A 124,146-nucleotide genomic window follows, 5' to 3' on the forward strand; every position below is an offset into this window, starting at 1 on the left:
TGTATATATACATATGTGTGTGTACATACACATGAATAACTAAAAATTTTACATAAATACTACCATATATATTTGCTTATTTGTTTGTGTTCCCTTACAAGAACATAAAATCCACAAGGCAAGAACTTTGACTTTGTCTGTTTTCTGCTGTACTTCCAGGCCCTAGAACAGCTCCTTATATGTGGCAGGCACTCAAATATTTGCTGAATAAATAAATATCAATCTGTATCTTGCTTTTTAAATTTGATGTTGTGTTTCTGACTTACAGCGTATATTATATATATAATCTTATCTGGTTCATCATTTTTACTGCTATGTATTATAAATATACTAGTATTCGTGCCCATATTGGAAGATATTTATATTACTTCCACTCTTTTGCTATTATAAACAACATTGTAAAAAGTGCCCTTATATACAAGTCTCCTCAGGCACATGTGGAGAGTGTCTACAGGGCATAGAAACCCATAAGGAGAACAGTTGGACAAGGAAGGGTGTGTATTTTAAATTTCACTGGCTGCCTGCCATATTGCTCTCCAAAGTGGTCACACCAAATTATACTCCCAGCAGCAATGAGTGAGGGTGCCATGTTTCTCAAATCTTTGCCAGCACTTCACACTGTGAAATTATTTAATTTTTTGCTAGCCTGATGGATGAGACATGTTGTCTCTGTTTTGTTTGTTTTTACTGAGATAATTGTAGATTCACATATAGTTGAAAGAAGTAATATAGAGAGATCCTGTATATCCTCTACCCAATTTCCCCCAATGGTAACATCTTACAAAAATACATAGTATAACGTCACAACCAGAATATCGAAACCGATATAACCCAGGGTGCCTGGGTGACTCAGTCTGTTAAGCATCTGACTTCCGCTCAGGTCATGACCTCACAGTTCTTGAGTTTGAGCCCTGCATTGAGTGAGCTCAACCCCCACTTCTCTCTTTCTCCCTTTCTCCCTCCCTCTCTCTCTGCCCTTGCTCACTTGAGCTCTCTCTCTCTCTCAAAAAAAAAAAAAAAAAAAAAAAGGAAGAAAGCAAGAAAGAAATTGATACAGCCCACTGGTTTTGTTCAAATTTCCCCCATTTTAGTTATACTCTGTGTGTCTATGTGTGTGTATGTGCATGTGTGTAATTCTATGCAATCAAATCTTAATGTAGGTCCATGTAACTACCTCTGCACTCAAGATACAGAAGACCCCTTTATAGCCACATCCACTTCCCTCCCACCCTTCCACTCCTCCCTAATCCCTGTCCTCCATTTCTAAAATGTCCTTTCAAAAATGTTATGTATAGGGGCACCTGGCTGGCTCACTTGGAGTAGCACATGACTCTTGATCTCAGGGTCATGGGTTCAAGCCCCACGCTGGGTGTAGAGATTACAAATAAATAAATAAATAAATAAATAAATAAACTTTTAGAAAATGTTATACATACAATTTTTTTTTTAAGTTACATAAATGGAATTGTGCAGTATGTAACTTTTCAGAATTGGCTTTTGTTTCATTCAGCATAATTCCCTGGAGATTCATGGGAGTAGCTGTGTGCATCAAATAGCTTGTTCCTTTATTACTGAGTAACATTCCACAATATGAATGAACCATAGTTTAACCAACACCCATGGAAAGACTCCTGTGCTATTTCTAAATTTGGGCTATTACAAATAAAGCTGCTATGAACATTCCTGTGTAGGTTTTTGTGTGAACATGTTTTCATTCGGTATTTCATTTTTTTCAATTAACATTTCCCACATTACCAATGAAGCTGAACATCTCTTCACATATTTGTAGACTCTTCAAGTTTCCTCTTTTAAGAAGGGTTGATTTCACTCATTTTGTCTGTTTTGTCATTTGCCTTTTTCTTACTGATTTGAAAGCGTTCTTTTTTTCTTTCTTTTTTTTAATGTTTATTTACTTATTTTGAGAAAGAGAGAAACAGGTAGTGAACAGAGGAGGGGCAGAGAGAGAGAGAAAGGGAGACAGAGAATCCTAAGCAGACTCCATGCTGTCAGCACAGAGCCTGATGTGGGGCTCAAACTCACAAACCCTGAGATCATGACCTGAGACAAAACCAAAAGTCGGACGCTTCACCAACTGAGCCACCCAGGTGCCCCTGAAAGCATTCTTTATATGTTCTGGATACCAATCCTTTGTCAGTTATATGACATTGTATGTGTTGACATTTTGCTGATCGTTGTTTCTCAACGTGATGTAAAGTTTAGGAACTGATGAAGAATTCCTGGAACTTGGACTTAGATCATTGATGAAGACAGAGAGTGATTTCATTCAGGAACTGTCACTCAGGGCTACCCATCGAGAGTTCCGAAGGAAAAAAAAGGAGTGTGGGAATACTGCTGCAGCCCCCATGCTCTGCAGCACCTCCTTTGCATATGTTAAATGCCATCAATATGCTTTAATGGTGGCATGTTGGATGCTAGGCAGAGCATATCAAAACTTCTGCCTGCCTGAGAGCAAATGCCACGTAAGAGTCCTTAGATTTGCTTTTAGCAAACCCTTTGCCTCATTTTGGGGCAGGGCATTCAGATGCAATTTATTGCATCACAAAATCTTGTTTTTCAGCATTTTAATAGCCCTCGGAAATTGCTGACATCATGATGTACTCCACTGGTGTTTCCATTTTCCCCAGCACTGCAGCTGGAATTTAGAATCCTGACTCACCCTTCAGCCAGCCACACAGAATGCTGATCATTCTGGTATGGTCAACGCTCACAAAGTGACTTTGAAAGGGGAAATAGCTTTTGGACAAACCAAAACCAATGCAATTCAGGTAACAGTGAGACTTTTCTAACTTTCTCTTCTGCTCAGTTACTGTCCTTTCTCCTTTGACTGAAGGGGAAGTCACGCTTCTACAATCCTGGCCATAAAGCTGTGGATTGTACTAGCTGGCACGGCCAGTCCTGTCCTTCTGAGCTCAGTGAGTTGTCTTTCCCATCTGCAGAGTCCAGGCTGGGGTGTGGCGCTTACAGTGAAACAGTCTGCATAGCTGAGTTAACAATTCCAAATTTAGTTCTCATTTCAATAAATTACCTTATAAAATATTCACTGGTCAAAATTATCTTGACTAGTTTATTTATAAGAACATTGCAATTGTTCATGGATTGCCTGTGAAGAAACTGATACACAAAGTTTCTTATAATTTCCCCTCAAACCACAGGGGAAATAAAACAAAACAAAACAAAACATAAAGGCAAGTACCAGGATTTCTAGGAGCATGAAATTTATACTTAAGCTATACAAAGAAATGTTAAGAGGCTTTGGATATTTTCAAAGGGCAGTGGTGAGGATTAAATAATGTATAATATATGAAAATGCTTCACTAATTCCAAAGTGTCTTACCAAGGTAAAATATTATTAGGATTAGTTTCTGATACATCTAAGGCATGAAATTCCTTTTGTACGCTGATTTAAAACACATAAACAGTATCTTGGACATGTGAATAGGCAATGATAATATTTCAATTGTATTTGAAGAATGATTGGAAGTAATTTTTTCCCTTTATTTAGATGTTGGCTGCTCCATTTGATGCAATAAAAGTTCTCAGGGGACTAAAACTGACTCTAAAACTTACGGATGCTGAAGATTTATCCAAAATGAAATTTGCCTGGGTGGTACAGAATTTAAACACAGCTCATGGGGCGCCTGGGTGGCTCAGTTGGCTGAGCGTCCGACTTCAGCTCAGGTCATGGTCTTGCGGTTTGTGGGTTCGAGCCCCATATCGGGCTCCGTACTGACAGCTCAGAGCCTGGAGCCTGCTTTGGATTCTGTGTCTCCCTCTCTCTCAGCCCCTCTTCTGCTCACGCTCTGTCTCTCCCTCTCTCTCAAAAATAAATAAACATTAAAAAAGATTAAAGACAGTTCAGGACTAAACTAATGGGGGTGCTTCATGTGATCCCTCCTGGGCTTCCTATTTTCCTCCTTTTTGACACTTCAAATACACCTCTAGTTTCCTAGGGATTTCCTGAGTGGATCAGGGCCACTTCCTTTTCTCTTCAAGATTGACCTGCCCTGTCTATCGGGACTATCATCTTATCAACCAACATGCTAGGTTAATAATAAGTTAATTTACATAGCACTTTATGGTTTGCACATAAACATTCAGCTGGTATCATTGAGATGTTATTATGTGCCATACTACCCATGGTATTTTCACCTTTGTTATCTTATTTAGTTCTTACAGAAACCTCCTAGATTCAAGCATAACTTCTCTAGGTAAGATCTATATATGTAAGTAGGAGGCATTAGCCTCCTGACTCATGCAATGCTTCCAGGTGGTATATGGCAGGGCATCAGCTAAAGTTACATGATATGGTAACAAAGTCTCATTTCAAGTTCTTGTAATCCCTCTGTCTCAAGGGGAAAGTCTCACTTTGGTGCTTACCAGGCTTTAACTCCTCTAGGACTGTATTTAACCTTTCTTAATGAGGAGAGTGTAGGTCCAAGTAACCATCTAGAACATTATCATTTTATTATGATAATGCAATAGACAAGTTACGCTGTTTTCTCACTTGTGTAATCAAGTTTCCTCTTTTGTTCACATACACACACACATACACGTATTTTATTGCTGAAGCAGCTGAGAGTAAGTTGCAGACTTGGGCATTTTTAATCAAGATATAATTGACAAAAAATATTATATTAGTTTCAGGTGTAACAATATAATGATTTGACACTTGTATATATTGTGAAATGATCCCACAATAAATCTAGTTAACACTCATCACTGTACATAGTCACAATTTTTTTTCTCATTTTGAAAACTTTTAAGATTTACTCTCTTAGCAACTTTCAAATATAAAATACAGTATGATTCACTGCAGTCACCACGCTGTACATTATATCCCCAGGACTTATTTATTACTGGAAGTTTATACCTTTTGACCCCTTCGCCTAATTCACCCACCACCCTCCCCCTGCCTCTAGCAACCTGTTCTCTGTATCTATCAGCACCAACTCTGTATCTATAACCACCAACCTGTTCTCTGTATCTATCAGCTTTTATTCTTTGTGTGTGTGTGTGTGTGTGTGTGTGTATGTATGTATGTATGTTTGTTTAGAGTCTACATATAAGTGAAATCATATAGTATTTGTACTTCTTTGTCTGACTTATCTCACTTAGCATAATGCCCATAAAGTCTATCCGTGTTGTCACAAAATGCAGGATTTCCTTCTTTTTTAATGGCTGGATAATATTCCATTGTATATATATACATTTTCTTCATCCATTCATCCGTCAATGGACATCTATGTTGTTTCCAGAAGTTTCCTCTTGGAAATTCAGAAAACGGGGCACCTGGCTGGCTCAGTCAGTGAAGTGTGCAACCCTTGATCCAAGGTTTGTGGGTTCGAGCCCCACATTGGGTGTAGAGATTGCTTAAAAATAAAATCTTTAAAGGGTGCCTAGGTGGCTCAGTCGGTTAAGTGTCCAACTTCGGCTCAGGTCATGATCTCATGGTTTGTGAGTTTGAGACCTGCATTAGGCTCTCTGCTGTCAGCACAAAGCCAGCTTCAGATCCTCTTGTCTCCCCTACCCTCTGCCCCTCCCTTGCTTGCACTCTCTCTTTCTCAAAAATAAATAAAAACATTTTAAAATAAATAAAATGCAAGTGTTTTTTAAAAAAAAATAATAATAAAATCTTTAAAAACAAAAGAAATTAAGAAAACAATACCGGGGCACCTGGGTGGTTCAGACAGCTAAGCAGTCCAAATTCAGCTCAGGTCATGATCTCACAGCTTTTGAGTTTAAGCCCTGCTTCGGGCTCTGTGCTGACAGCTCGGAGCCTGGAGCCTGCTTCCGATTCTGTGTCTCCTTCTCTCTCTGCCCCTCCCCGACTCCGCTCCATCTTGCCCCCTCTCTCTCTCTCAAAAAGAAATAAACATTAAAAAAAAGAAAACAATACCATTTACAATTGCACCAAAAAGAATAAATATTTTAAAAAAAGAATAAATCTAGGAATCTAGATTTATCTAGGAATCTAGGAATAAACTTAACCAAAGTGATGAATGACTGGTATGCTAAAAACTATAAAACATCAATGAAAAAATTGAAGATGACACAAACATATAAAAAGATATCCCATGCTCATGGATTAGAAGAATTAATATTGTTGGGGCGCCTGGTTGGCTTGGTTGGCTAAATGTCCGATTCTTGATCCTGGCTCATGATTTTATGGTTCATGAGTTCCAGCCGCACATCGAACTCTGTGCTGACAGCATGGAGCCTGCTTAGGATTCTGTCTCCTTCTCTCTCTCCCCTTCCCTGCTTGCTTGCACTCTCTCTCAAAAATAAATAACATTTTTTAAGAAAAGAAGAATTAATATTGTTACAATGTCCATACTACCCAAAGCAATTTACAGATTCAATGTAATCCCTACCAAAATACCAACAGGATTTTTCACAGAACCAGAACAAATAATACTAAAAGTTGTACAGAACCACAAAGACCCTGAATAGCCAAAGCAATCTTGAGAAAGAAGAACAAAGCTAGAGGTATCACAATTCCAGATTTCAAGACATACTGCAAAACTATAATCAAAATAGTATGATACTGGCACAAAAAAATAGATGCATAGAACAATAGAACAGAATAGAGAGCCCAGAAATAAACCTACGATTATATGGTCATTTAATCTGTGACAAAGAAGGCAAGAATATACAATGAGGAGAAAACAATCTCTTCAATAAACGGTACTGGAAGAATTGGACAGCTAGTAAAAGAATGAAGCCGGACTATTTCCTTTTTATTTTTTTTCATTTTTCAGTGACAGAGAGAGCACAAGCAGGGGACAGGGGCAGAGGAAGAGAGAGACGTATGCAGGCTCCACACTCAGTGCAGAGCTGGACACAGGGCTTGATCCCACAACCCTGGGATCATGACCTGAGTGGAAATCAGGAGGCAAACACTCAACCGACTGAGCCACCCAGGCGCCCTGAATTGGGTCACTTTCTTTTTTCTTTCTTTCTTTTCTTTTCTTTCCTTTTTTTAAAATGTTTAGTTATTTATTTTGAGAGAGAGAGAGAAAGAGCACATGCATCAATGAGAGAGAGAGGGGTAGAGAGAGAAAGAGGGAGAGAGAATCCCAAGCAGGCTCTGTGCCCTCAGCTCAGAGCCTGAAATGAGGCTTGAACTCATGAACTATGAGATCATGACCTGAACTGAACTCAAGGGTCGGCTTCTTAACCAACTGAGCCACGCAGGTGTCCCTGGACCATTTTCTAACACATACACAAAAGTAACCTCAAAATAGATTAAAGACCTAAATGTGAGTCCTGAAGCCATAAAAATCCTAGGAGAGAGCACAGGTGGTAATTTCTCTGACATCGGCCATAGCAACATTTTTCTAGATGTGTCTTCTGAGGCAAGCGAAACAAAAGCAAACTAAACTATTAGGACTATGTCAAAATAAAAAGGTTTTGCACAGTAAAGGAAACAATCAACAAAAACACAACTTACTGAATGGGAGAGGATATTTACAAATGATATATCTGATAAGGGGTTAATATCCAAAATCTATAAAGAACTTATACACCTCACCAAAAAAACCCCCAAATGATCCAACTAAAAAACAGGCAGAGGACCTGAATGGACATTTTTCCAAAGAAGACATACAGATGACCAGCAGACACATGAAAAGATGCTCAATAATACTAATCATCAGGGAAATGTAAATCAAAACTACAATGACATAGCACTTTGCACCAGTCAGAATGGCTAAAAACAAAAAAGACAAGAAATAACAAGTCTTGGTGAGGATGTGGAGAAAAGGGAACCCTCTTACACTGTTGGTAGGAATGTAAATTGGTACAGCCACTGTAGAAAACAGTATAGAGTTTCCTCAAAAAATTATAAATAGAAATACAGGGGCAGGGGCACCTGGGTGGCTCGGTTGGTTAAGCGTCCAACTTCGGCTCAGGTCATGATCACGCGTTTCATGAGTTTGAGCCCCGCATCAGGCTCTGTGCTGACAGCTCAGAGCCTGGAGCCTGCTTCAGATTTTGTGTCTCCCTCTCTCTCTACCCAATCCCCCTCATGCTCTGTCTCTCTGTCTCTCAAAAATAAACATTGAAAAAATTAAAAAAAAAAAAAAGAAATACAGGGACACTTGAGTGGCTCAGTCAGTTAAACATCTGATTCTTGGTTTCGGTTCAGGTCATGATCTCACAGTTCATGGGTTTGAGCCCTGCGTCAGGCTCTGTACATAAAATATTATGCAGTCATAAAAAAGGATTAGATTGTGCCATTTGTGACAACAGGGATGGACCTAGTGAGTTTTATACTAAAGCAGACTGAGTCTATACAGACTGAGAAACACAAGTACCACATGATTTCAGTCATATGTTGAATCTAAAACAAAAATCAAAAAAACCTCAAATAAACAACAAATAAAATGCAGAAACAGACCCATAAATCCAGAGAACAAACTGGTGGTTGTCAGGGGAGGTCGGGTGGGGAAGAGGAGGGGAGTGAGAGATACAGGCTTCCAATTATGAAATGAATAAGCCATGGAATGAAAGGTACAACACGGGGAATATAGTCAATGGTATTGTAACAGTGTTGGTAACAAATGGTAGCTACATTTGTGGTAAGCACAGCATAAGGTAGAAATTTCTCAAACCACTATGTTGTACACCTGAAACTAGAACATTGTGTGTCAACTACATTCATATTAAAACATTTTTTTAAATTTTTATTTATTTTTCAGAGAGAGAGGCAGAGAGACTGAGCTCGCGCAGAAGAGGGGGAGAGAGAGGGAGACACAGAATCCGAAGCGGGTTCCAGGCTCTGAGCTGTCAGCCCAGAGCCCGATGCAGGGCTGGAACTCACAAACCGTGAGATCCGTGATCTGAGCCGAAGTTGGACGCTTAACCGACTGAGCCACCCAGGCACCCCTCCACTACATTTAAATAAAAGAATTTTGTCAAGTTTCCTCTTAAGAGTAAAACATGAGTTAATTTAAGAATAAATATGAAGTAAATAAGAGCAGAGGAAGTACAACAAAATGTAATCGATCACAAAGACAACATGAAGGATAGGTAGATTGGGCAAAGAGGGAACGGAGGGTCTGCAAGGGGAGCGAGTGTGGGAAATCAGATGACATTCAAAGGAATCCTGAACAGTGGAAGAGGAGAAGGGAAGTACGTGGGGGTGGCATTTCCAGAGCCTCTCGCCTAATCCAGTTTAAGTATCTGCCTTTGGATCAGGCCTTGAGGGTCAGCTGTTGGGAGTAATGTGTGTGGTGATTATGGTGGAAGAAAAGATCCTCAAGAAATATACTGTTGCTGTTAAAAATAAAACACAAGATCATTTTCGCTCTGTGATATGGCAAGGATGCTGTTGAGTAATTACAACACTCTGGCCAGCTATACTTGAGCATTAACGGTGTTTTTCAAATGGAGGGAGAAAAAAAAAAAAAAAAGAGGGCAGAACCAACCTCCTGTTTTCTACTCCTTCTGTGTGCAGAGTTTTCGGAGCAGAAGAACCTGGAGCCCAGGGCTGGCACTGGAACATTTGAGTATCTGACTGCTGTTCGACCAGCTTTTCCTGTTGGCTTGCTATTCCCAGGAAATCATCAATGGGGCTGTTTGGCTGGGGTGAAGGGCTATTAGAAGAGATGTTTGAGAGCTTCAGCACCTGCGCTCACACACATGCTCACCTGCCCACAGAACCTTACATGCCCTTGATTATTGGGAGATTGGAAGAATAACACAAGAGGGTAAAACCTCCTCTGGAGACCAACAACTCCAAGGATACTGACTTGCCCTCTGGGGGACCTAAGACCCATCTGGAAGGTGACAATTGTCTTTGATTTCTGTCCCTCTTCCTTTTCACAAGTCACTTTCCCCCTCCTTACCATTGTCTTTCCTTTACTCTTAGGTAGTGATCTCAGCTGAGTAAGAGCCAACAAAGAGCTTCCTATTGAGAAGTTAGCCAAGGGTCTCAGCTTTTCCAGGGTTTCTTCCATGGGTCCTTCTTGAAGAGTCCATTAAATCTTTCGTGGTAGATTTTGTAGAGAGGCTAATAAAGTATAGGCTCTTTCAAGGTTCCCCGTATCATAGCCACAGACCCTTACACATTTGTTCATCCTATCTACTTTTAAGACCATTATAAGTTCCCATATAAAAGGACAGGTTATCATATGGGGATATTAAAGGTGAAACTGTAGTTTTTAAGATCCACAATAGGAGAAAAACGTAACTCAGAAAAGTAAAATCACAGGAAGTCACAAATCTCTTAATTTCATTATACGATTCTAAACTGTAGGCCCTCCAAGGTCAAGGGTAGGCAAAGTCTAATTTTTATAATACCAGTACCTAACAGAGTATCTTGAATATAGATCCTCAATGAATTATTATTGAGTGAATGAAGATTTCATTGTCTGTCTCGGCAGCACGCCTAAGATTGCCCAGATTCTTCATTGTTCTCAGAGCCAGCATTTATTACATCTCACTCAAAAGTCGAAAGTCGCTAAGACAAGGCATTTCCCACAGGCTTTTCCTGTTTTTTTTTTCAGTACTGGCCAACCTCGATTTTCTGGTGACAACATCAGTTGGCTTGTGTTTTTTTGCTGGCCTTTGCAATAATACAGTAACAAAATCTGGAATCACCAGAACTGATGTTAACACAAATAGTTTTAAAATGGAACTACCATTCAAAGGAAAGGTTGATGCTTACCTAACAAGGGTTAGGACTGTAGAATAATGTTTGTAAGAAGTACTGTAAAGTGCTATCCATATTTTAGCCACTATTATTATTTTAAAACTACCAATAGCACCTTATAAAGAGTATTCCAGGTCATTTTTACTCTATATGACAAAGCAGTGGTTTTCCAATATTTTTGGTCAGTGAAATGGTATTCTGGCAAAATACCTCAAGACTTGCTATCTCATTCACTCTTATCCAGTGCAAGTGTTTTATCACAATGAATAGGAAGAAGAAGGCTACTTTTAATTTCCAGTTTCCAATAACCTTCTGCTAGGAAAGACAAAACAGGATAAAAGAATTGTGGAAAGGGGTTCCAACTACAAGGTAACTATGGTTAGATTCTTCATCAATTCCTCCAGGATCAACCAGGATTAGATTCTTGACAAAGCAACAAGAAGCCAAGCTAAAGATTAGAGAAACCTGGGGCGCCTGAGTGGCTCAGTCGTTAAGTGTCCAACTCCAACTCATATCATGATCTCATGGTTTGTGAGTTCGAGCCCCGTGTGGGGCTCTGGGCTGACAGCTCAGAGCCTGGAGCCTGCTTCAGGCTCCCTCTGTGTCTCCCTCTGTCTGCCCCTCTGCTGCTTGTGCTCTGTCTCTCGCATTGTCTCAAAAATAAATAAACGTTGGGGTGCCTGGGTGGCTGGGTCGGTTAAGCATCCGACTTCGGCTCAAGTCATGATCTCGCAGTCTGTGAGTTGGAGTCCCGCGTCAGGTTCTGTGCTGACAGCTCAGAGCCTGGAGCCAGTTTCAGATTCTGTGTCTCCCTCTCTCTCTGACCCTCCCCAGTTCATGCTGTCTCTCCCTGTCTCAAAAATAAATAAATATTTTTAAAATAAATAAATAAATAAATAAATAAATGCTAAAAAAAAAAAAAAAAGATTAGAGAAACCTAAGGCCGCCTGGGTGGCTTGGTCGGTCGGTCACTTTGGCTCAGGTCATGATCTCACAACTTGTGGGTTTGAGCTCCTCATCAGGCTCTGTGCTGACAGCTCAGAGCCTGGAGCCCACTTTGGAGTCTGTGTTTCCGTCTTTCTGCCCCTCCCCCACTCGCACTCTGTCTCTCTCTCTCTCTCTCCTTCAGAAATAAACATTAAAAAAAAAAAAAAAGATTAGAGAAACCCAGAAAAAGGCTCAGAAGTGGAAAGACCATTGAACATAAGACCTCCCATTATGCCTGCTTTCCCCTCTTAATCTTTAACCCTTGGTGTTCCCGAAGGTTCTGTCCTTGGCTGCTTTCTCTCCTCACTCCCTAATTTCCCTGTTTCAACTGCCATTTACCAAAGAGGAAAGGAGGCAAGGGGAAAGTTACCTAAGTTAAATTTGGGGAAGGGGTAGAATGAAAATGACCAAAACAAACGAGCACATGTGAGTCCACCTGCTCGAAGGAGATAGCCTTTATTCAAATCTAGCTACTTGTCTTTGGAGAATATGGGATTAGGGTTGCCAGATGTCTTTTTTTTTTTTTTTTCTTAAGAGAGAGAAAGAGAGTGTTGACACCCACGCAGGTGAAGGAGGGGCAGAGGGAGAGAGAATCTTAAGCAGTCTCCACCCTCGGCTGGGAGCCCGAGGTGGGACTCGATCTCACAACTGTGAGATCATGAGCTAAGTGGAAAACAAGAGGCAGGTGCATAATCAACTAAGCCACACAGGCACCTGAGATGTCTCATTTTTTGACAGAAGTTGAAATTCTTGGTTCTTATGACAAATTTCCCAGTTTCAACTGCTTTAGACTTATTTTTTAAATGGCAGAGGGGGTGCCTGGGTGGCTCAATCAGTTGAGTGTCCGACTTCGGCTCAAGTCATGATCTTACAGTTTGTGAGTTCGAGCCCCACATTGGGCTCTCTGCTGTCAGCACAGAACCCACTTCAGATCCTCTATCCCTTCTGTCTCTGCCTCTCCCCTGCTTGCTCTCTCTCTCTCAAAAATAAATAAATATTAAAAAAATAAAAATAAAGTAAAATAAAATTAACAAAATTGCAGAGGGGATGCCTGGGTGGCTCAGTTGGTTAAACGTCTGACTCTTGACTTTGGTTCAGGTCATCATCTCACAGTTCATGAGTTCAAGCCCTGTGTCCAACTCCAGGCTGACAACGTGGAGCCTGCTTGGGATTCTCTTTCGTCTCTCTCTCTCTCTGTCCCTTCCCCTGCTCACACGTGCGTGTGTATACACGCGTTTTCTCTCTCAACATAAATAAATAAACTTAAAAAAAAAAGTGTTATGCTAAAAAAAAAAATTGCAGAGGATTTTTATGGGACTGAAACGACTCTCCATGATACTATATATAATGCATATCATTATAAATTTCTCCAAACCCAAAGAATGTTCAGTGCCAAGAGTGAATCCTAATGTAAACTATGGGCTTTGGGTGATTATGATGTGTCAGTGTAGGTTCACTGACCATAACAAATACACCGTTCTGGTGGGGGATGTTGAGAGTGGGGGACAGTACGTGTGTGTCCAGGCAGAGGGTATAGGCGAACTCTCTGTATCTTCCACTCAATTTTCCCAGGAACCTAAAACTACTCTAAAAAATAGTGTCTATCAAAAAAAATTACTCTGGCCAAATGAATCCCATTAGTAGTACGGATTTGGCCTACAGACTGTGGTTAGCAACCTGTGACTGGCTTTACCCTACACTTCTTTCTTGAGTTTGAGACCTGTATTTTTCATTGAAAATTTGGATGCTTTAACTGGGGCATTCCACAGACTACTCAATACAATTTGTTTAAACTAGAAGAAGCTTTACTCAACATACAAATAAATAGAAGGAAACTTGCCTCCCATCTTGAAGTCTCTGTCTGTCACAGTCCATCTGTTTGTCTAGATTAGAAGCCCTGGAGTCATCAGTGGCCTTATCTCTCCTTTATCTCTCACCTCCAATTCCTTCTTTAAATCTGTACTTAGCATTCCCTAAGTGCCAGAGGATATAAATATGAAAGACGCAGTGCAGGCTCTGGAGGGAAATGTGGAAAGGGACAAGCATTTCCAAAACAGTATTTGCTAAGTGTGATAACAGCCATGTGTAAAATGCCTCAGGGCCTTCTTCTTTTTTTTCTTTTTAACTTGAAGATCTAATTGGCTTTATTAAGTAATTCATGAATTAGGAGCATCCCATCTAGCAAATGGAGGGGAACCCCCCCACTCCTGACTTTCTTTAATCTGTACAACCTTATGAAGTAGGTATTTTTTTAATAACAGCTTTATTGGGATATAATGGATATGCCATAAGTCACTTTTTTTTTTTAATGTTTATTTATTTTTGAGAGACAGAGTGCAAGTGGGGTAGGGGCAGAGAGAGAGAGGGAGACGCAGAATCTGAAGCAGGCTCCAGGCTTTGAGCTCTCAGCACAGAGCCCGATGTGGGGCTCGAACTCACAAGCCACGAGATCATGACCTGAGCCAAAGTCGGATGCTCAACCGACTGAGCCACCCAGGTACCCCAAAGTCACCTTTTTATAGTGTACAGTTCAGTGAGTTTTAGTACATTCACAGAGCCATGCAATCATTACCACTATCTAATTCCAGACTTTTTTTTTTTGTTTTTTAAGAGCAGTTTTAGATTCACAGCAAAATTGAACGGAGCGTACAGAAAGTTCCCACATCCCTCCCCCGGAAACCCTGGTAAGACTGCTCATTTTACTGTCTCCAGTTTTGCCTTTTCCAAAATGTTGTATAGTTAGTTGGAATCATGCAGTATATAGCCTTTTCAAATTGGCTTCTTTCACTTGGTAATATACATTTACATTTCTCCCATGTCTCTTTGTGGCTTGATAGCTCACTTCTTTTTAGAGCTGAGTAACATCCCACTGCCCAGAGGTACCACTGTTTATGTATCCATTCACCTACTGAAAGACATCTTGGTTGCTTCTAAGTGTTGGCAGTTATGAAGAAAGTTGCTGTAAACATCTGTGTGCAGGTTTTTTGTGCACAAAACTTTTCAACTCCTTTGGTTTGGGTACATATCAGGAAGTACGATTGCCGAATCCTATGGCAAGAGTACGTTTAGTTTTATAAGAAATTGCCAAATTGTCCTTCAAAGTGGCTGTACCAACAATGAATGAGAGTTCCTGTTTCTCCACGTCTTCATCAGCATTTGATGTTGTCAGTGTATTGAACTCTGGCCATTCTGATAGGGGTGTGTAGTGGTATTTTGGTTTTTTTGTTTGTTGTTTTTTGTTAGTTTTTTTTTTTTTTTTTTTTTTTAAGTATGCTCCGTGCCCATTGTGGGGCTTCAACTTCCGACCCTGAGATCAAGAGTCACATCCTCTATGGACTGAGCCAGCCAGGCACCCCTTGTTTTTGTCTTAATGTGCATTTCCCTAATGACATACAATATTGAACATCTTTTCATATCCTTATTTGCCACCTCCGTATCTTCTTTGGTGAGATGTCTGTTCAGGTGTTCTGCTCATTTTTTGACTGAGTTGTTCCTTTTTCTTTTTATTTATTTATTTATTTTGAGAGAGAAAGAGAGTACGTGCATGTGGGTGAGCAGGAGAGGCACAGAGAGAGGGAGAGAGGGAGAGAAAGAGAGACTCCCAAGCAGGCTCCATACTGTCAGCCCGGAGCCCAATAGGGGCTCCATCCCACAAACCACGAGATCACGACCTGAGCCGAAATCAAGACTCAGACGCTTAACCAACTGATCCTCGGGTTGTCCCTTTTCTTAGTTTTTAATTTTAAGTGTTCTTTGTATAGCCAAAATACTTTAAAATTTCTCTTGAGACTTCTTTGATACTTGTATTATTTTGAAGTGTGTTGTTCAATCTCCATGTATTTGAAGGCTTTCCAGCTTTCTTTCCTGTTGTTGATTTCTAGTTCAATTGCACGTAGTCTGTGAGCAGCCTGGGACCACCCAGTTACCTCTTGGCACATGGCAGGGTTAGGCCCCGAGTATTGGCACCACTGAATCTGCTGTATCTGAGCCAAGACTGACTGTAATTTTAATCTGGAAAAATTAACTTTCTTTAAGAAAATCTCCCAAATCTCCACCTCTCTATGTTTTCATCTGATTTATGAAAGTTTAAAAAAAAAAAAAAAAAGGCTTAGGGGCTCCTGGGTGGCTCAGTCGGTTGAACGAACATCTGACTCTTGACTTCGGCTCAGGTCATGATCTTGAAGTTTGTGAGTTCGAGCCCTGCATCGGGCTATGTGCAGTGTGGAGCCTGCTTGGGATTCTCTCTCTCTCCCTCTCTCTGCCCTCCCCCCCCCCCAAATAAACAAACTTTAAAAAAAAAATTAAAGAAAAAAAGGTTTAGTATTCAGTAAAGGAAGACTAAGCAGATTTCTGTTTAACAGGCCAAAGCCTAAACATACAAAACCATGTGGATTTGAGGTCGATTCTCCAACTGAATTTTCTTTTTTATTGTGGTAAAATATACCTAACAAAATTTACCACCTCAACTATTTTTTATTGTACAGCTCAGCAGCATTAAGTATATTCATATTGTTGTACAACCATGACCACCATCCAGCCGCAGAACTTCTGTGTCTTCCTAAAATGAAACTCTGTCCCCATGAAACAACCCCCTACTTCCCCTCCCCAGCCCTTGGAAACCACCATTCTACTTTCTGTCTCTATCAGTTTGAAGACTCTACTAGAAGAGCAGAGTATTTATTGTGCATATAAGTGGAACCCTACCATATTTACCCTTTCGTGACCGGCTTACTTCACTTTGCACCGTGTCCTCAGGGTTCATCCATGTTGGAGCCTGTGTCCATAAGTTCTTTATCTGAATTTTTATTTATTCATTTTGCTTCACTTTAAAACTACAACAACAAAAATCAGTCCTGATTTTGCAAACAAATGTACTGAGCAGAGGCAACCTAAAGACATGGGCTGGCCAAGAGGGAGCATCCGGTGCGATGGGTCCACGCCGGCTCCCCGGGCCCTCTCCTGAGGCTGCCTTTGCAGTGATGATCATTTGGACAAGGAACTCCAAGTTCTCTCTATTGACTGAGGCCGAGAAGTAGCAGAGCATTATTTAGTTTTCTTTGCCAAGGAGAATCTAAATTGTGCTGAATCAGAGCAACTGGAAACATTGTTTGCTTTTAGATATTTCACTTTATCCGCAGGCTCTGAGATAATCAGCCTGTGTTCTGGAGCTGTGTTTCTGAGAAATAGATACAAATGAGTTTCCATAAACAAAATATCTTAGGAACTTTCCAGTCTAGGACAAACCAATTAATATATATCATGGATTGTATTGCCTTATATAAATCTTTACAAAAAGTGTGCATTAATTGGTGCAAGGAAATCTTTAGTCTATAGGAAAATGACAATCTATAAAATATTTACTAATGCCTTATTCTCATACTTTAGTATTTGACTACTTTCTTCATATAATATTTTCTAGGTACAGGAATTTTTATCACCTCTTCCTATCATAAATTTATCAAACTGAAGTCAAAGTGGTAACTGTTAGTGCATCTAGAAAACAGTCCAACCAGGAAATACTGCTTTCTTACACTGTCTTACCATTAAGAAAGTAGTTATATTCCATATTTATAATTATATGCATAAATGTAGCATGTTTATATATTTATATCACTATAAAGAATGTAGATATGTATTTTTATATATGCAAAAGTAATGGTACTTACTGATTTTGAACACGTTTAAAATACTTCCCCCTAACGTATAAATTGTGACAAATAAAAGCTGCCTTGATGATTTTATCAGTATCCACCATAGGAAGAAAATCCAAGATGATATAAATATTTTTATTGAAAAATGAATAAAACATATGGGGTGCCTGCGTGGCTCAGTCAGTTGAGCGTCAGACTTCGGCTCAGGTCAGGATCTCACGGTCCGTGAGTTCGAGCGCTGCGTCAGGCTCTGTGCTGACAGCTTCGTGCCTGGAGTCCACTTCAGATTCTGTGTCTCCCTCTCTCTCTGACCCTTCCCCATTCATGCTCTGTCTCTCTCTGTCTCAAAAATAAATAAACATTAAATAAAAAATTTTTTTAATTAAAAAAATAAAAATGAATAAAACATATGCATGCAGCACCTGGGTGGGTCAGTCAGTTAAGTGTCCGACTCTTGATTTCAGCTCAGGTCATGATCTCATGGTTCATGGGATGGACCCCTGTGTCAGGCTCTGTGCTGAGGGCTGGGAACCTGCTTGAGATTCTCTCTCTCTCTCAAAATAAATAAATAAACATGGAAAAAATGTTAAAAACTGAATAAAACTTAATAATAACAATATTTCAAATGCACGTGGAATGTGAACTTGAATTATTCTGTAGGGACTTCAGTTAAAATGATTTTTAAGGCGTAAACCACCCCTGTGATTTGGAAATAAAAGTTTAAAAATAACTAGGATCTCAGTTTTAAAATCTCAACATCAAGGGGCACCTGGGTGCCTCAGTTGGTTAATCCTCCGACATGGGCTCAGGGTATGAGCTCATGGTTCGTGAGTTCGAGCCCTGCATTGGGGTCTGTGCTGACAGCTGAGAGCCTGGAGCCTGCTTCAGATTCTGTGTCTTCCTCTCTTTACCCCTCCCCCACTCACACTCTGTCTCTGTCTTTCTCACTCTCTTAAATAAAAAAAAAAACAAAACATTGGGGAGCCTGGGTGGCTCAGTCAGTTAAGTGTCTGACTTCAGCTCAGGTCATGATCTTGAAGTTCTTGAGTTCAAGCCCCACATCGGGCTCTGTGCTGACAGCTCAGAGCCTGGAGCTGCTTCGGAATCTGTCTCTCCCTCTCTCTCTCTGCCCCTCTTCCTCTCTCTCTTTTTCTCCCTCTTTCTCAAAAATAAATAAACATTAAAAAAAAATTAAAATCTTAACATCAAGCATGGGTATATTTGAAGTATCATGAAGATATGCTATATAACTGGGTTCTTTTTTTCCAAGTAGCAGGACAGACAATTTTCTGAAAAAAATAACTCAGAAATCACATCTTCCAACATCTTCCAGGAGGCAATATGCCCAGAAAATTTTCAGTGACCTGCTGACAGTCACAGAACCAGGACAACAACCCTTTCCCCAAATCCAATAGGCTCTAATAAGAAAGTGTTTAAGGAGGTGAGAAAACATATAACAAAGCAGAAATATGCTGGTATAGGGAGATCTAATAGTTTTGCTCATTATCTCCATAGAGTGGGATCTAGTAGGATTAAGGAGAAAGGTAATCACTACAGAATTAAAATACTGACACCAAAAAGAAAAGAAAGCCTCAGGGGAGGCACTGGAATAGCCCAGAAGCAGGCAGTTTACACAGAAGTGATTTCCTAATCCCCGAGGAATACTGACTGCGACAGGCCAGGCGGGAAAGTGCTTGCTCATTCTGAAGGCTTGCTCAAACCCCTCCAGTGGCCCTTGTACATTACTGGTGGGAATGTAAAACGGTGTGGCCACAGTGGAAAATAGTTTGATGGCTCCTCAAAAAGTCAGACTTAGGGGCGCCTGGGTGGCTCAGCCGGTTAAGCGCCCGACTTCGGCTCAGGTCATGATCTCACGCCTTGTGGATTCAAGCCCCGAGTCCGGCTCTGTGCTGACAGCTCAGAGCCTGGGGCCTGCTTCTGACTCTGTGTCTCCCTCTCTCTCAAAAATAAATAAACATTAAAAAAAAATTTTTTTAAAGGTCAAAAAATAAATAAATAAATAAAAATTTTAAAAAAGGTCAGACATAGAATTACCATATGACTCAGCAATTCCACTCCTAGGGGTAGAACCAAAAGATTTGAAAACAGGGACTCAAACAGATACTGGTATGCCAGTGTATATTGAAGCATTATTCACCACAATAGCCGCGAGGTGAAAACAAAGCCAAGTGTCCATCAATAGATGAATGGATAAAAAAAAGATGTGATATATACATTCAATAGAATCTTATTCTGCCATAAAAAGGAGTGAAAACAGAAAATAACAAGTGTTGGCGAGGATGTGGAGGAAGTGGAATCCTCATTCTTTGCTGGTGGGAATGAAAAATGGTGCAGTTGCTATGGAAAAATAGTTTGAGTTCCTCAAAACATTAAAAATAAAATTACTATATGATCCAACAGTTCCTCTCCTGGCTAAATACCCCAAAAGACCTAAAAGCAAAGAGTTGAACAGAGACTTGTACACCAGTGTTCACAGCAGCATTAGTCCCAATAGCTAAAAGGTAGAAACAACCCAAATGTCCAACAATGCATAAATGCATAAACACATATTCAGGCTCAAAAAAATATGAAATTCTGGAGTGCCTGGTTGGCTCAGTCCCTAGAGCATGCAACTCTTGATCTCGGAGTTGCGAGCCCGAGCCCCATGTTGGGTGGAGAGATTATTTAACAATATATATATTTTAGAAAGTCTTTTAAAAATAATGAAATTCTGACATATGCTAAACATGGGCGAGCCATGAAAATATGATGCTGAGTTAAATAAGCCAGTCACACAAGGCCAAATATTGTACAAATCCATTTATTTGACATGTCTAGAATAGTCAATTTCCTAGAGATGGAAAATAGGATAGTGGCTTCCAGGGGCTGGAGGAGAGGGAATGGTAGTTAGTGTTTCATGGCAACAGAGTTTCAGTTTGGGAAGATGAAAACATTCTGGAGATGGATGGTGGTGATGGCTGCACAACAGTGTGAATGTATTAATGTCACTCAGCTATCCATTTAAAAATGGTCACACGGGTAATTTAAAAAAAAATAAGACTAGCCTGGATTTTTTAAAGTTTATTTATTTTGAGAGAGACAAGAGACAGCACGAGTGGGGGAGGAGCAGAGGGAGAGGGAGAGAGAGCGAATCCCACGCAGGCTCCACACTGCCAGCACACAGCCTGATGCAGGGCTTGAACCCACGAAGCTGTGGGATTGTGACCTGAGCCAGACCAAGTCGGACACTTAACTGACTGAACCACCCGGGCGCCCCTAAACTGGTAAATTTTATGTTACATATATTTTATCAAAATAAGGTAAAAGCAAATGAAAACATGACATATTTAGGACCCCCTCCCCCACAAAAGGGGAGTGAACTTCTGATATATTCTACAACACGGATGGATCTTTAAGACGTTTCTAAGTGAAACAAGCTGGATGCAAAAAGACAAGTACTGTATGATTCCACTTAAATGAAATAGCTAGAAGAGGCAAATTCATAGAGGCAGAAAGTAGATTAGAGGTTACCAAGGGCTGGGAGCAGAGGGGAAAGCGGGGAGTTGTTGCTTAAGTACAGAGTTCAGAGTTTCTCTTTTGGGTGATGGAAAGTTGTGGAAATAGGTAGTGGCGATGGTTGCACAACACTGTAATTAGTGCCACTGAAGTGTATACTTAAAAATAGTGGAAATGGCCACTTTTATATATTTTTCCCCAACAAAACAAAGAAACAAAAAAACAAACCAAAAAACCCTTCAGTGGCTCCACAGTCTTGCAGAACTCAAAATCCACTACAGCTGGCAGGGAGGACCCTCCATGCTGCCTTTCCAGACTTTTCCAGCAGTTTTTCTTCTACCTCTTCTAGGCTGCTCATGGCCTGCGCCCAAATCCTACTGGCCCAGCTCCACGAGGCCTTCTCCAATTCCTGGGTCTGAGAGTCTGGTTCCCTCCTGTGAGTAACCGGGCTCTCCTACACCACCCACCACCCCACCCTGACCCCTCCTAGGCCTCAGCTCTGAGTCATCTGGGCTCACATAGGACTGTCTGCTCAGCAGTTGTATGGACCAACAGAAAAAGTGGTTCAAGCAGTCAGGGGCTGGCCAAGGTCGCGCCTCAGGAAGCAGTGTGCTCAAGCAGAAAGGCCACTGGAACATGCCGTCCGGAAGACAGATGTTCCAGGTACATCTCTGCCACCACCTGAAGACAGTCCCCTCTCTGGATCTGCTTTCTCTTCTGTAAAATGAGAGGGCTGGACTGGGATCTCCAAGAATGCTTCTAATTCCAACGTTTGGGGACCAAATTGGGTACACAGTACAAGATAGAAAAAAACCTTCTTTCCTAAAATTTTCAATTGATGATTCTATCCTCATTGGAGCATCTGGGGCAGTCTCTAAAGGTTTCTTGAGAGACAAATGAAAACACACACACACAAACTAGAGAGTTATGGGGCTGACTTATCCAATAGTTTTAATGTTCATAATGGTATTAGAATTTTCACAAAAGAAATTATCCAAAGGAGATAAAGTTATTCTCTCTATGCTTAGCCCACAAACATAAGCCTAAGATGTTGAGCAGAACCTGGATATAAGCAATGAGAGTTTAGGGATATAAGCAATGAGTGGCTTAGTCAGTTGAGCATCCAACTCTTTATTTGGGCTCAGGTCATGATCCCAAAATTGCGGGATCAAGCCCTGCGTTGGGATTCTCTCTGTGCGTCTCTCTGCCCTTCTCCCCCACTTGCTCTCTCTCTCTCTCTCTCTCTCTCAAATAAAAAATAAAAAACAAAGATTTAAAGCAATGAATAGTAATGTAGAAGTAAAAGGAGGCAGTGAAACAGGTGTGGCAGTGGAATACTGTGCAGCACTGGACAAGGAACTAAGCATGACTCCCTGCCAACACACGGATGAGTCTCAGATTCATATGCTGTAGGACTCCCCCTTATGAAATGTTTGGAAGTAAGTGAAACTAACTGATGGTGATTCTCGTGATTCCACTGCATTTCAGCTCCAGTTAACACTCTGGTATTTAAAATAAAATATGTACCAGTTGGGAAAAATATTTAAGATATTTTAACTCATCATTTTCACTTTTGGAAATTTATCTTAATGAAATAAATGTTCAATGATGTGCACAAATATTTATTTATTAAAAAACTGTTTTAATGTTTATTTAATTTGGGGGGGGTGGTAAGGGACAGACAGAGAGGGAGACACAGAATCTGAAGCAGGCTGCAGACTGCAGGCTGCAGGCTCTTAGCTGTCAGCACAGAGCCTGACACGGGGCTCAAACTCATGAACCGTGAGATCATGACCTGAGCCTAAGTTGGATGCTTAACAACTGGGCCACCCAGGCGCCCCAATATGCACAAATATTTAGTTGCAAGAATGTTCACTGAAGGACTGTTGTTATGGACTGAATGTTTGGGTCTCTCCCAAATTCATATGCTGAAACCCTAATCCCCAGGGTGATCGTGTTTGGAGGTGAGGCCTTTAGGAGGTAAATAGCTCAGGAGGGTGGAGCTCTCACAAACAGGATCAGTGCCCTTATAAGGGGCTAGAGAGCTAGCTTGCTCCTTTTCTACCATGTGAGGACAAAATGAGCAGACAGCTATATGCAAACTAGGAAGCAGGCTCTCATCAGACACCAGGTCTGCCAGCACCTTGATCTTGGGCTTTCCAGCCTCCAGAACTGTAAGAAGCAAATGCTTGTTGTTTAAGCCCCCCAGTCTATGATGATTTGTTACAGCAGACAAATGGACTAAGATAATTGCTTATCATACTGAAAAAGAAGGAATAACTTACATGTCTAAAGATAAGGAATTTTTTTTTTAAGTTTATTTTTTTGAGAGAGAGAGAGAGAGCATGTGCATGAAGGTGGGGGTGGGGCAGAGAGAGAATCCCAAGCAGGCTCTGCACTGACAGTGTGAGGCTCGAACCCCCAAACAGTGAGATAATGACCTGAGCCAAAACCAAGAGTCAGATGCTTAACTGACTGAGCCACCCAGGTGCCCCAGGAATGGTTATATATACATATATATTATATGATAACATATGTATAAATAAACATGTGCCAGTATACATACACCAGTATATCAATATATGTGCCAGATATATATCATATGTATATATAATAGGTAATATAAATAACATGTAAATATATTTATATTCTACAAATATATATTTATTTAACATATGTCAGTGTATCAATGCTATATAGTCATTTAAAATATTGGAGAGGCGCCTGAGTGGTTCAGTCGGTTGAGTGTCCGACTTCGGCTCAGGTCATGATCTCACAGCTCATAAGTTCGAGCCCCAAATCGGGCTCTGTGCTGACAGCTTAGAACCTGGAGCCTGCTTCAGATTCTGTGTCTCCCTCTCTCTCTCTCTACCCCTCCCCAACTCGTGCCATGTCTTTCTCTGTCCCTCAAAAATAAATAAACATTAAAATTTTTTTTTTAGGGGCACCGAGGTGGCTCAGTCAGTTGAGCGTCCCGCTTCAGCTCAAGTCATGATCTCACAGCTTGTGAGTTCGAGCCCCATGTCGGGCTCTGTGCTGACAGCTCGGAACCTGGAGCCTGCTTCGGATTCTGTGTCTCCCTCTCTCTCTGCCCCTTCCCCACTCGCATTCTGTCTCCGTCTCTCTCTGAAAAATAAATAAACATTAAAAAAATTAATAAAAATAAATTTTTTTTAAATACTGGAGAAGAGTATTTAATCACTTAATAATAGTAACTAACATACGCTGGGCCCTAATTAAGTATTCCACATGTATTATCTTATTCAATCCTCACAATATAACTCCCTGTGATAAAATACTAGTATTTTTTAATTTTATAGCCGAGAGCACTGAAGCATGGGGGTTAAGTAACTTGTTCAAGACCACCTAGTTAGTAAGTGGCAAGCCCAGACACACATCCATTAATTTAAGTGAAAAATAAGGTATGCAACTGTATGTATAGTATTATTTCATTTTTATTGCTGTAGGTTTTGTTTTCATTTTTTCAAAATGTGTCTATACAGATATATAAAACATAGCAACATATACAACACACACATAACCTCAACAAAATGTCATCACTGGTGGGATTATGAGAAATTACAATTTTCTTCATTTTTGTTTATATATGTTGAGTGGGTGTGCCTATGACTCAAAGTCCTAGTTCTGGGCACAGTATCTTATCAATTACCAACACATGCGACCTGCCCTATCCTAGGGAGGGTAAACACATCATACTGGTATTGACATATTGGGGTTGCCTATTTGCATATTCATAAGACCTACAGGAGAGGCAAATGTGCACCAGTCGTACCTGGAAACAACATGCTAGGGTTTGCTCATTTGCACATAGCCCAGCAGATCACACTATAGGAGGCAATGGGCAATGATTCCCCATCAATCAATTGGGAAATTGGGAAATCAATCTCAGAAATCCACTCCCCACTCCAAAGTTCAAAAACCTGAGCTGGCAGGACTTGTCATGTGTTGCACTGCAGCAGGGTGGCATGCTGTTCTCCCACCTTCCAACTCTTGAAGGTGGAGTGAGTCTCTGGCTGAAAGCTCTGGTCCCCCCTCTGATGAGGAAGCCTTTGTCCTGGATCCCACCCACAGTGAGCAAGTGTCTAGCAGCTGTGAGGAGGGGGTGTCCCTAACATGACATCCACCTATAAGTTAAGAAACTCGTCTGGGTGTGCTGTTGCCTAACAGGGAGCTGGGGTAGATTACATACTCTTATATTGGACAATCTTCTGTTATGTTTAAAAATTTTATAATAAATATAAGTAATTTTAAAAGACTGCCTAAGCTTCCTCTTCATTCTATCAAAGCCAGGCGGACTCGATTCATTAAGCAGCTTTGACAACGTCTGTCTTCTGAAGTTTCTTTAATGAACGGGTGAAATTTTTTGCTATGAGTGTTTTTTAATAAAAGTAATTTACACGAAATTTTGAAAATTAAAAAAAAATATTTTGGAAGCATTTCATTCATTTAAGTATTGGGAGCTGATCCTGTGCCAGACATAAGGGGGAAGAATGAGACAAGATTTTAAGCCATGAGTTTACAGAATGCACACGGAAACCCATTTTCCTCCACTCCACTCCTCCACCATCACCAACAAGGAAGACTCTAGATTCTCTGTGTCTTGTGCCTTTGGGGTGTGCTTCCTGGCAGATTCACCCCCTAAGCCACTTTCACAAAGTCTTATGGCTGTTCCAGGCCTGTGTGAGTGCTAACCTGTTTCTCTGGGCTAACCTGTTATGTTCTTACAGCCATTAACAGTTCACATTTATTGAATGTTTATTGTGTGCAAAGCATTTTACGTCCCTTAACTCTTACTCTCCCCGACAACACAATGAGATAGGTACTCTCACCTTAAAGCTGAAAACAATGGCTGCCTAGAGAGGGCATAGTGAGGACACTCACTCTTCAGGATTTGAACTCAGGCACACCAGCCCCAGAGCCTGCATACACCCTTAGTCACTTATTTTGCTTTGTCATATCCACCCCGATGCCCACGCCCCACCTGTCTGGCTTGTCAAGTTCTGAAGGGGGAAATCAACCCAGGGTGTTCTTGAATAGCAGCAGACACTACAGCGGCCAAGACTTATTGTTTCAAAGTACAATTTCTCTCTGGAATCCAAATTTTTCCTTGACTTTTGTCCCAGTTGTCTCTGCTGGACCCTGACTCTGTCATCAGCCTGCACACGATTTAAGCCCCTCTATGGGCTCCATGCTAACCATAGGATGAAGTCTAGTCTCCTGCGTGGCAAGCAAGTTTCTGGGTGACCCAGCCCCAGCCAACCTTAGCAGCTCCACCCTCCCCTCACACGGATCCCACCACGTGGGCCCCTGACCATGCTCAGCCTGCGAAGGTACTTGCTCCCCTTCTGATAGACCCCAAGTGGGCAGAGGAGCCAGGGTCGCTCAGGGAGACTGACATAAATGACAGACTAAAATACAGTGTAGTGAATGGCAAGACCATCCCGAGAAAGAGAAGGCATTCACTGGGCTGAGAAAAGCAGAAAGGGAATCCTAGTGTAAAAAGATGTAAAAGGGCTTTTGTAAACCGTGATGGGCTCTGTGCTGTACAAATGTTACTTTATTCACAGATAGAGCGTGAAGACCAGGCTTTGGAGTCAGATTCAGGGTTGCGATCCAATCCTGGCTGTACCCACTTGGCTCTGAGCTTGTTTACTTGGCGGTAAAAAGGAGATGGGGGTGGGAGAGATAGTACAGTCAAACGAGATCTGGGAAAGCCTAGAGCAAGTAGCATTAAGTGTCTCTTTCTTTTCCACCACAAACCAGACAGCAGTGAGCTCCAGGCACTTTTGGGGTTGATGTGTCGTCCCTTGAACCTGTAAGTCTCTTATTAGCCCTGTTTTACACTCAACTATGAAATCATTAATGATTGGGGCACCTGGGTGGCTCAGTCGGTTGAGGGTCCGACTTCAGCTCAGGTCATAATCTCCAGGCTCTTGGGTTAGAGCCCCATGTCCTCCCCCACTGCCCCTCCCCCACTCACACTCTGTCTCTCTCTCCCTCAAAAATAAACATTACAAAAAACTTAATGAAAGCATTAATGATGTTGTGCTGGCTTTTCTTGAGATTACTGATATATTTTTAAAATTACATGATAAGGGGCACCTGGGAGGCTCAGTCAGTTAGGTGTCAGACTCTTGATTTCTGCTCAGGTCACAATATTACAGTTTTAAAATCAAGCCCCAGTAGGGCTCTGTGCTGGGTGTGGAGGCTGCTTAAAATTCTCTCCCTCTCCCTCTGCCTCTACCTGGGTGCCTGGGTGACTCAGTCGATTGAGCCTCCAAATCTTGATTTCAGCTCAGGTCATGATCTCATGGTTCAGTTCATGAGATTGAGCCCCACGTCGGGCTCTGCGCTGACAGCAAGGATCCTGCTTGGGGATTCTCTCTCTCTCTGCCCCTCTCCAGCTCATGCTCTCTTTCTCTCTCTCTCTCAAAATAAATAAGCATTAAAAAAAAAAATAAATGTACATGGCATATTCAAAACCTAGGGTTATTCCTGAGAAATTATTGAAACTAATTAATTGAATAAGTAGAAAAGGGCATGAGCACAAAGATGTTTCAATAAAAACTGAAAAACTGGGGTGCCTCACTGACTCAGTCAGAAGAGCATGCAACTCTTGATCTTGGGGTTGTGAGTTTGAGCCCCACGTTAGGTGTAGAGATTACTTAAAAAAATAAATTAAAAAATGAAAAATCAAAACAACTTATGTATCCAAGAGAAGAATAAGTTTAATTAATTTATGGATCATCCCTGGCTGGGATATTATGCAGCCACCAACAATTATAATTGTGAGGGCTGTAACAAATGAGAAATACTTACATCTTGAGTGAAGAAAAAGAACACAAAAGCATATATGCATTATGCTCATCAGGGAATCCCGAAGCTATAAAAACAAAGATATTCATATTTGGCCACTTAAAATATTTTAAGTTTTACGACAAAAAACACTATTGAAAAGTCAGAGGACAATGAACACAGTGGGAAAAAACTGTAATATGTACAACAAAGGTTGACATCCTTAGTAAACAGTAAGTTTACTTAGTAAAATTAAAATCCAAAAGAAAAATGGGTAAATGATACATACGGACAATTTATAAGAAGAAATCCCAGAAACACAAGCTCTACAGTTAGGGCAATGCAAATTCAGGCAACAATGAGGTACTAACATTCCTTTGTGAGACTGGCAAAACCCAGAAAGCATGAAGAACATCCAGTCCTTGTAAAAATTAGGGAAAAAGACATTCTTGCTTATTGCTGGTAGAAGCGTGACCTACGATAACCTTTTTTTTGGGAAAATAATGAGGTATTCTCAAAATTCTACTCAGCAATGGGGCGCCTGGGTGGCTCCATCGGTTAAGCATCGACTTCAGCTCAGGTCATGATCTCACGGTTCGTGGGTTCGAGCCCTACATTAGGCTCTGTGCTGTCAGCTTGGAGCCTGCTTTGGATACTGTGCCTCCCTCTCTCTCTGCCCTTTCCCCGCTCGTACTCTCTCTCTCTCTCAAAAATAAATAAAACACTAAAAAAAAAATTAAAATTCTACTCAGCAGCAAAAAAGGAGGAACTACTGATATGAACAAGATGGACGAATCTCAAAAGCACTGTGAGTGCCAAGTAAAAAAAGCCAGACGTAAGTGTCCATGCATCGATGATGTCATTTATATGGAATCCCAGGAAACTGAAACCTATATGGGCAGTGGGAGCAGGGCTCTTCAGTGAAGGAGCAGAAGGGGCCCTGTGGGGTGATGGAAAGTTTCGTACCTGGATTGTGTCGGTAGTTACCTTGTTGAATACATTTGTCAAAACTCATTGAATGAGACACTTAAAATGGGAGCATTGTACTGTATGTATGTTATATCTCAATAGAGTTGGTTTCTTGTGATTTTTTTTTTTAAGTTTCATTTATTTAAGTAATCTTTAACACCCAATGTGTGTCTGGAACTCACAACCCCGAGGTCAAGAGTTGCATGCTCTTCTGAGCTAGCCAGGCACCCCAATGCCTGTTTCAAAGTTAAGAATACAAATATATGTGTTTGTTGATCTTGTAAATCCCATTTCAGAAAATCAGGCCAGCAGAAATAAAAGTACGGAAGAATACATATGGAAGAATATATGTAAATGGTGTTTTATTACAGCACTGTTTTTAGAGGCAAAAAACTGGAAATGATAGGAATATTTATCATTAGGAAAATAGCTGAATACATTAAGGTAGGTCCTTCCTGTAGAATATTATGAACCCATTTAAAAGAATAAGTTAAATTGGAAGGGCACCTGGCTGGCTCAGTTGGTGAAGCATGCAACTCTTGACCTCGGGGTTGTGGACTCGAGCCCCACATTGGGTGTAGAAATTACTTAAAAATTAAATCTTTAAAAATAAACAGGAGCACCTGAGTGGCTCAGTCAGTTAAGCGTCTGACTTCGGCTCAGGTCATGATTTCACGGTTTGTGAGTTTGAGCCCCCCGTCGGGCTCTGGGCTGACAGCGCAGACCCTATTTGGGATTCTCTCCCTCTCTGTCTCTCTCTGTCCTCCCCCCACTTGTGCACATGCTCTCTCTCTCTCTCAAAATAAATAAATAAATAAACTTTAAAAAAGAGAAAAAATAATAAAAGTAAATAAAAGAGTAAGTTAAATTGGTATCTATTGATCTGGAGAAACAGGCATGCCATGATTTAAAAAAAAAAAACTGATTTGTCAAGAAATGTGCATAATATCATGTTCTGTTAAAAAAAAGAAGTATATATTGTATATATTGTTTATATCTGAAAGATAGAAAAATATGCATTGAGCACTTCAGGCTGTTAGTATTTATTACTTCAGGGGATGAAATTAGAGTAGGGTGTAGAGCAGACATAATTTTTCTTTCACAAAATTCTATATTATTTCCCTTGTAATAAATGAGTATGAATTGTCTTTGTAATTCTTTCAAGTCTTTTTTTTTTTAATTATTTATTTATTTTTATTTTTGAGAGAGAGAGAGACAGAGTGTGAGCGGTGGTGGGGAGGGGCAGAGAGAGGGGGAGAAACAGAATCAGAAGCAGACCCAGGTTCTGAGCTGTCAGCACGGAGCCCGATGTGGGGCTCAAACCCATGAACCATGAAAGCATGACCTGAGGTGAAGTCAGACCAACTGGGCCACCCAGGTGCCCCTAATTCTTTTAATTCTTAAAGAAAACTTAAGAATGTGGCTCAGTCCATTGGGCGTCTGACTTTGGCTCAGGTCACGATCTCCCCGTTTGCGTGTTTGAGTCCCACATGAGGCTCTGTGCTGACAGCTCAGAGGCTGGAGCCTGCTTGGGATTCTGTCTCCCTCTCTCTTTGCCCCTCCCCCGCTCACGCTTTGTCTCTCTCTCTCTCTCTCTCTCTCTCTCTCTCTCTCAAAAATAAACATTAAAAAAAAATTTAAAAAAAGAATGACAAAGACTATAAGAAAACTGTAAATATCTTGGAATATATGATAACATAATTAAAACATTAAATTAAATTCATGCTTTGGTTACAACTGTAAAAATGAAATATGCATGTGGATAAGGGCTGGTAAGGAGAACTCAAACAGGTTTTTAGAGTTTTTTAGAGTGTAGACATATGCATTCTTTTTTTTAAACCTGTGAATGCTTGTGGGCAATAACCAGAATAGTTTCATTATGTAAAATATGCAAAATATGGATGCAGTGAACCAAGTATAGATAGAAATGCGAAAATTAAAATTGTTTAGTAACGATGGCAGGCTTGTGAATAAATTTTTTTCAATTTCCCCAAACTTTACGTAATATTACACCATCTTAGAATAAAAAGTAACCCCTCCCCTCTAGATAGCTAAGTTCTTCATTTTTGGAATTAATGACGTTAGAACACAAATTTGTACAGTGATACAACTACGGCTTTGTCACAATATGCCCCTATTTGGATAAGGGCTGGACAGGAAAAATGTGGAGATTGTTGAGGGCTTTCCAATTTTTATTGCCTATATTATTACATTGCAAAAAAATACAAATCAAAAATAGAGGAAAAAGACTTAATGTGTGCTTCCCCAAGACCCAGAAGCTCAATCTTATTTTTTGTTCTTAGTGTTTATTTCTGAGAGAGAGTGTGCACAAGAGCAAGTGGGAGAAGGGCAGAGAGAGAGGGCGACAGAGAATCTGAAGTGAGCTCTGCACTGACAGCAGTGAGCCCAACGTGGGGCTCGAACTCATGAACCATGAGATCATGGCTGAGCTGAAGTCAGAGGCTCAACGGACGTAGCCACCCAGGCACCACACAATCTTCTTTTTCAAGTTAGAAAAGGTCTTTCTTAAATACAAGCTGATTGGGTCATCCTTGGGACACATTAACTCAAGCTGCTGACCTTTGGAAAGCAAATCAGAGACTATATCCAGAAAGAATTGTAATCAGGCTTGGCCACAGTGAGAGGTATTTAGGACGCAGGCTCATGCTCAGTTACAGCCACAACCCCAGGCCAGAGGTTGTCACTAGGACATGTGACAGCCTGTGTAAGGGACACAGTGGTGAGGATCTGAAACGGCTGGTGAGAGAAAGAGAGAGAGAGAGAGAGAGAGGCAGAGGATTCCCTTGTCAGTCTCTGCCAAGTGAGGGGATGTGATTGGCCAGCAAGTGTTTTTGCCATATCTGAACATGGGATGCAAACTGAACTACTCCAAGCAGGTCACTTTTTCCTGCAACTTAAAACACAAAGTAATCCTACATTTGATATGGTTCAAATTAGCTGGAGCAGAGGGCCCCTTAAGGGGTTGAGAGAGGCTTGGGCCACTTCTCATTTGCTTTTCCAATATGAAGAAATATCAAATCAGGTTTAAAAATTGTGGTATATTTAAATGTTACTTTAACACTTTCAACACAGAAGCATTGCACTTATAATAGTGCTAAAGATAACTACAGAGTTTTGTATGAATGTCTGGAGATACATATATTTCTTTTTTGGAACGTATAGGTATTTTTGAAAGTCAAGACATGGGATAAGTTTGTTTTTAAATAGTATATTAGTTATCTTTTCAAATTATATGTTCAATATTTGTTTCTTCTTTTTAATTTTTTTTCACATGTATTTATTTTTGAGAGACAGAGCGAGACACAGTGTGAGCGGGGTGAGGAAAAGAGAGGGAGGGTGGGGACACAGAATCTGAAGCAGGCTCCAAGCTCGGAGAGGTCAGCACAGAGCCCGACTCAGGGCTCGAACTCACGGACAGTGAGATCATGACCTGAGCCGAAGTTGGACACTTAACCAACTGAGCCACCCAGGCGCCCCACAGTATTTGTTTCTTTAATCTCTAGCCACTTTTTCAGGCACAAAACATCTAAAATTAAAGCAACAGATCCAATTGTTCATTTGAAAAAATACAGTAAATAAACAGGGAAATTTTTACACATATATGAATTATCTATCTATCTATCTATCTATCTATTTATCTATCTACTCATAGTGTACTCCCGGTGTTCTGATTTGATAAAGGAAGACAAATTCAAGGTAATATGGTAAGTGTCTTCTTTAAATCCTGCCAGGGTGTCTCTGACTCATGCACATCCTTATATAGAGATGAGACTCTTGGAGAATGCGCAACCTGGCCACCTGCCCATGCCAGGCCCTGCTATGAGACAGCAAGAGTTGCAGGGAGTAGACAAACCTATGGCAGGAAATCAAAGGACTCACGTTGGAATTGCAGTTCTGCCATTCCTTGTGTTGACTCTGAACCTAAGTCCTCCACAGCAAGATGGAGACAGTAATAAAACCTTCACAGGGTTGTGGGGAAGAATAACTGAGATAATACATAGGTTGGTGCCTAGCACAGGGCTTTAGCACCAAGGTTGCTCAAATGTTTGCTTCCTTAGACTGCCTCTCCCTGCTGGATGTGAGGATTACATTGGATGATGTATGTGAAAACAAATGTTGGTTATAATTAGAAATGGGTAACAGGGGCCCTGTGTCTTGAATCTATGTCAAGACAGTATATCTGTTTGCATCGTAGATGATAGTGGTGGGGGTCTTTGTGTTGCCTCCCCAACTTCCAGGACAGGGACGTCAGGCCTCAAATGTGATCTATTTTAACTTCCTTCTGAGCCCCTCCCCTTTGGGCAGTTGCCCCATCTAGCAAGCTTCTCAGAAAGGTTCTGGAAATGCTCAAGGCCATGCTTGTAGGCAAGGAATTATGGGTCACAGCTCCTGACATTCAATAAATACTTCAAGGCTGCCTCCAAAGGTCTAGCAGGGCACCTGCGTGCTTCCTTGGACCTTAGCTCCCATTGTCTCCAATCTCTTCTTACACGCTAGCCACTCTGGCACCTCTTTGTGTCCCTAAAATACGTCGAGTTTTAGTCAAGGTGTATTCCTGCCTCCTTCCTTCGCCCTTGTTTCCTCTTCCCAGAACATTCTTCCTCAGATCTCCACATGGCCAGCTTCCTCTCATCATTGAGGTCTCCGAGCAGCTACCCCTCCAAGGAAGGGCTCTCCTGACCTCCTTAGCTAAAGTAGCCGTCCCTCAACCTCTACTCACTTTTTACCCTATTATACTGTTTTACTTTCTTCTTAGCACTTACCATCACCTGAGATGGTCTCATGTGCGTATGTACTTGTTATTTGATACCTCCCAGAGGCAAGAGCACATCTGTCTTGTCCATACTGAATCCCCGGCACTCCCACACGCAAGAAATGCTTGTTGCACGAATGAATGAGTGAAAGGCTCTATGATATCTTCATAGCAGGATAGCTTCCTCCTGGGCAAGCCATGGCAGTATATTTACTCCTGTATGCAGTGCTTATTTCAGTCGTGCTAGATTGGTACATTGGTGGACTCCAATGAAACACAGCATCCAATATCCATGCTCTTTTGTAGTCCCTCACATATCAACTCCAGGCATGGTCATGTGACTTGCTTTCTCCAATAGGATGCTAGCAAGTGTGATGTAAGCAGAGGCTTGATAAGTCCTTCAATGCTTGTTTGTCCTCTTGGGACACTGTCTCGAGGTCCTGAGTTACCTTGTAAAGAGTTACCTTAATGAAGGGACCACATGGAGAGACAGATGAGCCCAGCCAGCCCCCACAATTCCAGCCGTTCCTGTTGAAGTGCTGGAAATGTGAGTGAAGAAGTTCCCTGGGACATTCCTCCCCAGCACATACCAGGTAGGGCCACCTAGCTGGATCCAGCCCAGATGGCAGAACCCTGAGAAATAACAAATCATTATTTTTTATAAGTTTGGCATGGCTTGTGACACAGCAACAGGTAGCTGAAACACCAGTGTCTCTCTCATTACAAGTGGTTGTGTATGCGTCTACACCCCTCCTCTACTAGACTGTGAGCCCGAGGCAAAGGGATGCAATATAATTATCTTTGTTTTTCCCACTTTGCCGGGCATCTTGCACAAGTTAAGTCAATCCAAGAGTCTTCATTCAGAGATTTGTTGAGCCCCTCTACACACTAGTCTCTGTGCCACCTGTGTGCAGACAGTTGTGTATGTGTGTATGTGTGTGTGCCAATGATGCAGAAGGTGCACAAAGAGGTAGTGAAGATTCACTTCCCAAACACTTCACACGGCTGTTCCCTGAGGTCAACTCCCAGCACAGCAGCCCAAGTGCAGGAGGTTGAACACCAGTGTCCATAGAGGCCAAAGAAAGGCCTGTGGGGGCCCAGAGAGGGCATGGCTAACTCTGCCACCGGAGACTTGGGGGAAGACTCTACCCACCTAGGGAGCAGCTTTCAAGCTGAGCATCAGTGTTCAGGCTGCTGTCTTAAAGCAGGGAAGTTGGCAAGGTGATTGTAGTCCCTTGCTCATATGATCTTCAAGGCCATCAAGTGTAATAGGGTCATTTTACAGCTCACGAAGCACTGACATCAAGCCACTCTCTCCTCTCTCTCTGACTCCTGAGGTTTGGGGGACACATCTTCCCCTCCCTAGGCCCCCGGTAGACACACACCCATCCTATGTTCCCTGTTTCCACAGCACTGGTTATTCTTTGAGAGAGAGAGAGAGAGAGGGAGAGAGAGAATGGGGCAGGTCTACCTAACCCTGAAGCCATTCATGTCTTTAAAACCCAAACCAAATCAAGACAAGACAAGACAAGCCAAGCCAAACCAGGGGGCACCTGGGTGGCTCAGTCAGTTAAGCATCCGACTTTAGCTCAGGTTGTGATCTCATAGTTTGTGAGTTCAAGCCCTGCATCAGGTTCTCTGTTGTCAGCACAGAGCCCACTTCGGATCCTCTGTTCCCCTCTCTCTTTGCCCTTCCCCTGGTCATTCTCTCTCTTTCTCTCTGTCTCAAAATAAATAAATAAACTTAAGAAAAAAGTTTAAAAAACAAAACAAAAACCACCAAACCAAATCCTACTCTATACTGCCTCCAAACCTAAGTTTAAATATTTCTTTTTCCTCTTTTTTTGCCCTCTTGGATGCAATTAAATAAATTCAAAGTGGTGACACAATTCAACTCAAGGAGATTAGAAATGATTGGTTGGGGCACCTGGGTGGCTCAGTCGGTTAAGAAATGATGATTGGTTATCTGAGAGTAAAAAAATAATTAACTTTACAGTTACAAATAAATATGTAAAAAAAATTTTGAAGGAGAGGAAGTAGGGATTATTTTGCTGCTAAAATTTGTATTACAAAAAGGTCAAATATACAGAAGAGTTAAAAGATCCAACAATTAATATGTTGCCATATTCAGGGGCGCCTGGGTGGCTCAGTCTTTCGAGCATCTGACTTCAGCTCAGGTTGTGATCTCACGGTTTGTGAGTTCGAGCCCCACGTGGGGGCTCTGTGCTGACAGCTTGGAGCCGGGAGCCTGCTCCAGATTCTGTCTCCCTCTCTCTCTGCCCCTGCCCCCCGCTTATATTCTGTCTCTCTCAAAAATAAAACAAACATTAAAAAAAATAAGTTTCCATATTCACTGTGTGTGTGCACACGTGTACATGTGTTTTCCTCAAAGATTTGGTGGTAAGTCCGATTCTTCTACATAAGCACCAAACCATTGTCACACCTGAGAAAATTAACTATAATTAGCCAGAATCTTCGAACAAAGGGCTTGGAGGAAGGAGATAAGGTTTTTATCTCCAAGTCTTATCCAGGAGCACAGGAAAGTCGGCCAGCGTGCTGAGCCAAATGTGGGGGATGTGCACGAGAGGGCTTTCTGATCTTGAGACCCGGACAAACGTGTGAAGTTAGCATCATTCAAGGGTTTGTTTCAAACTATTTGTGGGAGCTCCTTGGCCTCTGGATTCTGAGCCTGTGTAATCAGCTGCCTGTGTACTAGCAAGCCCCAGGCTGAGCTCACCTATCAGCAGCGTGAGAGTGACAGGAACCAACAGAAGCGAGTAAGTCTTTGAGGAGAAACAAAACCTGTAGCCACGAGTCATCTTTGCAGCCATGAGAGAGAACAAGAAAGACTGAAGAGATTCAGTGCAAACGATTTCTGCTGTGCATGAACCCAGGTCTTCACTGGGGAGACCCGGGTCAGGCAATTTGACTGAGGAAGGAAATTCCTTACTGGGTTAAATTAATAAAGAAGGTGCTGGGGCGCCTGGGTGGCTCAGTCGTTTGAGCGTCTGACTTCGGCTCAGGTCACGATCTCGTGGTCTGTGAGTTCCAGCCCGGCGTCGGGCTCTGTGCTGACAGCTCAGAGCCTGGAGCCTGTTTCAGATTCTGTGTCTCCCTCTCTCTCTGACCCTTCCCTATTCATGCTCTGTCTCTCTCTGTCTCAAAAATAAATAAACGTTAAGAAAAAAAATTAAAAAGAACGTGTTGAACTAATACCTCACTCTTCCCACCTCTGTCAGCTCTGGCTACAGCGGATACTTCCTGACTTGGAAGGTTTTTGGAAAAACTTTGTGTGCATTGATGATGGGATAAAGCCTGCAGTCCTGCCTCCTTTCTCCCACTCCAATTGCTCCCTCTCTACCCTCCCACAGACTATTTTTCTTCATCTGAGTCCCTAAATGTCCTCATCCGTATAATGGAGCAGTGATATCTCCTTGCAGGGCAGTTCTCAGGCAGGCTACGTAGGTGGTGTGGGCGAACATGTCTGGCGGTGTCATAATACAACAGGCCCTAAGTAAGCGGTGTCTGAGTCATCTCCTGGAAAGCCCCCACCCTTGTGAAAACTACATTTCCCAAGCTCCCTTATCAGTAAGCTCATGGCTGGGTTCAGCCAATAGGAGATGCAAGTGGGAGATTAACAGATGGGAGGAAGGGAGAAGCCAGGGTATATCTCCCTATCTCCCACTGCTTGGGGGTGGGATAGGAGCTGATTCTTCCTCTATAGTTCTGGCTCCCTACAGGATAGCCCCTCCCTCTGTGGTCCCAGCGTCCCCCAGATGTCCCCACCCATCTGTTCCCACAGATGACCCCAGCCTTTGGGCTCTGGTATCACCTCTAGTCCTAGGGGCAGGAGAGGCTTCCTGTTGTTGCTGCCGATTTCCGGGTTCCCTCATTGTCTCCTGCCTAGCTTCTCACCTCCTCCATCACCTATGTAACCAACACCTTTTACTAAATTCTGTTTTATTTATTTTTTTATTTTTTTAATGTTTATTTTTGAGAGAGAGAGAGACAGAGACAGAGAGAGACAGAGCGCGAGCAGGAGAGGGGCAGAGAGAGAGGGACACACAGAATCTACAGCAGGCTCCGGCTCTGAGCTGTCAGCACAGAGCCCGACATGGGGCTTGAACTAATGAACTGCGAGATCGTGACCTGAGCCAAAGCCGGACGCTTAACTGTGCCATCCAGGCATTTCGATTCTGTTTTATTTTTTTTTTTTAATTTTTTTTTTCAACGTTTTTTTATTTATTTTTGGGACAGAGAGAGACAGAGCATGAATGGGGGAGGGGAAGAGAGAGAGGGAGACACAGAATCGGAAACAGGCTCCAGGCTCCGAGCCATCAGCCCAGAGCCTGACGCGGGGCTCGAACTCACGGACCGCGAGATCGTGACCTGGCTGAAGTCGGACGCTTAACCGAATGCGCCATCCAGGCGCCCCTCGATTCTGTTTTAAATAACTACAGTGGTTTCGATTTTCCTGCCTGGAGTCTGGCTGATACACACAATATTTTTTATTATTATTTTTTTTTAATGTTTGTTTATTTTTGAGCAAGAAAGAGAGACAGAGCACGAGCAGGAGAGGGGCAGAAAGAGTGGAAGACACAGAATCTGAAGCAGGCTCCAGGCTCTCAGCTGTCAGCACAGAGCCTGAGGCAGGGCTCAAACCCACAAACTGCGAGATCATGACCTGAGCCAAAATTGGATGCTCAACCGACTGAGCTACCCAGGTGCCCCTTGCACGGTAATTTTTTAAACTAACTATGCAGTAAAGGATTAAATCAGCAGGAATGGAGTCCTCAAACTCTGCACAGTCCAAAGAAAGGACTGGCCTTTGGTTGGCTCTGGGAGATAACCTATAAACCCTTGGAATATCCTGCCTGATAAGACTGTCTTTCTATACTCAGGGCCTTGGGTCACACCAGATAGCTTATGCTAACAATGTGACTTGGGATGAATGCCTGTTTTCATTTGGCTGGGGCCTTGGCCACGCTATTTTAGTCTGACTGATTGGGGTGGGGGAGTGGTAGCGAAGACCACATACCTGTGGCCAGTCATGCGGGTGCTCCACGCCTATACAGCTGACCCTCAATAAAAACCCTGGACACCAAGGCTCAGATGGTTAGCAACATTTGTGTGCACTGTCATACATCATCCCTGGGAGAGTCAAGCTCTGTCTGTAGGACTCCCCTGGGTGAGGACAACTAGAACCACACATCTGGTCTCTGCTGGACTCTGCCTGATGCACTTTTTTCCTTTGCTGATTTTAAGCATTATTCTTTTGCTGTAATAAACTGTAACCACAAGTGTAACAGCTTTTCTGAGGTGCCTAAGTCTTTCTAGCAAATCATGAACCTGAGGGCGGTCCTGGGGGCCTAACATACCAATTACAAAGGAGATTCTTTTTTTCACAAAGAAAATGTCTAGAGTCCCCAGAATTTAAGTAACTTACCTGAACTGAATGCAGGTTCTACTTGATTCCAAAGGCCTACCTCTGTCACGATGCCACACTGCCCCTCATAAGGACAGAGCAGTGGAGGAGAAATCTGGAAGCAGAAAGACTACTTGACTGAATATTTGAAGTAGATGGTGTTAAGGCCCCTTTTGGCTCCAATAGCTTATAAACCTATAAGTTAACAGACACCTATTGAACTCTTACATGAAGCAATTATTTGCTTGCCAGGGAGTGACTAGAGAAAGTTTGTGTGGACGAGGCCTCCTGAGCTGCACAGTGAAGGAGGGCTGGACACCAGTGAAACAGGATGGAAGCTACTGCAGAAGTCAGGGAGACAGGCAGGTGGCCAGGACTACGGGGTGATAGGGGAGAGGGAGGGACAGGGTGGATTCAAGTGACCATGCAGGAAACAGTCTATTGGAGCTCTCCGCTGGGAGCCTTGTTTTCCACCCCTCCCCTACACTGGTGGTGTGCTAGACAATCCCCTTTCCAAAAATGATATTGGAAAATGAAAGCCAGACATGGACATCCTCTCTGATTGCTCCCTTTCCCTTGCCTCACCCACCCACAGCAGACCATGTCGATTCTGCTTCTGAAACATTCCTGTGTAGGTCCCATTCTCTCTCTCCACCTCTTCTACCTCAGCCCAGCCCAGAACTTTCTCTAACAACAAGCAGTTGTTGAGCATACTTATTATGTGCCAGTTAAGTCCTATTTTACATTAATTTTCAAGCTGAAGAAATAAGTTTTAAACTATTGTCTCAGCTAGAGTGTGGGCTTTGAGAGAGCAGAGATCTTTCCTGTCCTGTTTGTTGCTGATCCCCAAAGCCAAGCGCACAGCCTGGTCCATAAGAAGGAACTTTGCATGTATTTGCCGAAGAGACAGGGAAGAATGTAGATAGATTGGATGTGACAAATGAGGGGAAAGAAGACGTCAGGATGGTTCCAGGTTTCTGGGTTAGGCAACTGGGGTGGTGTCATTGACCAGGTGAGGAGCCAAGAAGGGGCAGCCAATGGGTTAGGCTGGAGACAGGGGGATGGACTGGATTAGGGAATGTGGCACTGAGAAGACACTTATTATGTTGCCCTGGTTCTGGAGCTGTTTTAGGTGGAAGATGTGGATTTAGGAGTGGTCGCCACATAAGTAGTAAATGGAGTCTGGGGGTAACTGAGATAACCCACGGAAGTATGTTGAGTTCTCGCTTGAGAAGACGTAGGGCAGAGCCTTAAGCAACGTCAATGTCTGATGTTGTGAGAAGAAAGCATCTAGCAAAACAGCAGCTGAAAAATTAAGTGGGAAACCAGGGCAGTGTGACCCCTCCCCCACAGAAGCCAAGGAAAAAGAGAAGGGGGTGCAATGTGGTATCTACAGGCATCATTGGGCTGGAGCATATATGTTTTTTTTTTGGTCTGTCTTCTTGGCCTACACAATATTTTAAAACATTTTGAATTAGTTGCTAAAATTTCAACTATGTATTTCTTTTTTTTTTTTCAATGCTTTTAAAAAAAGGTTTATTTTTATTTATTTTTAGAGACAGAGAGAGAGTGTGAGCAGGGGAGGGGCACAGAGAGAGGGAGAGAAGGAGAATCCCACGCAGGCTCCACGCTGTCTGCATAGAGCCACATGCGGGACTGGAACTAACAAAACAGGAGATCATGATCTGAGCTGAAATGAAGAGTTGGATGCTTAACCAACTGAACCACCCAGGTGCCCCTTAAACTTTTTTTTAAGTTTACTTATTTACTTTTGAGGGGTGGGAGGGGCGGAGAGAGGGGGAGAGAGAGAGAGAGAGAGAGAGAGAGAGAGAGAGAGAGAGAGAATCCCCAGCAGGCTCCACTGTCAGCCCAGAGCTGGGCTCAATCTCACATGAGATCATGACCTGAGCTAAAATCAAGAGTCAGACACCTAACCCGACTGAGCCACCCAGATGGCCCCAAAATAAGAGTATTTCTTTTGAAATCTCTATTCTAGTTTCCCTGGAAAAAAAATGGAATGTGGGCCATTCTGGGCCTGAATTCCTGTATGCCAAGAGCCAGGTGCCATAAGTCATAAATGGCTGTCCCTATTAGCTGAGGTGTGAGGCCTGGCAGGTGTCATTCAACCTCTGTCCTAGTCAGCCTGAGCTGCTATAACAAAATATCATAGACTGGGTGGCTTACACTGTAGACATTTATTTCTCACAGTTCTGGAGGCTGTGAACTAGTTCCTAGTGGAAGCCTGCTTCCTGGCCTGCAAATAGCCACACCTTCTTGCTGGGTGCTCACGTGGCGTTTCCTTGGTTCTTATCCTCTTCCTTTCTTCCTTTCTTCCTCTTCTTATAGGGCACTAATCCCATCATGAGGCTCCCAGCCTCATGACCTGATCTAAACCTCTTAATACCATCACATTTGGGATTAAGGTTCCCATATATGAATTTGGGGGAGACACATTCAGCCTATGACACCATCTCAATTGCATTACTGCTTTTCTTCTAGTAGGGTTAAAAGAAAGGAGAGGTTTTCTTTTTTATTTTAAGATTTTATTTTTAAGTAATCTCTACACCCAACGTTGGGTTCAAACCTACAACTGCAAGATCGAGAGCTCATGCCCTACTGACTGAGCCAGCCAGGCACCCTGAAAGGAGAGGATACCTTAAATGTATGTTTCTACTGAAAGTAGGAAAACAAAATATAGACTAAGACAGTCAAGCATTTCTTGAAAAATGGGAGGGAACCTACTTCTAATTGGACATGCCTTCTCTGCCTATGAGATTTATTTTTTTGTTTTTAATTCTTAAAAAAATTTTTAATGTTTGTTTTTGAGAGAGAGAGAGAGACAGAGTGTGAGCAGAGGAGGTGCACAGAGAGAGGGAGACACAGAATCTGAAGCAGGCTCCAGGCTCTAAGCTGTCAGCACAGGGCCCTACGCGGGGCTCAAACTCACAAACTGTGAGATCATGACCTGAGCCGAAGTTGGATGCTTAACCGACTGAGCCACCCAGGCGCCCCAAGATTTCTAAGATAGTCCCCAGGGATCCTTGCCTGCTGGCGCTCATGCCCTTGTCTAATCTCCTCCCTATGAATGTGTGTGTGTGTGTGTATGTATATATGTATATATATATATATGATATATATCTTTATATATATCTATTATACATACACCTTTATTAAGGTGTAAAGGTATATGTATAGTATATGTATATATTATACATATTTAAAGTGTGAGATAATATATATAAAATATACATACATATATACATATGTATATATATATATAAAGTATGAGATAATAAAGATATATATGTATAATTGTGATAAAAGCACATTACATAGACTTTATCATCTTAACCATTTTTATTTTTATTTTTATTTTTTATTTTTTTCATCTTAACCATTTTTAAGCGTACAGTTCAGTAGCATTGGCTATATTCACATTGTTGTATGACAGATCTCTAGAACTTCTTCATTTTGTAAACTGAAGCTCTATATCCACGGAACAACGTCATTTCTCCTTCATCTCAGACCCTGGTAACCACCATTCTACCTTCTGTCCTTACGACAATTTTGACTACTTTAGATGACTTATGGAAGAGGAATCATACAGCATTTGTCTTTTTGTGACTGGCTTACTTCACTTAGCATAATGTCCTCAAGGTTCATCCCTGCTGCAGCATGCGGCAGCATTTCCTTCCTCTTTTAGGCTTAATCATATTCCATTGTACGTACAGACCATGTTTTGTCTACCCATTCATCCATCAATGGATACTTGGATTGCTTCCACCGTTTGGCTGTTATGACTAGTGCTGCGATAAACATTGTGTACAAATATCTCTTTTAGATCCTATATTCTGTTCTTTCGAATATATCCCCAGAAGTAGAATTACTGGATCATATGGTAATTCTGTTTAATTTTTTTGAGGAATCACCATACTGTTTTCTACAGCAATGGCACCATTTTATATTCCAGCTAGCAGTACCTAAGCGTTTCAATTCCTCCACATCTGTGCCAACACTGGTTTTTCTGGGGGATTGTTTGTTTTGGGTTTTTTGTTTGTTTTTTTCTATAGTGGCCACCCCAAAGCACATGAGGTAGTATCTTACTAAATGTGTGTTGTTTTCGGCAGCTGAGTTTTGGGGTGATTTTTACGTAGCAAGAAATAAGTAATATACCATTTCATTCTGTGAGTTCCAAGAAGGGAGTTTGGTTTCCAAAGCAGCTGAATGGTTGAGCAATAGAACTGAAACAAAAGCTCCCGCAGTCATCACATAACAAAGGTGGGGACCTTGGGCAGAGCAGACTCTACTCACTCCAAGGGTGGGGGTGGGGTGGGCAGGGCTGGGCAGCAGCAAGCCTGAAGGCAAAGAAGAATAAGGACAACTTTTTAAGTCATGGTCTGTAAAATTTTTATGGCTTGTCTATGTTCTTTCCAGACAGGGTGAGATAAAGGGAAGATGGTAGTAGTCAGGAGGGTTTTATCCTTTTTTCCTTTTTAAAATAGGAAAGAATTGATCATGTTTAAATGCCTATGGCACTTCTGGTGGGACTAGAACTGGAACCCAGCCTGAGTGGCTCTCGAGCTTGCACATTTACCAAAAGGTTTTGCTTGCTTGCCTAATTCTGAAGCAAAATAAAAAACAAGACAATGTAAACCAGTAATGTTCTAATTTTATTTCCCTTGACTGGCTATTTTGAGTGTTTTTTGGGTGGTAAATATTAAAGATTTAATTATTTCGAGGATTCTCCCTCTCTCTTTCCTCTTGGTGCCCCTGTTTGGCTGGGTTGCAAATACATGTTCAATCTGTCTCTTGGGCAATCCAGCTCCCTACCCTTCCTTCCCCAATGCACCAAGTCTTGGTCAAGTCTCTTCCAAGCAAAGCACAATGCATATGCATAGTAGGTCCCCAATGACATTTTTTGCAAGAGACAACAAAATCACCCCTATGGCTGAACTTCCTGGGGGTTCCTGAGTCAAAGGTCCTTCACAAACTGTACCATAAACATCCTCCAGGGGGGTGCCGGAGCCAAGTCCTTGCACATGAAGTGTGTTCCTGCTTTATTCACACAAGTGTAATTTGTGTGCACTCCACCACATCATGCATGTGTATTTTGGCTGTTTAAGTAAAGACAGACTTGTTCTGGGGACCTTCTGACTACAGAATCCCCAGACCCAGGCACAATCCAATGTTTACTGGGCCCAGGTGTTATGGTTGACATAAAGCAGTCACGGGGGGTGGGGGGGTGGGGAAGGCCGGGCCTCAGAGCTTATCACAGATACTCCCTTTGGATATACTGGAAGGTCATTATTCTTCCGTCTGATGGGTGAAGATGTTCTAACCCTTTCTATGCACTGTCACAAGCTGCTGATGAATCACTAATAAGTATTCAGCTACTTCACCCCTCCTGTGGATGCTTCTCCTCCTACCTCGCAGTGACAGGAAATCATCTCTCAGTAACCTTGAAGCTCTGCTACAGGTCTACTGGGCTTGCAGTTGGCTCAGGGTCCCACACTCAGAGAAGAGCAGTATGGGTGTTAATTTGTTGCTTGGGAACCAAGGGTCCCCAAGAAGCTGAGTAGTGCCCTCAGACTCCCAATCCGGGGCTCTGTCATCACACACACACACACAGACACACACACACACACACACACACACACACACACACATCACGTGTTTGCACACAGACATTGATTTGACTTGAGATGTTACATCATGATTTTCTTTTCAGGAAACCATCAGTGATCAACGTGAAGTAATTTACTACAGAAAAAGAATAAATGTGGAATTGCTCAGATCAGGGCTGGAGTCTAGGCTCTGCCATTCATTCATTTGACTCCTGTTGCCGAGTTCCTACTATGGGCCGGATGCCAGGGACAGGGCAGTCAAGGAGCTGCCTTAGCAGCTAAAGGTGGAGAGATGACAATAAACAAGTGTGATGGTTAATTCTGTGTCAACTTGACTGGGTTATGGAGTGCCCAGATATCTAGTCAAATATTTTTCTGGGTATTTCTGTAAGGGTGTTCTGGAATGAGATTAATATTTAAATCAGTAGACCGAGGTGTGCCTGGGTGGCTCAGTCGGTTAGGTGTCCAATTTCAGCTCAGGTCATGATCTTGCAGTCAGTGAGTTCGAGCCCAAGAGTCGGGCTCTGTGCTGATAGCTCAGAGCCTGGAGCCTGCTTCAGATTCTGTGTCTCCTTCGCTCTGTGCCCCTCCCCCTCTCACACTCTGTCTCTGTCTCAAAATTAAATAAACATTAAAAAAATTTTTTTTAAATAAATCAGTAGACCGAGTAAAGCAGATTGTCCTCCTCAATGTGGGTGGGCCTCATCCAATCAGTTGAAGACCTGAATAAAACAAAAATGCTGAATAAGAGGGAACTACACTTGCCTGATTGCCTTCAAACTGAGGGATCAGCTTCTCTTCTGCCTTTGTATTCGAATCGAGGCATCAGCACTTGCTGAGTCTTGAGCCTACCAGTCTTTGGTTGGGAACAATGCAATCAGCTCTCCTGGTTTTCAGACCTCTGGACCCGAACTGAAACTAAATCATCGGCTCTCTTGAGTCTTCAGATTGTCAGCTCACCCTGTAGATTGTCAGACCTTCCCACTTCCATAACTGCATGAGAAAATTCCTTACAGTAAATCAATTTCTCTTTCTCCACATGCACACACCCTGTTGTTTCTGTTTCTCTGGAAAATCCTGACAAATACAGCAAGCAAATCAATGATCGATCTGACAATGACAAACTGCTGTGAGGAAAATAAAACAAGATCGAGAAAAAGAGGAGGGTGGTACTTTAGCTATGGAGGTCAGGGCCACCTCTCTGAGGAGGTGGCCTTTCAGCTAAACCAGACTGAAAGAGCAACAGCCATGTAAAAGGTGTGAGGAGATGGTTGGGCAAAGGCCCTGGGGTGGGCAGGATCCTGGAGAGCTGGAGGGACAGAAAGAATACCAGTATGGTTGGAAGGGAGCGTGGTGGGAGAGGGAGGAAGTATGCAAGGCATTAGGGATTCACAGGCTGTAGGGGGGAGTTTGGATTTTGTTCCTAGTACAAGGGTAATGTTTTGGAAGATTCTAAGAAGTGTAACACTCTGGCTGCTTGCATGTCTAGCTTGCTATATGATCCTGGGCAAATGAATGTTCCTCTCTGAGCTGTAGTTTCCTGACATCATTGTGAGGATCAAATGAGATAACATAAGAGAGTGAGTTAGTACTCTGTCCCACCCAAAGAAGTGGCAGGAGAGATGTCAGTTTCTTTTCCTGGTTGTTCACTAGGGGCAGTGACTGGTAAATGTTGACACTAAAACAAGCCGGGAAAGTAGAACTGACGTGAACTTTCTGGAAGGCAGTATCGCCATATCCTTTAACAAGGGACTACCTCCCATGTGACCCAGGAAAACAATGAGAAACAGAGACAAAATGAATACCAAAGATGTTCATTACAATGTCACTTACATAGAGGAAAACCGGAAACAAGTAAATGTCTGAGCTAAGGGGCGGTTTAAAGACACTTTGGTACATTAAAGCTAGAGTTTTGAAGTCGCAGAGACATGGCTCTTCAAGGGCCTCCCTGGATGACTTCTGGCAAGTCATCAAATCCTGTAAACCTCAGTTAACTTGGGAAACGGAGACAACAATAGCACCCCTGCCACCTAGGGTTGTGATACGATTACATGGAAGTGCACATGTGACCCACCACTCAGCACCTGGCACCCATCAGGCTCCAGTAGGATGTGGGATCCCTTGGGGAAAATGCAAGGACCCCAGGTCAACTTTTAAAAAGCCAAAAGCTACATACATGCATAAAATCGATAGCTGTGCCTCAGATTACTTAAGTTGACCTACAGATTAATGCAATTTTAATTAAAACCCCACAGGTTTGTTTGGTTTGTTTATGGCATAAGCTTTATTTGGAGAATTTCTATGGAGGAGGAGAGGCCAAGAAGAGGCAAGGCATTCTCCAAAAAGGATAATAGGGAAAGCCTTGCTCTACCAGATATTGATATCAAGACTTATTCTAAGACTATGATAACTAAGACATTGTGGAATTGACACAGGGATAGAAGGATTGACAGGGATAGAGAACAGGGAGCCTAGAAACACACCCATAGAAATGGGGCTTTGATATATGACCGTATAAATAGAATATAAGTGAAAGACTGATACAGGACAAAAGTGGCAGTCCAGATCAGTGTGGAAAGAAAGGATTATTCAATCAATTGTGCTGGGGCAGCTGATTATCCATACTGGAAAAAAATGAAATTGGCTTTTTGTCTCACACCATACCCAAATTTTTCAGATGAAGTCAGAAATTAAATGTGAAAAGCAAAATTTCTTCTAAAGAAGAAAACATAAAACTATACTGTTTAATACATCAGGCACTAACCACACGTGGCTATTTTAAATTATTTTTATTTTGGAGGGCACCTGGGTGGCTCAGTCATTTAAGTGTTGGACTCTTGATTTCGGCTCAGGTCATGATCTCACAGTTCGTGAGTTCAAGCCCTGCATCTGGCTTTGTGTTGACAGCGTGGAGCCTGCTTGGGATTTCTCTTTCTGTCTCTCTGCTCCTCCCTGCTCGCATTCTCTCTCTCTCTCTCAAAAATAATAAAATAAAATAAAGAACACCTTTAAAAACATTAAATTATTTTTTTTTGTTCATTTATTTATTTTGAGAGCCAGATGCTTAACTGACTAAGCCACCCAGGCATCCCTCAAATTATTTTTAAATTAACATTAAGTAAAATGTAAAATTTAGTCTCTGGGTCACATTAGCCACATTTCAAGTGTTCAGTAGCCACATGTGGTTAGTGGCTACTGTCCTGGATATCACAGATAAAGGACATATCCATCACTGGAGAAAGTCCTATGGAACAATATTTGATACAGAAGAATATCTTTCCATCCTTGGGAAAGGGAAATATTTCTCTAAAAAGACAAAAAATGCTATCCACAAAGGGAAATATTGATAATTCAATTCATTAAATATTCACACTTCTATTTATCAAAACATACCATAAAAGCAAATGAAAAGATAAGTCATGGGGCACCTGGGTGGCTCAGTCGGTTAAGCATCTGACTCTTGGTTTTGGCTCAGGTCATGATCTCACAGTTCGTGAGATTGAGCCCTGTGATGGTTCTACATTGAGAGCACAGAACCTTTTTGGAATTCTCTCTCTCCCATTCTGTCTCCACCCCCCTAACTCCACTGCGCACATTCTCCCTCTCTCAAAAAATAAAGAAACTTAAAAAAAAAGAAAAGACATGTCAAGAACCGAGAGAAGATTATCTGTAATAAATGTAATTGACAAAGATTAGCGCTCACAAGATAAAAAGAACTCCTACATATTGGCGACCAAAAAACAACAACAAAAGACATGAATGGGTATTTCAGAGACGTTTCATAATTGTCCAATAAACAGATAAAAGGGAAAAGTAAATTAGACTTCAGTCATATTCCATTTATAGCCACTAGATAGGCAAAAACTAATTTTAACAATACTGACTTGGAGAGGATGTGGATTCATGGTGTGACTATAAATTGGTACAACAACTTTGAGAAACAATTGGAAATTATCTTGCAAGGTTTAATATCCTAGGCAATTCCTCTCCTTACATATATGCAAGAGGCATTCCTACAGATATGCATAGAAAACAGGCACAAGAATGTTCATAGCAGCAATTTTGGGTAATAAAAAAAACCCGGAGGGGTGCCTGGGTGGCTCAGTCAGTTAAGCATCTGGTCTGACCCTTGATTTTGGCTCAGGTCATGATCTCAGGTGTTGTGGGATCAAGCCCCACATCAGGCTCTGCACTGACATCTGCTTGGGATTCTCTCTCTTTCTCTCTCTCTCTCTGGCCCTCCCCTGCTCCTGCTTACTCACTCTCACTCTCTTTCTCTCTCTCTCAAAATAAATAAATAAACACTTAAAAAAAAAAACCTGGAGGGGCGCCTGGGTGGCTCAGTCGGTTAAGCATCTGACTTCAGCTCAGGTCATGATCTTGCAGTTCCTGAGTTCGAGCCCTTCATTGTGCTGACAGCTGAGAGCCTGGAGCCTGCTTCAGATTGTGTGTCTCCTTCTCTCTCTGCCCCTCCCCTGTTCGCACTTTGTCTCTCTCTCTCAAACATAAATAAACATTAATTTTTTTTTAAATTAAAAAAAAAAACACCTGGAAACAAATTAAATGCCCAGCATTGGGAAAACAGATAAGTATGTTGTGGTATATTCACAATGGAATATTATACAGCCATGAAAAGGATAAACTACAGTTACATGACTTTAAGATAAATCTTCGATAATGCTGAGTACATTAAGTCCTGGAATACTACTTATGGTGTGATACTATTTTTATAAAGCTCAAAAATAAACAAAACTTACAAAGTTCATTCTTTAAGCATGCATACATAGATGATTTTTTTTTTTCAAAAGGCAGGGAAACAATACACTAAAAATTCAGGGTGTTAGTGACTTCTGGGGGGTGGGTATGGCATGATAATGTAGAGGGATTCTGGTTATTGGTGATGTTCTAGATCTGCATTTGGGAGGTGAGTTCAGGAGGGTCATTGCATTATCATGCCCCCAAACTTACACATGCATTACATAAACTCCTTTGTATGCACCAAATGTAAATAAAGATGTAATAAAAAGGGAATAGTTTTCTCCTTTTCATTTTACTTTTCTGTATTATGATTTCTTCCCCCCAAGTATATATGCTTTTTTTTCCTAATCAGAAAAAAAAGAAATATATTACATTATCTGGGAAATGTCTCTTGCTAAATTCAGGAATCATTTATAAATAGAACTGTGTTAGGATACTTGGAAGAAATGGTGTAAGAAAAGCATATCTAAGAGGCTGACCAATTTCCCTGGTCATTTAATAACTATGTGTGGAGCACAAACCTTCCTGATGGTGGCTTCACCCTGAGATTTCCTTTCAGTTGATGGCTGGGAGTTCAGGAGAAGAAGCATCAGTCTTTGGCAACCTGAGAACCTAGCTGTGAATGCCAGCTCTGTCATTCAGTAGCTGTGTGTCCTTTGGCAATGTACATAACTTCTCTGAGATTTGGATTCTTTGTGACTGTAAGAGCACAGTGATGTTTACTTTGAGCTTTGCTTGGGTGGGTTAAGGATAAAATATATGAAGTGTCTGTCTTCTGGTCTGCCCGCACTTATATTGTGATCCTCCTGCCCCAATAATGATCGCACCTTATTATAGTGTAGCCCTTTACAGGTTGCAAAAGTGTGTGGGGAATTATAGTCATTATCTGATCCTGAAAAAAGGCCTAACTTTATTAAAATAATACTTTACATGTATAGAATACTTGCTACGTTTATAAGAGTAATATAATAGTGGGTGCTCAGTAGGTGCTGATGGAATAAATGAATGAATGCTTTCAAAGGTGGGTGTAACAAGAGAAAAAATAGTGGACTGCTTCTTTTGGGAATTCATTTTACAAACTTTTTTTAAAGTTTTATTTATTTATATTGCGAGAGAGAGAAAGCATGCATGAGTGGGGAAGGGGCAGAGAGAGAGAGGGGGAGAGAAAGAATCACAAGCAGGCTCTGAGCTGTCAGCACAGAGCCCAACACAGGGCTCCATCTCATGGACTCAAGTCATGAGTTGAGATCAAGAGTCAGAGGCTTAGCTGACTGAGCCACCCAGGCACCCCAGAATTTTTTTTTTTTTTTTTTTTTTTTTTAATTTTTGGGACAGAGAGAGACAGAGCATGAACGGGGGAGGGGCAGAGAGAGAGGGAGACACAGAATCGGAAACAGGCTCCAGGCTCTGAGCCATCAGCCCAGAGCCTGACGCGGGGCTCGAACTCACGGACCGCGAGATCGTGACCTGGCTGAAGTCGGACGCTTAACCGACTGCGCCATCCAGGCGCCCCCAGGCACCCCAGAATTAATTTTATGAGGCTAGAAGCTGCCTCTAAGGCAAAGGTAGGCAGCAGGCATGAATCTCCCTGTTAAATTGAGGGGAACTTCAGGGCAGGCCAGAGCCCTGAAACAGCCCCTGAGTCATTCTGGTGAACAGACAGAGTCTGGCAAGGGGCCTTGCACTTGTCAAAAGACACTGGCAGGGCCTTTTCCGGCTCTTGCTTGTGGAAAAACTAGAAGTAAAAAGAGAGAGTTGGTGCCACCTGGAGGGTGAGAGTAGGCAACTCAGACAAAGGCTAGAAAAATTCTTAGAATAAGACAGGTCTTTTAGTTCAGGGGTACAGGTGGGGTGGTGGTGGTAAGAATGTACCTTAAAAATAACCTGTGCTTTTTAAAAATTAAATTGTTATTGAGATAACTGTAGATTCATGAGCAGTTGTAAGAAATAATATAGAGAAATGACAGGTGTCCTTTACCCAGTTTCCCCCAATAATAACATTTTGTGAAACCATAGCGTATAGATAAATGGAACAGAATTTAGAGTCCAGAAATAAAGCCATACATTATTGTCAATTGATTTTTTTAAATTTTTTAAATGTTTATTTATTTATTTTGAGACAGAGAAAGAGAGATAGAGAGTGAGCAGGAGAGGGGCAGAGAGAGAGAGGGGGACAGAATCCCAAACAGGATCCACACTGTCAACACAGAGCCCGATGCAGGGCTCAAACCCACAAACTGTGAGATCATGACCTGAATTGAAATCAAGAGTCAGGCACTTAACTGACTGAGCCACCCAGGCACCCTAAGTGTCAACTGATTTTTGACAAAGGTCAAAACCACAATTGTCAAAGGTCAAATTGACCAAACACAATTCAATGGGTGAAAGAACAGTCTTTTTTGACAAATGGTGCTGGAACAACTGGATATCCAAAAAACAAAACAAAACAAAAAACCAAAAATGAAGTTGGACCCCTACCTCACACCATATACAAAAACTAAAATGAGCCAAAGATCTAAAATTTAAGAGGTAAAACTATAAAATTCTTAGGTAAAAAAACATAAGGATATATCTTCATGACCTTGGCTTAAGCAATGATTTCTTATATATGACACCAAAAGAACAAGCAACAAAAGAAAAAATAAACTGGACCTCATTAAAAAAAAAAAACAAAACTTTTCATCTTCAAATGACATTGTAAAACAAGTAACAAAAAGACAAGTCGCAGAATGTAAGAAAATATTTGCAAATCATATACATGATAAGGATCTAGTATCCAGAATATATAAAAATATCTTACAACTCTAGAATTTAAAAAAAAACAATTTTAAAATGAGCAAAGCATTAAAATAGACAATTCTTCAAAGTGGAATGCATACAAATGGCATGTAAGAACCCAAAATATCATGAACCATTGAGGAAATGCACATCAAAACCACAATGAGATACCATTTCACACCCACTAGGATGGCTATAATCAAAAGACAATCAAAAGATCAAAAAGACAATAAGTGTTGGTGAGGATGTGGAGAAGCTGAAATTGATATTGAAATTGCTGGTGGGACTATAAAGTGGTGCTGATGCTTTGGAAAATTAACTGTTTATAACATTAAACTGTTATCATATAACCTAGCATTTCTACTCCTAGGTATACACCCAAGAAAAATGAGAATACATGTCAGATAAAAACTGGTATACAAACGTTCATAGCAGCATCATTCATGAAAGCCAAAAAGTAGAAACAACCCAAATGCCTATCAACCAATAATGCATGATAAATGAAATGTGGCATATCCATAAAATGGAATATTATTCAGCAATAAAAAAGAATGAAGTACTCACTCATGCTATGACATGGCTGAACTTCGAAAACATTATGCTAAGTGAAAAAAGCCAGATACACAAAAGGCCACATATTATATGATTCCATTTATATGAAATATCCAGAGGAGGAAAAGCCACTGAGACAGAAAGTAGATTAATGGTTGGGGAAGGAAGGGGAGTGAGGAATGCAGATTGACTTCTAATAGATACCAGGTTCTTTTAGGAGTGAGGTCTGCAATTAGCAGCGGTGGGTACACAATTCCAAAGACACTGAGAACCATGAGTTGTATATTTAAAAAGGTGAATTTTAGGTAGTGTTACAGCTCAATTTTTAAACTAGTAAAATTAATAAAACATAATATCACAACCAGTGTATTGAATATTGGTACAATCTACCAATGTTATTCATTGTTTCTCTTGTACTTTCAGTATTCTGTGTTTTTATAAAGGACTTAGCAATTATCAAGAAGAATGTATATTAATATTTAAAAACAATAAAAACCGTACAATTATGTATATAAGCCCTTCCTTAGAGCCCATACAATTATCTATATAAGCCCACCACCTACAATTCTCATTCTCGGAAAGGTATTTGTAAAAATTGTACATTTTGGCCTCGGTATAGTTTTATAGAATATTAAAACATAAAATTATATTTTAGCATATTGCCTCCCAAGTCATCAGAAATATCCCTTTAGAGAGGGTGTGGAATATTTCACCGGATAGATACACCATAATTCCCTCAACCATCTCATTTTTGCTGGTCATTTAGGATGTTTCCAGGTACTTTGCTGCACACTGCCGCAGTGAGCAACTTTATTTTCTTGAGGATGATTTCCACCAGATAAGGGGTGGGTTACTGGTTAAGGATTTTGAACATCTTTCTGGCTCTTAACAATTTCATCTTGGCTCAAGATCCCCCTCCCCTGCTTCCTCCAAGTCCCCAGCCTCCGTCTCTGCAAAGCCAGACCCTAGAGGCTGGCCCCTCCCCCTTAGTCCCCTCCTCTCGCTAAGCTGTTACCTCCTCTTTCACTTGTGGGCCTCAGCCCCAGACCCCTGCCGCTCGTGTCCTCTCCTGGCTCACCAGGTCTCCTTCTCCCCCGCCTGGTTTCGGGCAGCCCCCTCCTCAGGCAAGCCGATTGCCTGCCATGCGTCAGCTCTCGGCCACCCTGACTCGGGTTTGCCGTAGCCAAATGCAGTTTGGCACGCTGGCACGCACCATCCTTACCTTAGCTTCAGGGTGTCCCGCGCAGATGCCCAGGAAGACCTAAACTGTGGGTGACGTTTCGTTTTCCCCTTTCAGCCCATTCCAGCCTTCTGCGCTAGGGCGGCGCATCTAGTAGGCGCTCGATAGGTATCCAAAGTATTTTAAAAGCACATTGAAGTTCCTATGCTGGCTTTTTACTTTCGATTCCTGTAAGTTAATAAAGTACAAAACAATTTGCACCAGGATTAGATGTGATGGGGGATGGGGGTGGGCAGATAGGAATTATAAGAGAAAGTTCATGCATTCATTCAGTTAACAGGAATTGACTTGAGCACCTACTGTATGCCAACACTAACCACGACAGTGAATAAAAGACAATAAAATCGATAGTGTAAAAATACAGTGTGTTATATGGTGGTTCGAGCCAGGGAGAAAAAAAATCAGGCGAGGTAAGGAAACAAAGTGAAGCCACCCAGAAAAGGTGAAAATAGTAACAGGTAACAATTGGGTGTCTACTGAGGGCCTCACCTTCGAAAGCCCCTTTAAAATAACGCCACAACGCAGTGAGGCAGGAACGACCGCTCCCATTGCACAGATAAGGAGGACGTAAGGTGCAGAGTTGGGGTGGTCAGCCCCGAGTCTAAGGCCTCCGCCCTTTCCCCCCGAGCCCCCAGCCCTTGGCCCGCCCCTCCCCGGCAGGGAAAAGGTTAACGCAGGGCGCAGCGACGGAGAGTGTGCGCATGCGCAGAGCGCGGATTGCGCTTGCGCGGAGATCCGGGCGACGTGGCCGGCCGGAAGTGGTCTGTGCGGAACCGCCGCCGGACAACCCCTGCTCGCTGAACCCGGCTAGCGCAGGGCTGCTGCTTTGGGCCCCGCCGGCACCACCATGCTGAAGAAATTTGATAAGAAAGACGAGGAATCGGGTGAGAGGGCGTAGGCTTGGGGGAGGCTGGACCCTCTTACAAGCTCTCTGCACCCTCCTTGGGTGCCTCCTTCGGGGCCTCTGCGTAGACCTGAAGCCGAGACCCAGTGAGGGGCAGGGGCTTATGCCAAGGTCCGCAACTGGTTAGCGGCGGGCCTCGGAGAGCCCGAGCATGCTCCGCTGCCCCCACTCGTAAGCTCGGACCACGATTCGCTCGGTGACCTTGGGAGGGTCACTCTCCTGTGGGCCTCGGTTTCCCCAGTTGTCAGGGGAAGGGGCAGGGCCTGGTGAACCACTGTGACTTTTCGCCGGGTGACCTCTTGGGATTCGCCGGGCTGCGTTGCTACTGGCCAAATGGGGCGTAATCTGTGGAGCCAATGTTCTGCGCTGAGAACCCTCTTTAATGTAACTACTCAGCAAATATGTATTGATCGCTTACAGTATTCCAGGCACTGTACTGTGTCCTGATACTGCAGTGGAACAAATGAGACACTCAGTGCCTGAGCTGGGAATATTAAAATGGTCACAGGCGAAGTAGAGAAGATAGACATCAACCAGATAATGACACATATAATTAATTACAAATGTGACATTTGCTGTGAAGAAATCCCAGTCACCAGATGATGGTTCCCGCACATTGTAGGGATTCAGTTAAGTACAAGTTGCATACATGAATGCAAGACACGATGCTATGAGAGGCACAGAAGGACTATGTCAGGGTTGCTAGGTGACTTAAGGAAGTGGTTTGAGGTAGAGTGGTAGGACCTATATGCAGGTTGTAGAGCTTTGATTGCCATTCTGGAGTAGTTTGAACTTGACTAAGCAGATGGTAATGACATCTTTCCCTTCTCTATGTCTCTGTATATGCAATTCAGGCTTACAACCTGTACTCACTCTTCTCCGTTCTCTGACTTTAGGTGGAGGCTCCAACCCATTCCAGCATCTTGAGAAGAGTGCAGTACTCCAGGAGGCAAGTGTCATTTGTCATCTGCCATCCCAAGTGTTCACAGTCAACGTGCTCAAAATACTAACACATTCAAAGGGGTGGTTTAAAGAACAGTAGGGGAGAAAACCTGTTCCTGGAAAGACAGGAACGCTTTGCTCCTGGAGAGAGTTCAATACGCTTGCAGTTGTTGTCGTTCTGTGTTTCTCTTTCAAGGTAACACGTGTTTACTGAGTATCTGTTAGTAAGTCAGCATGTCCCTAACTGATATTTAGGGCAGATTTCAGGAGTTCTTAATAGATGGATTAGGGAGAAAGCAAAACAAAACTTTCCTTATGAAAATAAGCTTATCCAGGCAAATGTATGTATTTACCCTGGGACTTCTCAGAGCTTGAATGTACCTGAGAGGCAGTCAATGGAAGGGAAATAAACTAAGTCAGAAGGTAATGTTCTTGGTTGCTTCTTTTTAGGCCCGTGTATTTAACGAGACACCCATCAACCCTCGAAAATGTGCCCACATCCTCACCAAGATCCTTTACCTCATAAACCAGGTAAGACAGTGAAGTTTGGGGGCAGGGATCATGGTGCTGGGAGTTGTTGGGGGCGTTAGCATAAGTCACATAGCCCTTAGGGTATTTGATAGCTCCTGTGTGGATATAGCCCAGCTCTGGGTTCCCTCAGGGTCTAACTCTGATGTGTTTGCCCTTGATGGAGCCTCTGTAGGGTCTGTGGATGTGACCTGGGCTGATCTGGCAGGAAGAGCCTTCTGGCCTCTCTGTCCCAAGCTGAGACTTCGTTTTTGATTAAAACAGGGGGAGCACCTAGGGACCACCGAAGCAACCGAGGCCTTCTTTGCCATGACCAAGCTCTTTCAGTCCAACGATGTAAGTGCCCACAGTCAGTATGGTCTACCTTTGTGTGGATTGGAGTTTTCCTAACTTTGGCTTTCGTGTTGAGTCAGTGGTCATAGGCTTTTCCTCTCTCTTTCCCAGCCCACACTCCGTCGGATGTGCTATTTGACCATCAAGGAGATGTCTTGCATTGCCGAGGATGTCATTATTGTTACCAGCAGGTGAGTCTTCGGGTCTGTGTATGGCTCCTTTGACGGGTGCCATTGACACAGAAGCCATTTTTACTCATGTGTATCAGGTGATGAGACTTTTGTTTGACATAATGTCAGGTGCCCCTTCCTCTTCTGTCTCCCTCACCTTTCAGTTACTGCTGCCCCTCCATGGCACTCTAGAGTGTGCAGTTTCCCTAGCCTTACCTGAGGCACAAACCCTTCCTTGCCTTGATTCCTCTCAGTCAGCTGAGCCAGGCTGGAGCTTACGAAAGACTTTAGTGAGTGCCAAGAGAGAACACAAGAAAAATAGACATAGAGAATGCAGGGGGTATACAAACAGGTTCACTTCCCAAGTACTGGTTTCTGTGTTAGACTGAGTTATTCAGGGGAAAGGTGTGACTAAAATATAATCCCTGTCCTTAAGAACTGGAGCTCAGTTCTCTTCTTGCCACAGTTTATGGGGGGCGGGGAGATGCTATACATTCCATTGTAGGGTGGTTTAGAAAGCATTTTTTGAACATCTACCAGTCCCTGTGCATAACTTTGGGAAGCTAGCAGCAAGTAAGGTAGACATGGCCTCTGCAGTCCCAGAGAAACAACCGAGGAGACAGGCATTAGAATATATAACAGAGTTTATCCGGGGAAGTATGATAGGCTGTGAGAACAGACCAGAAGGATATACAACTTGAATTTGGATCAGGAAAGGCCCCCTAGACCTGTCTGAGCAAAGTGCTGAAGGATGAGCAAGAAATAGCAGGACAGTGCTCACTTCAGCACATACACTAAAATTGGAACAACTCAGGGAAGATTAGCATGGCCCTTGCACAAGGATGACAGGCAAATTCGGGAAATGTTCCATATCCCCCGCCCCCCAAAAGAAAAGAATGAAAGAAGCCACTGAAAATTAATCTCTTCCAAAAATGCTTATTAATAGCAGGACAGAGATGGAGAGGGCCAGGAGTACTCTAGGCTGAGGGAATAGCAGATGTCAAGGCCCGGAGAGGAGAGTCTCTGTTAAGGAGTTTATGCTTGATGGTAATGGGCAGTAGGAAGCCTTGGGAATGTTTTAATCCAAGCAGGGGAGTGACCTTGATTTTTGAGGAGGGCGGGGTGCAAGTGAGCGAGGGACTCACCCAAAGTGGGGGTCGAGCTCACCGGATGCGTGGCTCAAGCTCACCCGATGTGGGACTCGAACTCATGCACCGTGAGATCATGACCTGAGCCGAAGTCAGATGCTTACTGACTAAACCACCCAGGCGCCCCAGAGTCTGGAGTTTTGTAAAAAATCTCTCTTGTTGCTGCTTGGAGTTTGACCGGGAAAGAGTAAGAATACAGCAAGAACGCTAGTTAGACTTGTGTAGTAGTCCAGACAAGGGGGTGTGACTAGAGCTAGGGAGGAGCGGGTGCAGACAAGGGCTTGGGGAGGACAGGCCATGCTCCTGCGCGGACAATGCCTTCCCCTCCCACAGCCTGACAAAGGACATGACTGGGAAAGAAGACAACTACCGTGGCCCGGCTGTGCGTGCCCTCTGCCAGATCACTGATGTGAGTCTGCTGCCCCTGCTGAGCTGTTCCTCTTTTTCCCTGCTTCTTGGGCAAGGCTCAGTCATGATCCTCTGTGCATGCATTAGGTTGTCCCACGTCTCTTGAGCAAAGCACTGAGCCAGGTGGTGTGGGGATGAGGGTAGGGTGCAGTAACACAAGAAACAGGTTTGCTTCCTTCCTTCTTGTCCCCACTCTTCCCCACCCATCACATGCACTCCTGACGGTTGCCAAGGATTGATTGGGTCCCCTTCTGCCCCACCCATTGTCCCCACAGAGCACCATGCTGCAGGCTATTGAGCGCTACATGAAACAGGCCATCGTGGACAAGGTGCCCAGTGTCTCCAGCTCTGCCCTGGTGTCTTCCCTGGTATGTAGCTGGGGACCCTGTGGCGGGGGCCTGGGCAGCAGATTGGGAAACTGAAGAAAATATCAGAGTTGCTTTTCAGTAGGAAAAGGAAAGTTTCTACATCCCTTCCCAGATCTGAGAGTCCCACCTACCTTCTCAGTGAAGAGTGCCTGGGGAACTCTTGACCCATCCCTTGGGGTGACAGATTGTGGGGAGTTTGGGCCTCGTGGGAGATCTACCACCAGGGCAGAGAGTGAGGGTGGGAGCCATCCTTGTGTGCTGTGTCAAGAGAACCAGGACAACGGAGAGGCTCTGGGCCGTGTGTGAGGGAAGACCCAGAGCTGGACTGAACTGTGAGCCAGGGCCAGGAGGCATGATGGCAGGGCACCCTGTCTGCCCGCCTCTTAATGTACTCTGTTGCCCTTAGCACCTACTGAAGTGCAGCTTTGACGTGGTCAAGCGCTGGGTGAATGAGGCCCAGGAGGCGGCGTCCAGTGATAACATCATGGTCCAGGTGAGGTGTGAGCAGAGCAATGATATTGACGATCCTTAGGCAAATGACCTGGGACTGGTGATTCAGAAATGGACGCTCACCCCGGAGATCCTGGTGTCCCCTAGCAGGAGCAGGCTTTCATCTTTTGTCACTGGATTGTGGGGAGACTTGGGGGTTTGGGGAAACGATCCAGGGTACCACTTGGGATGGTTTAAGTTAGGAGCTCCTTACCAGCTGGAACTAAAATGTTCAAGTGTCTGATAACCAGCTGAGTCATGTTTTGGGATATGGGATATAGCAAACTTGGCCCAGGCAGCCAGAGAGCCTTTGCCAAGCTGGCTTTTTTAGTGATGCATGTAAATGTCTTGGTGGGGCTTTCAGCTACTTAACACTTTTTCAGTGACCTAGTCCAGAAATTCCTTTTATCTCTGTAAGACAAGTTTCCTTGTCTATAAAATGGGAATGAAAGTTTCTGCCTCACAAAGCCGTGAGGATAATATGAAAGAGCATCTAGAACATCTGACTTGTCGGGTACATACCTGTAGGCGCCCCCTGTGTGTTTTTCTCTTCTCTTTCTCCTCACCCCTTATTCTGATTCTCCTCTCCAGGGCCAGCCATGGCCCCTCAAGATCTTTCCCAGTGTCAGAGAAGGCTCTCCCATACAAGGCACCCACAGTCGCATGACTTAGCCCTTGAATGCCACCCTGGTAAAGAAACAAAAAAGAGCAGAGGGAACAGGAAATAACTCTGTGTACCTTATATCTCCAGAAGGGTATTCCCTTGACTTTGAGCCCTCCAGACCTAGCTTTGCCAGTACCAGCCATGTGTCCTTGGGCAACTCAGTGAGACTAAGAGTATCTACCTTCAGGGGTGGCGTAAGGTTTAATTCTACAAGGTCTTGTATGAGGTGTGCTGCATGGCACCTTATAACACCTGTCCATGCTCAGGGCCTGGCACCCACTTTCTCTTGTTGAAGGACACCTGGTCTTCCATTCTTTCATCACTGTGGTCTCTGTTGTCCCCTCCACATCTGTACTCATGATGCCTGTTGGGGCCCTTGCTGAACTTGAGGGCGGGAGCTAGACTACACACAACACTCACGTGGTGTGGTGAGCATCGTCCCGGGGCCATCCGTACAGAGCATCTGGGGAAATTGTCACAGCCACTCTGCGAGGTAGCTACTGTGATGCCCATCTTAGACACGAGAAGGCTGAAGCCCAGAGAGATGCGGAGGCCTCTCTCAGGCCACACAGCTGGTAGACCTGGGCTTCACGCACCTGTACTCTGCCACGACCTCCCGCTCTCTAGTACCATGCTCTGGGGCTCCTGTACCATGTGCGGAAGAACGACCGCCTGGCTGTCAATAAGATGATCAGCAAGTTCACCCGGCATGGCCTCAAGTCTCCCTTTGCCTACTGCATGATGATCCGGGTGGCCAGCAAACAGCTGGAGGAAGAGGATGGCAGGTAACGAATGGCTCTTGTCCCCCTTGGCCAGATGGCGCCCTATTCCGTGCTGGGCCATCCCCAACTTCTTGCCGCCCGTGTCCTTTTGTAGCCGTGACAGCCCTCTGTTCGACTTTATTGAGAGCTGCTTGCGCAACAAGCACGAGATGGTGGTGTACGAAGCCGCCTCGGCCATCGTCAACCTGCCAGGCTGCAGCGCCAAAGAGCTGGCCCCCGCTGTGTCAGGTTACATACCTCCTTTCGCCCCGGCCCCACACATCTGTGCCTGCTGGGAACTGGGCCCTGGGCTGGGGGGTTGGAGGAAACAAAGAAAGAAAGAAAGAAAATGCCCTCAGATAGGCCACGGCGGGGTGTTAAGAAGAGGAATTGGGACCTAGTAAGTACCCATTTGGTGCCAGGCACGCTGTGCCAGGGTCTCTCACACTCATCATGTTTGGGTACTTTGAGTTCCATCTTACCATTAAAGAGGCTGGGGTGCCGCTAAGAGGCAGAGATGGGGTTCAGATCCATGCTGCAGCCTGTTGGGCTGGCTAGTGATGGCAAGAGGCCCTGGTGGAAGAACCCAAAATTTATAAAACCAGGTTTTATAATTGCTTGCTAGGGGCCAGGCTATCTCAGGCAAAGGAGAAAGCAATTCAGAGGGGTCATTCAAAGCCTGCATACTGGAGCCCAATAGCCTGGGTTGGAGTCCTCGCTTTCCTAGAGCCAAAGCACACGGAGGGCTTTGCTGCCTGACATGCAACCATGTACAATAGGAACCAGGGCAGTTGTTTAAGGCAGGACTGAGGTAATTCTGCTGGTCTGCATACATGCTCCAGGAGAGAGGAGTGGAGTTTTACTTTGGATAAAAGACTCAGGCATCAGGTGTGGGTAGTCCTGGATCTCAATCCTTGTTCTGCCATTTACTGGTAGCTAACCTAGAGTTACGTGAGTTTTACCCGTGTGCCTCAGTCTCTGTATCTGTTAAATGGGGATAATAATAATAGCTGCTTTGTGGGGTTGTGAGAAACCAATCAGACAAGGCACAGCAGCTCCTTAGCACAACATCTGGCACATAGCAGGTGCTCAGTAAGTAGCGGCCGTCATTCACGAGACCCACTGGGCTCTCATAAACGTATTAAAGCCTCTGTGGTCGTGAGCTCTTTTCCTTGGTTGGGGTGAGGGTGCCAGCAGGGATATGAGCTGAGCAGAGGGTTTGAGTCAGAACAGCTTCAGAGCCCTCATGTATCCCCCATGCCCTGCCTGACCATTCCCCGGAGGCCTGAGCTTTTCTAGCTGCCGAGTGGCGAGGGAGGCCTGACATGTGGCATGTATCTCTCCACAGTGCTCCAGCTTTTCTGCAGCTCGCCCAAGGCCGCTCTCCGCTATGCTGCTGTCCGTACCCTCAATAAGGTGAGAGTTTAGGGGTGGGCAGAATGAGCACTTTGCCTTTTGAGAGGGTCGGGAGGTGCTTGATCCAGCTGGAGGCGTGTCATGGCCCCTGACCGGAGCTGCAGAAGGTGTAACACTGATCACAGTTGCTTCCTACAAGATGGCGAGATGAGCCCATCCACAGGACCTCTGACCAGGCCAGAGTCATCCAGTGGAATGACGGAAGTCCCTTTGTATGTCTGTTCTGTCCTCCCAAAACAGGTGGCCATGAAGCATCCGTCAGCAGTGACAGCCTGCAATCTGGACCTAGAGAACCTGGTTACAGATTCAAATCGCAGCATCGCCACGTTGGCCATCACCACACTCCTCAAGACTGGCAGCGAGAGCAGCATCGATCGCCTCATGAAGCAGATCTCGTCCTTCATGTCGGAGATCTCAGATGAGTTCAAGGTGCCCAGGCATGCCTGCAACACCCACCGTTCCCGGAATGAGGAAGATGCTCTGTGCCTGCTCCCTTACATTCCCCAGCCCCCAGGCCAGGATTGACCTGGGCCTGGTAGGGCTTGAGGACTCAGTGGAAGAGGTGGCACATCGCTCTTCATGGGGCTCGGCCTTGGGAGACGCGCACATCCAGCCTTGGGGTCTTTGTCCATACGGTTCCTTCGTAAGGCCAGTGGCAGGGCATGGAGTGAGGGCTGAGAGCAAATGTTGTCAGAGATTTCTAGTTTTCTGGTATGGGCTGATGGTGGTGCTGTTGGTCAATTTGGGGAAGGAGGGAGAGTCAGGTCCTAGGTGAGGGAGGTAGGAAGGTGATGATGATCGCAGACGTGTTGAGTTTGAGGTGCCGTGGGTACCAGGTGGAGTTGTCTGGTAGACATTCGCTAACATTGGGCTTGAGCTCGGACACAGACAAAGGTTTGGGAGTGAGTGGCATGGAAGAGGTGGGTTAAAACCACGGGAGGAGGTAGGACTGCCAAAGACACCGTGTGCAAAGGGGAGAGGGCCCAGGCCAAAGTACCCAGGGAGGAGCCTGAACAGCCTATAGGTGGGATCGTGGGGGTGGAGGTAGGAAAAGAAGCAGAACAGGCAGGCTGGAGAGGGACCAGTGGACCTACCCTGAGGTCTGAGTAGAAAATCAGAGTTTGGGGGACCCAGAGGCTGGACCTGGGGCTGTTGGAACTGATGTGCCTGCTACCCTACTTGGATGGGCTCAGGGATCGCGTGCTCCCTGAGGGTAGAGATGGAGTTCCTCTCAGCTCCTTGCCCTCTGGGTCCAGGGCCTGGCTGGGCCTAAGGAAGGACTTGGTTGGCACTTAGTGAACTAAGTAACTCAAGCCTGGAGGCAGGGGCCGCTGCTCATACACGTCTGTTTGACTCAGGTGGTGGTGGTCCAGGCCATCAGTGCCCTATGTCAGAAGTATCCTCGCAAACACGCCGTGCTCATGAATTTCCTGTTCACCATGCTGCGGGAAGAGGTAAGAGCAGGCATTTGGGGCATGCCAGGTCTCCTGGTGCAGGGAGTGACCTGGCTGTAAGCTCCATTCTCAGTTTGGAGCCAAGAGTCTCTTCTTGGAAGGTATGCATATCAACCCGTTGGCCAAGTGAATTTCTTGGTGCCTACAGACCTGACAATATAAACATGCACCAATTCCTAGTAATTACAGTAATAAGTAATGACTCACCACCCTGGCTTTAAAGTCACAGCAGATGCCCTGAGGCGATGCTTTGTGCTGGAGTCAGGAAAACCTGTGTTCTCTACTGGTGCCTAGTGTAGAAATTTTCTGGGCCATTCTGGGACCTCCAGCATGGTTTCTTCTGCAATTGATGCTAATAATTTGACATTGGGTTCTATTTTTGTTTCTCACGTGTCTTAGTGATTCACTTACACTACCTTCCTTGAATGTCTCAACGAAACCAGGTAATTCAGAGGAGCAGAAGCAAAGGGTTTTTGGAGTAGATTTGGTCCCTACATATCTGGTTGCCCCTTCGCCCCAGCACAGAGTGGCCCTTGGACCAAGAAGCCCTTGCCTTGGGTGTCATTGGGTCTCCTGAGATTGGAGGAGGGCACTAATACTTAAGAAGCCTTCAGCTAATAGGTCCAGTACTTTGGAGACACTACACAGCATACATAGTCTTACCCTCATAACAGGTCTTGTCAACAGACATCAATTTCTCCTTGTAAAAATCAGGGATCTGAGGGGCATCTGGGTGGCTCAGTTAAGCGTCCAACTATTGATTTCGGCCCTGGTCATGATCCCAAGGTCTTGGGATCAAGCCCCGTGTCTGGCTTTCTCCCTGGCTCGCACTCTTTTCTCTCTCTAAAATAAAATAAAATAAAATTCTTAACGAGACACAAAATGTTTCTATTTAACAGTTGACTGTTAGATCTGGAAGGGCCCCAGCGAACATTCAGTCCAGGCCTTTTATTTTACACAGAAAATAAGGTAGAGCCCAGATAGCCAGGTCCCTTACCTCCATGTTCTGTTTGGACTGCTGTCCTCCCTGGTCCTGGTTAGGTGTTGGGCCTCCCAGCTCATTTCTGGAGAGAGCAGCCTCCTCGCTCAGCTTGACCCCTCCCACTGCAGGGCGGCTTTGAGTACAAGCGGGCCATCGTGGACTGCATCATTAGCATCATTGAGGAAAACACAGAGAGCAAGGAGACCGGGCTGTCACACCTGTGCGAGTTCATCGAGGACTGCGAGTTCACCGTCCTGGCCACCCGCATCCTGCATCTCCTGGGCCAGGAGGGACCCAAGACCAACAACCCCTCCAAGTATATCCGCTTCATCTATAACCGTGTGGTCTTGGAGCATGAGGAGGTCCGGGCAGGTGGGTCTGAGCCAGGGCTGAACTGGGGCTCTTTGCTGCTTCTTGAGCAGATGACCTGTCAGAGGGACCTGAGCCTCAGTCCCCAGGCACTCTGTGTTCTAGCCTCACCAGCTCCGTGGTTTATAACATTGTGGGCAGGATCTTGGATGCTTGCGTGTCACCCAGTTCAGTGGTTCCTTAGCTCTGACTTGTATTGTTGGTTTTTGATTTTTGGTTTTTAACTTTCACTATATGTTGGTGTTTAACTTTTTCTCTCTTGCTTGCTTTTTTTTTTTTTTTAAGTGTTTAGGTATTTTTTCAATGGTTAGCTTTATTGAGGTGTAATTCACATACTGTAAAATTTACTCTTTTGCGTGAGTATGCAATTCAGTGTGCATCCATCATATTCTTAACTTTAAATTTACTGTTCTTCTCATGCCCCCACTGGACAGATTTTTCCTCTTTCAGCAATTAATATTCATTAAGTAATGGCTCGTTTTCTCATTTATATAATACAAAGGCTAACTGAATTGAACCCATTTGGATACAGAAGGTGAGAAGCCTGTGTGTGGCTAGCTTCTGTGGCCACGTCGTAGTCAGTGCTGAAATGGCTCCTGGAACCCAGGAATGGGACTGTCTTCTCCTTGAAACAGCTGAGGGAGTTGAGGCCCAAAGGAGGTCCACCCAGGGCCACTCATTGCACTGCAGGCAGTTGTGGGCCTCCAGGCTGAGAACTGCTTCACTCAGGACCTCTTCTGCCCAAAGATTCGTTACAAGTACTGGAACTGTCGTGAGCTGTCAGGTGGGTTAAGTAAATTATATTTGCTTCATAAACACAGGCGCTGTGAGTGCTCTGGCCAAGTTTGGAGCCCAGAATGAAGAGATGTTACCCAGTATCTTGGTGTTGCTGAAGAGGTGAGTATAGGCCAGAGGTCCCTGATGGGTGACGGTGTTCCCCGGGGGGAGAGGTTATACAACAATGGATTGTAGGGGGGAAAAAATAGAAAGCATTGTAAAGCATGGAAAAATATCATGCAAAAATCCCTCCACCTAGGTGTGACTATTGTTGAGTTTTTTCTTCCTTTTTTTTTTTAATGCCTTTCTTTTTTAAAAAATGGCTTTATTGATACACAGTTTGCGAGCCATACAGTTTACCCATTTGAAACGTATAAAGGGAACCTGGGTAGCTCAATCAGTTGAACATCCGACTCTTAATTTTGGCTCAGGTCATGATCATGGGACTGAGCTCCATGTCAGGCTGCGTGCTGAGCGTGGAGCCTGCTTAAAATTCTGCCTCTCCTTCTGCTCCTCTTCCCCACTCACACTCTCTCACTCTCTAAAATAAAAAAATTAAATTCTGGGGCAGTAGGTGGCTCTGTGGGTTAAGTGTCTGACTCTTGACTTTGGCTCAGATCATGATTTCACAGATCATGAGATTAATTAAGCCTGCGTCAGGCTCTGCACTAACCTTGCTTGGGATTCGATTCTCTCTTTCCGGCTCTCTCTGTCCCTCCCCCTACTTGTACTCTCTCTCTCAAAATAAATCAGTAAACATCAAAAAATAAATAAAACGTATAACAAGATGTTTCCTTTTTTTTTTTTTTAACGTTTATTTATTATTGAGAGACAGACACAGAGCGTGAGCAGGGGAGGGGCAGAGAGATGGGGAGACATAGAATCTGAAGCAGGCTCCAGGCTCTGAGCCGTCAGCACAGAGCCCGACGCGGGGCTCGAACTCACAAATCGCGAGATCATGTCCTGAGTCCAAGTTGGTCGCCCAACCGAGCTACCCAGGCGCCCCTAACATGATGTTTCTTAATATATTCACAGAGTTGTGACCATCACCATAATCTAAGTTTAAAACATTTCTATCATTGCCAATAGAAACCTGATATCCATGGTGTTTACCGGGCAGAGTAAATGTCTATTAGGCTAGGACAGTATTTTCAGTGTGGGTGTTAGTTTCCAGCATTAAGAATCCTTGGTCCCTGTGGTTTTTTGCAGTGTATGGAGTTTGGTGAGGCTGTTTTCAGCTATGCCTGCTTGCCTGTTTTGCTGGTTAGCGGGGGGTTTAAAAAAAAAAAAAAAAAAAGAAAGAGGGGCGCCTGGGTGGCTCAGTCGGTTAAGTGTCCGACTTCCTCTCGGGTCATGATCTCGCAGCTGGTGAGTTCAAGCCCCACATCGGGCTCTGTGCTGACAGCTTGGAGCCTGGAGCCTGCTTCGGATTCTGTGTCCTCTCTCTCTGCCCCTTCCCCTGTTCGTGCTCTGTCTTTGTCTCTAGCTCTGTCTTAAAAATAACGTTAAAAACTTTTTTAAGTACTAAAGAAAAACCCTATATTGATTAGTAGTCACTGCCCTCTCCCCAACACCTACTCCCCCCCAGCCCTAGACACCCACTAATCTACTTTATGTCCCTATGCATTTGCCCATTATGGTCGTTTCTTAGAAATGCTGTCGTACAATCTGCGACCTTTCCTATGTTTGGCTTCTCTGTGATGTTTTTTTTAAGATTCATCAATGCTGCAACATATATCAGTACTTCATTCCTTCTTATGGCCAAATAATTCATTGCACGAGCACACCACATTTTATCTATTCACCAATTGACAGACTTGGTTTGGTTTCCACTTTTCGGCTCTCATGAATAATGCTGTTGTGAACATTCACGTACAAGTTTTTGTGTGATGTATGTTGTCAGTTCTCAAGAGGAGATGCCTGGGAGTTGAATTATTGGGTCATATTAAATTCTTCTTTGACATATGCTGCTGGATGTAGGAGATTGCCTCCTTCACTGGGTGGGCTTTAGGGAGTGGGCCCGGGGAATATGAATGTGGCCACCTCTTAGGTAATGAGCTAGAATTTTATAGGCCCCTCCGTGTGTTTGATGCCTGGATCCCACAGGCATGTTCATCTGGGGACTGAACTTTAAGAGACTTGCTTCCCCTTACTACCGTCTGATGAAACCCTGCAGTGTTCCCCTGCCACCCCTGTGGGGCCGCAGTCAAGATTACCATGGGTTCCCAGGGCGCCTGGGTGGCTCAGCCAGTTAAGCATCCGGATTTGGCTCAGGTCATGATCTTGCAGTTTGTGGGTTCAAGCCCCACATCAGGCTCTGTGTCAGGCTCTGTGATGAAAGCACAGAGCCTGCTTGGAATCCTCTGTCCCCTGTCTCTCTCTGCTCCTCCCCCATTTGTGGGCGCTCGCTCTCTCCCTCTCTCTCTCTTTCTCCCAAAAATGAACGAACATTAAAAAAAACAAAAAACAGATTACTATGTTTTCTGGCTGCAGGTGCGTGATGGACGATGACAATGAAGTAAGGGACCGAGCCACTTTCTATCTCAATGTCCTGGAGCAGAAGCAGAAGGCCCTCAATGCAGGCTATATCCTAAATGGTGAGTTTCCCTGGCTGTCTTCGACTAGGCCCCCTCCCAGAGCTGTGGCCCTCCTCCCCACTCCAGAGCAGGCACACCCTCTCTGGGTAGGGAAGTCTGAGGCAAGACGCTTTGGGCTGGACTTTCATGGCAACTTCATGGCATCACTGTGACCTCAGGAGACCGCGAATCTTGCAGTTCACACCAGTGTGGGTGGCAGCAGCTCAGTGAACTGAAACACTAGTCATTGATAAAAACCTCTCTTCCCATAGTCCTTTATATAAGTCACTCTTGTATACATTTATCACCATACCAGCCCTGTGAAGGAGGATCCAGATGAGAAAGTGGAAGCCCAGAGAGTGTTAAGTGGTTTTCTCAGTGGTCTAGAGTCATGCAACTTAGACCCCAGGGCCACAGGCTTCCGTGGGGGATTCCGGCTGCTCATTCTGTCATGCCTTCAGGCAGTGCCTCGCTCCCACTGGCTTCTAGGTCTGACTGTTTCCATCCCTGGTCTGGAGAGAGCTCTGCAGCAGTACACTCTAGAACCATCGGAAAAACCTTTTGACCTCAAGTCTGTGCCCCTGGCCACCACGCCCATGGCAGAGCAGAGAACAGGTAAGTAATGTCTGTGCTCCTTGTAGAGGCTTTCAGGTCCAGGCCTCTGTTGGAGGGTCTGCATGGGCCGTGAAGCCACTAAACCTAGCCAGGATGGGGGGGATTGTACCAAGAGGATGGAACAGTCCTTTCTAATCCTTTCTACGGCTGACTCCAGGATTGGAGACACATGCACACAAACACTCGCTCTCTCGCGTGCTCACACTCTCTCAGGGGGTTGGACCAGCTCTGTGGTCAGCCCCACACTGCCCCATTACTGGAGTTGTTGGTCACCATGTGTGTTTGCTCCTGCAGAAAGCACCCCCATCACAGCCGCCAAGCAGGCGGAGAAAGTGGCAGCCACTCGAGAAGACATCTTCCAGGGTGAGTAGCGGTGCTTGGTGGGGCGCTCAGGACTGGGCTTGGTCTCCTCAGCTTTGGGGGTGGGGGGTGTCGTTGCTTTCCTCAGGGGAATTAGGAGAGACCTAATCAACGACAGTTCTTACCCTTGAGTTCTGGGTCCTGAGAGTACTTTAGTCAACACATTTGACCCTCAGGTGGCAGTTATCGGGTCCATTTGGTATTGGAGGAATTGGAAGTTCAGAGAGAGAAAGTGATATGCCTAAGGCTGCACCGCAAGAAACTGCAGGGGCTGGAATTAAGATCCACATCAAACTGGCTCACAGCTGCCCCTCGGCCTTGGTTCTGAGGGCTCAGGTCCCTGGAGCCCAGGCCGGTACCTGATGTCAGATTCAGCACAGTTGGGGTCCAAAGACGCTAATACTTTTTCTTGGGTTCCAGAGGGCCTCAGTCCACATTGTTTGGTAAGGTTTTGTTTGGGTGGTTATCTATCCCTCTGGTCTAGCATCTTTTTTTGTGTTTCTTTTTTTTTTTTTTAATTTTTTTTTAATGTTTATTTTTGAGACAGAGAGAGATAGAACATGAACGGGGGAGGGGCAGAGAGAGAGGGAGACACAGAATCGGAAGCAGGCTCCAGGCTCTGAGCCATCAGCCCAGAGCCCGATGCGGGGCTCGAACTCACAGACTGCGAGATCGTGACCTGAGCTGAAGTCAGACGCTTAACCGACTGAGCCACCCAGGCGCCCCTGGTCTAGCATCTTTTTAAGGGTAGAGGCTGTGTATCTAAGCGACAGACCATATTATCTACTGAATCCCACCATGAAGGACTGACATGTGTCCCTCTTCCTTCATGAAGAATCTCCTGTGCTCATCACTTCTACTCCCAGTCTTCCGCCTTCCCTCAAGTAGTTCTGTGTGGTTCTTTGTAGGTTCTGTCCTTTATATTCTCTATCATAGTACTTAGCACAGTGCCTTCCTTCCTCACAGTGAGCTCCCAATGATTGTTGAATTAAATTACATCCTCCACCACCACCCCCTCTGGGGCACCTGGATGACTCAGTTGGTTAAGCATCAGATTCTTGATTTCGGCTCAGGTCATGATCTCACGGTTCATGAGAATAAACTATAAAAATTAATTAGTTAATTAATCAAATCCTCCCCCGCCCCCATTCCATTTGAGAATCCTGTCTTCTGTCAACACATCTTTCAGATTGAGCAAAATCTGAATCCTGAGGTAACTGGGATCACTCTCACCCAAAACTTTCCCTTCTGTATTACTTCCCCTTTGCTGTTCTCGCAAATCACCACAAAGTCATTGCCTTAACGCAGCACAGTTATCTTACAATTCTGAGGGCAGAAGTCCAAAATGGGTTTCATTGTATTGGCAGTGCTGAGCTTCCTCTGGAGGCTCCAGGGGAGAATTAGGTCTCTGCTTTTTCAAGTTTCTGGAGGACTCCATTCCTCTCCTGGTGACCCCTTCCTCTGCCTTCACAGCTAGCAGCATGGCCTCTTCAAATCTGACTCTGAGCCTTCTGCCTCCTTCTTATAAGGACACTGGGCCCATCCAGATAATCCAGGATAATCTCCCAGTCTCAAGATCCAATTTAATCATATCTGCGAACTCCCTTTTACCATGTGGGTAAAAGTTCTGGGAATTAGCTTGTGCGTATCTTGAGGCTACCATTCTGCCCCAGCTTCAAAGGAAGACTCTTTTTAAGCCTCTTTGAGGGTATCAATTTCATCTTTAAGCACTCTTCTGAAACCTAACGTTTATTGATCACCTGTTCAGTTCTAGAAGGTTTGCTAGATCCTGACATTTATTGCTTCATTTATCTTCACAACAATCCTGTGAGCAAGATTATTGTATCGATTTTATCGGTGAAGAGTTGGAAACTCAGAGGCATTAACTGATAGCTTCTAGCAGAATCCCCCAGGGTAGTTAAGTGTCAGGTCTAGAAACTTGATATCCCAGTGAAATCAATTCTCACAGAAAAGCACTCTGGTGGCTGATGATCACAATGGCCCAAAAGTGCCTCCTCATTTCTAAGCTGGCTCTTTCTGGGCTTTTCACTGCCTGCACATTCATCAGATATAATCCTTCAGGCCGCAGAGGGCTGAAGCAGTCACAAAGCCTGACTCTGTGGGGGGAGAAAGCCAAATAATAATAATAATAATGCCTACTTTCTGTCTCTATCCATGAAACATGAATGAAGTACGTTCTAAGTTCAGGGCAAAATACCAGATCCCTGGCCTCAGGGCACATTTTCTGTCCTTATAGAGTTCAATTGATTTGGGAAGACAAGTTAAAAATGTTAGAGCAGTGGTCTTCAGATATCAGCTTACATCAGAATCAGCTGGCAGGGGCGCCTGGGTGGCGCAGTCGGTTAAGCGTCCGACTTCAGCCAGGTCACGATCTCGCGGTCCGTGAGTTCGAGCCCCGCGTCAGGCTCTGGGCTGATGGCTCGGAGCCTGGAGCCTGTTTCCGATTCTGTGTCTCCCTCTCTCTCTGCCCCTCCCCTGTTCATGCTCTGTCTCTCTCTGTCCCAAAAATAAAATAAAAAACGTTGAAAAAAAAAAAAAATTTAAAAAAGAAAAAAAAAAAAGAATCAGCTGGCAAAATTTCTTAAGAATGTAGATTCCTAAAAAAAAAAAATGCAGATTCCTGAGTCCCAAACCCAAAGATTCTGATAGACTGTATTTAGGATGGGCCCAGAATCTCAGTTTTTAATAAGCCCCGACCCCCAGGTAATTCTGACACTAGTGATCCATTGAGGAACACTGCCCCTGCCATAGAATAGGAAAGAGAGCAGTAGCCGCAGGCCGTCATAGGTGGACATCGTGTGCAGGCGGCTATCAGATGTCTCCTTCACCTGGACGGGCCACGTTGGCGGCCTGTGGGCTACTGGACCCAGCCCACTGCTGGAACCTGGCTTTGAGGTGTACAGATGGGCCTTCCCAGGTACTCACATACCACCTGAAGTGGGGTTTTCGGCAAGTCTGAATCTGAAACATCTCCTAGTACTGGCCTTTTCTCTTAACTGACAAATGTGTAGGATCAGTTCGTTCTTTTGCCTGATTCTGGGGCGATAACAGCATTCATCTCATCCTTAGAGTCTTCCTAATCTCTACCTTCTAAGAATCCTTGCCGAGCTTCTAAAGTTGTGGGAGTCTCCAGATGGATTAGGCCTAGGCCATTGGGGATCTCCCAGTCAGTGTTCTGTGGCTGAGGTCTTTTGTGAGACAGAGGGGAAGAGAGTATTCATGGGACGTGGTACAGCTTGAGGAAAGTTAGCGAGAGGAGAAAATTATCAGTATATTTGGGATATAGCGAGTAACCTGTCATTGTATATACATATCTATCCATCTCAGTAGGGTAAAAGCCCTGGAGAATTGGCCATAAGCATTTATTAGAAACCATCACAGGTTGGTCTGAGAATTGAAAGGCTGAGTAAACGTGTGGCCTGTGGCTTTCAGAACAGTTGGCGGCAGTGCCAGAGTTCCATGGGCTGGGGCTCCTCTTCAAGTCCTCGCCTGAGCCTGTGGCCCTCACTGAGTCAGAGACAGAGTATGTCATCCGCTGTACCAAACACACCTTCACTGACCACATGGTGTTCCAGGTGAGTGGGGAGGGCTGAGGCCCTGCTGAGGCTTGGGCCCAGGGAGTGGTCCCGAGTGTAACGGGTCTTATAGGTCAGGAGCCCAACTTGATGCTGGGTTTTGTCACCGGCCGGTATGTGTCTTGCAGCCTTGACCCAGGACCTCTCTGGCTCCTGTGTGTCAACGTGGGGTCAGGGACCCTGTGCGGGGGCACCTGGGATAGGAGTCAGTTTGGCCCATGGGGTGAGTTAGGACCTCCGGGCTCTTCCTTTGCAGCAGGGCTTTGACCTAGAGCAGTGTCTAAGCAATCCCTCTCCTCCCTGGTCCAGTTTGACTGCACAAACACACTCAATGACCAGACTCTGGAGAATGTCACAGTCCAGATGGAGCCCACTGAAGCTTATGAAGTGCTCTGTTATGTGCCTGCCCGAAGCCTACCCTACAACCAGCCTGGGACCTGCTACACGCTGGTGGCACTGCCCAAGGAAGACCCCACAGCTGGTGAGCCCTTCTCCTGACCCCACCCTGGTCTTCTGGGAGGCCTTGGGATCCAGATGGGGTGGGCCAGTTGTGCACCAACCATTTGTCTCCTATGAGAGCCTCAACTCCTTGATTTTAACCTTGAGAAAATCAAGGTTAAATTCTTACCTTGGCTTTCTGTGACCAGGATCAACATGTGGGGGATGGGGCTGAGGGGCAGGGGATTGCTAGGTGGTAGGTCTTTCCCCTTTTGGGAGTTGGTGGGGGATGAAAGTAGCAAGCCCTCCATGCCCATGAAACAAGTACTGACATAGCTAGGGAACAGGGGAAGAGGTGGGGGGCTCTCAGGAAAGAGGAGGTGTTCACTTTCTTGCCAGGGACTTGGTTTTTAACTTTGCTTTTTGTAGGATTCTGAAAGAAAACCAATAAAATGCATCTAAGCCATTAAAAAAAAAAAAAAGGTTGAGAAAGGTTAAAGAAGAAAGGCTGAGTCCTGGGAACTTGTCCTATGTCATCCCATTTCACCTTCATAGAAGACCTATGGGGATGAGTACTGCTCTTACTCCTAGGACTAGGAAATTCTAAGGAAACTGAGACTCAAGTTAAATGACTCCCCTAAGTTCACAGGGCTGGTAAGAGGCAGAACCTGGGTCTATCTGGTCCTCAACCTGTACTCTTTCATTTTACCATGAACAAGCACGGAAACATCCCAGCTCCACCCCTTCCAAGGAACCCACCAGCTTCTTTTTCCAGGCCGTGCACAATGGACACGTGACTGTGGCATGGGCTTAGCCATCCTGCAGCACCCCTGCTTTCCTCTTTCTTCCTTTCCTGTGAGGGGACTCCCAGACCCATGACTTGACTCTTTTGCCCTTTCCCAAGGTATCTTCTGTCCAGATTTGTGGAGTCAGATGGCTATTTGTGGAGTTGCCGCTACTGATAATGTAATAGAGGCCTGGGGAGCAGGGTGAGGCCACCTGCCCTATGGAGGAACTCCTCCCCCGCTGTGGTTGGGGTCATCCTGACCATCCAGCCTTTCTTCCTTGCAGTGGCCTGCACATTCAGCTGCATGATGAAGTTCACTGTCAAGGATTGTGACCCCACCACTGGGGAGACCGACGATGAAGGCTATGAAGATGAATATGTGGTAAGAAGCTAATGTCGGGAGGCTCAATTTTGTGCCTGAGGCTACAGAGCAACCCTGTCCAGGAGCTAACAGCTAGACTTAACGTTTTTCTTGCTGTTTTGGCTCTTTGAAAGAAACCGTTTTTAAACTCAAAAGAATTCATGCTTTAAGAAAAGAAAACTTGGGAAGTGTAAAAACCAAGCATGAACAAACAGGAAAACATTACTCATGGTCCTTGGGAGTTATTTGGAGGAGTAGGCAGGAGTTATGTAATAAAGGTCATTGATTGTGTACATCACACACCTTCCAGTTTCCACTTAAAACCATAGTGTAGGGGCACCTGGCTGGCTCAGTCTGAGGAGCATGTGACTCTTGATCGTGGTGTCATGAGTTCATTGGTTGAACTCAATTGGTTGAGCGTCCGCCTTCAGCTCGGGTCATGATCTTGCAGTTAATGGGTTCGAGCCCTGTTGGCACAGAGCCCACTTCAGATCCTCTCTCTCTCTAACCCTCTCCTGCTTCCCTGCTTACGTTCTCTCTCTCTCTCTCTCTCTCTCTCAAAAATAAACAAACATTTATTATTTATTTTATTTTTTAAAGCTGTTGTATTTTTTCACGTACTATATTTTAGAGCTCTTTCTGAATTAGTACATAGCTTTCCCCTACCACCCTTATTTAAAATTTTTTTTAATGTTTATTTATTTTTGAGAGACAGAGCACGAGTTGGGGAGAAGCAGAGAGAGGGAGAGACACAGAATCCAAAGCAGGCTCCAGGCTCTGAGCGGTTAGCACAGAGCCCGACGCGGGGCTCAAACTCATGAACCGTGAGATCATGACCTGAGCCGAAGTCAGATGCTTCACCAATTGAGCCACCCAGGCACCCCAAAAATAAACAAACATTAAAAAGTGGGGGGGAATGAGTTCAGAGCAGGGGCCCAGAGGTATACAGAGCAGGAACTCACTCCCCTGGAGGTATGTGCCTAACTTCCACCTCCATCTCCCCAGCTGGAAGATCTGGAAGTCACTGTCGCTGATCACATCCAAAAGGTCATGATGCTGAACTTTGAAGCAGCCTGGGATCAGTTAGGGGATGAGTTTGAGAAGGAGGAGACATTCACCTTGTCTACCATCAAGACACTTGAAGGTAAAATCCTTGGCTACTGTTGAAATGTGTCCTCCCCTTTCACTCCTCCCAACTTTTGTTCCCCAGGGATCCAAGGCCATGTCTAGAGCATATACTTCAGATGCCACTTCATTAAAAGCCCCTTAGAGGGGCACCTGGCTGGCTCAGTCAGAAGAGTATGCATCTCTTAATCCTGGGGTTGTGAGTTTGAGCCCCATGTTGGGTGTAGAGATTACTAACTAAACAAACTAACTCAAAAAAGACGGTGGGGGTTGGGGGGGTGGGGGGAGCGGGGAGGAGCACCCGTGGGTGGTTCAGTTGGTTAAGCATCTGACTTCGGCTCAAGTCATAATCTCATGGTTCGTGAATTCAAGTCCCACATCAGGGTCTCTGCTGTCAGCTCAGAGCCTGCTTCAGATCCTCTGTCCCCCTCTCTCTCTGCCCCTCCGCATTCTCTCTCTCTTTCAAAATAAAAAAATAAACTTAAAAAAAAAAAAAAAAAGCCCTTAAGAGCAGACTTTGGGGATGGGGTAGTAGTGGTGACACAAAAGGGAAATGAGGTGTGGCTTAATGATGCTGCGATTTCTCCCTACAGAGGCTGTGGGCAATATTGTGAAATTCCTGGGAATGCACCCTTGTGAGAGGTCAGACAAAGTGCCAGATAACAAGAATACCCACACGTTGCTCCTGGCTGGTAAGCAACATTTCTAGATGGGAAGTGCCTGGGTAGCTCACAGCCTGGATGCCACTGCATCCTGGGCTGAGGGCTCCCACTGGGAACATGAGGATTCAAATTCGTAGCATTGAAAATTTACAGAGTTAAAAAGACCAGCAGTGGGGCGCCTGGGTAGGTTCAAGTCAGTTGAGCGTGTGACTTCAGCTCAGGTCACGATCTCAGACTTTGTGGGTTCAAGCCCTGTGTTGGGCTCTGTGCTGACAGCTCAGAGCCTGAAGCCTGCTTCAGATTCTGTCTCCCTGTCTCTCTGCCCCTCCCCTGCTCGTGCTGTCTCTCCCTCTCCCTCTCAAAAATAAACATAAAAAAATTAAAAGATATTTAAAAAATTTTTTTTTAAATAATAAAAAAAGACCAGTAGTGAAATGCCCTCTGACCCTCTCATCTGCCTCTCATCCAGTTCCTTGCAACAGGCACCGAAGCACTGTTATTACAAACAATGCTACTATATCCTTCCAGTCATTTTATGGATATGAAAGCTAGGATGTATACATTTCCCTATTTTAACTCAGATATTTATGTGTAAATGGTATATACATTGTTCTGCACTTTGCTTTTCACTTGACAGATCTATCTTGTCAATACATAGAGTTTTCTTGGGTGCCTAGCTGGCTCGGTTGGTAGAGCATGCGACTCTTTATCTCAGGGTCATGAGTTGGAGCCCCACATTGGGGGTGGAGATTAGATTAAAAATAGAGTTTCCTCTTTTTCTTTTTTTAATTGTGGTAAAATCTACATAAAGTAAAATTTACCATTTTAACCTTAGGTGTGCAGTTCAGTGGCATTAAGTATATCCATATTATTGTGTGGTTATCAACACCATCTGTCTCCAGGACTTTTTTATCATCCCAAAGTGAATACTCACACTTTTTTGTAGCTTCCTCATATTCCATTTTATGGTTGTGCCATATTTTATAGAATTAGTCTGTATTGATGAACATTTAGAGTGTTCCAGGCTTTTGCTATTATAAACAATGCTGTAGTGAATAACCACATACATACATACATTCACACATACTTTATTTTGTATGTGTGCCCTAAGGATGTCTATAGGAAAAATTTCCCAAGGCATTATCAGGTTAAAGTGCATTTCTCATTTTGGTAAAAATTTCTAGTTGCCTTCCATAGGAACTGTTTGCCTTTCCTCCCACACTGTGGACAACACAGTATGTATTATCAGTAATATACACAGCATATTATCAAATCATTAGCAAATGATTTTTCAGTCTGGGTGAAAAATCGTATCTTAGTGTCGTTTTTATTTCACATTTCTTACATATTGGATGAAGTTAAGCATCTGAAACGTGTGTGCCATTTGTATTTCTTTTTCTGTGAATTATTTCCATATCCTTTCTCTACTTTTCTACTGGGTTGGTTGGTCTTCTCTAATAGGAATGGAATTTTAAGTCAACATGGAAATTTTCAGATACACACAAAAACTGAATGGTATAATGAACCCTCATGTGCTCATCTTCCAGCTTCAACAACTAACAGCATCTATACCGCCACTCATTCTACTCCCCGCCCTGGGTTATTTTAAAGAAAATTCCAGATACAGCATTTTGTATGTAAATATCTCTAGATCTGGATGTCTCTAAAGTCTTTGTTTAAAGGGGTGGGGAAGGGAGTGCCTGCTTGACTTAGTTAAACATCCGACTTCAGGTCAGGTCATGATCTCAAGGTTTGTGTACTTGAGCCCCCACATGGGGCTCCCCTGCTGTCAGTGCGGAGCCACTTTGGATCCTCTGTCTCCCTCTCTCTTTCTGCCCCTCCTCTGCCCTAGAGGGTGCGTGTATATGCACTCTCTTGCTTGCTCACTCTCGAAAATGATAAACATTTTAATTAATTAATTAATTAATTAATTAAAGGAGTGGGGGCAATACAGTCGTCACACCGAGAACTGTGAACAAAAGGAAGTCAGAGATTTTTTTGTTTTCTTTCTGAGTATTTATAATCAGGGTTGGGAGGCAGCTCCGCTTCAGTGCCCTGCTCACAGCTGATGGACCCCAAGCAAATCATTTCTGGCCACACTGAAGCAACTCAGTCCCCTGGGTCTGGCAGACACCTGCTGTGCGGTTTTGTCATAGATGGGCTGTCCCTCCGTCAGTGCTCTTAGATTTAGCCAACATGCATTAGAGCCTCTCCCGTGCCAGGTAGAAGCCTTGTATGTCCGTTAATTCATTTGTACCTGGCAGAAGCTTAAACAATGGTTAGTATCTCCTCTACTTTGTAATTGGCAATACTGTGGCTCAGAGGGATTTCAGCCCAGCTCCCCAGTTCCCAGACCCCTTCCATTTCACTGTACCACAGCTGCCTTGATCAGTTGCTGCAGCTGCCACCCTCAGCCTAGCCTCTGCAGCTCACTTCTGCCTTACACACTTGTACTCCTCTCTTCTCTCTAGGTGTGTTCCGGGGAAATCATGACATCCTGGTGCGCTCCCGACTTCTGCTTTTGGACACAGTAACAATGCAGGTGACAGCCAGAAGTTCGGAGGAGCTGCCAGTAGACATGATCTTGGCGTCTGTGGGCTAAGAGGCCAGCCTGCATGGGCCCTACTCCTACCCTCTTCTGCCCACCCCCCGCCAACACTACGCAGAAGTCACACCTTCATCGTGAACGCAGTGGAAACTCCATCCTAAGTCTCTGTATTCAAAAACAATTAGGAATCACTGAAAAAAAAAATTTTTTTTTAATTTAACCCCTGCCCCAGGACGACTAGGGGGTAACTTTTTTTTCTTTTTTAAAATAGGGGATGATTTTAGCTTGTCCTAGAACCTGCTGCCCTGTCACGGTAGGGACATGCCAGATGAATAAAACACACCTCCTCCTGAAATTATCCCCAAGGAAACCATCTTATCCCTATAAATAAATCCGCATGTATTTATTGAATGACTACTACTTCTGTAGACTCATGCTTAAGCGTTCCCCTTTCCCCCTTCTGAGCCTCCCCACTGAGAACACCTCTATCCCCTTCACTTCCACAGCCTTTTGGCTGCTGCACTTACCTTGAGGCCAGATTGCTCTCACTCATCCCCATCCAAGCCCCAGGAACAAGAGCTGAGGGTATGACAGCAGGCACTGAGGTCATGAACCTGCCCTTGGCATCCTCACCACCACCCTCCTGCTCTAGGTGGTGAATGTAGGCTGCAGAGGGTTTGGGTGGATCACTTGGGTATTACCTAGCATGAGGTTTGAGGTGGAGTGTGCACTGGGGTTTGCCTGCTCCCAGTTCAGTGAATGCACAGAGGAGAACAGACAGGCCTTAGCACTCTATTGGCTGAAGATGCAGAAATCCTTGGTTCACGACCCAAGGCAGCAGGCTCAGAGGCCTGCCCTTTTAAACTCAAGCCAGGCGGCTTTGCTAATTTCATGGCTGAAACAGGCCTGCAAAGCCTGTTTTCTAAAATCCAGGCCTGACTCTTAGGAATTCAGATTTGGGTTGGGGAGGTAGCCAAAGGCCTGGAAAGTCACATTTTGGTGCCCACTGAAGTTTAAGAGTGACTTGCATGATTCACGTAAGTTTTCCTGATGGTTTCTCAACGTTTGTCCCAAACTCTGAGGCAGTCAGCCTCACTGCGAAGTAAATCAAATGTTCCGTTATCATCCCTACAACGACCCAGTGCTCTAATTCCGGCTCCCACTATACAGACCAGGACACCTCACGCTCCCTGGGCTCCACCCCATTCCTACGGCAGGGAGTGGGCCTTCACGGAGGAGAGCTGAGCTTCAAGAAGCGGGGAGTCCCCAAAGGCAGGGAGGCAGTGGGCCTTTACGGAGGAGAGCTGAGCTTCGAGAACCGGGGAGTCCCCAAAGCCAGTCGTAGTCTTCCCCCGCCCCGGCTACTTTCAGATAGCTGGGCGCCACGGGAACCTCCAGGCGCGCGGGGGCGGGGCTAGGCGCCGTCGCTGGGGGCGGGGCTGACCTGGCTCGGGGTGGGGCCTGGCGCCGTGAGCGCTGGCCCGCCGAGCCGGAGCGCCCGCGGGGGAAGAGCGTCGCCGGCGGCCTAGAGGAGGTGAACGTGAGGTGAGGCTAGGCGGGCGGAGGTGGACGTGAGGCGAAGTGAGACGAGGTGAGGCGAGGCGGGACTGCGGGGCCGAATGGAGGAGAGGCGGGGCGGCCGGCCGAGGCGGCCCGCGGCCCGGGCGCGGAGCCGCGAGGTGGGGCGGGCGGGGACGCGGGGGCCCCGGACCTCTCCTCCGGGAGGGCCCGCCCCCTGGCGGCGCCGGCTGCGGTCCTGGAGCTTTAGCGGACGGGAGGCCCCAGTCGGTGCCCTGAGGGGAGAAGAGCGGGGCCGGAGAGGGTCACGCAGAGGAAGTGGCTCCAGCTGTGACCGTACCCGTCCCTCCCCGCCTCGTGTGTTTCTTGGCCGCACCGCTGAGCTGCAAGAATAGCACCTCGGAGCTGGCCGCCTCCCCGCGCACGGGTGCCCGCGCGGCGTGGAGAGAGGGCCGTGAATACGCGAGTGCGACCCGCCCCCGGTGTGCTCTCGTCTTCAGGGTGTGCGGGGCCCCGCCGGAGGATGTGCGGCCGAACCTCCTGTCACCTGCCCAGAGATGTGCTCGCGAGAGCGTGTGCCTATCGGGACCGGCAGGGCCGGGAGCGGCTCCCCGAGTGGAAGGACCCCGACAAGTACTGCCCCTCTTACAACACGAGCCCTCAGTCGAACAGCCCCGTGCTCTTGTCACGTCTGCACTTTGAGAAGGTAACCAAGGGTCTCTGCGCCACACCAGCTTCCGGCCCATCCGCTTCAGTAGGGTTTGGCGTCTGCTCAGCCCCTGACATTGAACTTGAAAACCAGCCGTTGCTCATATAGTCTGATCCCCAGTTGAGAACCACTCTGGACCTCACTGCAAGAAGTTTTATCGCTTTCTTCTTACCTTAGAAGAGGATGCCGTATTTATTCTTCAGGCTCATTTGAAGGCTAGTCATAATACATGCCAAATTTATTTGAACACGCCCCCCCATTTGAGTACTTTTTTTTTAACGTTTTTATTTATTTTGAGAGAGAGAGAGACAGACAGAATCCCAAGCAGGCTCCGAACGTCAGCGCAGAGCGCAATATGGGGCTGGAACTCACTAACCTTGAGATCGTGACCTGAGCCAGAGCCCCGCGCTTAATGACTGAGCCACCCAGGCGCCCCTCGAAGGTTTTTTAAGATCACATCTTTCAAACCTCACTGATCATCAAGGTCATTTGAGTACCTTTGGGAAAAAAAAAAGATTTCCATGCCCCTTACCAGCCCAGTTGAACCAGAATCTCTAGGCCTAGGGCAGGATTAAGGCTAGCTAATGTGAAACACTTGTGGTGCTTCTTGAATGTTGAAGTTTCTATTTTTTTTCTGCTTGTGTTTTCAGTCGGTTTATGTTTTGTCTTTTATTGAAACTAGGAACAGATGCATTTGGTTTGGTTATCTGAAGTTTAATTCCACCTCATTGTTTCTACAGTATTTACCCATGTAGTGTTGGAGTGACCAATAATGCATAATCATGTTTTGGTTCTTTGGTTTAACTCCTGAATGTGTGTGTTCACATGTGTGCGTGCAACTGTGTGCCAGTGCTAGCATGTAGTAAATAAAATGCTTAATTCTAGAAATGAATGGTTGGTCTCTCCATGTCTTAAGCATTTTAAATGCCCTTGAGAGGTTATGAAAAATTATGATTGTTTTCCATCATGGGTATTTATTCTATTGGATCCATAATGCTTAAATCAATTTATAAAGTCAATTATACCCTTGCTACTTACTCTTCAGAACTCTTGTGATAATATTGTAGTCAAGATTCGTTTCTATATTACTTGAAATAAATGGGCACCCGGGTGGCTCAGTCGGTTAAGGCATCCGACTTTGGCTCAGGTCATGATCTCGCGGTTCTTGAGTTCGAGCCCTGCATCGGGCTCTGTGCTGACAGCTTAGAGCCTGGAATCTGCTTCAGATTCTGTGTCTCCTTCTCTTTCTGCTCCACCCCTGCTTGCACTCTGTTGCACTCTTTCTCTCTCTCTCAAAAATATAATATTTAGAAGAAATAAGCATACTAAATAACATTGATCTTTTTTGTTGAATGAAATAGTAAATGGCTTATTCTTGAGCCATTTTTACTGGGTGCATACCTCCCTGTTGAAACTAAAAAAAATTTTTTTTTTTTATGAGAGGGAAATCAAAATAAATATCATGGGGGATCTTAACTTGGAAAGGAAAGAATTAAACATGTCTCAGAGGAAGACCAAATTGGAAGTGAAAAGAGAGACGGATTAAATGTGTGGTCCTTATTCTTTTTTAGCCTTGGTTCTCTTTATATCACCTCTTTAAAATTATAGAATGAATGTCAGCTGGAAGAAAATATTTGTTTTAGCAGATGTAAAGAAGTGTAGACATATTGTGACTTGTCCTAGGTTACCCAGCAAATGAGGGACAGAGCTGGGACTGAGGTCCAGACCACTTTCCCCACTCCAGTGGATGCTTCCCGGAACTAGGAATGGGGAAGGTGGAGCCTCTAGCAAAAGTAGCCCTCTCTTTCCGTCAGTGGTATGAATTTGCTGATGTAGTGTTTTGATTCCACATCTCTAATAAATTTTGTTAAGATTGCTGGGGTTTCCTAATTTTGATAAAATTTGAGGTTCCATTTGTCTCAAACCTGTAAATTGTAAGACAAAATTAGAATCATTTCAGCTGTTCATTAAACCTTACCATCAACGGCCAACACGTGTACAGATTGCAATATTTGCATTTGAAACCACTGATTTGCAGATTACTTCCTCTTTCATTTATCTACCCCAGCTCTACCAGCTGTTCTGGTCACAAGTCCAAAAGGGTAGAGGAAAAAGATGACTAATATTGAGCAATATTTTCAGTATTTTGGCTTCTCAGCCACCTTTTATTTCTTGTTCCCAGTAGGGGGCAGCCTCATGTTTAGGTTCAGTTTTCTTTTTTTTTTTTATTTTTTTTATTTTTTTTTAACGTTTATTTATTTTTGAGACAGAGAGAGACAGAGCATGAATGGGGGAGGGTCAGAGAGAGGGAGACACAGAATTTGAAACAGGCTCCGGGCTCTGAGCTGTCAGCACAGGGGCCCGATGCGGGGCTCGAACCCATGGACCGCGAGATCGTGACCTGAGCCGAAGTCGGCACTCAACCGACTGAGCCACCCAGGCGCCCCTAGGTTCAGTTTTCAATCGTCCAGTGAACACACTAGCATTAAAGGTGATCGGTGGGATTTGTAGAAGTAGGATTTCTCAACCTAAGCAGTATCAACATTTTGGGTGGGAAAAATCTTTGCTGTGAAAAGCTGTCCTGTGCATTGCAGCATGTTTATCAGCATTGCTGGCTTCTACCTACCAGATGCCGGTAGCATTACTGGCCTCTAACCACCAGATTCTTTGTGGTGGGAAGCTGTTCTGTGCACTGCAGAATGTTTAGCAGCCTTGCTGGCCTCTACCCGCCAGATTTCTACCCCCTAGATCTTGGTGGTGGGGAAGGATTGTCACACTTGCCACATGTTGCGAATCTCAAATTTAGAGTATTGTTGTCTTGCAGATTCCTGATGAGAATCCATTTAGTTGACCATTGTATAATGTTCTCTCATTTATGCTTTGGGTAGGGGGCTTGGAAGGCACGTTTGATTCTGGAAAAGAGGACTTACAAAAGCTCTGTTTTCATACTTTCTTTCTCTTCCTATCTCAGATGAGATTAACACTTGGATTTTCATTGTCTACCCTACTGTAAACAGAAGGAATGAGGGGCCCCCAGAAAAAGAAAGATGAGACATAGCTTTGGTGACACAAGAGAAGTCATTTTAGGCCCCTACCTATTTTCTGTGATCTACGCCCTACTGGCTCCACTTGCCTAAGCACACTTCTTGCAGAATTTCAAAAGGAGGTGTCAGAATTACAAAGAAATACAAAAACCTCCTGTAGTTAAGGATTTTAAGGGAAAAAAGGGAATGCAAAAACTAACACTCTCTACCAGTCCAGGAAGTAGCCTAACCATACCAGTGGTAAAACTCCCAGTGCTGTTTCAAAAGTAAACAAGGTCCAGCATTCCTTACCTGAAATAATGAGCCCAAGCCCCATGCAGTTCACACACTGCTGTCCCTGAGCCTGCCCTTTACCCCTTTCCCCTTGTCCTACAGTTACCTCTGCTTCCTTATAAGGAGCACAGGCTTCATTAATGTAATATAGGTTGCATGTATAGTCATGTTCTCTAAGTACACCTGTGCAGCCTTATGTCCACTTTCACATGCAGTGACAAAGCTCCCCTTTCTGAATGTTCATCCTAACCCTAAAATAAACCCAGTCACCACCACCCCCATCTCCACTTCCCCCATCTTACTCCCTCCTCCCGTCTTATTAGCTGCAAATAGTTTCCTTTGTGTGACTCCACCTGGTATAGTCTCTATGTGGAACTCACCAAGGAGCGAAGTCAACTGTTAGTTCAGTTATACTACCATTTCTTCTAGGGTAGTCTTTTCCTTAGTTACGTTGCACGCTCATCAGTTGCTTTTGTTTTTCCTGCCTCTTGGCATACAAGATACCCAGACTGCCTCTGTCTTTAAGTAGGAAAATATACACACGTGTGCATATGTATACACACATGCACAGTTGAAACTCATTATTTGTAGATTTCATGTTTGCAAATGTGTCTGCTTGCTAAAATTGTGTATATTCCCCAAAATAATACTCATGTCGCTTTTGAAGTCTTTCACAGACATATAGACAGGAAGAAATTTTGAATTACCCAAAGTACACATTCCCAGCTGAGGTTGAGTAAGGCAAAACTTTACCTTCTTGTTTCAGCTCTTACATTGTAAACAAGTACTCTTCTTGGAGTTGATTTAGTGCTATTTCTTGCATTTCTCTGCATTTTGTTGGTGATTTCACTGTTTGAAATTGCCCCCAAGCTGGGCACCTGGGTGGCTCAGATGTTTAAGTGTCTGACTTTGGCTCAGGTTATGATCTCATGATCTCATGGTTTCTGAGTTTGAGTCCCCCATGGGGCTCTGAGCTGACAGTGCAGAGCCTGCTTGGGATTCTCTCTTTCTCTCCCTCTCTCTCCACCCACTTGGACTTTTTCTCTCTCTCTCAAAATAAATAAATTAAAAAAAAATTGCTCCCAAGCATAGTGCTAGAGTGCTGGCTAGTATTTTATTTACTTACTTATTTAAATGTTTATTTATTTTTGAGAGAGAGAGAGAGCATGAGCAGGAGGAGCAGAGAGAGAGGGAGACACAAGATCTGAAGCAGGCTCCAGACTCTGAGTTGTCAGAGATATCTGGCTTATTTTACTCAGTGTAATGTTTTCAAGGTTGATCCATTTGATAGAATGTGTCACTACTTCATTGCTTGTTTATGGCTGAGTGATAGAATTCACTCTCTGCTCATGGTCTCTTCCAACCTGTATTGTACCACACCACATAGAATAGTGTGTGTGTGTGTGTGTGTGCGCGCGCGCGTGCATTTTAATCTGTAGATTTCATCAAAGTCTCAAGGGGCCAATTACCCCAATAAAGTGTAACGACTATGTGTCAGAGGCCCCTAAGAGTACCCCCACATTTGGAGATTCGGTTAGAAGGACTTAGCGTATAAGGCTCAGGTTTATTACAGTGAAAAGATATGCAATAGCATTAGCAAGGGAAAGAGACATAAGTAGGAATCTGGAAAAAAATCCATGCATAGGCTTCCTTAGGTTCTCTCCTTCCTGTGAGGAGATATGGCAGGAAATATCCTTCTCCAGCAATGAAAAATACAGTAATGTGTGGTGTTTCTGCCTGGGGCAATCCATTAGAAACTAAAAGCCAAGGTTTTTATTAGGTACTCTGCCTAGCAAGTACCTAAATTCCAGAGTCTCAAAAGGAAAGCAGATGTTCAGCATAAACCTCATTTTTGTACAGACTAGGTACAGTGAACCATCCTGTATCTGTTAGGAAAAGGGGAACACTCAAAATCCAAGGTCCCAGATGCTAAGGGCCAACCTTGTAAGCAGGCCTTCCTGAAAATAGCATCCTTGGACTTGCTATAACTTTTCTGCACAAAACCACTTCCTACACATTCTTGACATTGCCTCTTTGTTCATTTAATTTTTTTTAAGTTTAGTTACTTTTTTTAGTAATCTCTACAACCAGTGTAGGGCTGGAATTCATGACCCCAAGATCAAGAGTTGCACACTCCTCCAACTGAGCCAGCCAGGCACCCATGTTCGTTTGATTTCATATCTGGTCTTCCCTCCCATTCTCTTCTTTGTCTGCATTTTGTACCTCTTGTGGGATCCAGTTTAAGAACTACCTCACCCCTGTCCTTTCTGCCTCTTCTAAGGAGCTGATACTTTTCCATTCCATCTCTCACGGATCACTCTCTGCTGAACTCCTTTGTGACTCCTTGTATGTACCACTTCTTTTTTAATTTTTAAAAAATGTTTATTTATTTTTGAGAGACACAGAGACAGAATGAGAGTGGGTTAGGGGCAGAGAGAGAGGGAGACAGAATCGGAAGCAGGCTCCAGGCTCTGAGGTGTCAGCACAGAGCCTGACACAGGGCTCGAACCCACGAGCTGTGAGATCATGACCTGAGCCGAAGTCGGACGCTCAACCAACTGAGCCACCCAGGCGCCCCTTGTATGTACCACTTCTATGGCCCTTAGCCTATTGTATCTTATATTATTAATGTTTTGTTGTATATTATTAATGTTTTTATGTCTTTGTGGCCTCATATGTCATCGTGCAAGTCCTTTGAAGTTAAGCACTCTTCTATGTGCCCCCACAGCACCCTGAGCATCCCTCATCCTAGCATGTCCCTCATTGTATTATCGTTGTCTGTAACATGTGCTGACTTATTTATTTTTATTTTAGAGAGAGAGTGTGAGTGGTGTAGAGAAGGAGAGAGGGGGGGGGGGCTTTAAGTGGCTCATGCTCAGTGCCAAACCCAACGTGGGGCTCGATCCCACAATCCTGGGATCATGATCTGAGCCAAAATCAAGAGTTGGACACTCAACCAACCAAGCCACCCCAGCTCCTCTGTAGTATGTGCTTTTTAAGAGCTGGAACCACATAAACTGCTAGGCCTAGCACTCTCTCTCTCTCATAGCAGGCACTAATTCAAAGTCTACAGGGACTAAACTTCTTTGTATCCCCCACCCTACCCAAGCAGTATGTCTTACATTCTAATAAATGCTAAAGAACGTGAATTGCTGAAGTGTTCAAGTTACTCACATCATGATAGATAAATCATTAAAATTGTTTTTCAAATAGATCTTTCCCTTTTAGTGTTCTTCTCTGTACTTTTTGTATTTTGATATTAATAGTAACATAATGCATGTGCCAAATTTGGTTTTGTAAATTTCATTATGCTCTACTCACTGGATCTTAACCTTTTCCCATGGCAGGGTGCAGACCCATCTGAGCGTATCATTGCTCCCATGCGATGGGGCTTGGTCCCATCTTGGTTCAAAGAGGATGATCCTTCCAAACTTCAGTTCAACACTACCAACTGTCGTAGTGATACCATAATGGAGAAACGGTCCTTCAAGGTAGGTAGCTGGTCTAGAGAAAAGGCACATATTCTGTTCTGTTTTCCGACAGAGTTGTTAGTATCTTATACACCTGAGAAATAAAATAAGGATCTCCTGGAAAGTGTGTTCCCAGTCGCGAATAATGTTGAGGGTGGTTATGCATATTACTGCATGATAAATAATGCCAACACATAGTGGTTTAAAACAAAACTATTACTTCTCATATTTTGTAGGTTGACTAGGTTGAGAGAGAGAGAGAGAGAGAGAGAGAGAGAGAATGACAACTAGACAGTTTTCACTTGGAGGTTTTCATGCACTTATAATCAAATGACAGCTGGGGCTGGAGTACATTATTTAATCTTTTCAACATCTGCATAAGGAAGTTATGCATAAGGAAAGTGAGGCACACAGACATTAAATAATTAAGGTCACACATTGGTGGATGTGAGATTTTTCGCTCAAGTACATGAAACATTCTGTCACCAAGACTGTATCTTGCTCACGTTTTTCCTCAGGTCCCTCTTGGAAAGGGAAGACGCTGTGTCGTCTTAGCTGATGGATTCTACGAGTGGCAGAGACGTCAGGGAACAAGCCAAAAGCAGCCGTACTTCATCTATTTTCCCCAAGCCAAAACAGAAGAGGTATTGTCAACAGCATTCACAGTTTGGAAAGGGACAGAGAAACCGATGCAAAAAGGACATTTTGTATCTTTCCTCATAGAGTTGTGGGTTATTTTTTTTGACATAACTGCTTTATTGAGCTATAATTCACCATAAAATTCACCTTTTTAAAGGATGCAAGTCAGCGGTTTTTGTAGTATAGTCAAAGTTGTGCAACCATCACTGCTGTCTAATATTACATTTTCATTGCCCCCAAAAGAAATCCCATATCTGTTACCTGTCACTGTCCATTCCCTATTCTTCCCAGTCCTGGCAACCACGAATCTTTCAGTCACTATAGATTTGCCTAATTGGACATTTAATATATTTGGAGTCGTATAATATGTGGTCTTTTGTATCTGGCTTGTTTTACTCAGTATAAGGTTTTCAAGGTTGATCCATGTGATAGAATGTGTCACTATTTAATTGCTTGTTTATGGCTGAGTAATAGTCCATTGTATGGAAAGGCCACATTTTGTTTATTCATTCACCAGTTGATGGACACTTGGGTTGTTTCTACTTTTGATGGTTATGAATAAGGCTGCTATGGACATTCGTGTACAAGTTGTTACATGGGTATGTTTTAATTTCTCAAGTTTATACCTAGGGGTGAATTGGCCAGGTCACATGGTAACTCTATACTTCACATTTTCCTCGTAGAACTTTCTTTTTTTTTTTTTTCTAATTTTTTTTTTAATGTTTATTCATTTTTTGAGAGGCAGAGAGAGACGGAGCATGAGCAGGGGAAGGGTGGAGAGAGAAGGAGACACAGAATCCGAAGCAGGCTCCAGGCTCCGAACCAACGGCACAGAGCCCAATGTGGGGCTCGAACTCACAAACTGTGAGATCATGACCTGACCGAAGTCGGACGTTTAACCAACTGAGCCACCCAGGCGCCCCTAGAACTTTCATTTTAAGACAAATGGTAAATTTAGCCTGTTCACATAACATTATGAGGAGATTGAAAACAAATCAGATGTGCCAACATCATGTTCTCATTTTAATCAGATTTACTGCTCTAATACTGCTAAAGCCTTTGCATTCTCACTGCAGTTTGCTTTGTTAAAATTGCAGATTATGGGGGGCGCCTGGCTGGCTCAGTCAGTGGAGCACGTGACTCAATCTCAGGGTTGCGAGTTCAAGCCCCACATTGGGTATAGAGATTCCTTAAAAATAAAACCTTTAAAAATAAATAAATTAATTAATTAAATTAAATTGAATTACTAGTAAGTCAGAATTCTGGGGCTGTCTAGAGGAATCCACTCCAAAAGATTCCTAGTGCTTAGCTTTTCCATCTTTAGGAATTTCCTATCTTAAAATTGCAATTTCCTCGGACACTTTTCTTGAGAGACTACGAGGCATTTGTGTGGATTAGGATGGGACTTCCTTCAGTCCTATACAGTTTTTCTTACCTATAAAAATGTATCTGTTCACTGGACTTTCATTAACCACATACGATTGTATATGGTCCTGCTACTAGTCTCCTGGAAGTTCAGTGAGACAGGATTTCTGCCCTCGATACTCGATTACCAAGACACACACAAGTCAACAGTTGCAGGTCAGGGGTGAATGCTCACTGAAGGCATGCTTGTGAGTTATGGCAGCACAGAAGACAGCACGTAACTGAGCCTGGGGCATCTCAGAAGGCTTCCCAGAGGAGGGAACTTTGTAACGTTTAGAAGATTTGCCCTTGATGTAATTAGCAATCTGGTGGGGTTAAAAATTCAGCATTCTGCTAGTTTGCTAGTTGTTTTCATTAGCTCATTTTTCCTTTTCTCATGTTTTTCCCGGCTGCTTTTGGATTCAGTACTTTTTATGATTCCATTTCGTCTCCACTGTTGGCTGCTTACTTTTACTTCTTTTAAAAATGTTAAGTCGGTTAGGTATCCGACTTCGGCTCAGGTCGTGATCTCACAGTTTGTGGGTTTGAGCCCTGAAGCCCGCTTTGGATTCTGTCTCCCTCTCTCTCTGCCCTTCCCCTGCTTGTGCACACGCTCGCTCTCTCTCTCTCAAATTTAAATAAACATTTAAAAAAATTTTTAAAAATTGTTTTTTGAGGGCATCCGGGTGGCTCAGTTGGTCAAGCATACAACTCTTAAAATTCAGCTCAGGTCATGATCCCAGGGTCGTGGAATCAAGCCCTGTGACAAGCTCTGTGCTAACAATGCAGACCCTACTTGATACTCTCTCTTTCTCCCTCTACCCCGTCCCCTGCTCTCTCTCAAAAAAATTTTAAATAAATAAGTAAAGTTTTTGTGGGTCACCTGGGTGGGTGTCCAGTCGGTTAAACATCCAACTTCAGCTCAGGTCGTGACCTCATGGTTCATGGGTTCGAGCCCCACATTGGGTTCCTCACTGACAATGCAGAGTCTGCCTGGGATTCTCTCTCTCTCCCCCTCCCTCTGCTCCTCCCCCACTTGAGCTCTCTCTCACTCTCAAAGTAAATAAACATTAAAAAAAAGATTCTTTCTTCCCCTCTCTCCCTGCCCCTCCCCTGCTTGCTTACACACATGTGCTCTCAAAAATAAAATAATAAAATTTAAAAATAAATAAATAAGATAAAATATAAAAAGAAGCTTCGTTTAGTTAAAAACAAAAATAGAATAAAAATGCTTTTGGTAGCTATTCTGTAATACACATTTTTTTTACATTTTTTTTGAGAGAAAGAGAGAGAGACAGAGCACAAGTGGGGGATGCGCAGAGAGAGAGACACACACACACAGAATCTGAAGCAGGCTCCAGGCTCTAAGCTATGAGCACAGAACCCGACCCGGAACTTGAACCCACCAACCGTAAGATCATGACCTGAGCCAAAATCAAGAGTCAAATGCTTAACCGACTGAGCTACCCAGGTACCCCCACTATTTCCATTTTTGAACGGTGTTTTCACTGTGTATAGAATTCTGGGTTGGCAGTCTTTTGGTTTTTTTCCAGCACTTAAAAAAAGTACTCCATAGGCTCTGGCTCTTCTAGGGTTTTTTTGAGAAGTCTACTCTAATTTTTGTCTTTTTTCTTCCATTTGTAATGTGTTTCTATCACCCCTCTTTCCCTAATGCCTTCAACATTTCCCATTGGTTTTTAGCAGTTTTAATATGATGTGTGTAGTTTTGTGCGTTTGTATGTTTAGCATGTTCACTGAGCTTCCTCCTATCTGTGGTTTGATGTCTCTCATAATTTTTGGTAAATTTTCAGCCATTGTATATTCAGATATTTCTTCTTACTCATTTCTCTTCACATTCTGTGATTCTAATTGCACGTTCTTCAGTGTTCTGTGTATTTTATTTTATCTCTGTTTTAGTTTGGGTAGTTTTTACTGTCAAGTTTTTAAGTTCACTGATATTTTCTTATTTTGCCAACATTTCTTAACTGTTGAATGTATGCTGTTCACCTTTTCTACAAGAGCCTTTAACATTTTTTTTAAGTAGACTTCACACCCAACACGGAATGTGAACTCATGATGCCAAGATCATGACCTGAGCTGAGATTAAGAGTCAGATGCCTAAGCCACCCAGGTGCCCCAAGAACCTTTAACATATTAACTAAACATGTTTTAATGTTTATTTTTGAGAGAGAGACACAGACAGACAGACAAAGCGTGAACGGGGAAGAGGCAGATGAGGGAGACACAAAATCTGAAGCAAGCAGGCTCCAGGCTCTGAGCGGTCAGTACAGAGCCTGACACAGGGCTCAAACTCAAAAACCATGAAATCATGACCTGAGCTGAAGTCAGATGCCTACTGTCTGGGCCCACCCAGGAGCCTCTAATTAAACTTATTTTAAATTCCCTCTGATAGTTGAGCATTTGGGGAAAGTGGTGTCTTGAGTCTGGTTCTGTTGATTTCTATATCCCTTGACAGTTCATTTTGTTTTCTGGCTTTTTTTTTTTTTTAATTTGAGAGAGAATTCAAGCAGGGGAGAGGGGCAGAGGGAGAGAGAGAAAATCTTAAGCAGGTTCTACACTTAGCATGGACCCCAGTGTAGGGCTCGATCTCACAACCCCAGGGATCGTGATCTGATTCCAAATCAAGAGTTGGATACTCAACTGACTGAGCCACCCAGGCACCCCATCTTGTAATTTAAAAAAAAAAATTTTTTTTTTTTTAATTAAAAAAAAAAATTTTTTTTTTCAACGTTTATTTATTTTTGGGACAGAGAGAGACAGAGCATGAACGGGGGAGGGCCAGAGAGAGAGGGAGACACAGAATCGGAAACAGGCTCCAGGCTCTGAGCCATCAGCCCAGAGCCTGACGCGGGGCTCGAACTCACGGGCCGCGAGATCGTGACCTGAGCCGAAGTCGGATGCTTAACCCACTGCGCCACCCAGGTGCCCCTAAAAAAAATTTTTTTTAATGTTTATTTATTTTTGAGAGGCAGAGAGACAGAGTGTGAGCAGGGGAAGGGCAGAGAGAGAGGGAGACAGATTCTGAAGCAGGCTCCAGGCTGTGCACTATCAGCACAGAGCCTGACGTGGGGCTCGAACTCACAAAGGTGAGATCATGACCTGAGCCGAAGTCAGATGCTCAACTGACTGAGCCACCCAGGCACCCCCGATCTTGTAATTTTTGATTGATTGCCAGACATACAGGCTGAGATAAATTTTTGCCTGGAAATGGATACACTTATCCTTCTAATAGGGTAATGTGTGAGGTTGAGTTGATCTTATCAGGAGCTGAACTGGTTTTGTTGATACGATTACCTTTGTTCATTACAGGTTTTAAATTTCTCTGTGCTGTTTTGTGTTCATGGTAAGGGTGATTTTCCAGAGAGTTTTTCTCAGTAGCCCTGCTTCCTTCCGCTGTAGTACTTCCCTTTGAGCCTGTGCTGTGGATAGGCTCTGTCTGTGCTCTTGCTGCTTCCCCAGAATTAGGCTGCTGTTGCTGTCCATGTGGTGCTTGCTGATCTAAAGGGTGGGAGAGCATTCTTTATTGTCTTCATACAGCCTCAAATCTGAGAACTGTCAGGCTCAGGCTTTCTCAGGGATCCTGCTCTTTCCCCAGGAGAGTAGAGGGATTTTTCTTTCACCCTTCCCCAGACTCAGTGGGTCTTTACCTGTATCTTATGGTCAATAGGGTTTATAACCCATACTCTGGCCCCTTAAGGCTTTTGCTCCTTAGAGGAGAAATGATTGGGTGAGACTTCACGCCTTTCCTGATGCAGGAGAGCTCCCCTCCTCTAGGCGCATACCAGCAAGGAAGGCTTTCTCTAGTCTCCTGCTCTGCCTCCATCTTTCTTGTGAGCAGCTAGGAAGGTTCATGGAGAAGAGTCTGCAAGCTGATGCAAAGTCCCCTGATGTCTGCAGCTCCCACGGGTTCTAGACTCACAGGCTAGCCCACACAGTGCTTTTAAACAATTTGGTAATAATTTTGTCTGAATGAAGGCCTTGTCTTCCTCCTATTGCCATCAGTAAGCCAGTACTTATGTCTTGTCTTCCCTTGGAGGCCCCTGTCTTTCCGTAAAGTTCAGGCCAGTTTGTTGCCCAGTCACCTCAGTTTTCTGATGAATTTTTTTGAAGTTATGATTTTTGTAGATTATCTAGCTTTTTTCTTTTTTTATATATATTTTTTTCTTCTAATGTTAATTTTTGAGAGAGAGAGAGAAAGCAAGCGCACAAACGGGAGGGGCAGAGAGAGAGGGAGACACAGAATCCGAAGCAGGCTCCAGGCTCTGAGCTGTCAGCATAGGGCCTGATGTGGGGCTCGAACTCACAAGCCCTGAGATCAGGATCTCAGCCAAAGTTGGATGCTTAACTGACTGAGCCACCCAGGTACTCCTAGCTTTTTTTTTTTTTTTTCTCATGTTTATTTATTTTTGAAAGAAAGAGAGACAGAGTGTGAGTGGGGGAGGGGCAGAGAGAGAGGAAAACACAGAATCCAAAGCAGGCTCCAGGCTCTGATCTGTCAGCACAGAGCCCAAACATGAGGCTCAAACTCACAAAACCGTGAGATCACTGACTGAGCCACCCAGGTGCCTCTCCTAGCTTTTTTTCTTATTGTTGGGGTGGAGGGGAATGACAGGCTAGATCCTGGAAAACCTGAATGCCTACTGATGGTGTTGGTTTGTATTCTGAAAACATTAAGGAGCCATAAATCCATAGCTTCAGTGGGTACTTACCACCAAACCTCTTTCTTTTGGCAACAGTGGATCAAGAACAGTTAATAACACATGGGCTGAAGTACCTCTAAACATTGTCATGTTAAGTCTATAGTAGTACCCAACTGTGTGTAGGAGGGGGCTGCTGAATATCTAATCTGTCCACATATTTTGCTTCCAGTCAGGTAGCACTGATGTTGCAGAGAGTTCTGAGCACTGGAGGAAAGTCTGGGACAACTGGAGGCTGCTGACAATGGCGGGGATCTTTGACTGCTGGGAGCCCCCAGAAGGAGGAGACCTCCTGTATTCCTACACCATCATCACAGTAGATTCCTGCAAAAGCTTGAATGACATTCACCCTAGGCAAGTCACAGATCTTATCCCTGGGTCCAAAAAAATTCAGAGGAAGATTTGTTTCCTGCTTTTAGATAGGTAGCTTTTGGATTCAGTGTTTCTGTATGCACAAATTTTTTTTTTTTAACATTTATTTATTTTTGAGACAGAGACAGAGCATGAACAGGGGAGGGTCAGAGAGAGAGGGAGACACAGAATCTGAAGCAGGCTCCAGGCTCTGAGCAGTCAGCACAGAGCCCGACACGGGGCTCGAACCCACAGACAGTGAGATCGTGACCTGAGCCAAAGTTGGACGCCCAACTGACGGAGCCACCCAGGCGCCCCTGTATGCACAAATTTAGAGAGTAGCAGTTGTTTTGCAAAATACAGTTACAGTCAGTTTCGCTATAATATGACATGTGTTCCTAAAAGTCACACTATGCAAAACTGTACAGTGTATACCCAAGAACTTATGAGAAAAGTGGGGTTTTAAGGGGCAACACCTAAAAATTGGTCAGGAACACATGAAGAAATAATAGGGATCTGTATATTAAAAACAGTACTATTGTTGTCTATGTAGATATTACATTAAATATGGCACTTTACCTTAGAAAAATTTGCTTCTGGAAATGAGTGTTGGAAAAGTTGTAGCTTATGAGCTATTATGAAATGAAAGGAAGATTATTTAAAATTTATGATCTTTTGCGGTCTTAAATCCTGGGGCATGTCTTTCTGCCTTTGAAGTGTTGTTCCTTCAAGACATGCATTTATAATAGGTATGTATTTAATCAGAATTGAACAATTTGATCCAACGTATAGCCTCCTCCTGCAATTAACTTCTGTATCACTGCTGAGAAAATTATTCCTAACATCTGGGTCCCAGGAGGCATCTTAAGGCAGCCATTTTGCCTTCTGAGGCATAGGCATAGTTCACAATTATGGGAATAACTCTTTCTTACTGTAAATTTAGAGATTAATATTGTAAGTTTTCCCTTTAATTTCCCTTTAATTCTTGGCTGAGGCATCGTGGGAAGTTTACCAGTTGGTTAGCATGTACACTGGAGTGCTCTGGATCCAATCATAGCACCATTCACTGTCTTTGCCATAAAACTGTGTAAGCTTGTTCTCCTCGTGAATTTCGTGCCCTGTCAAGTTGTGGTCAAGGAGCACATGGCAACAATCAGCACGTGAGGTGCAGAGGAAGGACGAGCTTCTCCTTAGGATGATTTGCACTGACTCGAGTCTCCCTTCTGTCCCTACCCTCACTCTACTCTACCTGCTAACTAATGTCTCTACCTCACTGGCTAGGATGCCTGCCATATTAGATGGAGAGGAGGAAGTCTCTAAATGGCTTGACTTTGGTGAGGTCTCAACTCAGGAAGCTCTGAAGTTAATCCACCCCACAGAGAATATCACCTTCCATGCAGTCTCTTCCGTGGTGAACGACTCTGGAAACAACACTCCTGAATGTGTGACTCCTATCAGCCTACTGGTCAAAAAGGTAGGGGCCTGTGATTCTGACAGTCCTTTCTGAGCTTTCTGTCTTCTGTCAAGATATCTTTTTCTTTTAGGATACGGCCTTTCCCAATTAGCTTTATGTTTTTTTAACTTATTTATTTATTTTTATTTATTTATTGTTTTGAGAGAGAGAGAGAGAAAAGTGGGGCTCACCCGAAGCAGGGCTCGAACTCACAAACCTAAGCCGAAGTCAGATGCTTAACCGACTGTGCCACCCAGGCACACAACAATTAGCTCTAATTTAAACCACCCAATGCTCACATTTCCTTGGGTATGGCAAGGTTGAACAGAGCAGTGATTCTCCAAGCTGGCTGTGACTCAGACTCCTCAGGAGAGCTCTTTCAAAATGTAAATGCTGGATCCTATCTAGACCTAGTGAGTCAGTATTCAGGGCTGGGCTTGGGCTTCTGTGTCTTTAAGAAGCTTCTTAAGTAAGTCTGATAAGCCAAGTTTGAAGATTGCTAATCTAGAGGGTGATTATAAGAAAGACAAAGGAATCCTTGTCCATAATTGTATCTTTGCCTCCCAGCTGTGTAGTTTTTTTTTTCTCTTTTCTGTATCTGCTTTCCCAACTACAAGTTGGAGGAGTTCCAATCCTTGTACTCCTTTAGGAGGATTTGAGAACATTCCTGCCCTGAACTTTAACTTTTTAGAATTGGCCAAGGATCCAGTTGTATTTTCAAGGGAAGGTGAGCAGACCAAAGGCCTCCAGTGGGAACAGAAGTTCCAGAGCAAAAAACTGGCTTTTGCCAATATTTGGGGATGAAGATTTAGGAGTAGCAACTGTTTCCAGGTGGCACAGAGGGACTTAAGTAGGACATGGCTGGGCGCCTGGGTGGCTTAGTCGGTTGGGCGTCCGACTTCGGCTCAGGTCATGATCTCGCAGTCCGTGAGTTCGAGCCCCGCATCGGGCTCTGTGCTGACAGCTCAGAGCCTGGAGCCCATTTCAGATTCTGTGTCTCCCTCTCTCTCTGACCCTCCCCCGTTCATGCTCTGTCTCTCTCTGTCTCAAAAATAAATTTTAAAAAAAAACGTAAAAAAAAAAAAAATAGGACATGGCTGAGTGTTCCAAGAATAGACATTTTAGAATGCCTGAGAAGTGTTAAGGACAATGATTACAAAACAGCTCCCCCCACCCCCCATTTTTATTCAGGTTTCTACGTTTTCCATACTCTGTGTCATCTTTTTCTTTTGTCGCAGTTCTTTGCAAACTCCTGCAACCCTGATCTTTTATTTCTTAGATGTCTCTAAAAATGTAATGATACGCATTCATTTTGTACTAGACTCTGCCCCATTTCTGTCATGGTCTTTACTCCTGAAGAACTCCCATTCTGGAGAGGTGGCATTATGCAAATTCAGAACCTTCAGTTCAGCGTTGGGGTGCAGGTGTGAGAGAGCAGGAGGGAGCAGGCTGGTCAAGAAGAGGCTGCCCAGTGGGGAAACAAGTCAGCCTGTTCAGCCTTAGCTGAATCCTTAATCATGGTGACTCTTCAAAGTCATACCTCTCCAGTGTCATTTCCCCACGCTCAGCCTGCTCTCACTGAACTACATCCTCTTCCCTAAGAAAGCTTCTTTCTCTGCACCTGTTTGAAATGCTCATCAACTCTCTTTTCTGACCAGTCCCACGCACCTTATATGTGAAGCTTGCTCTGAGAGCTGGTCCCTGCCTGTTTGTACCCCTTGGAGCATACTCCGTTGCTCCTTCCTTCCCCTCACTCCTGACCAGTCATCCCCATCTGGCTCTTAATAACATTTTCTAAGCCTGGGTCAGTACCTAATGCCTCTACCCCTGTTTCTTCCCTTGGAGTTGGTGTTTTCCTAAAAGCTAGAGCTGGGTGGTTTGAGCGTTCTTTGTCCTAGGAGCCCAAGGCAAGTCGTAGTAGCCAGAAGATGATGCAATGGCTGGCCACAAAGTCACCCAAAAAGGAAGACCCCAAAACACCCCAAAAGACAGAGTCAGATGTGCCCCAGTGGTCCAACCAGTTCCTGCAGAAGAGCCCACTCCCCACCAAGAGAGGTGCCACAGGACTCTTGGAGCGATGGCTAAAGCAGGAGGAGCCCATGGCCAAGCGGCCGCACAACCAGTAACGACTTTCAGAGACTACTGCCACGATTTGCTGCATTAAATATTGTTGCTGGTGACAGGTGCTTGCGTTGTATGTTTGTGGATTTGCTTTGGGATGCGGTAGCACAGTAGTAGTTGACAGTTGTGGGTTTATGAATGAGTAGCTATCCTGCCTGCACCATGAACCCACAGGGGGGCAAATGGGCAGCCTAGAAAGAGGAGGGGCCACCACCATCAGTGCATAAGGGGCTTTATGGCTGTGGCCCTCTGCTGGTTTGACTGGTGGACCCTGCTGGCAATTCTCAGCCCTGACCTGGTACTGCTTACAAAAGGCTGTTTTCTGCCAGCTTTTGGAATTAAGTTCTCAAGACGTTGTCTTTTTTTCTGAATAAATTATATTTGATAAACTGTCTACATTCCAGAAAATGCTGCTGTTAGGGGAAGTTCTGGATCTTACTGTTTTCTCCTAGGATCAGTCCTAGGGAATGGACTTTGTCACAAATACGGAGCACTGGGGCTTTCTGTGGATAAAACTGCTTTCTTGGAAATAGTAAGAAGGTTCAGTGGGGGTTAGGGAATGTTCTTTATTGAGTCTCTTTATTCTTAATACTTGTAAGTTTTGTGAGTCCTTTAGCTTAAAAATTTTTTAATGGTTTTTTATTTATTTTTGAGACCGAGCATGAGCAGGGGAGGGGCAGAGAGAGAGGGAGATACAGAATCCTTAGCAGGCTCCAGGCTCTGAGCTGTCAGCAGAGCCTGGTGCGGGGCTCAAACCCACCAGTTCTGAGATCATGACCTAGGCCAGAGTTGGGACGCTTAAACCAACTGAGCCACCCAGGCACCCCTGTGAATCCTTTAGCTTAAAACCAACCTGGGTGCTTGCCGAACACAGGGGACTAGGGGGAGAATGCTGTAGAGGCCAAAACTCTGTCCTGACCACAGGGAGCATAGGATCTGGTTGAGGAGAAGCCCCCCGTCACAGCCCACCAAGCCCTATCCACATTCCCAGCCTCAGAGCAGAGCAGGGTACGAGGGTGACATGGACTTGGGGACCGGAGCAGGGCTGACCATCCGCCCCAGCCTGGTCAGAGCCCCTGTGATTTACTCTGCAGACTCCTCCTTGGCACTGAACCTTCTTTATAATTATTTAGAATGGTTACCTATTAACCTCTCCCCACCCAGATCATTAGTTCTCTGAAAGCAGGGGCCGCTTTTTCACCGTTATTTTCTCCCAGTGCTAATGGTCGGTGTTTAAGTACTTGTTAGGTGAATGTGAGCACTTACTACATGCCCCACCCTGGGCAAGAAACGGCAGGCATTAGATAACCACACCTGGCAATTGTGGGTGTGGGTGTGCGCCTAGCGCCTATATCCAAGGGACTGGAAAAGTATCCAGAGGGCCACTGTCAGTGGGGTCTCCAGCAGACCTCCGGGGAAGAAGAGGGTGCACGGACCATGGAGAACAAGCGCGGGGCGCTGGTGAGACAGGAGAGGCCCTCCCACAGGATGGGGCACAGAAGAATCTCCAGGAGCGCCAGGGCCGCTCCGCTACTTCCTCTATGGGGCATCAGGGAGACCAGGAGCACAAAACGCTGCGCTGGGCTTTGCACGGAAGTGGGCCGACGAGAGGAGGAGGAAGGGCGGGGCGGACCCATCGCGCTCCGCGGGTGGCAGGCCGCCCAGTGCGATTGGACCACCGCGCAGACGCAGCCCGCGATAGGCGGGGGCGCTGGCTCCAAGCCCTATGCAAATCAAGGATCGCAATTCTCACCAATCAGAGGGGAGCTCCGGCGCTGTTCCTGCTAATGAGAGCGCGCGGCACGCCTTCGAGTTGGGAGGGGGGGCGGGGAGCTGCGCGGGGGCGGGGCACGGGCTAGTCGGTCGACTCGGAACCCAGACCACAGCGGAGGCCTGCCTTCCCCCGCTCTCCAAATTCCTCTTTGGAGCGGCCTCCCTTCCGGCTGAGGGGGCGGAGTTGGCCCTGGGTGGTTAGCGCTCCGGCTTCCTGCACCCTGCAGGCGGGGGCGTTTTCACTGTGACCTCGTTTTGTTTGGGCTGATTTGCGTGGGCTTTTGGTTGTTAGTATTACCAAGAAATTTAAAAATACATGTAACTAACCAGAGATTGACTGTTACGACTATTTTGTCATATTTGCTTCAAATTTAATAAGCAACAAAAATGAAATTCCCTTTGTTTTTTATTACCATCTCCACTATTTGTCAGTGTTGGAAATCACTGTGGTGGGGACTTTTCTTTTTTTCTTTTTTCTTTTTTAATTTTTAGTTTTGAGGGAGAGAGAAGGAGCGGGGTAGGGCGAGAGAGAGAGACATGGAATCACAGAATCCAAAGCAGGCTCCAGGTTCTAAGCTGTCAGCACAGAGCCCAATGCAGGGTTTGAACCCACCAGAGATCATGACCAGAGCTGAAGTCAGATGACAGAATGTCCTCAGGGGCATGTATCCTTTTCACTCAGGTTTATTTGCAAATAAATGTGATGTTAAAAGCACATTCATGTACCTGAGAACATATTTTGTGATTTTCAGGTTTATAAAAATGGTTATCTTCTTGGGCATTTCGTTCTGCAAATTTTTTTTTTCTTGGCTGGGTCAACAGCCTTCATAGGTATTGCCAAATTGCTCTCCACAGATTTTCACTTATTTCAGGGACATAGGAATCCCACCTTTTGCCAATACTTACCTTGCTTACTTAGAGCAGTGGAACACCTCTTCTTGTCCTTTGCTTTTAAAGAATAAATCTGAGAGACAAAGAGGGCAGCCTTCACCTGCCAGTTGATGTGGCCAAGTCAGGCCAGGGCCCCAGCTGTTTCCTGGGGCAGGTGGGACAGCCCTAAAATCTGTCTGGCCCTTGGCTGGGCCCCCCAGATGGCAGCTCCCCTTACCTCTGCTTTACCTGTGCAGTGACCGGGCCTGGGTCCGGGCCTTAGGGGATTCTTCCCTCCTCTTGTAGCCTTAGAAGAGGCAGAGGGTCCCTAGTACTCCAGGTCCTAATAGACAGGTATCTGCCCCATCTGCAATCCATCTAGATCCATCTCCTAGTACAAAGCCTGTGTTCCTAAAGCCCAACGTGCTTCATGTAGAGGTAGAACAGACTGGGGCAAGGGAAGGGCTTGGTCAAGAACACATAGCTAGGCATAGGTTAAGTTGAGGACATATCCAAGGGGCTCCTGACCTGGGAGAGGTGTTCAAACTTAGAGAGTCTGGACAAGCTCCTGTTTGCTGCTGCAAACACCTGGAGGATGGATTGGTGGTGGGAACCAGAGATAGTAATGGGTGGCCTCAGACTCCTAGATCCTCACTCGGCCTGTATACCCTCCCTCCCCCTTCGCAGCCAGAGTGAGAAGCAAGTGGTGGGAAGGGTGGGAGGTCATTCCTTGGGGAAAGGAACTTTGCCTTAGGCTGTATAAGGGGGTCCCCAGTGAAAAATTGACAAAGTCCAGGGGCATCTGTGTAGCTTAGTTAAGTGTCTGAATCTTGGTCTCAGCTCAGGTCATGGTCTCACGGTTTTGTGGGTTCAAGCCCCACATTGGGCACTGTGCTGACGGCATGGAGCCTGCCTGGGATTCTTTCTCCTCTCTCTCTGGCCCTCCCCCACTTGTGCGCGCGCGCTTGCGCTCTCTCTCTAGCTCTCTCTCTCTCTCAATATAAGTAAACATGAAAAAAAATGTTTAAAAAAAATTGACAGTGGTGCCGGGTGGCTCCGTCGGTTGAGCGTCCGACTTCGGCTCAGGTCATGATCTTGCAGTTTGTGAGTTCAAGCCCCGCGTCAGGCTCTGTGCTGACAGCTCGGAGCCTGGAGCCTGCTTCAGATTCTGTGTCTCCATCCCTCTGCCCCTTCCCCACTCACGCTCTGTCTCTCTGTCTCTTGAAAATAAATAAACATTAAAAAATGTTTTTAAAAAATTGACAAAGTCCTTTGGCTCCTCAGAGACTTCATTTGCCCATCTGTGAATCAGGAGAGTGGGTACTCACAGTTGAACTCCTAGGAGCCCAGAGCAACAGATGCTGGTTGTTGGGAGACCAGAACCTACCCCTAGGCTGGAGCCCCTCATGTAGAGAAAGATGAGGATCTCCCTTTACATCCAGGACTCCAGGGAGGAGAGGCATGCTGCAGACTTCCCAGGCAACACCTGGTGGGCTGCAGAAGCTAGAGGAAGGACTATTTGGAGGAGCTTGGGGCATCGGTGAAAGGGGTTGGATGATTAAGCTGAACAACACGAAAAGTTTTCAAGGGCGGTCAGGCTGGGGCAGGGCCCCAAAGCCACACTCCTGGCCCCTAATGGAGGCAGCCAGAAGACAGGCGCTGGGAGAGGTAAGAGGAGGTGGGGAAGAAAAAGGGCCTCTGGGAGCATGTGTCTGCACGGTGCATTGCACGAGGCTCCGGAATCCTAATGCCAATCCTGTATGGACAGGGCGTAACCCCTGGTGCAGACTTGCGGTGGGGGCAGGCCGGGTCTCTGGCTTTCACCACTTTATAGCTTCCTTTGGCTTAGTTTCCATCAGGGCACCACCATTCATTACTTCTTGTCTTGTGAAGCAGCCAGAAGGGGCTCTCACAGAAGATCAAGTTGGGTGATCTCAAAAGGTGGGGAATCGTGGGCCCCCTGAGCTCACACGTGATTTTGTTTGGCCCATCTCGCATCTATTTGTTCTCAATTGTGGTAACATACATGTAACATAAAATTTGCCATCTTAACCATTTCGGTAGCACTACGTGTATTCACGTTGTTGCGCAACCGATCTCCGCAACGTTTGCATCTTGCAAAACTAAACTTTTGTGACCAGTAAACAACTCCCTTTTCTGTCCACCGTCCGGTCCCTGGCAACCACCACTCAATTTCCTGTCTCTGTGGTTTTGGCCATATTTCATGTAAGTGGACTCATACAGAACTTATCTTTCTTGTTGACTGGGTTACTATATTTCGCATAATGTCCTCAAGCTTCATCCACGTCGTAGCCTGTGTCAGAATCTCCTCCCTCGCGAAGGTGGGATAACACTCCGTTGGATGGATACGCCACATTCTACTTATCCATTCGCCAGGCGGTGGGCGCTTGTGTGAATTCCGCCTCTTGGCTGTGGTGGACAAAATGCTGTGAACGTGGCTGTACACATCTCTTTGAGCTGATACTTTCAATTCTTTCAGGCCTATACCCAGAAGTAAAATTGCTGGATGATATGACGATGGGACATGTAATTTTTTTGAGGGACCTCCATACTGTTGTCCTCAGCAGCTACACCCATCTCACAATCCCACTGACCGTGTCCAAGGGCTCCAATTTCTGCACATTCTTGCCCACGCTTTTTTTTTTTTTTTTTTTAAGTAGTCGTCTTGATGGTTGGGCGTTTGGAGTATTTCTTTTGGTTAAACCCACATTTCACAAGTGGGAGGTTTCACATCCAAAAAGTGCATAGTTTCTACATAAAAAATTCTCAGCAGGTGCTTCTGATGACTTAGCCCCATGTGGGACCATTGGCAGGTTGAGGCACCCTCCCAAGCCCCCTGGATGGCCCAAGCCGCATCTTCAGACACATTGTCAGGAGGTGCTTCTAATACGGTCTGAGAAAACGGGAAGCAGTCAGCAGAACTGGTCGTCACTGCCTGTCTTCAGGTGGGGTCTGTGTCTTCCACTTGGCCAGACCGCCCTGCCTGGCCTGGTGCCCATGCACATCTGTGTTAGAGACCCCTGGTCTCGTCCCTCCTCATCCGCCTTCCATGCATGCCCAGTTTGTAATGGGGAACTGGATTGGCTTTGTATTGTGTCCAACTGGGCTAGGCCGAACTACATTTCCCACAATTCCCTTCTCTGTGTGTTTCCTGTAGGGTGGGCCGCAAGGTGGATTCTGGCCAGATTTGGAAGGAAGCCATCGTTGTGGTTGCCGATCTGCTGATTTACCTCCTTGGTGTGAGGCAGCACCAATGACGACTTTCCCTGGATTCTCCTTTGGTCTTGCTGACTCAGGGGTGTGCATGGTTAACTCTGACAAAGCGTCTTAGCTTCCACAGGGTACCGTCATCGCCAAGGTCAGAGGCACCGGGAACCAACACAAGTTGGTCTGTCCTGGCGTTCCAGCTTGTGCGGATTCAGCCTGCTCGTGAGCTTCCCCTCCTGCCTGGGCACCTCCGGCTCCAGCCTCTGTCACGGTGATCCAGCTTCCTGGAAACTGTTTCATCGGCCCCGCAAGTGTGCAAGCCAGTTCCCTGTAACCGATCCGGTGTATGGGTGTGTCAGTGCCACTAGCCCTCCGGTTCTGCTTCCCCACCGAACTCTGACTGAGCGGGGACCCTGAAGCCCTGCTGACTCCTGCCTCATGCCTGTCAGTGTACCTGCTGCTTTCACCGTTCCCCAGACTCAGAAGCTTTTGTCACACTGGGAGCCTGTGTCATTGCTGCTCCCGCCTGGACTGTCGATCCCCCATTGTTGCCGGTTTGTGTGTCCTGTGCATCCTCCTCAAGAACAGGAAGCAGATCCCTGCCTCCTCAGCCAGTGTGTGCTCAATGAGTGACCATGGACTAGGCCATACAAAAGACCCCAGGGCCTCTTTGTTGCCTCAGGACTAATGGAGCTGCTAGTACAACTAATGGGCCCTCTGGCTGTATCACCCAAAGTCTGATGCCTGGGACAGAGGGATAGCAGCACCCCCCCCCCCCATCCCCGACCTTGTGCTGAGTGCTCAAGCCCCTCACCCCCATCAGGTTCTGTGCTCAGTACTAAGCCTTGCCTTGGCAGAGGGACAGATTCAGCTAGGTTGTTCAGTCAGTGGAGACCCCATCCTGTGGTCACTAAGGCCTGCACTGCCTGCAAAGGGGCCTTTCCAGTGTCTTCAAGGCTGTCCTGGGCCCAGGGAGAAGTTGCATCTAGGGACCCAGAAGGCAGACCTGAGTACCACCCCCTCCGCCTGAGGATATCAAAGGGAGGCAGGTCCCAGCCCCATGAGAGGAAGAAGGCAGGGAAATCCTGGAGACCCCGGCCATAGGCAGTGTGTTTGGACCCCCTGGTTAACAGATAGGTGAGTAAAAGAAATCTTTCTTGGTTCCATTTAGACACGAGGAAACTGAGGAATGGGGAGAACAGTCTTGCCCAGAACAAAAGACATGGTAGACAAGATCCAGAAAGCTGGCCTCAGCCTCCAGGGACCTGGTCCCACCCAACCCCCATCCCTATCAAAGGGTGCAGAGAGGAGACCAGGCTGGGGCCATTGCTAAGCCCGTATTTTGCAGATAAGCAAATACACCTGGTCCCTTGCTTCCTCACTGCACCAGGGTCACTTGCCCCAGGAAGCTCTCCTCCAGAGCCTCCCAGTGTCATGAGCCTCCAAGGTTCACCTGGAATTGGGAGTCTTTGAAGTGAGGTCTAAAAGACACAGTAGGTAAATGCTGGGTCCCGGGCTCCTCAGTCCCGTGCAGGAGCTGAGTGTGGTGTCAGGGCAGGAAATACAGCCTTCCCAGTCTCAGCTCCAAACCCACACGACGAGCTTTTAAACACTCCCCTCGATGGGGCTGTCACAGGGCTGAGAGGAGACCTGTGCAGCTTGCCTTAGTGCTGGCCACATATAGAGTGTTCACATGGGGCTGCTTACGGCCATCCATTCTTCAACTTGGGGTGCAGGTCAGGGATGTGGGCCCCACCCCAAGGTGCAGCTCAGCTTGAAGGGGCTGAGTGAGCACCCCGAGAAGAGAGGAGGGGGAGGGCCTGTGGGTAGACGGTGGGACACTGGGAAAGTCCTTTCAGAAGAACAATTTAAAGGGATGACAAGGTGTCCAGGATGTGAGCATGGGAGGGTAAAGTGGGTCAAAGGAGTGAGAGACCAGATTGCAAGTGACAAAAAAAACAATTCAAATGCGCTTACGTAGAAAGCAATGTATCAGTTCACGTGGCAGTCAGCTCTAACTAGCTTCAGGCATGGCTGGATCCAGAGGCTCCGTTAATGTCCTCAGATTATCTATCTCCATCTTGTGGTTCCAACTTTCTCAGTTGGGGTTCCTTTGTCACATGGGCTCTCCCTCCCTGTATACTGACAAAAATGGCTACTGGTAACTCTGGCCTCCTGTCCCTACCTGGGGGAGGGAGCACCTCTTTTTCAGTAGCTCCGGGAAGAGTGCCAGGATTGACACTCATTCAACTCACTGCCTTCAAGAACCTATTTCTGACCCATTGGCTGTGGCAAAGTGAACAATGGAATGCTCTTCATTGGCCAGGTCCTCAGCCACATGACCCTCATGGAGAAATCCAGAGCCATGTGGCCTGAAAGTAGGGGGGTTTGGGTCACCAGAAAAATATTACAATGTCCTTTAATAGAGTGGGAGGCCTGCCCCGTGGAGGGCTGGTCCACGGGCTATAAGGCAGGCCTTAGGATGGAGAGGACAGCCAGGGGCCCAAGTGTTCATGGAATGGAGACAGGAGACAGGACAGAGGTGGGGCAGCAGCATCAAAGCAGGAGGCCACTGGGGGAGCCAGATGGTATGAACAAGAGGGTGGGTTTGGGTGGGAAACACGGAAAGGAGGGGTCGAATAAAATGGACCTGAAGGGCATTTTGGGGCCCTGGAGCTCCCGTGATGTCTGCAAAGGATAGACGGTTGGGGGTGGGGGGGGGGGGCTTTGGTTAGGAAGGACTCAGAAGGGATGGAGCTCAGTGTGAATTGTTGCATGGGAAGGTACAGTGTCCCCCTGCCCGTGGCCCCTGTAGCAGCCCTTCTGAACCGTCTCAGAACCTGTTACCTGGGAGCTGATCGAAAAGCTAAGTCCCAGGCCCCTGGCCTCAGACTGATACTTGGACAACTGGGGTGAGGCCAGGTGGGATCTGGGCTTGGGTTTCTGGTTTAGGGAATGGGTGTGGAATCAGAGATCACATTCAGCTGGTCAGGAGAACCATCCCCCCCCACACCCCACCCCACCCCCACCCCAGAATCCTGGGTAGGCCGGGGCCTGTCCTGGCCTCTAGCTGCTGGCAGCCTCTCAGGTGGCCCTGCAGGCAGTATGGGACAGGAGCTGGGCTGGCTCAATGATCCTGTAGCAAGGCACTGGCCGTGCCACCCCCCAGTCAAAGATGCAAAATGGATGAAGCCATTACTGAAAGGCAAGTGGCCAGGGCATGGGCTGGCAGGGTGAGTGAATGGTCAGCCCTGGCCCACCATACCCACAGTCTCCAACCCAGGCCTCCTTCCTGCCTCCTGGACACCCCCAGTTCCCCAGAATCAGAACAGTCACAGCCAGGCTAGTAGGTGGAGGGGCACCTTGTCCTCAAACCTTCTGCCTAGAGAGCAATGATGTGCCAAGGGACGTGTCTGGGACTTGTCCCTGAGGCAGGAGGCAGCAGGGAGGAGCCCCCACTGACTTTAAGACACTGAAAGAGCAAGTGGAGTGGCCACTCGCCCTGTGTGGAAGGATCTGCAGGGTGACAGATGGCTGAAGTGTTTGCTCTGTGACCCCCACTCTGTGTGCAGGGGGAGGGTAGTGGCTGCCAGGCCCTGCTCTGGGATACCAGCAGGCCAGGGGCGCTTCTCCAGTGATGCTCCCTCCCCTCTCCTAGTCTCTAACACTAACACAGAGATCATCTCCATCTTTCACCTACCCCCAGCCCAGGCTTACCCAGTTTGGTACATGTACACACGCACTGTTCTAGAACATTCCCTAGCTTCCAGAGCCCTCCTTTTGCAGGGTTGTCCTCATAGGAACATCTGTCAAAGGCTCAAACGGCCTTAAGTACAACTATTCCATATGCTGGACACCAGAGTGTCCCAGGGCTCAGGTTCACACTTTCCAACTTGTCCAGGAATCCTCCGGGGTCCCGCGTGTGCACTCCAGATGAACAAACAAGCTGAGGATCCGTGCCTTGCTCAGGCCACACCTCGGATTGTGCTCAGTGTGCCAGAGCCCGAGGCCTCCACATTTCCAATATCCCTCTCACATCAACACAAAGTCTCAGTGAATTCGGAATAACTAACCTCTGCCAAGGATCAGCCTGGAGGGACCTCGTACGTGCTGAGGGGCACTGACCAGTAAGCCCAAAAAGCCATGGCTGTCCCCTCCCCCTCTCCCCACGCCCTGTCGGGGACCGGAGCAGCCTATCTCCAGCATGTTTCCACCTCCGCACACTAGAGATCGGTCCCTTGAGGCTCCTTCCATCAGCCAGGCGCCCCCTCCCCGCAGTTTCCACCCCTCACGGGGAACTCCAGGCCTACCTAGCTAACATCCGGGGTACCCAAGACCCTTGGGACCCACCATCCAACCCAAGCTGCTCGCCGACCGCACCCATCCCTACTCCACTCGGAAGAAAACGAGAGCGGTTCAAAGGTTTAAACAATTTATTGTGCCCCAAAAAGGCCAACGGGAGGAAAGGAAGGCCGCGCGGCCCCGCGCCCCGAGCGATTGTTTGTCGCGCACCCAAAGGCGGAGGGTGGGGAGTGGGGAAGGGCGGCGCGGCGGCGGCGTCTCAGCGCACCAGGGCCCGGCCAACCCGCGGCCCCCGCCCTGGCAGGCAGGCGCGGCCTCGGCCATTGGCGCCTAGGGGCCGGTTACCATGGAGACAGCCGTTGCCAAGGGCGAGAGCCAATAGGGGCGTCGCCTGGCCGTTTCAAAAATCTAAAGCAAAAACAACAACAAAAAACCGCTACGGCGGCGGGGGAGGGGGGGCAGGAAAGGGGATGGAGGGAGCCCCGGGCCCTCCGTGCGGCTCAGAGCAGGGGCGGCGGTGGCCTGGCCGGGCAACCGTACAAAAACCTACATACACTTGGGGTAGAAAAACCGAACACCGGAAAGACCCGGCAGGCCGGCGAGCTCACTTGCGGCCCTTGGGCACCTTGGGGACGCTGGGCTTGGCCGCCTTCTTCACCTTCTTGCCCCCGGCAGCCGCCGCCTTCTTAGCCTTGCTGCCTTTGTCCTTCTTGGAGGCGGCGCCCTTCTTGTGCGAGCGCTTCTCGGGCTTCTGGCCCTTGGCCGGCTTCTTGTCCGCGCGCCGGGGGCCGGCCGCGCCCGGGGCCGCCTTCTTGGCCTTGTGCGCGGTGGGCGCCGGGGCGGTGGCGGCCGCTGTGGCTCCGCGCCGCTCGCCGCCGCCCTCCAGCTTCTTGCGGTTGAGCTTGAAGGAGCCGTTGGCGCCGGTGCCCTTCACCTGCAGGAGCGTGTCGTTCTGCACCAGCGCCTTGATGGAGTACTTGAGGTAGGTGCGCCCGTTCTGCTGGTCGAACCACGCCACCTTCTTGGCCTCCGTGTAGATCTTGGCCAGCGACGAGCCGTTGCGCTCGCCCAGCCTGCGGATGGTCTCCACCACCAGCTGGCTGTACTTGCCCGGCTGGTTCTTCTTCTTGTTGTTCTTCTTCTTCTTGGACGGGGACAGCGCTGCCGAGCCGCCAGCCTTGGCCGCCTTCTTGGCCGCCCCCTCGGCGGTCGTCAGCGGCAGGGCCTCCTCGAGCTCCACAGACATGGTGGCGAGCGGGTTGGTGGCGGGCGGGGCGCGGAAGCCCGGGGGCCGCGCCGGGAAGAGGAAGGCGAGAGGCCGAGGGGGCGCCGGGGGACTGGGGGCGCGCGGCGGCTCCAGGCGGGAGCGGCCGCGGCCGGGCCTGGGGCCGGGCGGCAGGGCTGGGGTGGGGGCCGGGCCGGCCGGATCGGGGGTCCTGGGCCGGGGCCGGGGCCGGAGCCGGAGCGGAGGGGCCGGGGCGGAGGGCGCCGGAGCCGGGACCCTGCAGGAGCGAGGAAATCTGCCGAGGGAAGCGCCGCTGCTGCCGCCACCACCGTTGCCGCCGGAGCTCGCTGGGCGTGCGCGCTGCGCTCTAGTGAGGAGGGCGCTCCGCTCCGCCTTTATAGCTCCGTGGCGGACCACGTTGAGAACAACAACAGCCTGGTCTGGAGCCAGCGCCAACTTGTGCTTCTTGGAGCCCCTTCCTCGGCCTCTGGCTTCCCGGGCAGCGCCTCCCGGGCGCCACCGAGCCCACCGCCGAACGCCCCGGACAGGGCCCGAGCCTGCGGCGCAGCGGAGAAGCGGCCTGCGCCCGGGAAGGGCTCGACAAAGGGGAACGGAGGGGTGCACCCTAGGCTGCGGGAGCGCGAGTGGAGGGGGGCACCCGGTTTGGAGACGAATAGCTCGGGCCCCGGGGGAGGCCGCGCGGCGCGGAGCTTTGCGGCCGGCAGCCAAGAGTGCGCCGCGGCCACCTAAGCCCCGAGCGCGTCCAGGGGGCCCCAGGCCTGCCCGCAGGACAAGCTTTAATTTGTCCGAACTAACACAGGGCACGCCCTCACGTGGTCGGCTGGGGCAATGTGAAGTGTGCTAGGACATCTTCGAGGGGGGTCTCCACCCGAGTCCGAGGGGATGGCGGCTGGAGGCGCCCTCCAGCTGTGCGCCCGGGGTCTTGTTAGGCCTAAGGGGCCCGGGCACCGCCCGAGAGGACGTGGGGGACGACCGCAAGTGTCTCTCTGAGGACATTTCTTAGCCCCCCACCCCCACTGGCGCTGATGCTCTAAGTGCCCCATTTTGTGGTGCGCGAGTAGCCGCCACGGTCCCCCCCCCCCAAAGCCAAATGTCGGCTCCACGGTGGAGCAGGTTGAGCGAAATGTCGGGGTGCGACCCCCGAAGGAGTTCTCAGACAGGATGGGGGAGGGGAGTTGCTCCGGCCACACCCCTCCCATTCTCGTCGGGAGAGTGCGATTGAGAGCGGGTCCTGGAGACCGCTCGCCCGGCTCCTTTCTCCTGGTACCAGGCGAAGTCCTCCGCAGAGGATCGTGCAAGTCTGGCGGCCCTGAGCTGGGCGGGGTCCAGTGTCGCGGGTGCGGAGGAGGCGCCGGACGGTCTTTCTTGAAGCCAAAGAAGCCTCTGCTTGGGGAAGCTGAGACCATGGGGAGACACCCAGAGAGGAGAGCTGATCCCTTTGGGGTAAGTGATTTTAGGCCTGAGCATGGAGGGGTGGGTGGGACGGGACGTAGAAAATTGGGGTTTCGGGGTGGAGAGAGCTGGAGGCCTTCAAGTCCGGAAAAGCAGAGTGGAGTGGGGGTGTTCTGGGCCTTCTACCCCGAGTCCCCTCTTGTCGGCGCGCACCCCCAAGCACAGACCCCATTTGCCCTCTGACAAGCTAGTGAATAAGGTCCAGGAGAGGAAGAAATTGAAGCTAGGAAAAGGTGAGACGGGGAGTGGTTTTGAGGGGGGCGGGGGGGTGTCAGTCGCTGGGAGCCAGGAAGGGCTTCACTCCCAGGGCGGTGAGTATGGCCCATAGGGGAGGGGAGATAATCACAGGTCCCGGCAAAGAAGGCCAAGCCCCTCTTCCAGGAATGAGGACCCCCCTGAGTGGACTGTCTGTCAAGGGCCAGGAAAACCTTGGGGCCTGAGACCTCAGCCAAAGTGAGAAAAGACCGCCAGGAATTTCCTGAGAGGGGTTTCTGAAAGTGCCACAGAGCTGAGCCCTGGGGGCGGCCCTGGGGAGCAGAAAGGTCTTGCTGGGGTGGTCTTGCAAAGGTCTTGCAGAAACTGCACGTGACTTGAGCACAAAAACCACAGGTTCCGGAAATGCAAAGTGTGTGCAGGCTGGGCTGCTTGGAGGATGCAGTGCAGTGACCGAGAAGCAGGAAGACGGAGCTGCTGCAGCCCCCTGAGGAGTGTCTGTCTGTCCAGGAACAGGAGCCATCCAAGAATGAGCAGAGGGCACGCCGGGGGAGGTGGGCATGGCGGCCCTACCAGGTGGCCCAGGGTACATGATGGGGCAGGAACAGGGACACCGGAAAGAGAGCCGGCCCAAGGAAATCAGGTGGAGGGGGGTAGCCAGGTGCCTGGCCTAGAGAGGCTAGAGCTTGGGGCTCTAAAGGTCAGAGCAAGAGCAGAGGGTGATGCCCCTGGGGAAACCCCGGCATGGGCCGCAGGGACATCCTCAGACTGAAATTTGCCCAGCCATTCCAGGAGAGAAGGTCGCTGGAAATGTGAATCTGGAGCAGGCTGGGTCAGGGGTGTCTTCCCTGGGGTCATCGCGCAGGGAAAAGGAGGACGTGGAAATGGTAGAAAAGGGAGGGGTGCTCCACTGGAGACAGAGGAAGAACGGTCAGAGAGGGAGGAGGAAACCAGGCGTGGCAGGTGTCACGGAAGCTAAGGAAGAGAGAGTTTCAAGAAACAAGGGCTGGTCGGTCACCGTGCAGCCCCTTCAGAAAGTGGATCAGTCTATCAGAATGGACCGGCGAGCTTCCGGCCCTCGAGACCCCCTGGCTGGAATCTGCCCGGTTTGCCCCGTGGGTTTTAAAACACCAGGATTAAAAAAATCAGGTGATTTCGGGTAAAAATGTGTCCAGACTTCAGCTTTCCCTTCAAAAAATCTGAGGACTCACCCTGGGTGGGGGCAGAAAGAACAGGGCCTGAGTTAACAGTTTTTCTGCTAGATGGGCTAGACCCCCAACACCTGGTCAGTTTAGGGAGTGTGGCCAGTGTGGGGCAGAGGGAAGGTTCTCCAGCCCTGGGGGAGGCCTGGCCAGGGTTGGAGGGGAGAAGGAACCACCGGAGGGAGTGAATACGTACAGGCAGGGCAGTGTGGCCCAGGCGGTGGGGAGGGTGCAGAAGACGCAGCTCAGAGTCCACACCGGCCCTAGTGGGCTCCTTGGCCTGCTGGTGGAGCAGGTGCTTGTGGGGGGGAGGGGAGCGCTGCCTGTGGACCTGTAGACCAGGGCTCTGGGAGACTAATAATTCTAGGGCTTTGGGAACTGCCAGAGACGCAAGTGGTTTCATCCCACTGGCCTCGTTGTACAGATGAGGAAACTGAGGCCTGGGGCTACCTGGATGTCCAGTTAGCCAGGATTCTAGGCCTGGGGTGCTGCCAGCCTTCAGGGATGCTTCTCAAACCCCATACCTCCCAAACAGCTCCCCACCCCCATCACCCCTCTATGGAAACGTAGGTGGGGAAGGCCTCAAGCAAACCAATGAAACATGACAAAATTTGGAAAAAGAAACATATGGAAGTGGCCAGGGCCTGCCTCTCTCTCTCTCTCTCTCTCTCTCTCTCTCTCCCCCTAGTTGAGCTCATCCAATCCTGGAGCTCCAAACACCATCCATACCCTGCTGACCCCTGTTTCTATCAGCCCTCATTTCTGTCTCTCTCCTGACCAAAGGACTCTGGCATCCAGCCGCCTGTCGTGGCCTCCACTGGGATGTCCAGACACATCTCATCTGCGTCCTGGCTAAAACAGAACTCGGTTTTTTTCTCTTGCAAACCTGCTCCTCTCCCCAAGGTTCCCAGGCAGTCCTAGCCCCAAAGCATAGACTCGCCCTGGTTTTTTTTTTCCCTCTACCCTCTCATTCACCCCATAGTTTCCTGTCACAGCTACCCCCAAACAGGTTCCTCCCCAAGCCCACCCCCACACTCTCCACAGTCCTCTCCATTCAGCAGCAGGCAGAGCAGCTGATGTGAAGTCTGATCCCCTGCTTCCCACCTCTGTTGAGAAGGCCTCCAGTGGCTTTTCATCAGACTTAAGAGGAGTCTGCACTCAGCCACACTGGCCTTTTTTTTTTTTTTTTTTAATGTTTATTTTTTTGAGAGAGACAGTGTGAGCCAGGGAGGGGCAGAGAGAGAGGGAGGGAGACACAGAATCTGAAGCAGGCTCCAGTCTCTGAGCTGTCAGCACAAAGCCTGACGCGGGGCTCGAACTCACAAACTGGGAGATCATGACCTGAGCTGAAGTCGGATGCTTAACCCACTGAGCCACCCAGGCGCCCCTACGCTGGCCTTTGTGTTCCTCACACAGACCCAGGGGACTCCCACCTCAGGGCCTTTGCACTTGCTGTGCCGCTGACTGCCTTTATTTCGATTGCAATCCATGAATACCTACCTCTTCAGGGCAGCCTCCACGCCAGCCTGGCTGAAGTACCTGTATCACATCATCCTCTGATCATGTGCTTACCATCATCATCTGACCCTATTCTGTCTATTTGCTTGTGTAAAACTGTAAGAACAGAGTGGGGCCTGCCTTGCTCCCTGCCAGATCCCAGCCCTGGCCACACCCTGCCTGCTGGGTACCCCTGTTCATTGCTGTCTGTACTGCAGCAACAGGGAGATGGACCCGGAGCCATGAGCTCCTGGTTTGACCTCGACCCTGGCCACTCCCCCAGACCTCTTGTGCCACCCACCGCCCCCCACCCCCCACTGCTCTGCCTCGGTTCCCCAGTTTGTGAAAAAGGGATGTGTGCAGTTTGAACGACCCTCCTCCAGCTTTGGCAGTCTGAGTCTGGACAGCCAAACCGAGATGTCCTCAAGAGAAGGGAGGACTGGGAAGAACACAGCCTGCCTGGAGGATGGGACATAAACCAGAGATCTTGGTGTCAGCAGAGGAGTCTGCTGGGCCTGATGGCAAGTCTGGGTCTAGGATGCAAAACCCCGGGCTCTGGGCAGGTTACCTCCTTTGCTTCTGTCAGCCTCAGTGTCATCTATAAAAGGGGTACACACACTAGAGCTCGAATGGAGGCACCTTCCCCTGGGAGGGTTTCAGAAGACCTGCGTGGGAGTCACCAGCCTCAGGGATGGGGTTCAGAGACCCTGCCCCCTGAGGGTCCTTCACCCGGAAAGGCCTCATTGGCTTGAGCCGGCTGCAGAGAGTTGAAGGCCAAAGAATCGGTCTCCCCAAAAGGGGTTTTAAACTGAGAGGTTGGCTCCAGCCTAGGCCTGGGCTGGGAGGGAGGGTGGCTGGGCCCAGTTTGGGATTTTAAATGTAAATAGAGAGGCATTAAGTACTTTTCAGCATTTAAGTGGAGACAAAGGGAAATTCACCAGGCGAGACGGTGGGGAAGGTTGCCTTTAAGATGCAAATGTATATTGTGAAACCCTGAATGGGGACGTTGTTCGGGGCCCTGGCCCCTAGCCCCTTGTGGCCGGGCAGTGGGCTCCGAGGGGTCCGTGGGTCAGACGAACCCGGGCAGAGTGGCCAGAGATCAAAGGAGGGGCCAAGTCGCTGCTGAGGCTGAAAGGGTGCGAAACGTGGGGACCGAGAGAGCTTGGAGTTCCCGGAGGCCCCGCTTGCAGGGAGCCTGCTGGCCCCCCAGGCCCGAGCGGGGCGTAAGGGAAGAGCTGGGTGGAATGGGATAGGCCAGGGGGCAGGCTCTGAAGTGCAGGTGGCCCATGCTTAGGGCACCGGCAAAGCATGAGCCCCGCGAAGGGTTCTAATACAGTACGCATTGTTTTAAGAATGGAGGTAAGTAGTTCTCGTGGAAGAAACCAGACCTTCGTGGAACTTCACACAGCTTCGTGCCGTTTTCATTCGGAATGGCATTAAGGGATAAGGGATGGCAGGACCGCGTGCACACGTCTGCATTTGGCCTTTAGGGGAGCCTTCACCCCAGGCACCTGCGGACCATGGGTATCGAGTAAGAATCCCCAACCACTAGAGATAAGGCCGCGAGGGTGAAAGAATTGAGGGTGATGGGAGATTTGAACCTGTCTCCAGGAGCCAGCCGCCCCCCTCCGTCCGTCCTCCAAAAGTCGGAAGGCTGCGGGACCCAGCAGCGGGCACAGGAGGAAAGGGGGGTGGGGGCCCAGCCTGCCCCGGCGCTGCCAGCAATCTCGCTGCCCTTCCCCAGGCCGCCTTGCCCCTCCCCCCAGTTCTTTAAAAGCTCGTTAGTTTTTTCTCAATAAAGTTGTTCGTGGTATAAAACCCAACGGTGTAGAAGGAAGGATGCGGAGGGAAAACCAAGTCCCCGCCCCTCGCCCCCACCGCCTGGCCTCGGCCCCGCTCTTGGCAGGCGCCCGCGGCTGAACGGGGGCCCTCGTGTCACCGCTCCCTGTCGCACACGCAGTTGTGCTTCCCGCTCTGTTGAACAGGACGTTTCCACTGACACATCCAGGTGTAACTTGGCCTTCAGAACAGGGCCTGGGTGTTTTCCACCAGCCCTGTGGGTGGATGTGCGGCGCAAGGCGGGACTAGCCTTCCTTGCTATCCTGGAAAGATCTAGAGGATTCGTCCTGTAAATGGGGTTCCTCTGTCCAAGAGATTTGCTAACTCTTGGTGACCTGAGACCAGGTTGCCCTCAAGAGCATGTCCCCCCCCCCCCCACCACCATTTCCTACTGCTGTGCTGTGCTGTGTCCCCACCTGGGGCCTTTTTCCACGCATGAGTGCCACCCCACAGGGAGAGCGCTGGGCCCTCAGGATTCGTTTTTCTTCCTTTTCAGGTTTTGTAACCCCCAGCTGGTGTGCACGTGCCCTCCCTTGGGCTCCCACCTCAGGTGCCGCCATCACTCCTCAGGGCCTCTGTCCCCCCACCCCGCCACCCCCACTGCCCTCTCTTCTGGGCTGTGGCGGAGACTGGCTGTGGTCTGCCTCCTGCCTGCTTTTCTAAGTTCATATCCCATTCTTCATTCCTGTTAGTGGCCTCAGCCGTCCGCCTGGCTGCTCTGGGCTCACCCTACACTTGACTGCACCTCCCCCTGCCCCCAAGCAGCATCCCCAGCCCCGGGGATCCTGAGGCTTGGAACTGGGGTCTCTGTCCAGCCCTCCCGCCCGTGTGTGCGTCACAGGGCCTGCATGTGGGCCGCTCAGAGAGCCTGGACCAGGGGTGAGGATTTGAAGGAGGGAGTGAGCAGTGGAAACTAGAAAATGGCTTCTCCAGGCTCCGCCCTTGAGTAACTGTCCCCTCCCAGGCTCACCCTTGGGTGGGGACCAAGGAGAGGAGCTGGGTGGTTAACGTTAGGGAGGAAAGGCCCCGTGAGGAGAGGGTAGCTCCCAGCCCAAAGCCTTCTGGGGATTCCCTTTCCTTGGGGGGCAGGGGTCTTCTGGGTATATTCCCGCCCCCCCCCCCCCCCCCCCCCCCGCGCTTCTTCCCCTCACCCAAGGGTCAGTTTACAGGCTCCGAGAGGGAGCTCTGGCCTGGCTCGGGCTCCGGGACCTGCGGCCTCGCCTCTGCCCCTGCAGGGCTTGGTTTCCTTAGAGGGGAGTGTGGAGTTGGGGGGGAGGGAGCTGGGGGGACATCTCTTCCCCAGAACTTCGGTTTGAGGCCCAAGGAGCTAGGACAGGATCGAGAAACCATTCTGGAGAGGGATCCAGAAGACGAGGACAAAAGCCGACAGGCAGAAACCACCTGCCCGTGTCTCCTTGGGCCACCAGCCCCAGTGGCCTGCTTTGGCCACCCCTACAGCGCAATCCCTGTTGGCTGAGGTGCAGGCAAGGGAATCTTGGCTTTATCTCCCTTTGTCACAACCAACCTCAGTTAGTGGACACTTTCTTCCTGGGGAAGAACTGAAAGCCCTAAACAGGTGCGGGGGCGGCGGGGAGAGCAGCCTGCAGCCCCATGCTCAGCAGCTGGGAGCCTGGGCACCACGCTTTCCCGGAATATCGTTTCCAGGGGGTGGTGGGTGCATGTCCCTCCACTGTCCAGATGAGGAAACTGAGGCTTCAGAAAGGTTGGGCAATGCCCCAATGACATCCGGCCAGAAAAAGATGGCAAGGCATTTGCTGTTTACCCCATTGCAAGTAGCCCCCGCTCCCCTACCCCCAGACACTTGATGTACTTTGTTTTATAGCACTTATCACTTTCTGAGATTATCCTGTCTCCTGCCTGTTCCCACTAGAGCAGGAGCCCTGTCTAACTCACTGCTGCATAGGGCCTGGCACATAGTAGGCCCTCAGTAAATATTTGTTGAATGAATGAGATGGGATTCAAACCGGGTCTGGCTTCCTGTCCCAGCACTGACCTTACATGGGTCACAACTCGAAGTATCTGTGCACTGAGCCCACTGGGCTGCGTGGCAGAGCAGGCAGGGACCCCACAGAATTGTGACACCTTTGAAGACCCTAGTGGAAAGCCTACTGCGACCTTTGCAAGGCACAGAATTTTATTTCATCGTTGCTTGTCCCATGTGGGGACCTTGAACTTTTCTACTAGTCAAGTATGTGTTAACTGCCCCTTTCTTCCCGTGATGAGGCACAGCCTCACACCAGACTGCTCCCTAATTGCCATTATCTGAGGGGGGCCTGAAGGGTGGGGACATTACGGCTGCACCGGGTAGCTGGGCAGCAAAGGCGTCCCGCTTGGATGGCCACCATACATACACCTGGCCCTGCCATGGTCCCCCTCCTCGGCCAAATTCAATCCAGTTCTTCCTCTACTTACGAGGCAGCCAGAGGAGCTTTTAAAAGGCAAACCAGAGCTTGTGATTGTCCTGCTGGGACCCTCCAGCGCCCCACCCCCCACCCCGACTCCGCCAGGCCCCGCTGACCTCTTCGACTTTATCCGCCGGCGCTCCCTCCCTCCCTGCGGGCTCCTTCTCCTGGCGGGCACACCCCTGCAGACATGCCGGCTGTGGCGCCAGGCATCCTGCTAGCCTGCCCCCTCCCCACCCCCGACTGCCGCCCCCATCCACACTGGCTCCCTCCATCCTGTCATCCTGATTCCTTTTCTCTTAAGGTTTCTCCAGCTGCGTGAGCTTTTATTTACTTGCTTCCTTTCTGTCCGCCTGCCTCCAAGACCTTGGCTGTCTTGTGTAGCATCGAATGATGAGAATCTAGAAACGAATCTAACTCTTGGCCCTAAGTCAGGTTCAGAAATATATTTAAAGATGGGGGAAAAAATACCCAACCAAACCAACGTGTAATCTGGAGCCTGACATCAGTAGCTCTCAAAAAATATGCTCCCTTCCTTTTCTCCCCCCCTCCTCAGGTAATCTTTCTTGAAAGAGGTGGGCTTTGAATAATGCTTTTGAGACCATCAAGGGATTGAATGGGAGGATTCTTAGCCCACATCTTGTCCCATCTGCCCTGTCCCCCCCCCCCCCAGCCCCATTTTACATGATGAAGCTGAGGTCCAGAGAAGAGGCAGGACTCACTTGGGGCATGCGGATTCTACTCCAAGTCTAATTACCAGTCCAGTGCCCTTGCCCCATCTGTCCAGTTGGCTGGGTGTGGGGAGGGGAGAGCAGGGCCACAGGATGAGGGCGGGCATCAGGCTGTGAGCCACCCTTGTCTGGGTGTGAAAGACAACCATAAAGGCTGTTCATCTGGGCCCCAGGCCCCAGAACCATGCCTCACTGGAAACAGCTGAAGGGGGTGTTTGACCTCGAGAAGAATACCAAGAGGGACTGAGCTCTCTCTGACGCTAAACTGTATTCTGGACCTGCCTGCCTTGCACCCCCTGCCCCAAGACATTGAGAAAGCCTCAAAGTGGGTCCCCCTGTTGCCAGATCTTCACAGAGGCCAAGTTTTCCCCAAAGCCCCTGTGGGATCTTGCCCACCCCTGCCGAAACACGTGGACAGCTTCCCATCACACTCGGAGTAAAATCCAAACGTCTCCCCACAGCCTGGAAGGCCAGATGTGGTCCTGTCCCCTGCTGGTCTCCTGTTTTTACCCTGGCTCCCCTTCATTGCTGGCTTTTCTGTCCATGCCTTGGACATCCAAGCCGCAGGCCACCGCAGTGCCTTTGTGCTGTTTCCAGTCTTCAATTTGAAGACTTTCACGGCAATTGCCCCTTTTTGTGACAAGTTAATGTCACCTTCTCCGGGAAACCCTCCTTAAACACCCCATCTGAAGTAGGGTTACCCACGCCCCCCTTCCTCCACACTTTCCCATGTTTTTCGTCATAGCACGTCTCACTATTGGGGAGTTTGTGCGTTTCTAATCCTCATTTCTCTGCCCCACCCTAAAGTCAGTTTATCTGTCTTGTGTATCACGGAATCCTCTGTACGTGGCACACAATAGATGCTCAATAAATATTTGTTTGAATAAATGAAGGAAAAAAAAAAGGGCCCCTCCAGGGTACAGAGATTTGGCCTGGTCTTTTCTGTCCCAAGTATTACACCAGGTGTCTGGAGAGCCTGGGGGGGGGGGGGGGGGGGGGGGGAGGGCCAAGACAGCATCTTTCCCGGAGCCCCCCATCTCAGGTCAGGATTGCCACGAGGTGGCCGTTCACCCCAGCCGGAGGCAGAACGGGCCCACCTGGGGCAACTTTGTGTCCAGGGAACGGGAGGGTTTCAACGCCAGGGTTGAAAACGAACCGGGAGGATGTGGCGTAGTTCGGGTAAGCGACGGCCGAGGTCAGGGTCAACGGGGAGACCTTTGGGGGACATAAGATAAAGGGTTCCGGCGACACACCGGCAAGGTGTTGGTGCTGGCCCCCGAGCGGACGTGCCCTTCTCTACTCTAGGGGGTTTAGCAGTGGTGGGTGCCTAGCTATTGCCTCAGTCGGTGCCTCTCCAGAGCGGGGGTGCAATAGTGCCCCCTCCGCCCCTCCGTTTCACGGGGGCCCGAGCACTCGGGTAGGGGGGGGCGCGGCCCTCGACGGCCTTTGCCGAAGAGGCGGCGCGGGACCCTGCGCTTCTGTCTCGCCGCCGCCTGCAGGCGCCCTTCCCTCCCTCGCCCCACCCGCCCCACCGCCCCCAGAGGTCCGAGCCGCCGGGCCAGGCCCGTCCCCGGAGCGGGAGCGGGCGGGAATGGCAGCGGCGAGACGGCCCCGGGCCACTGGGTTCGGCTCAGCCGTTAGGCGTTGGGCGCGCGCCCCGCCCCCGACGTCCCAGCCGTCGCGGGCCAGCCCCGCCCCTCGTCTCCACGGAGACCCACACGCTGCACCGCGCCCGCCTCTCAAAGGCCGTCCTGCGGCGGCGCGTGCCTGCCCTGCGCGCCTTCTCTGGACACCGCGAGCCTTGTCTCCCAGACGCTTATTGACATGCAGACTCCCAGACTCCTTCCCTGAAGAGTCAGTCAATAGGTTCAGGGAGGGGCGTGGGAATCTCCTTTAGCAAGGCGATTCTTATGGATCATGATGATCGGCAGGCTTGGGAAGGGAATTGACCCCAAAGCCTAGAGAGTTTAGACCCTTGGGTATATGGACCCTTGGGTATATGCTAGAATACAATGACTCCCAGCTCCTTTCCTAGTTTTGTATGGGGCCTTGAGCCAAAAGCTTCTGCTGACTTATCACCCCCCCAGAAGTGTGGTTCTCAATCCTGGCTACACACTCAAATCACCTGGTAAGCTTTAAAAAATACAGTGCTTTCTTTCATACCAATTGAATTGAAAGCACTGATGGTAGGGCCCCGACATGAGGATATATTTTATTTTGAAAATGTTTGTTTACTTATTTTGAGAGAGACAGAGAGAGAGAGAGGGAGAGAGAAAGCTCACGGAGTAGGGAAGGGGCGGAGAGGGAGAGAGAACTGTGAGATCATCACCTGAGCTGGTATCAAGTCAGATGCTTAGGGGCACCCGGGAGGCTCAGTCGGTTGGCATCCAACTTCAGCTCAGGCAGTGATCTTGCGGTTCGTGAGTTCGAGCCCTGCACTGGGTTCTGTGCTGACAGCTCAGAGCCTGAAGCCTGCTTCAGATTCTGTTTCCATCTCTCTCTGCTCCTCCCCAGCTCACGCTCTCTCAAAAATAAACATTAAAAAGAGAAAAAAAAATGAGATGCTTAAACACCTGAGCCACCCAGGCGCCCCATGAAATATCTTAAAGTTCTAGCCCTCCACACAAGTGTAGGGGGGAGAATGACCGCCTTGGGCATCACCAAGGGGAGAATGACCGTCTTGGGACATGTGAAATACTGCCTTGGCAGCTCAAACTCTGTGGCCCAGCCTGAGGAGATGAGCTCCAGGGGCTCCTAATGGTGAAAGGGACAAACTTCTGGGCACCCCAGTTTCTGGAATGGCAGCACTCCCAACAGTAGAGAGCAATCTGAAGCTGGGATAACAGGGAAATCTGGGGGGGCGGCGGACACCACACTTCCCCCGGACCATTTCACTGGTCAGGGAGAGCAGGGGGAAGGGTGCCCCAAAGGCATTCTCTTTTCACTCCTGCTTATACCCCCTTCCACCAGCAAAGGTGGCAGGTGGTCCACAGGCTCTCAAAGCATTATGGCCAAAGAAATCATCCCTCCTTAACTCCTCCCTAACACTGCATGGAGCTCACACTCTATCTATACAAGGGAGCTGGGGTTTCTGTGAGGCTAAGCCCTATTTTCAGGGTCATAGACTTTAGGTACTAATTGCCTTGGACTTTTTTACATCAATAGTTTCCTTTTAAAAATAAAATGTACATAACATAAAATTGATCATTTTAACCTTTTTTAGCATAGAGTTCAGTGGCATTGAGTGTATTCACAATGTTGTGCAACCATAGTTAGTATTTCCAACAGCCCAAATAGAAAGTGTATCAACCGAATATTAACTCTCCCTTGCCCCGCCCCCACTTCTATCCTACATTCAGGGTCTTGGATTTTTCGTATTCTAGGCACTTCATCTAAGTGGAATCATACATTACTTAACCTTCTATGTCAGACTTATTTTACTTTGCATAGCACCTTCAAGGTGCATCCATGTGATAGCATGACTCAGAATTTATGGCTGAATAGTATTCCGTGTGTGTGTGAACATATACTGCATTTTTTTTACCTATTGATCTGCTGATGGGCACTTGGGTTGTTACCACCCTTTGGCTATTTTTTTTTTTTAATGTTTATTTATGTTTGAGAGACAGAGAGAGACAGAGTGGGTGCGGGGCAGAGAGATACATAATCTGAAGCGGGCTCCAGGCTCCGAGCTGTCAGCACAGAGCCCGATGCGGGGCTCGAACTCACATACTGTGAGATCATGACCTGAGTGAAGTTGGACGCTTAACCAACTGAGCCACCCAGGCGCCCCAAACCCTTTGGCTATTGTGAATAATGCTTCTGTGAACACAATGTTGGAGTATCTCTCTGAGTCCCAGCTTTCATTATTTGGGGTCTGTACCTAGGAGTGGTATTGCTGGGTCATATGGTAACTCCACATTTAACTTTTTGAGGAATGACTAAACTATTTCCCACAGCGGCTGCACCATTTTACATTCCCTTTAGCAATGTACAAGGGCCCCAATGTCTGCACATTATTCTCAACACTTGTTTTCCACTTTGTATAATAGCCACACTAATGAATGTGAAGTGGTTTGGATTTGCATTCCCAAGTGACTAATGACACTGAGCATCTTTTTCTTGTGCTTATTGGCCATCTGTATATCTTCTTGGGAAAAATGTCTTTTCAAGTCCTTTGATTTTTTTGTTACTGAGTTGTAGGAGTTCTTTATATACTCTTAAACTAAAAAAAATTTTTAATGTTTATTTTTGAGAGAGAGAGAGAGAGAGAGAGAGACAGTGAGAGCAGGGAAGGGCAGAAAGGAAGACACAGAATCAAGTGCAGACTCCAGGCTCTGAGCTGACAACACAGAGCCCATGAGGGGTTCGAACTGTGAGATCATGATCTTATCTGAAGTTGGTTCCTTAACCAACCGAGCCACCCAGGCGCCTACAGTAGTTTTGCATTCAGTTTTGAATCAGGAAGTTAAGCGTGAGAATTTCAACTTTGTTCTTTTTCAAGATTGTTTTAATTTTCAAGGTCCCATGATTTTCCATATGAATTTAAGGACAGGTTTTTCTATTGCTGCAAAAACTTCATGAGACTTTGATAAAGATTGCATTAAATTTGTATAATCTTGGGTAGTACTGTTGCCTTAATATCCAGGGGTGCCTGGATCTCGTGGTTAGTGGGTTCAAGCCCCGTATCGGGCTCTGTGCTGACAGCTCAGAGCCTGGAGCCTGCTTCGGATTCTGCGTCTCCCCTCTCTCTGTCCCTTCCCCGCTCACACTCTCTCTCTCTCAAAAATAAAATAAAAAGAAAAGAAAAATAAAGCTTATGAAAGAAATTGAGGACGACACCAAGAAATGGAAAAATATTCCATGCTCATGGGTTAGAAGAACAAATATCGTTAAATGTAGATACTACCCAAAGCAATCTACGTATTCAGTGCAAATTCCTATCAAAATAATACCAGCATTCTTCACAGAGCTAAAACAAACAATCCTAAAATTTGTATGGAACCAGGCAAGACCCCAAATAGCCAAAGCAACCCTGAAAAAGAAGATCAAAGCTGGAGGCATCACAATCCCGGAATTCAGGCTGTATTACAAAGCTGTAATTATCAAGACAGTATGGGACTG

General features: G+C 46.5%; 3 protein-coding genes, 1 long non-coding RNA gene and 1 other non-coding gene across 6 annotated transcripts; 3 read left to right on the forward strand and 2 right to left on the reverse strand.

Moving 5' to 3' along the window:
• Positions 1-17,216: 17,216 nt before the first annotated feature.
• Positions 17,217-54,408, reverse strand: LOC125929687 (uncharacterized). The gene is made up of 3 exons (XR_007459937.1): positions 54,255-54,408; positions 53,748-53,933; positions 17,217-17,652 (listed from the first exon to the last, which is right to left on the reverse strand). It is a non-coding gene; the product is annotated as an uncharacterized LOC125929687 (long non-coding RNA).
• Positions 54,409-54,498: 90 nt separating this feature from the next.
• COPG1 (COPI coat complex subunit gamma 1) lies at positions 54,499-78,961 on the forward strand. Its single transcript, XM_049641088.1, has 24 exons — positions 54,499-54,649; positions 55,566-55,618; positions 56,062-56,142; positions 56,404-56,475; positions 56,584-56,663; positions 58,124-58,199; positions 58,474-58,566; positions 58,973-59,059; positions 60,347-60,504; positions 60,596-60,729; positions 61,829-61,896; positions 62,137-62,325; positions 63,255-63,350; positions 64,461-64,704; positions 65,523-65,598; positions 67,972-68,075; positions 68,544-68,669; positions 68,964-69,032; positions 72,483-72,625; positions 72,935-73,106; positions 74,135-74,232; positions 75,217-75,355; positions 75,930-76,028; positions 78,470-78,961. The coding sequence occupies exons 1-24, from the start codon at positions 54,613-54,615 to the stop codon at positions 78,598-78,600; spliced, it is 2,625 nt and encodes an 874-aa protein (XP_049497045.1). The 5' UTR covers positions 54,499-54,612; the 3' UTR covers positions 78,601-78,961.
• On the forward strand, positions 57,416-57,519 carry LOC125931096 (U6 spliceosomal RNA). The gene has a single exon (XR_007460353.1). It is a non-coding gene; the product is annotated as a U6 spliceosomal RNA (small nuclear RNA).
• Positions 78,962-80,000: 1,039 nt separating the features above from the next.
• HMCES (5-hydroxymethylcytosine binding, ES cell specific) lies at positions 80,001-98,639 on the forward strand. 2 transcript variants are annotated; one of them, XM_049641094.1, is made up of 7 exons: positions 80,001-80,091; positions 80,565-80,770; positions 87,438-87,581; positions 88,079-88,204; positions 94,494-94,675; positions 95,954-96,146; positions 98,024-98,639. In XM_049641094.1, exons 2-7 carry the CDS (start codon positions 80,588-80,590, stop codon positions 98,249-98,251), a joined length of 1,056 nt encoding a protein of 351 aa, XP_049497051.1. In that variant the 5' UTR covers positions 80,001-80,091; positions 80,565-80,587; the 3' UTR covers positions 98,252-98,639. The 2 variants fall into 2 exon arrangements, with proteins under 2 accessions (XP_049497051.1, XP_049497050.1); XM_049641093.1 differs by having other exon boundaries at positions 80,027-80,137.
• A 9,893-nt stretch (positions 98,640-108,532) lies between these two features.
• LOC125929688 (histone H1.10) lies at positions 108,533-110,492 on the reverse strand. Its single transcript, XM_049641104.1, has one exon. The coding sequence runs from the start codon at positions 109,663-109,665 to the stop codon at positions 109,024-109,026; it is 642 nt and encodes a 213-aa protein (XP_049497061.1). The 5' UTR covers positions 109,666-110,492; the 3' UTR covers positions 108,533-109,023.
• Positions 110,493-124,146: the final 13,654 nt, after the last annotated feature.

Source organism: Panthera uncia, chromosome A2 (assembly GCF_023721935.1).
Source record: "Panthera uncia isolate 11264 chromosome A2, Puncia_PCG_1.0, whole genome shotgun sequence".
Taxonomy (NCBI): Eukaryota; Metazoa; Chordata; class Mammalia; order Carnivora; family Felidae; genus Panthera; species Panthera uncia.

Bases quoted from the DNA above. Each gene is read 5' to 3' on its own strand.
- COPG1 (XM_049641088.1), top strand. From the start codon at position 54,613: ATGCTGAAGAAATTTGATAAGAAAGACGAGGAATCGG. The intron at 61,897-62,136 runs GTGAGAGTTTAG...CTCCCAAAACAG, and splicing joins CTGTCCGTACCCTCAATAAG to GTGGCCATGAAGCATCCGTC. The intron at 68,670-68,963 runs GTAAGTAATGTC...TTGCTCCTGCAG, and splicing joins CATGGCAGAGCAGAGAACAG to AAAGCACCCCCATCACAGCC.
- HMCES (XM_049641094.1), top strand. From the start codon at position 80,588: ATGTGCGGCCGAACCTCCTGTCACCTGCCCAGAGATGTGCTCGCGAGA. The intron at 87,582-88,078 runs GTAGGTAGCTGG...GTTTTTCCTCAG, and splicing joins TGGAGAAACGGTCCTTCAAG to GTCCCTCTTGGAAAGGGAAG. The intron at 88,205-94,493 runs GTATTGTCAACA...TTTTGCTTCCAG, and splicing joins CCCAAGCCAAAACAGAAGAG to TCAGGTAGCACTGATGTTGC.
- LOC125929688 (XM_049641104.1), bottom strand. From the start codon at position 109,665: ATGTCTGTGGAGCTCGAGGAGGCCCTGCCGCTGACGACCGCCGAGGGG.